Below are 144179 nucleotides of genomic sequence, written 5' to 3'. Positions count from 1 at the left end.
TTCAGTGTTAGATTTAGGGTAGTACAAGTCTACATGTTGTCAATTATATTAAACCCATAAGGTGCTCTCCATGCTAAAAAAAAAAAGAAATCCCTACATGTAGGGTGAGTACACCAATGTGGGACTAGGGTTCTCCAGGGCCCCTCATAATGATGTATTTGCTATTATCCCTGTTTCTGGCCCTGCAATAGTCATAAACATTATATGAAAAAGGCAAAAATGTAATAATCTTAGGTGTACCATAACTGAAAATCTATCTGAACCCGCGCAGTGTAAGTGAAAAAAGCTGTAAACTGAGTCAGTGTTATAACTTTTGAGATTTGAAAAAATCTTTCAAAGATAACCGGCGCATATGCATTAACAACGATACTTTGATCACCCAGATGCGTGCAGTATGGGTTCTAGGAAAGGTTACTAAAACTGCAATTCTGCCTTTTCTTGTTAGCCTGCTGTTTTTTTGTGATATGAAAATAATCTACATGAATCGGAAAGCAGGTTTGACAAGATACCTTTAAAGTTTAAATCAGGGGTTATAACTATTTAACACATCACATTTTCTATTTAAATAAAGGAGACCTGCATGAAGGTGGAGAGTTCTGGATTGCATTTTCAGAATCCCATTCTGTTCTTTGGCATACAAAATAATTCTCGTTTTTGGTGAAATGTCAATTAATGTGTTTGCTGCTGTCAGCCCTTCACTCCTCCATTTTTCATACTATTGCTGTTACTATTTTATATTATATTTTTTATTTTGTTCATATTTTTGGATTACATAAGGGAACATAAGGGGTTGAGGGGTGGTAGGGTGAGAGAACGGGTAAGGGGGGTGCCAAATATAGGATCCATTCCAGGTTAAAAATACCAAATATATTCAAGCATTCAGTTTCTGAACTAGTGGCTATGTTTTTAAAACTGTGGACACCATCAAAAATATTTTCAACTGTTTATGGTCTGAATTTTAGAAACTTCTTCTGAGCTGAGCAATTTCAGCATTTCTCTGTAGAGTTTTCCATAAATCAGTATCTGTGCAGAGGTGTAACGTAGGCTCTTGTTGTGCAAGGAGGACCCTTAGTCTTTTTGGTGCACAAGTGGAACCTACGAAGTTGTTACTAATGACATTGCCAACAATGGCTTTTTTAATTCATTTTTATTTTTTGACAGGCATGCACAAAGTGGCTTATATTTGTACAGAATATAATTATGCTCCATAATATAATTGTGTGTTATGACATTTGCATAAATGTGCAATGACATGTCCTCAAGCAACAATTTACTACAACAAATAGAATGTGGCTTTCAGGTTTTGAAATCAGGACACCAATGTTGGGGTGTGTTGCTAGAGGAGAGTGTAGGCAGGCCAGAGGGCCAGCTGCTTAACTTACATGACAAGGTAATTTGTGGAGGTCAGCTGCAGAGCACTGTAGGGTGGCCAAATGAAAGCTGCAATGGAGGTCTCTACTGCAACAACACATCTCCATTGATTTTACAGCTCCCTTGACTAGTGAAGGGAGATCTTCCCAACTTACCATTGATCCCTACTGTCTTCAAATGAGGGGCTTCTAGGCATTTCCTGAAAATCAGGACTGTCCCGTGAAAACCGTCGGGACTTTTGCCTTTTTGAGTTCTGCCACAGTAAGCATATCTTTTAATCAAGAATTAGTTTAGTAAATTTAACTTTACATGACAATGTTTGACTAATACAGCATTTTTAAAACATTATTTTATTCCACAAGATGCTTCATGTTAAAAAAGCCCATTGGACACCAATGTTAGAGTACAGCTACCCAATAAGGAGACCACATTTTTCTCTGACATTCAGGGAAACACGATGAAGCGCATGAGATTACACACACAGGTATATATATATATATATATATATATACATACACACACACGGATTCACATTTACACACCATGTTGAATATGACATCATATTCCGGCGCTCAGATATGAAATGCCGGCACCGCGACCGATCTAGAGGCCTCGTGGAGGAGAGTGAGGGGCGCTGAGCGAGCGCTTGGCGCCCCTTTCTCTCCTCCGCACCAATCACTGCTCCCTCGGCTCCACAAAAAAAAAAGTATGATGTTGTAAACCGCCCCCCCTTGCCGACGCCACTGATTGAGGCTTGCATGGGACTTAAAGTCCCATTGCAGGACTGCCCCGGGCAATCCGGGACATGTGGTCACCCTACTACCCAAGTTCCTAGCTTACACAAACAACTACCTGCAAAACACCACACCAATGCTAGCAAATGTTTTTCATACAAGAGGTTAACTTCTGAGTCAAAACATAAAGAATCTGAACATCTCAGCTAGGCCACTTTAATTCATTATAGCCATAAGATTGTACTGTCTAGGGAAGAATGGTCCATACATATGTATTGACACCGTTCCAAGTAAGGGATATATGAGATGAGCCAGTTATTATATGTTAAAGCTGAAATTTTTATGGGAAAGGGCCTATCATTACAAACAGAGCCTCAAATGGCAGTTCTGTACTGCAGTGCACCAACCAAAACTTCGGAGCAGGCCCATTTGTGTGTGAATGCATTCAGAGTAATAGAGAACAAGCTTGTAACTGCAGGTAGTATCAGCTCAAAACCAGAAAACCTAAGCTATCCAGCAGATGGAGCTGCAGAGCTACGCATGCATCTGTTAGAGGCACTTTGCGGTAGTTTGCCTTATTACAGTTCTAATGCAATCTATGTCACCTTAAGAACCTTCAGTAACTTACGCTTTTTTGTCTTCCTCCAAACCTTGTTCATGCCTTAACAAAATCCTTGTTTGTCCACAAATGGTAGTGAGGTGTTTTTTTAAGTAGGGTGACTAGATGGCCCCTGTTAAATGTGGAAGCGTATAAAAAAATTTATCTGGCAAGGTTATATTTGAATCCTTTTTGCATGGTCACCCTAAGTACTCTTGATCTGTTGATGACTAGTCAGACATAGAAGTTGAATGTTAGTACATACAAAAAAAAAAAATAGTATTTTAAGCATATAAACCTTATCTTTCATTTTACTTGCTCCTTTTGAAGGTTTAACTCATTTATGACCAATGGGCAGAGACAGGCTGTGCCAAATACAATTATAACATGCACAATTACACATATGGTGTCACAAGCCCATATCTTGGACCTAGACTGGGGGGGCTCGGCACAACCTTGGGGCTTCAAGCTTTCCTTCTCTCTCTGGTACTCAGTTGTTTTTTGTCTAAAGGCTGCAAAGTGATGAAACATGACCCTGCAGTAATAGATCAACCACTTACAAGATGTGCACAGCTACACCGATCATCCATACTATTATGATCACTGACAGGGTAAGTGAATAACACTGATAATCTTGTTAGTAGGTGAGATATATTAGGCAGCAAGTGAACATGTCCTCAAAGTTGATGTGAAGCAGGAACAATGGGCCCCGTGTGGCCCCTCCCCCAGACATCAAAGTCCACCATGTATTGCATGGCGGCGGACGCCTCTTTAAAGAGCTTAGGAGGTGCCACAGCGAGAGATTTTGCCTGTCGTTTGACAGTAAAGTAAAATGTGTGCGAAAAAAATGCAAAAAAATTACTGCCACAAGACTTTAGGTAGAATTTGGAAAGAGTTTAAATACTAGCATTTGAAATACCCTTGGGTGTCTAGTTTTCAAAATGATATATGTTGATGCAGAGCCGGCCTTAGGTGTTCTGGCGCCCTGTGCGGACTACTCCTCTGGCGCCCCCCCATCCCAAAAAAAGAAAGGAATAAAAACTTGTAACAAAACTTGTAACAAAACCCCAATCACTATATACTACGCCAAACATTGATGTGGTCTAGGCCTACCACTTCATTGTCTGGCTTAGTAGTAGGGATGTACCGAAACGAATTCTGGACTGAAACCGAAAGTGCAGCATTTACCTGGCCAAAACCGAATATGACCCCCCCCACACCATAAAAAAATCTAACACTTTTATTTAAAGTAAGTAACACACCAAAATAGGACAAAACAATTAAATAATATTATATATATATATATATATATATGATTAACAGCAATCACATTCCTATCATGCCCAGGCATACCCAGATTGGTAAATCCACACATATATACCAATCCACACACATACCAATCCACACACATACCAATCCACACATATATACCAATCCACACGTATACCAATCCACACGTATACCAATCCACACGTATACCAATCCACACATATATACCAATCCACACATATATACCAATCCACACTTACCAATCCACACATATACACTAATCCACATATATATACCAATCCACACATATATACTAATCCACACATATTTACCAATCCACACACATATATACCAATCCACACATATATACCAATCCACACATATACACTAATCCACACATATATACCAATCCACACACATATATACCAATCCACACATATATACCAATCCACATTTACCAATCCACACATATACACTAATCCACACATATATACCAATCCACACATATACACTAATCCACACATATATACCAATCCACACATATATACCAATCCACACATATATACCAATCCACATTTACCAATCCACACACATACCAATCCACACACATACCAATCCACACATACACTAATCCACACATACACTAATCCACACATATACCAATCCACTCTCACTCTCACTGAATGCTTTCCTACCTTTCCTCTTTTCTCCTTACAGCTCCTTTTCCTTCTCTTCGCTCCTCTTCTTCAGTTATTCTGTCTTCTTCCGGGTCAGAGGGCACGGACAGCGGTTCTCCCTTGAACCCGGCTTAAAATCACTCAAGGGAGCCGGAGGTCTGTTAAAGACCTCCGATACCGCTCCCTTGTGATCCGCGCGGCAACAGCTGCTGTGCGCCGGGGTTTGTTGTCAGATCCCAACGCACAGCAGCTGTTGCCGCGCGGATCACAAGGGAGCGGTATTGGAGGTCTTTAACAGACCTCCGGCTCCCTTGAGTGATTTTAAGCCGGGTTCAAGGGAGATCCTTGAACTGGATTAAAATCACTCAAGGGAGCCGGAGGTCTGTTAAAGACCTCCGATACCGCTCCCTTGCGAGCTGCTCCTCCAGCGGCGGACATTACTGTCCGTCTCTGGAGGGGTGCCGGGTGCCCCCCTGATGAGCGGCACCCGGTGCGGACCGCCCCCCCCCACTAGGTACGCTGCTGGACCCCGCGGCGGTGCCCCCTGGAGTGTGGCGCCCTGTGCGGTCGCACAGGTCGCACACCCCAAAGGCCGGCCCTGTGTTGATGGGGTAAATTGCATTGGACTGCTTTAAATACCGTATTTGCTTGATTATAAGACAAGGTTATAATCGGGGTCATCTTATAATCAGACCTCAAATAGAGGTCTGACTATGAGACTAAGATCCAGATCCCCCGCAGCGCTGCAGCGTAGATGTCTACAGAGAATTCTCTCTGACAGTCGGAGGGTGTATGCGCGATGGACGCAGACAATCCCCGCTGCTAACCGCACCTCCTTCCGGCTGCAGTGGAAGTTGCCTATGCGAATTACGTAGATGTCTACCCGCTGCCCGGACAAGACACTGGGGAGTCAGAAGCACCGGTAAATTTGGTGGGGGGGTGTTAAGTGGGGAGCATAAGGCATTTCTGTAGGCAGAATGCTCTATGATATGCCTTTTTACCCCCTTAATGCCACTCTGCCTCCAGATATGCGTTTTAACCACCTTAATGCCACTCTCCAGAAATGCCTTTTAACCCTCTATACGCCACTCTGCCTCCTGAAATCCTTTATACCTCCCTATATGCCACTCTGCCCCATAATATGCCTTTTTACCCCCTTAATGCCACTCTGCCTCCAGATATGTGTTTTAACCACCTTAATGCCACTCTCCAGAAATGCCTTTTAACCCTCTATACGCCACTCTGCCTCCTGAAATCCTTTATACCTCCCTATATGCCACTCTGCCCCATAATATGCCTTTTAACCCCCTAACTACCAGAGTGGCATATAGGGGTAAAAGGCATTTCTGGAGGCAGGGTGGCACATGGGGGGTCAAAAGGCATATCATGGGGTACAGTGCCATATAGGGGGTTAAAAGGCATATCATGGGGCACAGTGGCATAGGGGTATAAGGCAATTCTGGGGCAGATGTGCATAACTGGGGGGCAGGTTAGAAAATAAAAGGAAATAAAAACAAAAAAATTTTTTTTTCTCAATCATAGCTTTTACTTGAAAAAAATAGTTTACATGAATTAAGATTTACTAGTTAAACATTTTTCCTATAGGGTTGTCTTATATTCAGGCTTTTTCTTTTTTTCCTAAATTAATATTCAGATTTTGGGGGGTCGTCTTATAATCGAGCAAATACGGTATGTTCCAAAAAGCACATGGGGCAGAATTACCAGATTTAGAAAAATGGTTTTGAAATTAGCTTTTATAGATGACTAAAATTTTTTTCAAGTAAAAGTCCTTTTTTTCTTAATTTTCACCATATTTTAGAATTTTTTTAATAGTAACTTATATGACACAAACAAAATAATGACATCTTGTCCTGAAAAAACAATATATAACCTGTGTGGGTTCAGTATTATTATTATTATCTTTTATTTATATAGCGCCAACAATTTACGCAGCGCTTAATACAAAACATATATTCAAGGGGTGTGGCAAGACGAGAACTGACAGACTAAGGCAAACATTAGGTGGACTCCACATTAGATGGAGAGAGCCCTGCTCGCAAGCTTACAATTTTGAGGTAAACGGGAAAGAAGAAACAGCTGAACATGACTAAATTGTCAGGAAGGGTACAAAAAATAGTCAGCCATTGTCACAAAGAGGTTAAAGTGCTATGTGCTTCTTAAAGTGCTGGAGAGATCCCTGAGATAGTAACGTATATGCAGGGGCGTACCTAGAGTATTTGGCACCCGGGGCGGATCCTGTAAGTGGCACCCCCCCCACACCAAATGTAAAGACATCTACAAAATTATGTTAAGAATATTTATTGCACCAATTTGTAAACTGTATGTCAACTGTAAACAACAAGAAATCTGAAAAAATAAATTAAAAACTTATAAGTAAAATAAATACGTTTAAATAACATTTACTGAACATATAATAGTGCTTTCTTTAATAACCCTCCAAAAAAAAACAGCGTCCACATTGCCCACATAGAACCTGATCAGCACCCAAATTACACACACACATAGGACGTGCCATCTTTGCCCCCAAACAGCCCAGCATGAGTCAGCATTGTTCCCAAACAGCCGAGTGTACGTCATCTTTGTCCCATGAACACGCTACCTGTGCCATCTTTGTCCCATAAACACCCTGCCTGTGCCATTTTTGTCCCATAAACACCCTGCTTATACCATCTTTGCCTTTTTGACAAATCAACTATACACCTATGATTAACACAAACACTTTTACAGTTCATTCACACAATTCATTCACACAATCATTTATTCTTTCACACAAATTATTTACACATATTCATTGATGCATTCTCACAAATTCATTAATTCTCTCACTCATTCAAACAATTCATCCACACATTAATCCATTGATTTTCGCTCTCTCATTCTGACTCTTTATTTCAATATTCTTGCTACCCTCCTTTCTCCCTATCTACCCATTCTCACCCCCTTCTGCCCTATCTACCCCTTCTCACTCCCTTCTCCCTATCTACCCCCTATCCCCCCGTCTCACTCCCTTCTCCCTATCTACCCTCTCCCCCCTTTGAAGTTCACTTACCTTTCAGGAGTCCTGCGGTGGGGGTGCAAGGCCTCTGTCTCCCAGCTCTGCCACTGTATGGAACAGTATAGAGTGATGGGAGTTATGATACGGTGCCACATAAAAGGCTGGTACATAAAATGAGAATGCTTGGGCTGGGGGAGAATGAGTGTATGTGGGTAAGTAACTGGCTCAGTGATAGGAAACAGAGGGTGGTTATTAATGGTACATACTCTGAGTGGGTTACTGTTGCTAGTGGGGTACCACAGGGGTCAGTTTTGGGTCCTATTCTTTTTAATATATTTATTAATGACCTTGTAGAGGGATTGTATAGTAAAGTATCAATCTTTGCAGACGATACGTCTGTAACGTGGTTAACACAATAGAGGACAGTGCACGATTACAAATGGATCTGCATAGGTTGGAGGCTTGGGCTGGGATGTGGTAGATGAGGTTCAACACAGATAAATGTAAGGTTATGCACATGGGGAAGAAAAATCCAGGCTGGGAATATGTATTAAATGGGAAAACACTGGGGACGACTGACATGGAAAAGGACTTAGGAGTTTTAGTTAACAGTAAATTTACCTGTAGCGACCAGTGTCAGGCAGCTGCTGCTAAGGCAAATAAAATCATGGGGTGCATCAAAAGGGGCATAGATGCCCACGACAAGGAAATAATTCTACCACTGTACAAGTCACTAGTCAGACCACACATGGAATACTGTGTACAGTACTGGGCACCAGTGTACAAGAAAGATATAGTGGAGCTGGAGAGGGTTCAAAGACAGGCAACCAGAGTAATAAGGGGAATGGGAGGACTACAGTACCCAGAAAGATTATCAGAATTAGGGTTATTTAGTTTGGAAAAAAGACGGCTTAGGGGGGATTTAATAACTATGTATAAATATATAAGGGGACAGTACAGAGATCACTCCCAGGACCTATTTATACCCAGGACTGTATCTATAACAAGGGGACATCCTCTACGGTTGGAGGAAAGAAGGTTTCTACACCAGCACAGACGGGGGTTCTTTACAGTAAGAGCGGTGAGATTATGGAACTCTCTGCCAGAGGAAGTGGTTATGGTAAACTCAATAAAAGAGTTCAAAAGGAGCCTGGACGTGTTTCTTGAAAGCAATAATATTACAAGTTATGGATATTAGATTAATAGGGACAGAACGTTGATCCAGGGATTTATTCTGATTGTCATATTTGGAGTCGGGAAGGAATTTTCCCCCTGGTATGGGGCAATTGGCATCTGCTTCATAAGGGTTTTTTTGCCTTCCTCTGGATCAACACAGTAGGGACACAATATGTGTATAGGTTGAACTTGATGGACTTTGGTCTTTTTTCAACCTTATGAACTATGTTACTATGTTACTATGTACTTTAGAGCATAATTATATAATGAAAAAAGATTCCAGGATTTACTCGCAGACTTGGCATGATAGGAGTATGATTGCCCTATCTACCCCTTCTCACTCTCTTCTGCCCTATCTACCCCTTCTCACTCCCTTCTCCCTATCTACCCCCTTTCCCCTGTCTCACTCCCTTCTCCCTATCTACCCCCTCCTAACTATCTACCCTTTCCCTCTTTGAAGTTCACTTACCTTTCAGGAGTCCTGCGGTGGGGGTGCAAGGCCTCTGCCTCCCAGCTCTGTATGGAACAGTATAGAATGATGGGCGTTATGATGTACTTTTAGAGCATAATTAGATCATGAAAAAGACATTGGAAATGGTACAGCATAACACCCATCACTCTCACAGATTTACCAATCCACATTTACCAATCCACACTTACCAATCTACATTTACCAATCCACAGATTCCACACATACCAATCCACAGATTCCACACATACCAATCCACAGATTCCACATTTACCAATCCACACTTACAATCCACATTTACCAATCCACAGATTCCACGCATACCAATCCACACATACCAATCCACAGATTCCACACATACCAATCCACAGATTCCACACATACCAATCCACAGATTCCACACATACCAATCCACTCTCACTGTCACTCTCACTGAATGATTTCCTAACTTTCCTCTTTTCTTCTTACAGCAGTAAGCTCCTTTTCTTCCTCTTCGCTCCTCTTCTTCTGTCTTCTTCACTCCTCTTCTTCTGTCCTCTTCCGGTTCAGAGGGCACGGACGGCGGTGGGCACGGCTTCAGTGTTGTGCGCCGGGATCTGACAACAAACCCCGGCGCACAGCAGCAGTTGCCGCGTGGATCGCGAGAGAGAGCGGTATCGGAGGTCTTTAACAGACCTCCGGCTCCCTTGAGTGATTTTAAGCCGGTTCAAGGGAACTCACATAAAAACTCAAGATTAAAGGTATAGATAAAACCCACTAAATTACAGGCATAGATCACAGGTTGCACACCCCAAAGCCAGCCCTGGTGTCCACATTGCCCACATAGAACCTGACCAGCACCCCAATTACACGCATAGGACTTGCCATCTTTGTCCCCAAACAGCCCAGCATGAGTCAACGTTGTCTCCAAACAGCCCGGCCTGTGCCATCTTTGTCCCAAAAAAACACCTTGCCTGTGCCATCTTGGTCCCCAAGGCTCAAACAGTCTGCTTGTGCCATTTTTGCTTTTCCACAAATCAATTATACATCTATGATACATACAAACACTTATAAATTCAGACTTTTATTCACATAATTCATTCACACAATCATTTTTTCACTCACCCATTCACACAAATTATTTACACATATTCATTAATGCATTCTTACAAATTCATTAGTTCATACTTTCACTCAGACAATTCATCCACACAATATTTCATACTCTCACGCATTCAGACAATTCACCCACACATTAATTCATTCACTCATTCTCACTCTTTATTTCAATATTCTTACCACTCCCGGCAGCTGAATGTCCCGAGTGTGAAATATGCTTGAATCTCCAGAACGTTTGGCAAATGTGTGTACAGAATACCCATATTATTCATTTTACAGGCTCAGAAAGGAAGGAGATGGTGACATGTGTAAGAGTATCTTGTAGGTACTTTTAAAGCCACAACATTTCCATCATTGATAAACATAAAGGCTGCCAACCGGCTCAGAAACCAATATGTAGCACAACTACATTTCACAAGAAAGTATTTTATGATTGCTTTAAGCAATAACACATAAAGGCACTCAAAGTGTCATTATGTTGGGTCCACTTGGCCAACCACATGTTCCAAAAATGGTTGGCACTCAAAGAGTTAAGCATAGTGATAATCAACTGTCGTTTTATGATCCTGACAAAGTGCAGTTAAGCATGAAACTAGTTCAGTGCTTGTTGATTATCAAAGCTCTCTTCTTTTATGTGGAGGTTCCCTGTATGTCACCTTTAATATTGTGCTTGTCTGGATATTATCGGACTATAAAAAACTTCAGTCTCCAATTTTCCATATTGCTGAAGCTGAGTATAGCATTCGAAAACACCACTAAATATGTCCTTTTACTTGGATGTGAAAAATGACACAAAGGGAAGACATTTCTAGCACAATAAAATGATGCATATCTGTACACAAACTAAATATTAGCCATATTTTCTATTAGCATCTTTATTTCAGGCAGTAATAATTTTACACAGACACAACAATTGCAGCATAACTTTACACTTTTAGACATAACCTCCAATGTGGATATGTTGTTTGTAAGTGCATGTGTTTCTATGATATTTTCCCTTTGGAAACAAAAAAAATTAAGGCATTTTCTACTGTACAATGAGTGTTCACCTCTGCTTCTCACCTTCCATGGAAACAATGTGTCTATTTGGCCTTTGTAATATTTCCATTAACTGTTATGCACTGTATCTAAGTGTTAGTGTTAGGGGAGGGCTGGCACCTTCTGGTCCCCCTGCCCCCCCCATAATTAGCATATGCTCTGGCACACATATTTACACTCTCACACTTACACAAACTCATGCTTACACATACACAATCATATTAACATACACATTCTCACACTAACACACACTCTAACACACTTACATTGCGTTACCTAACCCTGCCACATTGCTGCATCTTGCCTTTTTTGAAGAATTTTGGACCGCCCCTGGTTAGTGTCCATAATGATATAATCATACATGGAAACTGTCTAAATGTACTTGTCACGGAGTTGGCTAGTCCGACCGACTACCTCCGCTGTCTTGTGCTCCCTTAGCCTGGGACAACACACAACTGAAAGAATGACAGTCACCCCCTGGTTGCAGATCCTGGCTGTCTGCTGGAGATAATCCCTCAACCAGTGATGGGATGATACTGCTGGGGGTAGCCACAGAAGCCTTTACAAACCCAGGGCCCATAGTCAATAGGGAGGAGGCTGGCAGTCAGGCTTCTCCAGTGGTCCCAGTGATGGAGGCTTCCGTCACAGTACTGATCATGCTCATGTTTATCTAGTAACTACTACACAGTACTTTACATATTTCTAATAAACATACGTATAAAAACCATTACTTGTCAAGAGTGAAGCAGAAAAATTCCTAACCTCTTTCTTTCTAACCTCTTTCTTCCAACTCACCTTACTAACTGTCTTTCCAAAGCTGCATCCTGGATTGCATTCCACTGTTTAAAGATCAATATACAAATGACTGAGCTACTGGCCCTCTGTCTTACCTATCCCCAGTTGCTGATATGTCACTTACAGTTGAAAATTCCACAATCTGAAGACCATTCTAAGTACCTCTACAAAACTTGTCTTCTTACCTTATCAATTTTCATCTGTTGTAACATAGTAACATAGTAACATAGTTCATAAGGTTGAAAAAAGACCAAAGTCCATCAAGTTCAACCTATATACATATTGTGTCCCTACTGAGTTGATCCAGAGGAAGGCAAAAAAACCCTTATGAAGCAGATGCCAATGTCCCCATACCAGGGGGAAAATTCCTTCCCGACTCCAAATATGGCAATCAGAATAAATCCCTGGATCAACGTTCTGTCCCTATTAATCTAATATCCATAACTTGTAATATTATTGCTTTCAAGAAACACGTCCAGGCTCCTTTTGAACTCTTTTATTGAGTTTACCATAACCACTTCCTCTGGCAGAGAGTTCCATAATCTCACCGCTCTTACTGTAAAGAACCCCCGTCTGTGCTGGTGTAGAAACCTTCTTTCCTCCAACCGTAGAGGATGTCCCCTTGTTATAGATACAGTCCTGGGTATAAATAGGTCCTGGGAGTGATCTCTGTACTGTCCCCTTATATATTTATACATAGTTATTAAATCCCCCCTAAACCGTCTTTTTTCCAAACTAAATAACCCTAATTCTGATAATCTTTCTGGGTACTGTAGTCCTCCCATTCCCCTTATTACTCTGGTTGCCCGTCTTTGAACCCTCTCCAGCTCCACTATATCTTTCTTGTACACTGGTGCCCAGTACTGTACACAGTATTCCATGTGTGGTCTGACTAGTGACTTGTACAGTGGTAGAATTATTTCCTTGTCGTGGGCATCTATGCCCCTTTTGATGCACCCCATGATTTTATTTGCCTTAGCAGCAGCTGCCTGACACTGGTCGCTACAGGTAAATTTACTGTTAACTAAAACTCCTAAGTCCTTTTCCATGTCAGTCATCCCCAGTGTTTTCCCATTTAATACATATTCCCAGCCTGGATTTTTCTTCCCCATGTGCATAACCTTACATTTATCTGTGTTGAACCTCATCTGCCACATCCCAGCCCAAGCCTCCAACCTATGCAGATCCATTTGTAATCGTGCACTGTCCTCTATTGTGTTAACCACGTTACAGAGCTTAGTATCGTCTGCAAAGATTGATACTTTACTATACAATCCCTCTACAAGGTCATTAATAAATATATTAAAAAGAATAGGACCCAAAACTGACCCCTGTGGTACCCAACTAGCAACAGTAACCCACTCAGAGTATGTACCATTAATAACCACCCTCTGTTTCCTATCACTGAGCCAGTTACTTACCCACATACACACATTCTCCCCCAGCCCAAGCATTCTCATTTTATGTACCAGCCTTTTATCAAATGCTTTGGAAAAATCAAGATATACGACATCCAGCGATTCACCCCGATCCAGTCTTGAGCTCACCTCCTCATAAAAGCTGATCAGGTTAGTTTGACAGGACCGATCCCTTGTAAACCCATGCTGATATGGAGTCATACACTTATTTTCATTGAGATACTCCAAAATAGCATCTCTTAGGAAACCCTCAAACAGTTTACACACAACAGAAGTTAAACTAACAGGCCTATAATTCCCCGGGTCACTTTTTGTCCCCTTTTTGAATATTGGCACAACATTTGCTATGCGCCAGTCCTGGGGAGCAGACCCTGTCACTATAGAGTCCTTGAATATTAGAAATAGGGGTCTGTCTATTACATTACTTAACTCCCTTAGAACGCGGGGGTGAATGCCATCTGGACCTGGTGATTTGTCTATTTTGATTTTTTTTAGGCGGCACTGCACTTCTTCCTGGGTTAGACAGGCGACATGTACTGGGGCAGTTATCTCATCCTGCTGTATATTACCTGGCATTTCATTTTCCTCTGTGAATACAGCAGAGAAGAATATATTTAATAGATTAGCTTTTTCCTGATCCCCGTCTATAACTTCTCCCTCATTACTTTTTAAGGGGCCAACGCTTTCATTTTTAACCTTTTTACTATTTATATAGTTAAAGAACATTTTGGGGTTTGTCTTACTCTCTTTGGCAATGAGTCTTTCTGTCTCCACTTTTGCTGCTTTTATCTGATTTTTACATATTTTATTTTTTCCCCGATAGCTTTTTAGTGCTTCCTCACTGCCTTCCTGTTTTAGTAGCTTAAATGCCTTTTTTTGCCATTTATTACCCCCTTAACATTTTTATTTATCCACATTGGTTTTCTCTTGTTCCTGACTCTTTTATTCCCATACGGTATGTACCTTTCACAGTGAGAATTTAAGATATCCTTAAAAATCTCCCATTGAGTGTCTGTACTCTTGTTTTTGAGGACATTTTCCCAATTTACAGTGTTAAGGGCTTCTCTTAGTTGATCAAACTTTGCCTTCCTAAAGTTCATGGTTCTTGTGGCTCCTCTAAGAGTTCCCTTATTGAAGGACAAGTTATAATGTATCATATTGTGATCACTATTTCCTAGATGCCCCCTGACCTGCACATTAGTTACTCTGTCAGGTCTGTTGGTTAATATTAAGTCCAGTAGGGCGCCCCCCTCTGGTCGGGTCCTGTACCTTACTTATAGTCAGAAACCGGTTTCCTTTATGAGATTCACAGGTCTCTGTTTCCCAGTTTATGTCGGGATAGTTAAAGTCCCCCATAATAACCACCTCATTGTGATTTGCTGCCTTGTTTATTTGCTTTAATAATTGTCTACTAAGCAATTCCTCCCACTTGGTCCCCATACCATCTGGAACAAAATGTTAACTCCTACCCCTCACTTACAGAGTCCTTATCAACTCCAATGCACTGGCCTATTTTTTTCTCAAAATAGAGCCCTAACCGCTCTGCCAAAAAGTTACAGCTCTCCTTAACCTTAATCATTTCTTCTCCAATGTGTCTCCAAGATTTGTTTCTATGATATGCCTGTTCTATGGAATACCTGGCATTGTTCTGTCAGACTCTTGCCTTGTTAATGTGCCCGAGACTGTCGCAGGCTGATCCTCAGTTTGCTAAGAGATTAATCGAGGAATATTAATCCTCATTCTTGACTCTTCTGATCCACCAGCCCTTGGACTTCAGTCATACCTGTAGGTGTTATTCCAGATGCAAGACCACTATAACTGTGTCCCTGGAACTGTTCAATGTTTGTATACAGTATGATGTGATATCTTCTTTGCACTTTGCGTAACTTTTTCAGGGTACTGTTTTTGTTCCAGAACACAAATGGCATAACTATATTTACTTGGTTAAGATGTTGATGTTTGTGTTCTGCACTGTATCGCAGTTTGCCTTGTATGTAATGTATAGTGCTTGAATAGTGCTTAATGTAACGTTAAGCACCCACCTATTCAGAGTAGCGCACAGTTTTGCTGCATAATACCTGCAGCTTATATGTTACCTGTGACTAATATTTTGGCTAGAAACTACCTGTTCTTCCAAGTCATGAGATGGAGGGATTAATAGATGTAACTACAATATTCTGGCATTGAACTTGTATACGTTTTGTATGCGCATAGTTAGATATTTCATAAAGGCATATGGAGAGCTGATATATTGATATCTATTCATCTATTGGTCAATCTATCCATCTATAAGTCAATCCCTCTTCGCCTAATATATCAGTTTGTCTTAGTCTGTCAATTATAGTCTTGTCATACACCTTGAATATATGTATTTTAAGAGGCACTGTGTAAATTATTGGCACTATATACATTAAAGATAATAATAATCTATATTTTGCAGCTCGCACATATACATTTGCATAATATCACCTCTCCATTTCTCATTCATAAATTTCACAATAATGGCTCTGTCATTTGCGTGACTTTCACAAATAAATGATTACATGCGGCTAATAACAGATCAAAGGGTGCTTTGTTTTGGAAGTACAATTAATTGCAGCCACCTGTCCTAGCTTGGGCTATAGAGCTAAAGGTGTAATTGGGAAAATTGCCCATGGCTTCTATATTAAACGGACGTGTCCCATTTCAGGCAGCTGCCTCTGATTAATTCTGCATCATGCTTTAATCTGCAGCTTGTGTGATACTTATATACGACAATCAACTGCAGTAGATGCTGGCCTGATATTTCACTGTTGAAGAAGGTTAGAAAGCCAGAGAGCTTGGGAATAAAAATGGAGAATTAACATGTATGTTTTAAGATGATCAGTGGTCCAAAATAAAAAAATAATAATAAAAAAAAAAACTTTACTCTTGTCAATACAGAACAAGAACTCTTGTCAATTAAATGCATAAATGGCTTATCATACTATAGTAGGGGCATTTATTTTAAAGGTCAAGAAAATCAGAGGTCATACTTTTCAACTAGAGAGTGATAGGCTTAGATGCAATGTAAGAAAGTTTTATTTCAGAAAACAGCCTAGGACTTCCGGGAGGCGGGCCCCTGAGATGGCCGCTTTTTAGATGAGCTCCATGAGGGCTAGCACAATCGAAATCCATCCATGCTTTAACCCCTTCGTGACAAAGGCTGATTTTACTTTTTGTACCCTTCGTGACAATGGCCGTTTTAAAATTTCTGCGCTGCTCGTGTTTAGCTGTAATTTTCTTCTTTCCCGTTTACTGAACCCACACACATTAGATATTGTTTTTTTCAGGACAAGAAGGGCTTTCTTTAGATGACATTGTTTTGATTGTATCATATTATTTATTATTAAAAAAAAAGTATAAAATATGGTGAAAAATTTAGAAAAAAATGACTGTTTCTAACTTTTAGTTGAAAAATGTTTTACTCATCTATAAAAGGTAATGAAAAAACCTGCTAAATAGATTCTACTATTTGTCCTGAGTTTAGAAATACCCAATGTTTTTATGTTTTTTTGCTTTTTTCTACACATTATGGGGCAAAAAGTACAGGTAGCGTTTTGCTATTTCAAAGCCATTTTTTCCAAATCTGGTAATTCTTCCCCCCATGTGCCATTCCGGGTATATTTGAAGCCGGCCAATGCAATTTACCCCATCAAGTCATATATTTTTGAAAACTAGACAGCCCAGGGTATTCCAAATGCTAGTATTTTAACCCTTTCCAAGCACTAATTCTACCATCAGCCTTTGTCAAACTTTATGGTAGTATTTTTTTTGCATTTGTTTTTTCACAACATTTTACTTCAGGTATGAATTAAAAGGTTCTGGTATATGTCACTGATTTTGCCTGGCTGTTTGGGGGCAAAACATTTTTCAATGTTGAACTTTGGGATTTGGGGATCCACTGCCCATGCCCTATTTCGTACATCTTTGAGCCGGGCTATTTCAGTGTGCCCAATAAAGCCATATATTTTTGAAAACTAGACACCCCAGGGTATTTTAAATGCTGGTATTTTAACTCTTTGCCAGCACACATTTTACCACCAGAATTTTTTCTAAGTTTGCAGTAGTATTCTTTTGTGTGTATTTTTCCCCCACACACCTATGTTATGTATGAATTTACAGCTCCTGGTATATGCCACTGTCACACGACACCCCAATATGTGTTCAGCAACATCTTCTGAGTACAGTGATACCCCATATGCATGGGTTTGTCATTTTTTGGGGGAACTAAAAGGCCACATTTGGTACGTGTGCATTTTTCGAATTGGAAATTAGATGTGTGGCCATCCTTCCCCCCGTGTTAATTGGGACATTGTCTAACCCGGCCAATTGAATTTACCCCATCAAATCATACATTTTTTAAAAGTAGACACCCCATGGGCATTTAATATGCCAGTATTTTAACTCTTTCCATGCGAGAATTGTTTTAAGCTAATATGCTAATTTTAGAACTTGCTCACAAAAATATATTTTTTATATATATATTTTATTTTTTAATTTATTTTTACTAATCACACTGTGATTAGAAAGCTGGGCTCCATTGACTTGCATGGTTGAATGCAGTACCTGTATACAACCTGCAAGTGGAGCCAGAGTTCTCTAGAGAGACCATCTAGTGAACTTTTTCATCTTTATTGTTTTTTTTCCCGGGCCGTCGCCACCATCTTGCTGATGGTGAAGATGGCTTACACTCCATCCTGGGGTAAGTGTTTGGTGTCGCTGGATGCCTCCTGATCGAGGCATTCCAGCGACACCATTTAAGTTTAGGAGGTGATCGTTGATCGCCTCCTAAACGCTTTTAAAACGGGCGTCCGCCGCCATACAATGTATCGCGGATGTTGACGCCCCGGGGAGGGGACAGAGATGGCCCCTAGTGCAGATCGTGGCGTTGCTGAATGCCTCGAGGTCGAGGCATTACAGCAACGCCGTTTGGGTGCAGAAAGCGAAAGTAGATCGCTTTCTGCACCCGTTTAAAGACGTGCCGGTCCTGGCACGTCAATTGTCGTAAAAGACATGTTTTTCCGTGACGTGCCCGGACCGGCAATTGTCATCAAGGGGTTAAACCCATAAATTTTGCACCAACCTACCATTGTTGCTGTGGTATTCCTACCCAGCATTGGATCGCGGGTTTATTGGATACGCTGCCCTCTTTTCTTTACTCCCCGGGAGCCGTGTGCGGACCGCACGTGTTAGGCCTGGAGTGGGGCGCTTCCTCTACTCTGCCTTTCCAGATCCAGCCGCTAACCTACGCCGACGACCAAGCTGTGCCTGCGGCTGTATTTCATCGCGACCGCAGTCCCCTCTGCTGCTGCTCGACGGCTCTACATTATATTGCACCTCATTACATCGCATCTTGCGTCTGACCTCGGTACCTGGTCAGGTAGGCCCCGGCAGTATAACTGCAGGGCTGATCTATTTTTATTTTTGTTATTTTACTTTCTTGTTTTTCTGTTTTTAGTTATTTTTACCTGCCATTAGTTAGCAAAGGGTACGGGAGGGTTGTAGTTAGGTTGGGAGGGTTGGGAAGGGGTATTGGGGACTTATTATTTTCAACTTCACTATTCCTCGGGTTGCTGGATGTTCGGCTGAACTATCTGACTAATCATCACGGGACACTGTTGACTATTTTTTTCATCATTAGCTAGGTAAGGGTCACGGGTGGGCTCTAGTTAGGTTGGGTGATTTGAGCCCGATTTGGAAGAGGTGCGCTTCATATCAAGCAGGACCACGCCCCGCTCTAACAGCACGGGGCCATACCTCAGAGTGACTACGCCTGACCCGCTTTTTTGATGTTTCTATCCTTGGGCCGTGGGATAGATTGAGCTCGGTTTATTTTTCTTACCCATTGTTGTAATACACTCACTGCTTCTGTACTATATCCATACATGTATGTATGCTTGAATGCTTAACCTTATCAACCTATTTGTGACCAGATTGTAGTTTTGTGTCATATCTCCTTGTGCTATCCCATTCTTTACTACTCTTGGGGGTGAGTTCCTCACGGCCTCTAGTCTACACATGGAAAAATATATGGATCTGCCACCTAAAACATCCACCCGACAAAGCAAGACAAGAGATAAATCCACAGCGTCCTTCAAACCTTCTCCACTTCCTGGGTCGGGCTCTATTGTAGCGGAGGGCCACTCCGTGTCCGACGCCTCCTCCAAAGATCCACTGACGGCTGAAGACCTTATTGGTGTCATATCTCCACTCTTGGATGTCAAGCTTGAAAAATTGTCTGATTCCATCAATGCCGTTCTCGCTGAGTTGGTCTCTCAAGGACAGAGAATCACTACTTTGGAATCCAGGGTCTCTAAAATAGAAGATGGGAACGTCTCCATGGCTGCATCCCTCCGCTCACAGGATCATTTAATCACATCATTACAGGAACATATAGATGACCTTGAAAATCGTAGTAGACGCAATAACTTGCGTCTGGTTGGACTGCCTGAGGAGGTTAAGGGCACAGCGCTGCATGGCCTTGTAATGACCTGGCTTCCCAAGTCCTTGGGCCTGGTGCTTCCTCAGGGTGAACTGATCATCGAAAGAGTGCATCGTATTGGTCAATTACCAGTTTCTACTACATCTCACCCTAGGGCAGGGATTTTTCGGGTCCTGAACTATACTGACAAGATCAAGATCCTGGACGCTTTAGAAAAGTTACATCACTCTATTATCACAAAAATAAACTGTTACTTTTTCAGGATTTTTCTGCGGTGGTAACAGTCAAGCGACGCCAGTTCTCAGTGTTCAGCAGTGCCTGAGGCCCCCCCCTCCTTCTTCTCGCTCTCGCCCTGCTTCTCTGCCTTGTTCTTCACCGCCTGTCTCCCCTAGGGCTCGAGATCTTTGAAAACCGTTGGTGTCTGGTTATGTATCTTCCGGATCACCTTTATTTGTCATTATACAATGTTTTGTTGGTTCTTAGTTATACTTATTTTTTTGGTTATCCTGTTGTCCAGGACACTTCCCAATCGGTTGTGACCGAACCTAGTGAAATTACGCAACTCTTTGCTAAATACTTTGACGATTTTTACTCCTCAGAATCCAATGACCCTGACATGATGCTTCAAATGTTTAGGCAGATGGCCTGGGGGGCTGAATAATATAAACTTCTTTCTACATACTTACCGACACATCTTACTGATGTTTATGACGGATTTCTGCAAGGAAGGATTCCCCCGAGGGAATTTACAGCCTCCCGCATCATAGTCCTTCCCAAACCTCACAGGGACCCTACCTTGCTCTCCTCCTATCACCCGATTTCCTTGTTGAACCAAGATCCAAAAATATATACCCAAATTATGGCCTCTCTACTGCAACCTATTCTAATGAAACTCACCTCCCCCTCTCAAACGGGTTTTGTTAAAGGGCGCCACTCCACTCAAAATATTAGAGGCCTTATCTCAGCTATCCTTACTGCTAAACTTACAAATAGTAAGGCCTCTATAGTAATTAGTTGTGATGCTGATAAGGCATTTGATAGAATTTCCTGGCCCTACCTTGTTAGTTTTTTTTAAATTCCATCATTTTGGTTTACCTTTCATTCAGATGTTTCAAGCATTGTACCATTCGCCGATGGTTACGGTGAATAATATGAATTCCCGTTGGTTCTCCCTAGGCAGAGGTACTTGTCAAGGATGTCCCCTGTCCCCTCTACTTTTTAATCTGGCAATTGAACCTTTAATACGTGTTGTTGAGCGTTCCGCCGAGCTTGAGGGAATCAGGGTAGGTGATCTTTTGTTATATCTTTCTAACCCCAAAGCAGCAATGCCTTACCTACTTAACTTATTTGATCAATTTCATAAGGCCCCGGGATTCTTAATAAATAAGCTTAAGACTGAGGCGCTTCCCATTTTCCCCCAGGCTAAGCGCGGATGGGGTGGGTCGTTCCCCTTCAATTGGACTCAACTTCCCTCTTTGAAATATCTGGGCCTTACTATTCCCACGAATTTGGCGCATCTTTACAAACTAAACTTTTCCCCATTGTTGCGTGAAATGGAGGACTCTTTTAAAACTTGGTCCAAATTGAAATTTGGATTTTTTCCCCAAACTATTATATCCGATCCAAATGCTGCCCATTACCTTGAAGAAGAAGGATATCCAATATCATAATGCGTTGCTGCGTAAGTTCCTGTGGTGCAACAAAAAAGCTAGAATTCCGTTGGTAAAACTCCAACAGCCTGCTCACAACGGTGGGGTGAATTTACCTAACCTATTGGACTATAATCTGGCATCTAACTACCGTTTTGTGGCGGATTGGCTGCGTGGCAGGTCTAGATTCACTAATGTGACTCTGGAGCAACAACTATCTCCAACCATTTCTTTGGCCTCTCTCCTGCATCTGTCTAAAGCTAACTTACCGTCGGACGTTGTCTCCAATCCATTGTTATATCATATGTTGAAGGCCTGGGAGCGTGTTAGATGTCGCCTGGGCTTGGAGGTTCATTATTCTCAGTTCTTGCCCCTGGTCTGTAACCCGCAGTTTCAGCATGGGAGGGAGGATGGTGTCTTTAGACAAATTGCCCGGGTGGGGGGTCGCGCCGTAGGTGACTTCCTTGACCGACGAACAGGTAAATTATTGTCCTACTTGGAGTTCCAATCTAAATACTCTACTACTTCCTTACCTTTCTGGGGCTAATTCCAACAACCCTTTGGACCAGATAACGATACTATCCCCCGCCACAATGCTCACAATGTCCACAATATGTAATCTGATCAGACCAGTCATCGATTGGGAGTCCCACAGAACAGGTATTACCTCAGGTAATTACAGGTTCTCCAGGCGTACACATGCAATTCTAAAGCCTTGGTGTCTAGGGACTATAGTGAGATGTTCCTTAAGATTTTGCATAAAGCATATGTCACCCCCAAGCTCCGGTTTTTAATGGGTTTATCAGACCATTACCGGTGTTTAAAGTGCCACTTACCTGAGGCCGATCTCCTTCATGGCCTATGGTCCTGTAGCTCTATTGGCCCATTTTGGGACGCACTGTAATTGTACATCACAGACACTCTGGGCATTCGTTTTGTAATTTCTGTAGAATGGGCGATTTTTGGTATACTTCCTGAACATGTTCCTCCCGCTGTAGCGAGAGCTAAATTTCTCTTGCTCATTCTCTCAGGAGTGGCAAAACGGGCTATATTGTCACAATGGATTGCTCCTCAGCCGCCGAGGCTACCTCTGGTCCTGTCATGGTTGCGCTTTTTGTTTCAAATGGATTGGCTTGAAGCCGTTCTTCATAAAGAGAGCAAAGTTAAATTTCTGTTTAATCGTTGGTCCCCGTATATCGCGACACTGGATAGCGATACCAGGCTGTTGTTATTTCAAACATTTAATACCACAGAGTGGTATTGCCTTCAGGTCTTGAAAGGTACTCGCCCCATACCAGGGTTTTGATCTCATTGACGGGCAGGGTGTGTACATGTTGTAACCCGAGGTTTTGCGGCTGTAAGAGGTAATAACATCTTTGGGAAATGGAGATTTTTTACGCCTTATGGTTGATTCCATGATTGTCATCCGCCTAACTTTATTTTCGGTCACCCAGATTATTGTTTGCACTGTATGTGATACTGGAATTGTGCATCACTTGTATCTGTATATGCCTATTTTGTCACCATGTCTGTATACGACTTTGTCCTTATGTTATATGCTTTGTCTTCTCCGTGTAATAAAGAAGTTAAAAAAAAAAAAAAAAAAAAAAGAAAACAGCCTAAGTCTTTACATCCCCAAAAAATTAGAAAACTAGATGGTTTTGGTTTTGGTACCTTAAATCCCGGAGCAATCTTGCCATTTTTGCGGGATTGCGATTATTCCCCTTTCCTGCGAATAGTATACCCATGTAAACTATATATTGTTTTTTCAAGCAGAGACAGAGCTTTCTTTTGATACCATAGTTGGATGATTAGCTGAAAATTTAGAATGAGAAATTTAGTAAAAACTAGCGAAAATTAGAAATAAAACGCCTATTTAAATTTTCCCTCTGAATCCTCACAAAATTAGGTAAAGTGATGGAAAATCCCCTCCAAGTTTATCAATATATATATATACACACACCAGCTTACAAACACACAAATACCTAAACTGCTCTTACACACACCTGACCATACACATACACTGACCATCTCACACCAACATACATACACTGCACTCACACCCCTTTCTCCCCATCTCTTACCTTTCTCATCTTCTATCTTCTTTCTTCCATCCAGTTGTGGGAGCAATCGATGCCGAGCGCCGGGACATGACATCATCCCCGTGCTCGGCATCAATAGCCGGCGCTACTGATTAGGGAGCAGGGAAGCCGAGGTCTGAAGTGCTGATCAGGGCTAGTTGGGTAGATCACGATCTTGCACCTACCTCGGTGTGGCCCTGAAGACCAGCCCAGGGGAGGCGGCTTCTCCACTCGCCCCTCCCCTAGAGATTTGTGGCTTCGTGGGAATCTCCGGCTCGGTAAGTACCTGGTACTCGGTTAGTACCCGGCGTATAAGAGGACCCCCGACTTTTGAGAAGATTTTCTGGGGTTAAAAAGTCGTCTTATAGGCCGGAATATACGGTATTTTAAATAAATGCAAATATAATTGCAGCGGCAGAAGTTTTAGGCAGGATTTTAGATCCTTTACGCAATTTCGACTACTAGGATTTGAGTGATTTATTTCCCACATTTTTAATTTTAATGTATGTAATTAAGGTTAAGCTTTAGATTTGTTTTTGTATATCTATCTATCTATCTATCTATCTATCTATCTATCTATCTTTATTGTAGTCTGTCTACTTATTTCAGTGAACTGTCCAACTATTGTATTAAAAGCCAAATGTAAATGTTAGATGCAGTATGTATGGAGTAAATAGTTTATTTATCAAAAAACATGACTGCACCTTTAAAACAACTGTCACTCAAAATTGTGTATATTTTAGCCATCATTAGCCAAGCTGCCAAAAGGGTAGAACAGGTTGACACTTATGCAAGCTCTGCATTCTAGCCTCGATTTTGACATTTCTATTATCGAGTATGTCATTACTCCCATCTATCGTTAATTTTCAACACCTCATTAAGTACATGTGTGGGATTTTTTTCTTTGAATAGAAATAAAATAATGTGCATTCTTTATTCTTCAAAAATTCTAAAAACCTCTAAACTAACTTCCTCAATTAGATATTGAGTATATAATAGAGAGGGATACTAACCATTTAAAAAATAATGGGAGGACCTTTAACTTTTCTTTTTAACTTTAAACAAGTAAAACCAACTGTATTCTTTCCTTTTACACCATAAAGAATTTCTAAGAAAAATAAAATGTATTTTCACCACGTTTGGGACTGTTGCAGAGGGAAAAAAATACACAAAGCTACTGGGGAGTATTTTGGCTGGGAAACTTGAAGCAATATGTGAACACACTTTTATAACATAAGCAAGCCAGGAGCTGATTTTCATCTCATTAACAGCATAATACAGATACTGGAAAGACCCAAACTCAAGTAAAACTCCAACAACAAAATACAAATGGGAATTTTTCAGTATCTCCTCTTTATGATTGAAACTTTACATTGAAACGTCCGTGCACATCTAGGAACTGACTAACACTAAACAGATTCTCAACAGGGATCCTAAGGCCCTTACTGCCTATAGCATATTTATGTATTTATTTATACATACTATAACTTGTATGTTTTGGTTTTCTTAAACTGTTTTAAAGGAAAAGAAAAATGGTGGAAAAACTATCATGTCTAGCAGGGGCGTAACTAGACGCCTCAGGGCCCGGGTGCGAGAATCTGTTAAGGGCCCCCCCACCCCCTCACCCCTCATGATTTTTACCCAACAATTTTTTTTCAACAAATTCAACAAATTCAATTTACATATTGAATCATATCTGTAAAAAAATCAAAGAAAAAGGGGCGCATGTACAAAGGGCATAATCCAGGGGTGTCCAAGTTTTTTCTGCAGTGGGCCACTTCATCAGAATTGTATACGTGCGCGGGCCGCACTCATTTTTCACTGTGACAAAAAATATGGCCTTTAATAAAATATGCAGATTAAAATAAAGTAAAATGACACAAAACCTTTACTCTTCCTCTCACTGATTTCTGGGCCTTGAAAGTTTTGCGACTACAAATTCAGGATTCCCTAGATTTATTCTAGGGATGAACTAAAATGAAAATTCTGGACCAAAACATTCAGGGTTCACTTAGCCAAAACCGAAAATGACCCCCACCTTTAAAAATAATAATAAAAACTCACATGTTTAATAAAAGTAGGTAACACACAATTGGACAAAATTAGCAATATGACTTGGCATGATAGGAGTGTGATTGCTAACAGCAATCACACTCCTATCATACCCAGGCAACCAGTAAATGCTGGTACCTAGGCATGATGGGACTGTGCTCGCTGTGATTGCTGTTAGCAATCACACTCCTATCATGCCAAGTCAGCCAATACACACTGGTACAGGGTGGCTGTAAGTGATGTGCAGACCCCATACTGCTGGCAGCATCAATACACAAGGGGGGCAGCTAGCCAGGTTTCAGCATGTACTGGCTGACTTGGCATGATAGGAGTGTGATTGCTAACAGCAATCACAGTCCCATCATGCCTAGGTTCCAGCACTTACACATCCATCCAGTAAATGCTGGAACCTAGGCATTATGGGACTGTGATTGCTGTTAGCAATCATGCCAAGTCAGCCAGTACATGCTGGTACAGGGTGGCTGTAAGTGCAGACCCCATACTGCTGGCAGCATCACTACACAAGGGGGGCAGCTGGCCAGGTTTCAGCATGTACTGGCTGACTTGGCATGATAGGAGTGTGATTGCTAACAGCAATCACAGTCCCATCATGCCTAGGTTCCAGCACTTACACCCTCATTCAAACACCCTCCCCACCCCCTTACCTGCACTGCAGCTCCTCGATGCCGCTCACTTCAGCAGGGGGCGCGGCCTCCCTCTGCTAAAGCACAGAGGAAGTAGGATGTCACGTGAACTCCGCTTCCTCTGTGCAGTCCAGAAGACCCTCCCACAAGTAAGTAGCAGGGCTTGAGGTGCGGCTCGCGGAAGATCGGTTGCCCTGGCTGCCGATCTTATGCGGGCCGCACCTCGAGGTCTCGCGGGCCGCATTTGGCCCGCGGGCCGCATGTTGGACGCCCCTGCCTTATTTAAAAAAAAAACAAAAAAAAATGGAAAAAAGATTTCGGGCGGCCCCCCCAGCCGCCGGGGCCCAGTCGCAGCCGCGACCCCTGTGACCCCGGTAGTTCCGCCACTGATGTCTAGTGTATTTTCCTTTCTCCTCAATCCACAAAAGGGGCCTAAACCAATATCAATAATTATTAACAGGAAGAATTATATTTTAACAGGAAGTTAAGAAGGTTTCTACCATGGTATACATATAATACCGTATTTGCTCGATTATAAGACAAGGTTTTTTCCAGAGCAAATGCTCTGAAAAATACCCCTCGTCTTATTATTGGGGTCGTCTTCTAATCAGACCTCAAATAGGTCTGACTATGAGACTAAGATCCAGATCCCCCGCAACGCTGCAGAGGACCTGGATCCTCCTGTCTTATGCCCCCCCCCAATCTACCGGCGCTTCTGTGTTGTCCGGGCAGCGGGTAGATGTCTACGCACCGGAGACTCAGAAGCTCCGGTAAGTTTGGAGGAGGAGGGAGGGTGTTTAAATGAGGGGAATAAGGCATTTCTGTAGGCAGAGTGCTCTCTAAAATGCCTTTTAACCCCCTTAATGCCACTCTGCCTCCAGAAATGCCTTTTAACCCTCTATACGCCACTCTGCCTCCTGAAATGCCTTATACCTCCCTATATACCACTCTGCACCATAATATGCCTTTTAACCCCCTAAATGCCAGAGTGGCAACAAAAGCAGTTTATACTGCTACCAAAACCTTATTTTTGTGTTGGGGGAGGTGCAATTAAACCTCCTCCCCATTACCCCCTGGACAGCAAGTTGCAACCAGACTGATGAGGAGCCATGCTTACACCTATTTGGTAGGCCGTGTATTATACATTTGTATTATTTGAGCCTGAGACTAGCTTAGCGCACCGACATTTTTTCTTTTCCCTGTTTGCACATATTTGAGGTTGTTGGCTCCTCATCAGTCTGGTTGCAGCTTGCTGTCCAGGGGTTAATGGGGAGGAGGTTTAATTGCACCTCCCCCAACACATTAATAAGGTTTTGGTAGCAGTATAAACTGCTTTGTGTGTCCACTATGTAGGAGGTGAGAGTAGGTTCTCACCCTATTGAGAGTGTGCCTTGACGTGGCGGCTGAGCTTAATTATGCTTTGGCCAATTCATATAACCAAAACCTCTCATTTATATTATGTTTATATATTTGTTGCCAACTTTATTAGAGTGAGAAGCGCAGACAGTTTTTGTTTTTTGTATACATATGAATGTTAGTAAGATTTGCTTGCTGCTGACCATGAACACTTCAATACAAGATACCCGACGCACGTTTCACCCACTCTTAAACGGCTTAGTCAGGGGCAAATAGTTACAACATGACTGAAGCGGGCTATGTATACCAGAAGCACCTCCTTCTCCTACAGACCAAGAGCATCCTAACATGTTAACATCTTAATGAAGGGTAAAGGGTGTAAACAGACCACATAGGTAAGAAATATTCATGGTCCTATATGGTGCTGATTACCATACTCCAGCAGTGAGCTCGTAAATCGTACTTATTCCCTGCAGGGACACCCATTGTTGGATAAATCTAGGAGGATTCTCATTGAAATAATTTTGATTTATTATGGCATTTCCTAGGACCCCCAAAAATATGTTCTGTACCACAGAATGGAAAAATCCAGTATTACTCTCATGATAGATCTTAACATGTCTCAAAATCAATGTTTCAATTGGGGTCCTGATGAAATGTATGTGTTCCAAAATCCTCCTTCTAAATTGATGAAAAGTTTTCCCTACATATTTTAAAACCTATAAACATGTTATCACATGGACCATACACATTATGGAACAATTAACTAATTCATGTATTCTAAAAGTTCAGCTCCACTTTTCCTGAGATTATCGGATGACCCAGAGGTTTTTTGTCATTTTTGTGGATTTTAGGTAATGTATAAAGCTTAACTACCATTGAATTAATGGCAAGTATAGATTTATACTGAGATATAACCTGACTCATGGCCTTTAATAAGTAATGACCGAAGTTCTGTTATTTATTTTGACGTTGGGTCGCCTAGAAGTATGCTTTAGCAGTCTTTATCCTTCAAGCATTTAAAAAACAGATTTGTAGTCCAGGGTACTCATTATAACAATATTACCCCCTTTATCAGACGGCTTAATTGCAATTGATTGTTCATCAGACAATTCCTTCAGGGCTAGTAGTTCCACCTGAGGGGATTCTGACCTGGGATGAGTTCTACATTTCAGTCCAGTGCTATATGTATTGGATTGTTCAGCTAGGCTAAATCCAGTAATACTTTATAATCATCATTAATGAGGCCCAAACGTTTAGCTTTTCTTTGTTCTCTGTATAAGGAGTTTCTGGACGAATACAATACATCACTCGGGAATTTTCTTTTGGACAGCGTAGAAATCCCAATCCTTTTGACTATTTAGTTAATTATCACTAGTTGCACTTTCCAGTGGAGATTTTTAGTGTCTAGTGCAGGGGCGTCCAACATGCGGCCCGCGTGAAATCGGCAGCCAGGATCACAAGAGCCCTGCTGCTTACTTGTGGGAGGGTCTATTCTTTGCTCCAGTCCTGCCTCCTCTGTGGGGAGAACAAGGGAGGCCTTGCCCCCTGCTGAAGTCTGTGATCGGCATTGAGAGAGCTGTAGTGCAGGTAAGGGGGTGGGGGAGTGTGTTTGAATGAGTATGCCTGATTGAGGGAATGAATCTGTGAATGAATGAATTTATGTGTGTGTGATAGCATGGATGTGTAAGTGCTGGAAGCTAGGCATGATGGGACTGTGATTGCTGTTAACAATCCCACTCCTATCATGCCAAGTCATCCAGTATATGCTGAAACCTGGCTAGCTGCCCCCTTGTGTATTGATGCTGCCAGCAGTATGGGGTCTGCACTTACAGACACCCTGTACCAGCATGTACTGGCTGACTTGGGATGACAGGAGTGTGATTGCTAACAGCTAACAGCAATCTGCTAACAGCAATCACAGTCCCATCATGCCTAGGTTCCAGCATTTACTGGTTGCCTGGGTATAAAAAGAGTGTGTTTGCTGTTAGCAATCAGACTCCTATCATGCCAAGTCATATTGTTGATTTTTTTTTGTCCAATTGTGGTGTGTTACTTTTAATAAAAGTGTGGTTACACACTAAAATTGGACAAAAAATACCGGTACAATGCCCAGCCAACCAGTACATGCTGGAATCTGGGTATGCCTGAGATTGCTGTTAACAATCATAATATATAATTTTTTGTACAATTTTGGTGTGTAACTTACTTTTATTAAAAGTGTGTGGGGGGTCATTTTCAGTTTCGGCTAAGTGAACCCTGAATTTTCGGTTTTGGTCCAAAATTTTCATTTTAGTGCATCGCTAAAATAAATAGAACTATTTTATTTTTACTTATACATAATCCTGCATTTGTAGTCACAAAACTTTTTAGGCCCAGAAATCAGTGAGAGGAAAAGTAAAGGTTTTGTGTCATTTAATTTATTTTAATCTGCATATCTTATTAAAGGCCATATTTTCTCACAGAGAAAAATGAGTGCAGCCCGCGCACGTATACAATTCTGATGAAGTGGCCCACTGCAGAAAAAACTTGGACGCCCCTGGTCTCGTGTTTAGTTACTGTGGCCAGCACTTTGATTTGTGACTATTTCATTTTACGGGAGACAATAAATAAAGGTTGTGTTTTACGTTATCTTTACAACGATTTACAGTTTGGATTCCAATTGGTCTTTTGTTTGGTTTGTTAGCATATAGTAACAGGATTCTGCCCAATTTACCTTAGATTAAGTTACATTACCTTAGATTGGATTTAGTCAATTGTAGAAGCTTCATATTGAACCTTTAATTATTTCTAAAATTCAGTACATATTTTAGGAGTGGGCATTTTCTTCCTATTTTCCTAATAGTTAATAGGTTACAAATTATGGTGCTGTGTACATCAATACTTCTCACTGGCAAAGGTTAAAAAGCCTGTGTTTTTTTCCTTCTAAGCAATGATGTAAACATTGTAGAATTCTAAAACAATCTTGCCGGAGGAATTTAACAATGAAAACAATACACTGTGTTAGGGAAATTTATGCCTGTGAAATGATGCTCCTAGGGACATGCTCAGAAAATTAACGCAGCAAAAGATACTTAGTATTTGTTTGTAAGTTATGATGTTAGTATGTGTAAGTATGTTACTGTATGTTTGTGTAAGTATGTTACTTTGGGTGTGTACATATGATATGTGGGTAAGTTACTGTATATGCATGTGTAAGAATGTTAGTGTGTGTAAGTATGTCAGTATGTTACTGTGTGTGTGAGTATGTTAGTTCATGTGCTTTAGTATGAGTAAATATGTCTGTATGTTACTGTGTGTGTATGAATGTAAGAATGTTACTTGTGTGTAAAAACCTTTGTGTTTGTAAGTATGTTAGTGTGTGTAATTATTTAAATCTGTGTGTGTAAGTATGCTTGTGTGTATAGGAGAAGCTTAGGGGCCCTAACTGCATGTCTCACAGGAGACCCAGGCATTTTGTGTAGGCAGCAGTCTGTGTATGTATGTGTACTGTATTGTTTTGTTAGAGTCCGATAGAATGCATATAAAGTGTTTTATATATTAATACATAATATATACACTGACTAACACTGTTCATACTGTACACACACACACATATATATATGTTCAGAGTCAGTAGGCGTGTGTATGTCATTGTATAGTGTTAGTGTGAAGCTGTTTGGGACAAATATAGCACAGAGAGGCCATTGGGGCAAAGATGACACAGGGAGGCTTTTGGGGCAAAGATGACATAGGGAGGCAAAGATGGCACAGACATGCTGTTTGGGGGCAAGATTTACCGTATTGGCTCGAATATAGGCCGCACTTTTTTCACCCACTTTAAGTCTTTAAAGTGGGGGTGCGGCCTATATTCGGGGTCTAGCGCCCGACGCCCGGGACATGCAGTCCCGGGCACCGGGCAGGCAGCGGGGTTAGGATACAGATCCCCCGCAGTGGTGCAGGGGACCTGCATCCTACTCCCCGATACGCTGAGACAGCCTCCCCTGCCAGCACTCCCCACGGGCACCGGCACCGGAAGTTGTATACGCGTATTGCGTAGATGTCCCCCGCCGGCCCCGCAAGACACCCGGGAGTCTGCTCCGGTAAGTCGGGGGGGGCAAAGGAGGACAGTGGCAGCATATCTCGGGGGGGGAGGAGGACAGTGGCAGCATATCTCGGGGAGGGAGGTCAGTGGCAGCATATCTCGGGGGGGGGAGGAGGACAGTGGCAGCATATCTCGGGGGGGAGGAGGACAGTGGCAGCATATCTCGGGGGCGGAGACAGAGTGGCAGCATGTTTTTTTGGTGCTTTTTTAAAGAAAAAAACTTTTTCTTTAAAAAAGCACCAAACTTTTAGGGTGCGGCCTATATACGTGGGCGGCCTATATCCGAGCCAATACGGTACGTTCAACGGCATCCTCTGAATAGAATAATACCCTGAAGTAGAGGTTATGATAAGCTAATTAATTCTATAAGGGAGGGAAAATGTTTTAGATTTTTCGCATTTTACTGGAGATTCCTTTGAGGTCTTTAAAGTCCTCTGAGATTTCTCTTGGAAGTGGATGGTACCCCTTATGATATCATAGTGACATCACTGGAGTCTGAGCATACAGTACATACAAGGTAAATCAAGGAACATGAAAAGAAGTAGGTGCTTTGCAGCAGGAATAACAGCTGAGTATGACAAAAGTCCAAGGACTGGGGGATCAAGAGCGTGAGTACCAGGGATTAATGCTTCTCCTTGAGGCTGTAAATGATAGAGTATCATACTCTGCAATAGTCTTGGAAAGTGATCTGTTTCCTACTCAGGATGAGGTGGTTCCTGGCAAACTACAAAGCGTCCTTATCATAACACATTAGGTGCCAAGGTTCTTCGGACACCTCTTTTTGAGTTTCTGGAAAGAGTCCATACACAACTGAAGAATAGGAAAGGAAATTAGTCTTTCAGCTCATTTTCCATGGTTCTCATCAAAGCCTGTGTGAAAGGACACCAGAACTTCTGCTCTTCTGCAAGCAGTGTCTGAAGCTGCACAGCCCCCTAGCATGCATAAATGTTCTTTAGGGTGAGGCCTCTCTTAATAGCCATCCATGCCATATCTGTGTGTCTATAGATTAGCCTGCTTGATGCCACATTAGTCTAGACTCTCTTGGGGAGTCTGGAATCTGTTCCATTTTGTCCTTGACTCTAAAGAGCTTGAGGATCACCCTAAGGGATCACAAATATGGTTTAAATCCCTCCAGCTGGCATTGCTTTACAAACTTGGAAACATCCTGGTAAAACCAGGGTGTGTGCCAGTTGTAAAGGATGGAGCTGTCCCACTTGTACCATTTCAGGCTCCTCGTATGGGTAATGTCAAGTTCCTGGCAAAGCCAATTGTAGTGTCTTTCAGGGTTCTACCCACACAGTTACACTTAGCAAGCATGCTCTTGGCAAGGTTAGTATATCAGGCACTCATTTGTCACCCTTGATCTCTTTGTTCAGTCTACCTTTTCAGCTTTCAGGATCTTAAAGATGTCTGTAACGATGGTGAAAGGCAGCGGACCAGAAGACAGGTCCCAATGTCTGAAGAGCATGGTCACTGACTTCCCACTGTTGACCTTTGGGCCTGAAGCTTTGCCAAAGTCCTCTCACGGCTATACAATTCTCTTATCGACAGGCAATCTGAACAGAAGATGGTGACATCATCCATGTAGACTGAGGTATTTTTCTTTCTCCTGGTGTGGTGATCCCTCTTATATCAGGGTTCCGATTGATGTAATCCACAAAGAACTCCATACAATAAACAAAAAGAAGAGGTGAGGGAGGGCAGTCTTGTCTGACCCCAGAACAAACGGCTTTTTAGCCGTTAACTAGCACCAGGCTGTATATATCTCGGTAGATTAGGTGAACATAAGGGCAGAACATCTCCCCTAAACCAAACCTACACAGGGCTCTACCCGTACACTTGTGGGACAATCAAAAGTGTTGTCTTGGTAAATGACACCTAAATCCCCCATGTAAAAACCATAGAACGTACTATAAAGTCATCTGGAGCATGTTTTAGAGGACGTAATACTATGTGCTTTGCCATGAAGAGGTTAAAAAGGGCCTGATGTGAGGGGATTTAGATACCCAAATGCGCTTTTGGAGTGGCTTTTCTGGGATGGAGGGAACTACGTAAAAAACAAACAACAATTTTAGAAAAATGCTACCTATTCCAACTGACATTTGCAACAGGTTACTGAATTCATATAAACTTTTATGCAGGGGCATACCTATGTGGTGTTTAAACCAAATATAAAAATATAACACAAAGGTTCGTCTACTTTAACAGATATTTAATAAGAGACAAAAACACAGTAACATACCGATTACCCCATCCATGCAGGATGGTAGGCAGAGAGAGACTGAACTAAGATTTTACATTCAACAGGCATATTGATTTACTGTAGGTGTGCCCTCGTTAACATATAAAGACATGTGATACAGGAAGAGTGTTCAACTGGCAAAAACATTGACAACAATACTTATGTCACCACAACCTAGACTATTTGGCACCTGTGGCACCTAGTATATAGGGTTGCACCCAAATGAAACCAAAAATTAAGCATTCAGTTAGCCGAAACCAAAAATGACCTTTTTTTAAAAAAAAAAATAACCACACTTTTATTAAAAGTAAGTAACACACCAAAATTGGACAAAAAGAAAATTCAATAAAAATATTAATTATATATATATATATATATATATAATTAACAGCAATCACAATCCTATTATGCCCAGGCATGCCCAGGTTCAAGCATGTACTGGTTTCCTGGGCATTTAATATTGTTATTGAATTTTCCTGTCCAATTTTGGTGTGTTGCTTACTTTTAATACAAGTGTGGTTAACATATGATGATTACAGCCTCCATATGCCATGCTATCACCCGACACACACCTACACATCCATGCTATTACACACACACTCATTCATTAACAAACATCCATTCACTCATTCTTATACTCATATTTATGTAATGTCTGGCATAGTATTATGATGGGAGTTATGATGTACTTTAGAGCATAATTATATAATGAACAAGACATTGGCAATGGTACAGGCTACAGCATAACATGCATCACTCTCATACATTTACTAATCCACGTTTACTAATCCACTCTCACTGAATATTTTCCTACCTTTTCGCTTTTCGCGCTACAGCTAATTTTCCTCCTCCTCTTCGTTCTTCCTCTTGGCTCTTGGCTTAAGTGTTGTGCGCCGAGATATGACAGCAAATTCCGACGCACAGTGTCAGTTGCTGCGCACATCGCAAGGGAGCATTATCGGAAGTCTGCATTAACAGACCTCCCGCTCCTTTGATTGATTTTAAGCCGGTTAAAGGGAGATCCTTGATCTCTGCAACCGAGTCTGCTCCCATAACTGTCCGTCTCTGGAGGGGTGCTGTCATGGTGACACCCCCTGATGAGCGGTACCCAGGGTGGACCCCCTCCATCCCCGCTAGGTATGCTAATGCTAATGAGTGAACTTGCAAATTTGACATTTTTACCAACTTATGCCAATATAGGTACCTCTAAGAAACAGACACAAAGGCACAAGGTATTTCACGTTTTGACTTTTTGCTTCTTATTTGCATATGCATGTTGTTTTAGACACGCTTTTCAGCATATGGCCTGAATGGAGTCTGAGAGAAAGCAAAAAAATTACATACCCTTTTGTCTTTATACGTGTAGACATGCCCATACTGCCCTCTTTGGCCAATTAAACTGTTGGGAGGTATGCAAGGAAGGAGAATTAAAAAAGTTTGGAGCAGTTCCTAAAGTTAATAAGAAAGTGTAGAAATAAGAACAAAGCTCAGCTGGCTTGACTTAGTCCTTTTTCAGTGTAGATGTGTGCCAGGGTTTATGTTATGGGAGCTTAGGCAGCAGCTTGAGGATAATTGGAATTATGTTCTGCTTTTAATTAGGCTTTGGCTTTTTTTTATAAGAACAAGGTTTTTAAAGAATACAACTGAAAACAAATTAATTGATTGATTGATTGATTAGTTGCCTTGCTGCATTGCAGCAGTTTTGCATTGTAAAACAGAAGATTGAAACTACTTCCAGCGTTGTAAGGAGTTATTTAACTCCTAACACCCAGGGATATCAGCGCATTTGTATTATGATCCTGCCATACTAACTCCCCTGACAAATCTCCCTTTAATTAGTGAATGAATCCCAAGGTGTGTGTTTCTGAAAGTGTTACAGTCATTACTGTCAACCAAGGCCTTTAACTCTCTGGGGTTGTCCTCGCATCAGAGTTCCCTGTTATACATTCCTCTGACATTTTAAGGCAGAGGAGAAGATATAGATAAGCCAATTTTTTATGTCTATTCAGTTGCCAAAACACACTTTTTGGGGGGGGGTGGGGGGTGGTTCATTTTTGTGCGTTTCAGATGAGGACATGGTTATTTTCATTGAACTTGCATGTCTTTGTCTGAAACTTGCAAAAAATAAAGTTTACATATTAGGTGAGTTGTTTTTGAGTGTTAGCATGCAAGGGTATACAACATCAGTCAAGTCTTGTGAGTCAGGTTAAATCTTAACTCCGCGAACTCCTCAATTTAAATATGTAAATAGACCTGTTATCTTCACTTAAATAGGTGACAAGAAAGTAGTTATGCAGAAAATGGTGACATTGTGGACACTAAGTTAAGTAGCACACTCAATTTAATGACACTATAGTCAACGTCCTCAAGTGCTTCTTGTGTTCAAACACATCAGCTGAGAAGCATGCTATCTGAATTTTTAATAATGGAATTAATGAAAATATAATCATATTTTTCTATTTTCCTAATTGTCCATCTGTTTCCCTCAAGGAAAGTAATTAATCTAGTTTCCCTTTATTCCTGGCCAGTTACGTTCAAATCATCCCTCTTCCGGGTAATAAGTTGACAAAAGAACAAACATAACACTGTAAGTAATGTCACCATTGGCAACCAACGTCAAATTCTCTTGTTAACTCCATTCAGCATGTAAAAACTGTTTAAGGCTATTGTAAACTTCTGTACGTTGTCTAATAGAGACTGAAAAATTAGTTGGCAAAAACACAAAATTTAACCAGCAGTTGTTTGATATCATACTATTACTGTTTATTTATGAAATATCAACATAAACCAAAGTATCAAAAGCACTCTTTAAAGACTTTGTACAGTCTTTGAATTCCACTTCCCCAACTCTATTTGATTTCCAAGTGTGTTGTTGCACTGTGGTTGTATGTTGTTATGTAGACGTTCAACGGCTGCCAGAGAGGAGGATCCCTCGCAGCGCTGCAGGGGACCTGGATCCTCCTCTCTGGCAGACAACCTCCGCTGCTGTCGCCACTTCCACCAGGGCTTCTATGACGGAGCACCTGCGCGGCATTACCTTCTGGTGTTCAGTCATAGAATCCCCGGTGGAAATTTTTCAGATCAGTGCCCGGTGGTTTCTAGGTATGCCCCTGGTATTAAGTATGAGGTTATGTGAGTCTCGTATTGCTTGACGAATGTTTGACTAAACCCACTGCCTTTTCTTTGTTGTTGCTGTTTGATGTGAAATGGTCAGAGCCTCACATTTAAGATGCTGAGCACCTGCTCATTAAGTCCATGGAATTTATTGAATATGTTGTGCCGTATCTGCCGTGCAAGTTATTGTCTGTATTTATTTTACAGTTTGTTTATAATACCAGTTATAGGTAAAGCATTGAAAATATATGGTAGGAATTAAACAAGTATATCAATAATTATAGACGTGTCATCAGAGGTATAGCCTAGAGGGTTTTAGGAGATAATTCTGGAAGTCTTTAGATGACTGTCCCTTAAAATTGGGGTATCTTATCACTGGACTGTGTAGGAAGAGATCATGGCTTCATAAAATACACCCTTAATCAGTTCTAACCTGAGTTACTGATTCACCTATGACTACTGATGCCAGGATAACTTACACTGAGGACAGCTGCTACATAAAATTTAATATCGATGCAAAGATAATAGAGAAAACTAAAGCCAATATCCCAAATTGATTAGCTCTTAATCATAAAGAGGCTGCTACATGCTGTGGGCATTCATTAGTTTACCATCTAACTAAAACAGTCTCTCCCCTACTAAGCTTTATAATGTGAATTCCACAATTTACATTCCCATTATCTGCTGGATCTATTACAACCTTGTCATACCCTTTAATCGAAGTAACCTCATGGATTTTCCATTTGTGTTTTCCAAGTGACAGAGATTAAAAGCTTCTTTGTCTAGCTCAGAATTAATATTTAATGGTAGCTTCACACCTGCCACGCTCACGTAGTTGGCAAGATTGTATTCAGCGACAGAAACGCTGCATTGATCTGATGTTAAAAATAGCTTAGCCACTGCAGAAAATACACCATTGGAATGAATCTGCAGATTCACAGAGCTTTTAAAGTTGGAGTTGTAATAAGCACATAAGCTACTATTATTGTACCTTGATCACTGCCAGCTCTGGGGAAGAGATATGAGGATTCTGATTGACAGGTTTGTGAATCAAATTGGATAAGCGTCATTAAAATATAAAATTATAGCAGCAAATGTTATGCATAACCACGTTAATGAAATAACAGGAGCGATCTGCCAACTTACAGAGCAGAGGTCAAGCCAAGTGCATCATGATTGAGAAACCAAAAAAGGAAAAAATATGCCATACAAAACTATTCTAACAAACTCAAGACTCAGCATATGGCAGCTTTCTGGGATTCTGATGACACATTCTCTTGGTGTTGGATATAGTATTTATATCTGCCCTGTGCCAATCTAATTCTGCCAGTGTTCTGCCCATTTTTACCCATCTACCTTCTGTAGCTCCTCCACTAGAAGGAGATTGCCATGTTTGCATTCTCAAGAAATTCCGGCAGCATACATAGACTGTCACACAGTATTACCGTATTTGCTCGATTATAAGACGACCCTGATTATAAGACGACCCCCCAAAATCTGAATATTAACTTAGGAAAAAAAGAAAAAGCCTGAATATAAGACGACCCTAAAGGAAAAAAGTTTTACCAGTAAATGTTAATTCATGTAAACTATTTTTTTTAATAAAAGCTATGATTGAGAAAAATATTTTTTTTGTTTTTATTTCTTGTATTTTCCAACCTGTCCCCCAGTTACGCACATCTGCCCCCAGGCTTGCCACTCCAATATGGCACTGTGGCCCATGATATGCCTTTTAACCCTCTATATGCCACTGTGCCCCATGGTATGCCTTTTGACCCCCTATGTGCCACTCTGCCTCCAGAAATGCCTTATACCCCTATATGCCACTCTGCCTCCAGAAATGCCTTATACCCCTATATCCCATTCTGGCATTTAGGGGGTTAAAATGCATATTATGGGGCAGAGTGGCATATAGGGAGGTATAAGGCATTTCAGGAGGCAGAGTGGCATTAAGGGAGTTAAAAGGCATTGTATAGAGCACTCTGCCTCCAGAAATGCCTTATACCCCTATATGCCACTCTGGCATTTAGGGGGTTAAAATGCATATTATGGGGCAGAGTGGCATATAGGTGTATAAGGCATTTCAGGAGGCAGAGTGCTCTATTAAATGCCCCCTTAACGCCACTCCAGAAATGCCCTATGCCCCCATTTAACACACACACACACACACACACACACACACACCCTATACCCCCATTTAACTAACACACACACACTCTCCCCTCCCCTCCCCTCTCAGCCCTCTCTTACCGGTGCTTCCAGCCGGGGCAGCGGGTTGACGTCGCCTTCTGCTGCAGCCGGAAGGAGGTGGAGTTGGCAGCGGGGGTTTGTATCCGTCCGTCGCGTATACTTTCCCCGGCTGTCAGAGATCAGAGTTCCCCGCACCGGTGCGGGGAACTCTGATCTCTGACAGTCGGGGAAGGTTTGCGCGACGGACGCAGACAACCCCCGCTGCTAGCCACACCTCCTTCCGGCTGCAGCGGACGTTGTCTACGCGGATCGCGTAGACGTCAACCCGCTGCCCCGGCAATACAGCAGGAAGCACCGGTAAGTGTGTGTATGATGGGGGGGGGGGTGAGACAGGAGGATCCAGGTCCCCTGCAGCGGTGCGGGGGATCTGGATCTTAGTCTCCTAATCAGACTCTGTTTGAGGTCTGATTAGAAGACGACCCCGATTAGAAGACGAGGGGTATTTTTCAGAGCATTTGCTCTGAAAAAAACCTCGTCTTATAATCGAGCAAATACGGTAATAGTCCAAACACCACTAAGTAAAAAGGGTGGTGGCTAAATGGTGGTAGAGAGGTGGTAGATAAATGGAGCAGCCTCCCAGAAGGAGTGGTAGAGGCTAATACAGTGAATACAGGGACTTTAAACTGGATAGTAAAATTCTATGTTTCAATGAAACTAGCCATGCATCTTACTCTTTTTATCTATATTTGAAGATACTGTTCCATATAGTTGCATTGCAATAAGCATTATGGTGCTTAGTTGTGTCTGAAACCATAGAGCCTCAAACTATTTACAGCTTCACATCTGGTGATCTGATGGAGGAAAGCAAAGAGCGAAAAGCACTTTTTCTGAACTGATCCTTCTGTGTTTTCTTCCTTTGCCAACCTACAGTAGCAATGATGACTCAGAAGCCTAGGCTCCTGGTTCTCCTGTGCGCTACAAGAGAAGTTGCTTGCACAGTGTGTGCGACCAACGCACAGGCAAGCAGTAGGGCCCCTGCAGAAGTGAATGTTTATCCGGCCTTGCATCCGGGGACATGTCTGGGGACATAATTTGCCCGGGGACAGTGTACTCAATCCGGGGACTGTCCCCCGGAACCAGGGACATCTGGTCACCCTAAATTAACAGCAACATTGGTTGTAGTATTATAACCGCAACAGAAGAATATACAGAGGGTGTAGTCTGTTTATACATACCATATCAGAGTTACAGCATCTGAAAAAAAACCCACGACCTCCTTTCAATCAGTAGCGTACCTAGCGGGGGGTGGCGGTACGGGTGCCGCTCATCAGGGGGTGCCACCACACCGGCACCCCTCCAGAGACGGACACTAATGTCCGCCGATAGAGGAGCAGGCTTGGTTGGGGAGATCAAGGTTCTCCCTCTAACCGGCTTAAAGTCAATCAAGAGACCGGGAGGTCTGTTAATGCAGATCCTGCTCCCTTGCGATGCGTGGGGCAACTGATGCTGTGCGTTAGGATTTGATGTCATATCCTGGCCACAACCCTGAAGTCGTGCCCACCATGACTTCAGGGTTGTGGCCAGGATATGACATCAAATCCTGACGCACAGCATGAAAGAATGAAGAGGAGGAGGAAAAGTGACAGAGAAAAGGTAGGAAAACATTCAGTGAGAGTGGATTAGTAAGTGTGTGAGAGTGATGGATGTTATGCTGTAGTTTATTCTGAATGTTTGTGAATGAGTGTGTGTGTAATAGCATGGATGTGTAAGTGTGTGTGGGAGGGTAGCATGGCATAGGGAGGCTGTAATCACATTCCTATCATGCCCAGGTTCCAGCATGTACTGGCTGCCTGGGAGTGTGATTGCTGTTAGCAATTATATATATATATATATATATATATATGCTAGAACCTGGGCATGATAGGAGTGTGATTGCTGTTAGCATGATAGGAGTGTGATTGCTAACAGCAATCACACTTCTATCATGCTCAGGTTCTAGCATGTACTGGCTGACTTAGCATGATAGGAGTGTGATTGCTAAGTCGGCCAGTACATGCTGGAATCTGGGTATAATATATATATATATTATTATTATTGATTTTATTCTCATTTTGGTGTGTTACTTACTTTTAATAAAAGTGTGTTTTTGTTTTGTTTTTTGGTGGGTTATTTTCGGTTTCGGCCAAGTCAATGCTGAATTTTCGGTTTTGGTCCAGAATTTTTATTTCGGTGCATCCCTACTATATACTAAGCCAGACACTGAAGTGGTAGGCCTACATCACATCAATGTTTGGCTTAGTACATAGTGATAGGGGTTATGCTGCATTATTGTCAATATCTGGCTCAATGTATAGTGATAGGGATTATGCTGTACCACCGTCAATGTGTGCCTCAGTATATAGTGATAGGTGTTATGCTGTACCCCCGTCAATGTTTGCCTCAGTATATAGTGATAGGTGTTATGCTGTACCACCGTCAGTGCGTGCCTCAGTATATAGCGATAGGTGTTATGCTGTATCACCGTCAATGTTTGCCTCAGTATATAGCGATAGGTGTTATGCTGTACCACCGTCAGTGCGTGCCTCAGTATATAGCGATAGGTGTTATGCTGTACCACCGTCAATGTTTGCCTCAGTATATAGTGATATGTATTATACTGTACCACTGTCAATGTTTGCCTCAGTATATAATGATAGCAGTTATGCTGTACCACCGTCAATGTCTGCCTCAGTATTTAGTGATAGGTGTTATGCTGTACCACCGTCAGTGTCTGCCTCAGTATATAAGGATAACAGTTATGCTGTACCACTGTCAATGTTTGCCTCAGTATATAATCATAACAGTTATGTTGTACCCCGTCAATGATTGCCTCAGTATATACCGTATTTGCTCGATTATAAGACGAGGTTTTTTCCAGAGCAAATGCTCTGAAAAATACCCCTCGTCTTATAATCAGGGTCGTCTTATAATCAGACCTCAAATAGGTCTGATTATGAGACTAAGATCCAGATCCCCCGCAGCGATGCAGAGGACCTGGATCCTCCTGTGTTAATCCCCCCCCCCCAACTTACCGGTGCTTCTGAGTCCCCGGTGCTTAGTCCGGGCTGCGTGTAGAGCTCTACGCGATACAATCGCGTAGAGCTCTACACGCTTCCCGGACTAAGCACTGGGGACCCAGATGCAGGGGACCTGGATCCTCCTGTGTTAACCCCCGACCCAACTTACCGGTGCATCTGAGTCCCCGGTGCTTAGTCCGGGCTGCGTGTAGAGCTCTACGCGATTGTATCGTGTAGAGCTCTACGCTCTACACGATACAATCGCGTAGAGCTCTAAACGCTGCCCGGACTAAGCACCGGGGACTCAGAAGCACCGGTAAGTTGGAGGGGGGGGGCATAACACAGGAGGATGCAGGGGACCTGCATCCTCCTGTGTTATGCCCCCTCCAACGTACCGGTGCTTCTGAGTCCCCGGTGCTTAGAGCTCTACGTGATTCGCGTGGAGCTCTACATGCTGCCCGGACTAAGCACCTGGGGCTCAGATGCAGGGGACCTGGACCCTCCTGTGTTATGCGCCCCCCCCAACTCAGAAGCACCGGTAAGTTTGGAGGAGGGAGGGGGAGTGTTAAATGTGGGTTTGAGGCATTTCTGGAGGCAGAGTGCTCTGTGAAATGCCTTTTAACCCCTTTAATGCCACTCTGCCTCCTGAAATGCCTTAAACCTCCCTATATGCCACTCTTCCCCATAATATGCCTTTTAACCCTCTAAGTGCCAGAGTGGCATATAGGGTTAAAAGGCATATCATGGGGCACAGTGGCATATAGGGTTAAAAGGCATATTATGGGGCACTGTGGCATTTAGAGGGTTAAAAGGCATATCATGGGGCACAGTGGCATATAGGGGGTATAAGGCACTTCTGGGGCAGATGTGCATAACTGGGGGACAGGTTGGAAAATAGAAGGAAATAAAACCAAAATATTTTTCTCAAGCATAGCTTTTATTAAAAAAAGTGTTTAAATGAATTAACATTTACTGGTAAAACTTTTTTCCTATAGGGTCGTCTTATATTCAGGCTTTTTCTTTTTTTCCTAAATTAATATTAAGATTTGGGGGGTCGTCTTATAATCAGGGTCGTCTTATAATCGAGCAAATACGGTATATTGATAACAGTTATGCTGTACCCCTGTCAATATTTCCCTAACAATAGAAGCTATGCAGTTTTAAAGTGTGTGTGTGGGGGGGGTGCCACATACAGGATCTGCCCCAGATGCCAAATACTCTAGGTATGCACCTGCTTTCAATACACTATGTGCATCTTATTCAAATAAAACAGACAAAAGCCAATCGTTTATTACTTATCACATTATTCTAGTAACCCTGAATCCCTTTGAGATGCTATTAATATTGTGATTTTATTTACACATACAGTACAAGTACCATCAGTTTCAACACAAGATAATGATATTGTACAATGATATTAATGGTTAGGTAGTTAATATATCAAAAATTAATAGTGGGGAAAGCAAGGAGAATTGCGTAGCATATACAATGACTTTCTATGGTCAATAACCTTGTGCTTTAAACTGTTCTTAATTTCCCTAGGTAGGTTTTGCCTTTCAGAATGGCATATCAGTTGTTCATTTCCAAGTATCATGTTTTAGCGTATGGTAATTTTTATTCTCTAAGGGAAGCAGGTCAAGTCTTAATTTACACATAGAACAAGAGTGGCTATGCCTTTTCACGAGGCCAAGAGACATGGTATTATATAACATTAAGATTTTGTTAAAGTAATCGTGCTATTATTTTTTAGAATGCAGGCCCCAAGACAAATGTGCTGATCTATGCAGCAGGATCTACAATGAAGGAAGTAACTAAAATTGGATTTAAAAAAATCCAAACCCCCCCCAAAACAGAAACAGGTGTTTTCAAAACCACACTTTATTATATAGTACATATCTTCAGGGCTTACTTGCATTAAAATTAACTCTGTGTTCTCCACTATGCCTTCCACTTTATAAAAACCAATTGTGTTTTCCAGATTTGCATTTTTATGTCCTATCGTTTAGTGTCTGAGTCCCAAGTAATGATTCCATTAGGACTTTATTGTGTACAGGTGGTGAAATTGGCTAGAGGCATGACGTAAGCCATGATGGGCTGATCCAGAGACCAGACCCAAGTTGTTGAATACATTGAGTGCAACCTGAGCTGGACATAAGGTGTATCATACAGGCAGGCACAGAAGAGTTACTATATACTGTATGTAAGTGCACTTCAACACCTCCAAACAGCTATTGATTAATATGATTCTCATATTTTAGAAGGATGTATATCTTTTCACTTTTCTTAAATTCCACATTTTACATTCATCTAATTAAATAAACCTATGTTACCCTGTTTACATCTTGAAGCATGCAACATGTATGGATTAAAACCCTGCTTGATGTGTATACCATCGAACTTTCTTTTCTCTTGTTTTGCATGATTACTCCACCCCATAAACTCTCACCTCAAGTTGCTTATTGGTTTAGGCAGCATTTAAAAATAATGCACCACGGTAAGACCAAGTAGCAATTTAGGGTGACTGCATGTCCCGGATTGCCCGGGACAGTCCCACAATGGGACTTTAAATCCCGGGTCCTGGGCAGCCTCAATCCGGGACAATGTCTTGTCCCGGAATGAGGAGTCTGAGTGAAGGAGGTCTCAGCCAATCAGGAGTGACTTCTCAACTCTCCTGATTGCCTGAGAGTTCAGAAGCCTCTCCTGATAGGCTGAGTCCCTCCTTCACACCAACTCAGTAAACTGCAGCCAGCACCAGGTATGTGTGTGTGACTGTGTTTGTCAGTTTGTCACAGTGTTTGCATTACTGTGCTTGTCTGTTTGTTTGACTGTGTTTGTCTGTTTGTGTGACTGTGTGTGTGTAATGTCTGGTAATAGAGGAGTTAATTCTCTGAAACTACTCATGCCTGGTATTAGAGGGGTTAACATTCTATATCTACTCATGTCTGTAATGAGTATGTATATTATTAAATCTGAAATCAACATGGTTTCCACGGCTTCTTAATAATTAATATATAATAGTATATGTGAATCAGGGTGTACGTGATATATATATATATATATATATAGTGTATGTATTTTATGTGTATGTAACAGTATGCATATGTGAATCAGTGTATAAATATATATACTTTTTTTTTTTTAACTGATTCACAGTGTATGTGACGGTATGCATATGTGAATATATATATATATATATATATATATATATATATATATATATATATATATATATATATATATATACACCTGTGTGTGTAATCTCATCTGCTTCATAGTGTGTCCCTGAATGGAAGAAAAAAAAATGTGGTCATCGGAACATGACTGCACGTTATGCTTTTACACTGATACAACCTGAGGCTACGTGTCTCCAGCTGGTGGCCTTACAATGCAGGAACCGATCTGCTACTGTAGTGGCAGTATAGTTAAGCATGTAGCCCTACCGGCCCACTGTTGTGCCAGATGGTCTGTCTGGGCCTGGACTGCACTGAATCCCCATAAAAGGAGCATAGAAAGGACTCGTGTTACAATGTAAACGCTGCCTGAACCAGAATTGGAAGTAAAACACGGACTGTTAAGAAAACAGCTTACCAGGACAACATCTGTGCACGGCCTGCAGGAGACTCAATGCAGGCTTGACACATGGACGAGTAGACAAGGCCATGAAAGGGTCTCCTTCATTTATCCGTTACCTTTAGAGGCTGTACTTGCTATTTAAGCAACTGGCGTTCTGTTGCTGTTTGGCTACTTCTGCTGCAACTTGGCCTTTCTCCTAACACACATATCCACCCACCCACAAATATTCCATAAAATGGTCCTCGCTCTTTAAATACCAAGCCTGAAACCCCTTGCAAAGTTTTTGCTGCCATAGACGGTATATACATGTAGAATCTAATGGAACTGTTGATTAATCTACATTCAGGCAGATATATTTATATGTTGATATATAGTTAAATAGATGGATAGATGACATTGCTAGTTGGGTTTTCGCTTGAGCTAAATGTGGACTTATTGTGTAAGATCTCTCATCAATGGCCGCTTCAATCAGGATCAAGTACAGAGGCATGGACAAATATAATCTGTGCTATCTGACAAAGCATCTCTTTCATTAGTCCTATTAAGTGTCATCTATTTTCAAAAGTGCTGCTATTAAAAATGTGTATCTTGTCTAACAAAGCTAGCAATGAGTTTGATCACTCATAGAATAATAGGTTTGATTCAAGGCTGCATGCTGTGAGGGGGCATGGGGGAGATTATGCCATGATGCACTGGGTGACGCAAATAGCAGACAGATTATATTTAGAGAATAAAGCATAGCTATGCTTTATATGTAATTAAACCCCTTTTAGGACAACAGCTGTTAATTTGCCAGAAAGATTAGCTCTGGTGCATTGCTAACAACTATTGTCATTGTATCTATGTGTTTAATGTTAACCCTTTCTTACATGTAGTTCACTTATATCCAGACACAATGAGTGTACAGGCTACAATAATTCTACATTCTCTAGCAATCTTGACCATGAGCCTATAAACAATATAAATATATATTTTTCAATCGGTCACATTGTTTTATTTTCTAGAATAAACTAGTGCTTTGTTTTTAAACTATGTTGAATTTTTTTTCAACTTTTGACTACAATTTAAAGATGAGTAAATATAGGCTGGCAGGTCCGGAGGGGCAGCACCACCCTCACATTAATACTACGTTGCAGATTGCCCTTTTGGGCCATCAGGCAACCTGGTGTTGCTGTTGAATTGGCCAGTTACCAACAAGACTTCTGTCTAGGGGCGCTTGTAACCATCAGTCTTAATGACTAGGAAAAACAAAAAATAACAAATACAAAATAATAGTGTAATATGGTAAGACACTTAGGCACTTCAGGATAAATGTCAGTTGTTGCACTCACAATGTATATGAGTCATTCAGGCTTCCAAATGCAAACTCTTTGGTGTGTGTGTCAGTTCATCAATCTCATGGACATAGAAGAAAATAAATATATCTACCATAGGATGATATCTTTCAAAACTAATACATGCGCAGTAATGGGTTGCACTCACATTTAGATGGATATATCAACCATCTCTGGTGTATTTCCTGGAGTTTCAGTGGTCTCTGGTGTTTTTCCTGATGTGAATCCAATAGAACCTGGATGCCTCTTTGTCTTGGAAAAATAATTCCTCTCTGCTCCAATATCCGTTTTTTTGAATAAAGTGCCAGTGCTTGTATGAATCAAGTGTCAATTGATTATAATGTGTGTGTTACTGTGTGCATAAAATAAATAGTGTGTGCAATAATTTATAAAGAGAAAACTATATTTTCCATGATCTGTAGAATTAAATAAATAAATATTTTATTCCGGGACTCAGCCCTCACAATAAATCGGAAAAAAACACTTTGCGATAATAGATATAAAAAAAAGGTTAAAAAATGTCCGTACTAAGGGATAAAAAACAAGTAAAATCGAAGTGTACTCCAAAAAGATAATCCTCGACGCGTTTCGCCACTGCTTGGCTTCCTCAGGAGGTTTGTCGGCCAGTTACAAAGGAGGTTGAGACAAAAGAGGCTGTCCCAAGTTAGGATAGCCAACACAGAGTGCTTTAAAAGGTATATGAAATCATATCCTCAATGAGAGGACAATTGCTGTGGTGGCTGGGAGCGCTGCCATGAGTCGGGTCTAAAGCAGCACCCAAGGTAAAGATGCCTCTGGTTGGAATTAAAGTGATGTAACATGGACAAAGTGTTATGTAGCAGCCCAACACCCTCCACACATGTGCCATGAAATGTTTGTAATCTTGTATGTCCCCTGGTGTCCCTTCATGGGGTATTAGATTATCAGTACCTTTGAACTTGTCTCATAAGACTGACACAAAGTACCGCCAGCATTTTGCAAGTGTGACTAATGAAGTACTAAAAATCTTAAGAAAACACCATTTCAAATGTATAAATCATTTAAAGGAATGAATCAGTACAGGCCTGCAACTGTGCGTTAAACTCTCATTAAATCACTGTTGTCAGTTACATATCATTAATCATATGTTTTTTATAACTTAAAAGCAATATTTTGCATTTGGTATTGAACTGCAATTTCTACAATGCTTGCCCTTTATTTTTTTTGCCACATTAATCATTTCCTTGTCCTTACTATTAAGTACTGTTTCTGTAGTTGTTACATAATATATGTCCACAGTGGTACAAGTCTTAAGTTATCTGCATAAGAGTACACATAAACCTATATAGGTTTTTTTGCAGTTTGAATTACCGTATCTGCTCGATTATAAGACGACCCTGATTATAAGACGACCCCCCCAAAATCTGAATATTAATTTAGGAAAAAAAAGAAAAAGCCTGAATATAAGACGACCCTATAGGAAAAAAGTTTTACCAGTAAATGTTAATTCATGTAAACTATTACATTTTTTAATAAGAGCTATGATTGAGAAAAATATTTTTTTGTTTTTATTTCCTTGTATTTTCCAACCTGCCCCCCAGTTACGCACATCTGCTGCCAGGCTTGCCACTCCAATATGGCACTGTGGCCCATGATATGCCTTTTAACCCTCTATATGCCACTGTGCCCCATGATATGCCTTTTAACCCCCTATGTGCCACTCTGCCTCCAGAAATGCCTTATACCCCTGTATGCCACTCTGGCATTTAGGGGGTAAAAAGGCATATTATGGGGCAGAGTGGCATATAGGGAGGTATAAGGCATTTCAGGAGACAGTGGCGTTAAGGGGGTTAAAAGGCATTTCATAGAGCACTCTGCCTCCAGAAATGCCCTATGCCCCAATTTAACACTCCCCCACACACACACACACGGTGCCGGGAACTCTGATCTCTGACAGCTGGGGAAGGTCTGCGCGATGGACGCAGACAACCACCGCTGCTAGCCACACCTCCTTCCGGCTGCAGCGTAAGTTGTCTACGCGGATCGCAAAACAATTACTACAGGGACCTGTGTGATCAAATGGCTGAGAGCTTGTGGACACACAAATAATTTGCCAAAACTAAACTTTTGTTTTTCATTCTTTTTACTTTTTGCAGGAATGGGGAACTTTAATTTCCCACCTGCATCTTGTCTCCCTATGTTCTTTTATTCTTTCTCTGTTATTTTCACGGCTCTGCGTCAGCACAGACTTCTATTGATTTTGCAGCTCTCTGGACTGGTAAGGGGAGATCAGAGGATCTTTCCACCTAAACTATGATCCCCACGACCCCCTAAAGGCCTATCTGTGATGGAGCTACCTGGGACTGTCCTGAGAAAACTATGACTTTTGAGAAGTATGTTAAGCAGTTGTGTCGGACACCACCTGACAGTGCTATCATCATGGACGCAGAGCAGCGTATAGCCCTAAAATTAAAAGCTGGGACCACATAAAATTACTAATTCTGTTAGCATGCAGGTAGCAAATAATTATACCCAACTTGAATTCTCTAAGGAAGCACAAGTTTGAGAACTTTTGTTACTGTGATTTATAATGAAAATATGATTTGTACAATGAAATGCACAATAATGCCACTATTTTGTTAATAAAATAAGGTTTATTGTTGAAACACTTATGGAAGTATTATTTCTCTGAATGACCTGTTGCCCAACTGGTAAAACTGCCTCGGTGATAATGTCCTTTCTTAACTGGGTTTGAAGGTTGAATTCTGGAAGACATCTCAACAATGTCTGTTGTTTATCAAGTTTTTTTTAAGTTTATAAATATTTGGTGGATGATAAATTAAATCAAAATGAAAAGGTCTAAAATGAAATAATGAAAAAAAAAATATTTGTATATAAAAGAAAAATGTAATATAATGCTAAATTGATTGTGTTTCACACATAAATTATGCCTGCTCTAAATCCCACTGGTAATTGTCACATCTGAGAAAACACCATAACTGAATTTAGCACTGGAAACCATCCACTACTTGAGTATTTATTAAGTGTAATATTCTATTTTTATGTTTTATGTTTTTCAGCTTTGATATCTACCAAATACATATTGAGGCATTTCATGCTGATTTCCTTCATTTCACTCAGTGAGGACTACTTGAAATCCTACTATAAACCTTTGTAGACTCTTTTTGGAACATTAAACCACATGAGCCTTTAGTTCTCTTTAAAAAAGCTAGCCCCAAGCTACTAGTTCCGAAATTTTACATGATTTTAGGGTAGCTGAGTGAGGCAACATTAATTTTCTATTCAAGCCACTGTTTGGTAATTTGTGGGAATCTTGCGCTGCCTTCACAGTAGAAGTGGAGACTAATATTATATATATTATACTAGTAGCTTGATGTCCACAGAACCCCTCAGATTTTTACTTTATGTAAGGAAGATTTACTTTACTAAGAGGGTGGTGGACATGTGGTGGTATCTAAACTAGTGGCACTCACCAATTCAGAGTCAAAAATGGCTCCTTATTATGTTATCACACTGTTTGGATCCAGATGGTTTCAAGTATATGATCAGCTTATTTCTCTCACAGTGCAGAAACTAAGCAAAAGAAATAATCATAGTGTACACTGTGTGTTAGACTATATCCATGGTATATTTGACATTGCATTCACAATAAAACAGGCAGAAATAAATTCATCTGAATCAAATCACGAGTGTTCGGTAGCATTTTTACCGTTGGCACAGTCCTCTCACAGGTAGTCAGTCTGTGTTTATCTGTTTTTTACCAAATGAGGTGTTTCGTTTTCATGACAGTACAGTACAGGTAAAGTAATAAGTAGATTTTTCAGTACACGCTTTTGTTAATTTGTGTATTGGGAGGGTAATTTTCCATGTTTCAAGTGAGGACATGCAAGTTCTCATTGAACATATATGTCCTTGTCTGAAACTCTCATACCCTCACAAACAAATTGCAATAAATTGCATGGCAATTTAAGTTAGGTTAGTTTGGTTACTTTATGTATTTTTATACAAGAAAGTTCTAAAATTCTAGAATTTCAGAAATGTTTCAACTTCTAACTGTCCTTTACCAAACAAGTAATTGAATATACGGTTCTGTGAGAAAACAATTACACGCTGGGAATGTTGCTGTCATTGAGTGGAAAATAGTACGATACCTTGTAATGTCTTCATTGCAAGTGTGTAATACAGTTTTAAAAGAAAAGACTAAAGGAAATGAAAGCCTTCCATTTTCTGTGAAAGCAATACATACTTGCATGAACTCTTTTTGTTAAGTACATTAAAATAAATATGGGTCACATTTCAAACACGGGTGCGGCATCCATATTAGGGATCCTGGACCTTATAAAAACTTTCAAATAAAACATTAATTTAGCTCACTGTTGTGCCTATACTAGACGTCTCCTCAAGAACTTATGCAATCCGTAATGCCATTCATGCCATGTAGCTGAGATAAAATACTGTATTTGCCTGAATATAGGCCGCACTTCCCCCCCACACTTTAAGTCTTTAAAGTGGGGGTGCGGCCTATATTCAGGGTTTAGCGCAGGAATGCGCAATTCGGATCGCCCGACGCCCGGGACATGCAGTTCCAGGCGCCGGGCAGTCAGCAGGGTTAGGATACAGATCCCCCGCAGCGGTGCAGGGGACCCGTATCCTACTCTCTGATACGCTCAGACAGCCTCCCCTGCCGGCACTTTCCACGGGGGGGAGTGCCAGCACGGGTGATTGTCTAAGCGCATCGCGCAGACGTTCACCGGCAGCGGCGATGCGCGTAAACAACCTCTGCTGCCGGCACGTCTGCTCGGTGTGCTTTAACAATCTCCCTTGCCGGGAATTCCCATCGTGCTGGTGAAAGTCTGCGCGGTAAGCTTTAACAATCTTCCTTACCAGTGCAGACTCCGGCACCGGAAGTTGTATACCGTTCTGCGTAAAATAGATGTCCCCCACCGGCCCCGCAAGACACCCAGGAGTCTGCACTGGTAAGTCTAGGGGAGGGGGGCACATCTCGGGGGGGACACAGAGTGGCAGCATATCTTGAGGGGGGGACATACAGAGTGGCAGCATGTCTCGTTGGGACACACAGAGTGGCTGTAACTGCGGGGTACTTACCTTCCGTCTGCCCGAACCGCCGTTCTTCTGAAACCTCTCGACGCCTGTAGCCGCTGGCAGGTTTCCTGAACACAGACTGCATGGACTCTGGCTCTGTGTACACGCGCGCCACCGTGTGGCCTCTTATAGGCACTACCCTTGTGCGTTCCAAGCTTCCTTTTCATGCGGGGCGGGAAATGCAATTAGTATGCCTATTTAAACCTGGCTGTTGCACTAGCTCATTGCCTGTGCCTTGTGCGTGTTGGCTGTGCTTATTAAATACCTTGTGATTTTGGCTTCTGACCTTGGCTTGATTTTGACGTCCCTGTCTATCTCCTGTGTTTGACCCGGCTTGTTTTGATTATCCTGTCCTTGCCTACTGCTGACTTCGGCTCTGTGTAACGACTACTCTTTTGCCTGCTGCAACCAGTATACTGCTCTGCTCCGGTACCGGTGGATGATACCAAGTTCCTGCACTGCTGGTCCTCTAGCCGTGACAGTGGCAGCATATCTATTACACTTTAAATTACATTTTTTCTTTAAAAAAGCACCTAACTTTTAGGGTGCGGCCTATTATCGAGCCAATACAGTATTTACATTATATTGTATATTGCAATACTGCACAAAAGCACAGCAAGTCAGCAGCATATGGACAATTGTTTGTAATCCATGCCAAAATCAAACCAAAATTACTACATGCAATTTACACTCATGGGGTATTGCAAATATGGATGAAGATTATATAGGTAGAAACTGAGTAAATTCATTTTATAATGAACATTATAACATTGCGGCATATCAGTATCACATTTTTCCACTATAGTCTTTATTGACTTTATTAAATTATAATAATTAAAGCATCACATTTTCAAATGCAACAGTATATAACTTTATAGTACATAAGTACTGATTATAAACTAAATTAATTTGTGTGATAATTTAGACACAGCTGCAATGGTCAGACTAAGCTCTTGGTTTAAAACATACTTTACTCTTGTAATAATGTTTATTTCAGTCTATTTTAGACACACTGTATTTTACTAAGCACTGTCATGAATCAATTTAGTAAACTAATGCAATCCCAACGATGATGTTTTATTTAACATCTACTGATGTTTTTAATCTGGTCTGGAATGTGTTTAATAAACAACTTGTTGCTTTTTGTCTTTCTTACTTTGATAACCCCCTTTTATTGAGAATTGCCTGTGCAATATCTACCCTGCAAACAGCCTACTTGTGCCATTTCTGCAACCAAACAGCCTGCATGTGCAATTTCTGCTCCCAAACAGCCTGTCCATGACAATTCTGCCCTGAAATGGCTTGTCAGTGCCATTTAGACCCCCAAACTGCCTGCCTGTGCAAATCTTTCCCCCAAACTGCCTGCTTGTGCCATTCTGCCCCAAACACTTATACATCCATGCTAACACACAAACACTTACACAACCACATTCACGCTAACAAACACACATTAACTCATCCAAACTGTGTAGAAATATATTTAACATAGGTTGCATCTATTGGATGACAGGAGGTTGTATAGTCCTCAGTAGTGTTAAGGGGCTGCCGCCCTCTTGGACCTACCGCCCTAGGCCTAATTGACCTACGGCAGAATATGCCACTGGCCTTCAGACCCCACAGGGCAGCCCCTTCACACTACTAAGGACTATGCCAAGTTTTCACAGCCTCAATATTTTACTGCTGCCTGGTGCTGTGTGTCCTCAAAAAGCATGGATATGACTTGAAATCCCAGTGCTCAGAAGAAAGATGGAGGCATAGAATGGGGACTGTTAGAATATTCTTTGTCTTGAATATCTAAGCTTCTCCAGTGATCAAACAGCAATCAAGACCACAGCTTCTATGTCTTATTAATAAGGTTTATTCGATAACAAATTATCAATTCATACAATACCAATGCTGGAACAAATGTTGATAAAAGGTACTGTAGGCTAAGTATCTTGGTGAGATGAAGATGAGAGCGTGGAAAGAGCGTGGAAAGAGCGTGGAAAGAGACCTTGTCCTTGTAGTCATGCCAATTTATACCCCTTTACATTTGGTTAGGGTATACGTAAAGGAATCCTATTGGAACAGTAATAGGATACACCGGCATTCCACAGAAGACCCTCTAAACTACGTCACTTAATTGATACCATATGTTCCTAGCACTCAAGTTGCATTCAGGCCTAAAATGTGCAGAACAAAATAAAAGTATAAAAATGATTTCTTACACTTCCCCCTGTTTATGGTTATGTACCATAAATAAATGTTTGCTGTCCATTCATACAACATTCGTATCACATTCATATCACATTCAGTGAGTGCAGGAAGATATGTAAACGATAATATTATAAAAAAGAATCTGTGGAAGACTGATGCATCCTACGTCTTAAAGTTTCCCTTAATATCATCTCTCCTTGCTTTATCTTTTCTCGAATAGTTAAATATGATTTTCTTATTCTACATAATAAACATATTTGAAAAATAATACAGATAAAAGACACAAATAAAACAATAATAAATGGATGTAACAAAACATTGGTGATAGCTGAGCCAACAGATGATTTTGCCATAATTTCTGTTGACTTAGCAAATTTTTTCCACCAAGATGTACCTGAGACTATTGACCATTCATGTTCTATGTTTTTGAGTTTACCTTGCTCATGTTGAAATACAATCTGTGCTTCTTTTAATTGTTTTTGCAAGACATTTAAAAATCCTACATCTTTCCTTATCTCATTTGCCCACTTTTGCCATGGAAATTCACTTACTTGTGATAAATTAAACTGTAGTGGCAAAACATTTAATTTTTGAGAATTAATTTGAGAAACATTAATCTGAGTTCCATATATATAGATTGCTATTGGATCGCCATCAATACAATACAGACCTTTCGATAATATTTCTGTATGCGTACATTTAGGAAACATTGCTTTAATCAATTCCCCATTAGACATTACCTGTACACATACTCTACCTTTCTCTATAGGCGTTACAAGATCGTTAGATGTTTTCACACTTTGAATTGTACCTGAACATGAGCTCTGGTTATGAAAACATGAATGATATATAGTCTCAGCTTGATGAGACAAACAAATAATTTTGGACACAAAATGTAAACATGCAGACAAGTCTAACTGTTCCGGTTCTGACATATCTGTGGAAAAAACAAAATCAGGATACTCTAATTTATAAAATAATAATTGTGTACTACTGACAGGTATTCCCAATACTCTCATCGGGAATAATGTTTCTTCTTTACCTGCCATTGGTATTAAAGATGTACCTTTACACACATCATTACTACATCCTAACCATTTATTTACCCATAAATCAGTATGATTTCGAGCAAATGTAAATTCTTCAGGTAAACTACGTAGAATTCCTAGAGGAGTAATACCACCTTGGAATGCTTGTGCCATTATTTTGAAGTCAGTAGAATATTCAATTTGGATTTCCAAGCAAGCTCTGGCTACTTCTGATAAATCAGCATTAGTCATTAAAGCCATGGTTGCTTCCTGGAGATGTTGCACTGCAGGTCCTATCACAGAAGCTGTTTTTATTATCATATTCTCCAAGATTTTGTTTAAACCTTGTTGAATATGTGTTTCTTTACTTCCTATTAACCCTGCAGTTTCCAAATCAGACTTTAGTGTCTTAATATCCATAGTATTAAGTATACTTTCTACTGTATTTACACCTGTTAAAATTCCTTGTATTACATTTCTCTTTTTCCTATTCAAATTTGTATTATTTCTACCAAACCAGTCATCAACACCTCTTTCCATATTTAATAAATATTTTTTGCATTGTGGAAATCTAGATGAAATTTTCCATTCTGATATATTAAAATTCCAAATTATTGTTATAAATTTACCATCTAAAAGGAGAGGTTTGCAATGGAGATAGTTTACCTGAAATGGACTTGATTCTTTAAAAATTTTGTTTTCACACACAGATATTGTTGGTGAGATGACAGTAACATTTACATCTACACATTTCCTTTCAAAATTTTTCAATCTTAAACAACACTGATAATTCCCCTTGTCATTGAGAGTAGGCTGGTCTTTATGATATGTAAATCTCTTCTCAGACCATTCTACTCTACCTACTAGACCTCTATGTATCATACTCGGATTTGCATTAGAAAAACTTCCCAGGAACTCATCACCCTTAATCCATGTCATTAAAGACTCAGGAGATAACACCGACTCAATACTACATGTCAACACTAATTGATCCCTTCCTTCTAGGATCTCTATAGAATTAGGAAATACTTCTATATTAGGAATAATCAAATCTGTTACAGTTATTGCCATTTCCACATTTACAAACTTTGAATCCCTAAATGCTTGTATTTTCCATACTATAGGTGTATTTGATATGTTATTTTGTAGTATTGTTCCTGGTTGCAGAAATTTATACCATACTTGTTCCGTGTATAATACCTTTGTTCTCGTTTCTCCATCTTTAGTTACTGCCAAACCTGGAGTATTTGGTGCTAGATCTCCAGACCAATTTACTATCACATCACCATGTATAACTACACTCAAGTACGCTACTTCATTTATAATATGATCCCAAGACCCAAATTTTTCATCATCTTGTGTGTAGGTCCCTTTAGTCCAACTAAATAAATGTTTAGGCCCTATCGTAACATTTAACCTTACATTACTTTGTCTAGTAAAGTTAATTCTAATGTTACATACTGATAAGTACCCTTTCATTACACCAAAACACACATGACCATTAAAATCATCAATTTCTCTCTTCTTTCTAATAATGTCTGGGAACACTCGAGTTTCGTTAATTTGGCTAGTTAGTTGTCGAATCTGCAGATCTTCAATTTGTGGATCCTCCTTAAAACAGTCAATCATCAGTATTGTCGTCATCAGAACTGCTATAAACAAAAAAGATTGTCTCTTCTTGAAAGTCAAATGTCTTTGCCATAAGGAACTTTTGTTGGAGTCTGCATCACCCATGGATCTGTTTTGTACACACTAGGGAAAACAAAATATACAATATCAATATTTAGTTATATACAATTTACATTGATCAGAATGAACCCAAAAACATTTTTGTCTGCGTTTGTTACTCGCATTATCCAATGGTCGTTGAACTTTTAACATTATCTTGCCCATTGTATCTATAATGTTATACGGGCCTTCCCAATTTGCCTCCCATGGACCAGTTTTCCTAAAAGTTTTTATCATGACCATACCCCCCTTTGAAAACTTTGAAAAATCTGGAGGTGCCATTTTCTGCATACGGGTTGCTGCAAATGGAAGGAGCTCTGCTAAGTTATCTTGCAACAATTGTAACCATTTTGTTTTAGTAATAGCATCTTTTTGTGGCGTGGACAAATATGGTTCATGAGGGAAAGCAAGTGGCATTTTTCTACCAGTCATAAGTTCAAATGGTGTATACTGTGTAGCTGATGATGTTGTACCTCTAATACCCATAAGAACAGCTGGGAGAGCTTCTACCCACGTATTACCTTTGTCAAGTAACATTTTTGCAAGTCTTGATTTCAATGTTCTGTTCATACGTTCCACAATGCCAGATGATTGTGGGTGATATGGAACATGAAATAGTTGGTCTATTCCCAAAATTGCGCATAAAGACTGCATAACCTTACCAGTGAAATGAGTACCTCTATCGGATTCAAGCATTCTAGGAAAACCCCATCTGCTGAAGATATGACACCACAAAGCTTGTGCTGTACAAAAAGAATCATCTTTCCTTAATGGTATACATTCTACCCATTTAGAAAATACATCTACTACCACTAAGGCATATTTCAACCCATTTTTTCCTGCTGGTAATGGACCTATGAAATCTATTTGCAATGTAGACCATGGACCATCTGCTGGTGCTATGCGTTGCATTGGTGGTTTTTGTCCTTTGGGCCTAGGATTTACCTGTGCACAGATGAGACATGATTGCACTACTTGCTGTACTGTTTCTTCCATTTTTTCCCAATAAAATTTCTCCTTTAGTACTTCTAACAACCTCTTTTGTCCTATATGACCTAGGCTTTCATGATTATACTGTGTAAAGAAAGTCTTCAAATGTTCAGGCATAACAGGACGTAATTCTCCATTTTGGTCATGACACAAAACCCCGTTCTCATGAACAAATGGAGGTTTCGGATCAACCCGAGAGGCAGCAAGGGATGGATCCTTTGCTTGTTCCTCTGCAAATGAGGGAGACTGCGTACTTGCCTTTTTTACCAATGCTATGACTATAGGTTCAGTTTGATATACGGGTTCACCTGTTAAAGCTGCCCGTTTGGCTAACATGTCAGCTGTTTCATTCCCTACACTGTGAAAATCTTTGTCCTTTCTATGTGCTGGTACTTTAACTATGGCATGAAATTCTGGAACTTGAAAAGCAAGTTCAAATATAGCTTCAAGTGAATCTTTGTGTGTTAACACTTTGTTTGAAGCATCTACAAAGCCTCTTCTTTTCCATATTGGTAAATGTTCTGTCAATGATCTTACTACATATGAACTATCACTATAGATCACTAGGGGGCCTTTACTTTCTTTCTCCTCAATCTCCAATGCAGTTTTTACAGCTTCCAATTCTGCTCTTTGTGCTGAGAAGTGTCCTGGCAATTTATGTTCAATTGAATACCCTCTTTCTGGATACCAAATGGAATATCCTGTGTAATACTTTCCATCTGAACAAAATCTGGACCCATCAACAAATACAGATTCATCAAATTTTCCTACCTCCTTTCTGAAAACCGAAGGAAGATCATCTTCTAAGTTTACAATACACTCATGTGGTTTACCTTCATATTGCATAAGTTGTGGAAGCACATACTTAGCCTTATGATCCACCGTGATTCTTTTAGAAGACAATGCCAACAACCACTGTGAAAATCTCTGATTTGAAACACCTGGTATACCCTTTTCAAGTAAAAGTTTCAAAGGTGTATGTGGTGTTTGGAGAATGATATCTTTAAACCCCACTATGTGCTCAGATGCCATTACAGCAAAATGCACTCCAACTAAATGCCTTGCACAAACATCCAATCCTCTTTCCACTGGGGAAAGAACCTTGGAAAAGTATCCTACAATTCTCCATGTTTCTTGTTGCAATTGTAAAAGTACTGCTGAGACAGCCGTCTCAGACGTATGTACTTGAATAGCAAACGGTGCAGTAGGATGTATGGTAGCTAAAGTAGGTGCCCTTTGCAGATCTTGTTTAAGAACTTCAAAAGAATTTTGATGCTCTTCCTGCCATGGACCAAAACAAGATTCATTATCTTTTAACAGGTCATATAAAGGTTTTGCTTTTTCAGCAAATCCTTCAATGAATTCCCTGGAAAAATTCATCAATCCCAAAAACTGTCTTAATGCCTTAAGTGATGTTGGTACTGGAAGTGAAGCAATTGTTTTAATTCTTTCCTGTACTGGCTTTCTATGTCCTGGACCAATATGAACCCCTAAGTATTGTACTTCTGGTTGCATCAGTTTCACCTTACGTGTGTTCAATTTTAACCCAGATTCCTGCAACAGAGAAAATAATTCAGTCAAAAGAATCAAATGTTCTTCTTCAGTTTCAGTTTGCAGAAGCATGTCATCAACATATTGTAGCAAGCATTCTGGTTTAGAAAATTTAGACAAAACATTTGCCAATGCCTGGTGAAAATAAGTTGGTGAACTGTGAAATCCTTGGGGTAAAACAGTAAACACATATTGCTGATTCTGAAAAGTAAAAGCAAATTTATACTGACAGCTCTGCGTGAGAGGTACTGAAAAGAAACCATTACTCACATCTAACACAGTAAAAACTTTAGCATTTGCCAGTAGTCGTGACATCATATCTGGAGTATCTGCTACCACATGTGCTGAAGCTGGTGTGTATTTGTTTAATACTCTTAAATCAATAGTTAATCTCCATGAATCATCAGTTTTTTTAACAGGCCATAGAGGGTTGTTGCATGGACTGTTTGATTTCCTTACCACCCCTCTTTGTTCCAGATCATTTACCACACTTGCAATTGAATTTATTGCTTCTGGTGGAAACCTGTATTGTCGCTGAGCTGGAGGATCAGGTCCCTGTATATCAATCATTACATCTTTGAATCTCCCACATTCATTTTTACTTTGTGCCCAAAGTAAAGGAAATTTTTGTACTATCTCTTTAAGACATTGGTTATTACCAGTATATGGCCATTGTATTTCTGTAGAAATTGCCTCTACTGGACATACAAATCCCAAATCACCGTATTCTGAGGGATCTACCAACACTGGTTTTCTACCCTTAGCATCTTTCCAAATAGCCTTATTTCCAAGATCAACAATCCAACCTCTTTTCTGCATTACATCAGTACCAATAATATTATCAACATCCTTGCAATACCAAATATCAATTTTCGTTTTTAAATATCCTGGTATTTCTAAAGGAATATCTGATATTAATGTTGCAGTAGCACCACCTGTTTTGTCAAATCCTATAACAGTACATTTAGGTGCCTCGTGTGACAACGGTAACTTCAAGCTGGTTACACTTAGCTGTGCTCCTGTGTCAATCAAGAATTCAGTATCATGACCCTTTAGAAAACCCCGTACATGAGGTCTGCCACAACCATCCAAATAAACCGGAGCCAAAAATTCAAGTGGACGCGGGGGCAGGGTCTCAGACCGTCATTGTGGAACAAGTAATTTATCCTTAGCACTGCATGTGTTATCAACATAACTATGTCTGTTTTCTAAAGCAACATTATTTGCAGTAGCTACAATTTCCCTGACTTCTCTAATGAGTGGTGCATATGGAGATTCTCTCTGTGATGTAGTGTGTACTGGATTCCTTCTATCTATTTGGTCAGACGTGTGAATAAATCCATTTGATTTCCCTTGTCCTTTACATTGCATATCATAAAAAAGTTTACGACATTGTTTTTTAATGTGACCTGGTTTGTTACAATAGAAACACTGTATAGGTTCTTTGTTCCAAATCCTTTGTCCCCTGGGAGCCAACATGTGGTTCCTTTTAAACTCCTGAGGAGGGGAAGGGGGATGAAAGGAATTAACCCTTTCCTTTCTGTGTGTGTAAAAACTTTTGTTAATAGCAGCCACATTCATTTTAACCTTTTCATTTTTGCGTTCCCTTCTGATTTTATCAATAAACGCAGCAGCAGCCTCAAGTGTTTGCATATCCGAAGCAATTGCAATACTAGTAGGATCCAAATATTTAAACTTTTTAACAAACACTTGTATCATAGAAGCAGGACATTCATCATCAGAAATTTTAAAAACTATTCTATATGCCTGCTCAAATCTTAACAAAAAAGAAAATGGATCCTCTGAAATTGTAGGTTTCAGGTTTTCTAGTATGTCAAGTGTTGGATTTTCATTTCCAGTTGTAAACTTAATCAACTGTTGGAGTCTATCCTTATCTGTTCCATGGATGATTTCATCATCCTCCACTATAGGAGTACTTATTGGAGCTACTAATCTTCTACTCATGTATGTAGGCAACCATATTTTAAATAATCTGTTTCGTTGTTCATTAGCCAAATTATGCTTCTCTGTATTCGATTCAAATACATCTGCATTACCAAATGCATCCAAATTAGAATTATACGGCGGTATTTCTTTAAGTAATTTCATTAATTCGCTTTGTATCTGTAATTTTAATTTTGCTGCTTTATTTCTAAGCTTCTTCCTTTGCAGTTCCTGTTCTGAACTGACCTCTGGTTCATCCTCTACATTTTCTGGAATTAAGCTGTGTCTTTGTCTATCTCCCCTTGTAATTACACAAACTTGTTTCAAATCTTTCTGCAATTTTGTAATTAACAAATTCTTAATTTCTAAGCAATCCGACAAATCAGAAATCTCTTCAGTTAATAAATCACATTTAGGACATTCCTTTTCTATTGCACACACATTGTGCATCTCATTTTTAACCATGTCACTACTCTGTGAATTACTTTGACTAACATCATTATTAGTCAGATTAACACCACCATCAAGTAATGTATTAAAAATCTTAATCATTTTCATTACGTTTCTCAACTTTTGTTTCTCCTTATTCACAGAAAATATCTTTTTGTCTATCTTCTTATTTGCATCTTCACATTGACGCCATAAATCATGCCACAAAGCTGAATCACTAGCCGTATAAGGAACAAACGTAAATTCAAGTTTACTTCCGGAAGACAAAGTATTAATAAAATCCATACTTACCGTAGATCAGTTGCTTGCTCAATCTGCTCTCACTACGATACACGGTTCTGGAATGCTCTTGCTTCTCACCACGTGGTCTGGTAATGGTCTGGTAGTGTCGAATTACACTTTCTTCTGATCACACTGCTAGGTTTTTTTTTTTTTAGTCAGAGGATCTCTTTGATCTCTTCAGACAACTGCACACTATCCCCCCTTTGTCGGAAGAGGAAAAGTAAAAAACAAACGTGCAGTAAAGGCTCGCCGTAGAAAACTGACTAAAGACTGGCTGGCTCGTCAATTTGTTAGAATATTCTTTGTCTTGAATATCTAAGCTTCTCCAGTGATCAAACAGCAATCAAGACCACAGCTTCTATGTCTTATTAATAAGGTTTATTCGATAACAAATTATCAATTCATACAATACCAATGCTGGAACAAATGTTGATAAAAGGTACTGTAGGCTAAGTATCTTGGTGAGATGAAGATGAGAGCGTGGAAAGAGCGTGGAAAGAGCGTGGAAAGAGACCTTGTCCTTGTAGTCATGCCAATTTATACCCCTTTACATTTGGTTAGGGTATACGTAAAGGAATCCTATTGGAACAGTAATAGGATACACCGGCATTCCACAGAAGACCCTCTAAACTACGTCACTTAATTGATACCATATGTTCCTAGCACTCAAGTTGCATTCAGGCCTAAAATGTGCAGAACAAAATAAAAGTATAAAAATGATTTCTTACAGGGACCTAGGACGGCACCAAAGATTAATGCAGCGCTGCTGGAACCAGGAAAACTGTTAAGCAACCACAGGAATCAGGACCACCAACAAAGTAGGGTATATTTTTCTTCACAGGGTAAAAATGAGATTAACCAAGTTAATCCTGTTGGCTGTTTGTAGGAAGTAAGGTAGGAAAGACATGTTCAATAAAGCATTATAATTTAACCAATCCAATAACATCCGAAAGTAATTGGTACTTTGTACTTTGGTTTACCACCAAATGTAAAAGCACGTTTGCTTACAGATTAAAAACAATATGCCGTGGTCGTTTCTATATTGTACTTTTACACTTTTATCATGATCATTAATGTTTAGGTCCTAGCAGGAGTAAAGAGTCCGAACATCCTCCAAGAACACTCTGACATAGCCTACTTTTGATGTCCTTTTCATTTAAGGAATTTACTTTTCTGTCTCTATTTTTGGTGGAACACTGTGTGTAGCTTTGTGTCTTTTTATGTTTTACTTCGGTAGGGGGAGCATGGTGAAGAATGAGAAATGTTATTAGACCCCTTGCATATACTATGTGTAGTTCTAATATTTAAATACGTCATATAATTCAGAAATGCTACAACATACACTTACATTGTAGGCCTTCAGTCCCCAAAAATAATTATAATAATAATAATAATAATAATAATAATAAGCACCAGTTATTTTATTTCAAGCATCAAATGTTTTATGATTATGCAAACCTAAAAATGCACTGCTTTTCTGTTACGGAAACCTCACTGCTCTTTCAAAACTCAATTAAGTTCTGATAAGAGGTTCCCTACCGGACCTGTATCTACATGTAACAGTCTATCACTGCCAAAGACAGTTTGCTTATGCTGATGCAAAATGACTGCCAATTTGCAGTCACCTCTTAGAGATATCTGTTTGGCATGTGGTTTGGCATTGATTCCCCTATCTCACCTAAACACCTGCATTGTGCTTTGCCACAAGACTTGTCAAAACTCCTGCCAATTCTGATAACTGCTTAACTACGGCGGAATAAAAAGATGCCACTGTTTATACGTTATATTTATTGGACGCGTAAGGCTTGTCAAGAGTGTTGTTACGTATTGTTCTATGAAATGTATTACTCAGTTAGGCGTAAACTAGAAGACATATAGAACCCGCAGATGGAGTTGTTCAGGTTGTGCCAACACATTCACTTAAACAAAAGCTTGTGTTTATTAATTAACCTCTGTATGCCTCTTGTTCTGCACAAATAGCGTGAGTCTGGATTTCATTTTCTAAGCTGCCAAAATGTTGTGCAAGATCTTTACTATGTGATACCCAATGCTTTATTTAGATAAAGTAACATAGAAACATAAAATGTGTCGGCAGAGACGACATCCATCCAGTCTGCCCAATTTCTGAATGCTTTCCTTGGTCCCTGGCTTTATCTTATATCTAGATAGGCCCTGTGCATATTCCATGCATGCTTAATCTCCTCCACTGTACTAACCTCTACCCCCCTTGCTGGAAGGCTATACCATACATCCACTACCCTCTTAGTAAAGTAATACATCCTGGTAAGTTTTATCCTAAAGTCCGTTAACCAGTTTAGTAGCCCTTCTCTGAACTCTCTTCAAGTATCTATTTCCTTCTGGAGATATGGTCTCCAGTACTGTACACAATACTCCAAGTGAGGTCTCACCAGTGATCTGTACAACGGCATGAGCACTTCCCTCTTTCTACTGCTAATACCTATCGCTATACAACCAAGCATTCTGCTAGCATTACCTGCTGCTCTACTGCATTGTCTGCCTACCTTTAAATCCTCAGAAATAATTACCCCTAAATCCCTTTCCTCACACGTTTAGGTTAGGACAGTACCAAATATTCTATACTCTGTCCTTGGGGTTTTATGCCCTAGGTGCATTATCTTGCACTTATTCACATTAAAAGTCAGTTGCCATCAAGACCTTCTGCAATATCACTAATAAAATATTAAAGAGAATGGGTACAGAGCACAGATCCCTGAAGACCTTGCTCCGAATATACGCCATTGACTACAACCCTCTGTTGTCTGTCACTTAGCCAGTGCTTAATCCATTCAACAATATTGGGATACAAACTCAGAGATTGCAGTTTACTGATAAGTCTTTTATGTGGGACAGTGTCAAAGCCCTAAAATCTAGATAAGCAATGTCTACTGCACCACTTTGATCAATTATTTTAGTCACCCAACCAAAAAATCAATAAGATTAGTTTGGCATGATCTTTGTGAATGGGCACAACATTGGCTAATTTCCAATCTTCTGGGACTTCTCCAGTTAACAATATTCTTTTAAATATACTCTCCTCCTTTGTTGTGTTGATTCCCTTTAAGTATTTAAATGTTTATATCATATCCCCCTTCGGGTGTTTCTTCCAAGCTATACATTTTAAGATCCTTTGACCTTTCCTCATAAGTTTTATCCTGCAGTCCATGAACCAGTTTAGTAGCCCTTTTGTTTGTCTTTACTTTAGACATCTGAAGTATTACCTCTTTCTCTATAAACTCACATATATTTAACAACTCATTTGTCTTTTTTTCTAACTGAGGGGCACTTTCTGCTCTGTTTTGCTTCTTTTCCAGTTATCTACATGACTGAGGAAGAATAGGAGATGCTGTGATGTGTATGTGTTTGGCATTTTTGTAATAAAATCACTGCTGCAACCCAGCACCGACAGAATATTGTCGACATTGTCTGCAGTTTCAGTGACTGCAAGGAAGTGACTCTAGTGGATTTGCTCAGCAGTTGTTAGAAAGGTTAACTCCTTCATTGCATGCGTAAGCATGCAAAGTCACAAGATATAGACATTAGCTCCAAAAAGAGCTGCTGCTATCACTTTTCTAGGAGCTCAGAATGTTTGGTGGGTATGTATCGCTGTATAACCACACACAATGTTTAGAGATTATACTGTGTAAATAGAATAAAGTATTCTTTTAAATGCCTTTTCTTGTATTGTATAATAAATACTTTACAAGGCATAAAGCCAAATAAGTATTGATAAAGCTCTGCTCCCACATGCATGCCTATAAACACATAATTGCCATTACGTATACGCATTCTTCTACCCTGATTCATGCGTGACTAGGAATTTTGTTTGTCACTCTCCTGTTTCTCCGAGACCAGGACAGCAACATTTAGCTGTGACCACTCCCTGCCCAATTCTCTACTCACCCCTAACCCAGTACCTGCTATCTAGGACTACCCCTGCTCTTGTCTATGGGCAGCCCCACCAATACCCCTGCTCTTGTCTATGGGCAGCCCCACCCTTCTCATGGCTAACCATGCCTCTTGTGCATAGTTAGTGCAGTCCGTTAAAAAGCCATTCCTTCAGAAGATGGGGTCTTCTGGGTAGAAATTTGTGGTGTGGGCCAATGGTATAAGTATTCAGTTCCCGGTATTTTCAAAACATAGTGACATTGTAATTTAGGTTGAAAACAAGACATCATCAATATCAAACCTGCCGTTCATCCAGAAGAAGGCAAATCCCCATGTGTCCTAAATGGCAATAGGATGTCTCATTGGATCAACAAGCTATAATCTTGCAAATTTGTTAAAAAAAAAGAAGTAGTTATTTATTAGGATGATGTTCCTTTTACATGGTAGTGGAAGCTTTTATCCAACATGGCTTTAACATTAATTATAGAATTATCATTTTTCTGTTGGCTTGCATTAGTAGGAGGGTGGGAGCACAGTTGACTGATCACCTTTTGCAGAAATACATAGAAATTGCAATTTAATCACATAATCACTTCACTTTGACACTCTCTTGCCAGATAATTTCTTCTCTTGCCTCATTTCACCAGGTCTGCAGTCTGAATCCTAATGAATTATATCCTATGAATATTAATCCATTTGATCAATCAGAATTTGCCTTCATGTGCATCCCTAGGGAACGTAGTGATTTTTGAGTAATGTTTGATTTTTATACCCTTTATTTTCATTTTTTATCGTGATTGTTTACCCTATAAGATTCTTGATTATCTACTATGCCGAATGACACCTAAAATCATGAAAGATAAACTATACTGTACTAAGGTATAAGGGGCTAATATGTGCTGATACATGTTAAAAACAGCTTATATTCAAAAAGTAGGGTTTTAAAATGTGTGTAGCCTCTTCTCTTCCCACAATTCTTAAAGGAACTTGAGCCATTTGGTTTTATTGGATTATGTTTTCAGCAGGCCCCTCGATCTTTTCGTCCCCACTCCTGCTTGACCTTGTTTTCTAGGCAAGTTCTTACAGAAGTTCAAATCCAACTTGATCAACTTACATTCATTCTGCTGGTTTTACCTAGCCTACAGCAGCCTATACACACTTACTATAACTACCCTTCACTGCTCAAGGAAACATTTTTCAAATCAATCACTACCCATGCTTATTGGTGGCACAAAACTTATCTGAAATAAAAAAAAATCTATACAAAATGTACAATTTACCCTTTTGGAAGAGTTTGGCTAGGATTGCAGCAGAAGCACATTATTCCTCCTTCAAACCTGCCATTGATTTACCTGTGCTCATCAGTACACATCATTACCATGCATCAATGAGCATGTGTAGAACCAATGTCCATGCAATCCTGATTGACCCACTTGGTGTGTTATTTTAGAAGATCACTGCAGGGATAGTTGACAAGAGGTCACCTTAGAGAGAAGGAACTGGACTATTGTTACAGGTCGCTCTTGTATCACCCACGTTATCAACCCATTAAGGCAATTATGTTACTGCCTGAAAATGGTTGTAGTAGTATAGCAAACCAATAATGTACCTGTTAAGTGCTGTAAATAACTAGACTGCTAGCAGAAGGTGAGGATATATGAGTTCTGATGTAAGCCCAGTTCTCTGCATTCACACACAGCTTGACACATAAGCCTCAGACTTTGGTTGTTTTATGTTTGTTTGCCTTAAGGGAGTTGAAAAAAATAATGTTTGGGTTTCTCATCTTTTTCAAAGATAGGAACTCTACAAAGATCAAATGGAATAGTATGGCTCTACCAAATTAAAATTGCAATGTTATGAAGGATATACTATATAGGAAAAATATAGGAAAAAATATAGGAAAAATAAGCCTTGTGAAGTACTGCCTCTTGTTATTAAGGTTATGTTTAGGTGATTCCAAAGGTGTTAGTTCTCGGTAATTTAAGAGGCACTGTCACATAAACAGCATTTAGTATCTTTATAACTAACTTGTTTTTCAAATAGTTTATTTCTTTTTCATTAATATGGCTTACAGTTTGTTGTCACCTTTTCCTTTCCACTGCCCCTATTTTTCCTGCCCTGTTTCCAGGAACAGACAACATCTGACATTTCAGAAATGTTAGCTTTACATATATACAAGCATGCTTGGCAGTCTCAAGCCATTATGGGAGCGCACGTGTTTTAGGTTTCCAGTTGTATTTGGCCAAACAATTCTCCTGCCATGGGATACACTTATAGCCAGTCAGCTTCTGCACTGGCTTGAGGAATGTTGTGCACATGGGTGTAATGAGACCAGTGGCGTCTCCAGCTTTCATATTTAGGGGGGGCACATGGGGGGCCAGGAACCAAAGTATGGGGGCCAATTATAAAACGGTACATATACACTATATATATATATATATATATATATATACACACATATATACACACACACGTTAGGCAGTTATTTCTCATTCTTTAATATTAGCCCCTGCTGATGACAATATATAGAAATATTACACCCTGCTTCTGATATATATTAATATTAACCCCTGCTGCGGATATATATTGATATTAGCCCCTGCTGCGGATATATACTTATATTATACCCTGCTGCCGATATACATAAAAATTATACCCTGCTGCCGATATATATTAATATTTGACCCTGCTACCAGTATATATTAATATTAGCCCCTACTGCCAATATATATTATTAGTCCCTGCAGCCAATATATATATAAACTTAGCCCCTGCAGCCAATATATATTAATATTAGCCCCTGCTGCCGATATATATATAAATACTAGACCCTGCTGCCAATATGAATATAAATACTAGACCCTGCTGCCAATTAATATTAATATTAGCCCCTGCTGCCAATATATGTTAATATCTCCCTCTCCCTCCCAAACTATCCTAACTACCCCCTCTCCCTCCCAATCTATCCTAACTACCCCCTCTCCCTCCCAATCTATCCTAACTACCCCCTCTCCCTCCCAATCTATCCTATCTACCCCCTCTCTCCCTCCCAATGTATCCCTATCTACCTCTTCTCACTTCCTATCTACCTCTTTTCACTCTCTAACCCCCTCCTAACTTTCTACCCTCCTCCCCCCCCTTTGAAGTTCACTTACCTTGGGCTTGTAGAAGTCCAGCGGCGGGATCGCGAGGTCTCTGTCTTCCTGGTTCTGCCGCAGTGTGCGCGGCTTCATTGCTGAGCGCCGGATATGACATCATATACCGGCGCTCGGCTTGAAATGCCGGCACTGCGACCAAGGCAGAGGCCTCGCGGTCGCGGAAAAGAGTGAGAGGCGCCGAACGGTCGCTGAGAACTTATTCCTCAGCGACCGCTCGGCGCCTCTCTCTCTCTCCTCCGGATCTATTAAAAAAAAAAAAGACGGCGTTTCAATTGGGGGGAAAGTGGAAAGGATTATCAGATCACAGACAAGGAAGCTTCTCTCAAGGAATTTTAATATGGATTATTTTTTGGTCATGCTCTTTGGCAAGAATTTAGTTTGCGTCATTAGAGAACATCATGATCATAATAAATGGTAGCGATATTTTTAATTGTTGATTTGTGTGACTCTCTATTTCGTCTCATCTTTGGATGACTCCACCCTGTCCATTTTGAATATATATATATATATATATATATATATATATATATATATATATATTCCACTTAGGTATAAGGCTTTCATGGCTTAGTTTAGGTTAAGTACCCCTGCTCTGGGGGAAATAAGAATCACTGATTAGTGGCAAACAGTGTGTTAAATTACAAACCCTGAAACAAAATCATACAAATAAATCCTAGTCGTTTTGGAGCCCTTCCTGACCCAAACAGTCTAACCTAAATTCCCACTAACTTTTACCCCTTTTCAGATTCAGCCAAGCCAGGCTCTGAAAAATCTTCTCCAAGACAACAATCTCTGTTCCAGGCAGGTAATGTCACAAGGATCCCGTTTCAGTGCTTCTCCTTGACAAAGGGAGGGTTGACATCTGGTGGCCCATTGGGTAGGTAAGGCTAAGTGGTCCTACACACTCATTTTACCACACATACACACTCATGCCAACACACACAGATACACTCATGCTAACACAGACTTACATATAGGCACTCAAGCTTATGTGAGATAGGTCTGGGATCGCCCCTCGCTGAGGTCAAGGGACAAGTGCCCGTCTTCATTCAAACCAGGCAAACAGCAGTAAGTTCGTGCAATCTGACACAGGGTCAGGTTTATTAGAAAGGTTGCAAAGACAAAATAAATATAACAACACAGCAACAAAAGAAATAACTTGCCTGTCCGGCACTTACTATACAAGGGATGTCCCTCACTACCAGCTGGAGAGCTTCTCTCTCTGCCAACTTAACATAATACGTCCAGCAACCTTTACTCACATGTCTCTCCCACAGGCAGGCTTTCTGTGTCCTCAGCCAGAGAGCTACCTGCCCTCCTGGCTTCCCTTTTATATCCGCCCTCTCATCACCTAGCAGGTGGAAGACTATGGTGTTACTTCACATAGGAAAGGAATCTAGGAGAAACATACCTCCCTTCCACCACCAATCCTACATGAATGTCACACTTAACAAACACACTTTCACACACACATGTATGCTAAAACATAGACACACTCCCTTACTCTTTCTCACTCCTTCCCTCACTCCCTTACTCTGGCTCCTTCCCCTACTCTCTTACCCACTTTCTCACTCCTTTATCCTCTCTCTCATTCATTGATTCCCACTACCCTCTCCTCACTCTTTTACCTTCCCAGATCTTTCCTTTTACTTACCCACTGTGCGAGCCTTTACCGGAGAGTCATCTCGTATTGTGTTATGTGACTCTGCCTCCGTGAATAGGCAGGTCCAATTCAGCCTGGCCCTTTTTTTAAATAGTTTTGGGGTGTCCCAGAATGCAATTTCCCTTTGCCCCCTGGACCAGCCCACCACTTTGCTTGCCCACAACGTAACTTCTTTCTTCAACAGTCTCCCTGATTCTGTGTGTGGTTCCAACAATTTAAAGTAGTAGTAGAGGTTATATTTATATTGTTTTTTTTGAGGTACACCAAAAAATGGCATTACATAGGAAATCAATGCATAGGCCATCCGTCTGGTCTATAATATGATTGATGCTTCCCTTAAAATGTGATGCTTACCCTAACTGCCATATAAAGGTTAAACAAAATATGGCCAGAACTTGTGTATTTTTTGTTACCACCTTGCCCACTAACTAACAAATAAAAAGCTCCTTCTCAGCTCCTGCTTCTAATACATTAAACATCTAAGTCATGTTCATTTATATCCACTTCTTTGATGAGTAAAGCCTTACCAAACTTTTTGAAATAAATATTTGATAGAGATGAACTTTATTTATATAAGCAACTTCCTTAGGTAAAATCCATGAGAATTTAATAATAGTATTTTTGAACAATCCTTTTATTCCATTTACCCAAGAAATTCCAGGTGGTTCAAAGAACAATATTTGTTCAATATTCTTATTTTTGTGCATGGATCTTAGGAGGGTATACAGAACAATTTTTTTGAATGTTTAAGAATACAGTAGCGAGATGAACTTTTGTTTTTGTCTAATTAAATATATGTTAATATATACACACCCATCAGCAATGCTATTATGACCACCTGCCTAATATTGTGTAGGTACCCCTTTTGCTGGCAAAACTAACTCGTTTAGACATGGACTCCACTAGACCTCGGAAGGTACCCTGTGGTATCTGGCACCAAGGTGTTAGCAGCAGATTCTTTAAGTCTTGTAAGTTGCGAGGTGGGGTCTCCATGGATGCATCCTGGCGCCATGTGTTCTTCAGGTAAGCAACACACACGCACTCATTCTGGTGGAAGTTGCCAGGTTATGTCCGCAGAGATTAAGGATTGAAGATTAAAGATAGAATGGAGAAGAGAGAAAAGAAGGGAGAAGAGAGAAGATGTCAGCAGACGTGGAAGTGGTCGGCAGAGAAAGTAGGGAAACATTCAGAGAGTGTGTGACTGTGAATGTGTACCTATGAATTTTCGTCCAATTCGTTGGCCTAGTTTTTGGGGCTTTGTACGAATTGCTAAATTTATCAAAATTCCGTAAATTTGCAATTCGTACAAATCCGAATGCACAAGTACAGTATACTTGTACAGTTGTATACTTGTCTTCCTTTCCGGGCAACAAATTTGTTTTCTGACCATTCTGTTTGTCTGAAATTTGGAGGCCTTTTTTGATTTGGAAATTACATGAAAACTGGCAATCCCAAAGTGGGAGGTCCCACCTTTTACTAAGAGCAGCACTGACACCTTCTGCGTGCACCTTTTACTGACAGCAGTACCATCTCAAGGTTTAGGAAGAGATTCAGACTGAACTTTGCTCTGTAGAACAACCATCAACAGCAGCACTGCACCAATGGGTACATACACACTTTTTGATTAATTGATCCCTCGGAGTAAAAAAAAAGGTGATACGACAGCAGCAGTGGTAGTAGGAAACTGGGTAGACACTGGCAGATTCACGCATCCAGCCCCATGATACAGGGAACTGAATTTTTCCAAAATTGGAAAAAATATTTTAAGAATTGATTGCTGAGAATAAGGAAAGAGATTGAGCCACTGCAGCAGAGACAGGACACAGGCCAGACACTTGCAGACCCTTGCTAGACATCAGGGAGTCTGGGGATGCTTTGGTATGTCTGGGGGGGGAGCAGAGTTGCATTTCTAGGGGGCATATAGGGGTAGTCACTGTTTAGGTTTTGTAGCAGTCACATTGTATAGTACAAATGTGTAAATATGTTTAGATAAACTGGTGATCCCAAAAAGTTTTTGTATAGTAAGGCACCTAGGATGTAAACCAAGCCATAACATCGCCTGTCCAGCCTTATGCACCACACATCTTTCTTATGGTAGTTTATTATTCAGATCATACTATTTTACTATTTTAATGATATACTGAACTCAATGTCGTTTGGTTTGTGGTAAAAGATCAGGTAGTAAGATAGATAGCCTAACCTACCTAACTTATAATAACAGAATTGGTGGTAAATTAGAACCACTTGGCCCATCCAATCTGCCAATCCTGCTTTAAAACTGCCAAACCTTTTTTCAGGGGCGTCCAAATGCGGCCCGCGGAACCTCGAGGTGCGGCCTGCGTGAGATCGGCAGCCAGGATCACAAGAGCCCTGCTGCTTACTTGTGGGAGGGTCTATTCTCTGCTTCAGTCCCGCTTCCTCTGTGGGGAGAACGAGGGAGGCCGCGCCCCCTGCTGAAGTCTGTGAGCGGCATCGAGAGCTGTAGAGCAGGTAAGGGGGTGGGGGAGGTTGTGTGAATGAGTATGTCTGATTGAGGGAATGATTCTGTGAATGAATGAATTTGTGTGTGTGTGATAGCATGGATGTGTAAGTGCTAGCCAGTACATGCTGAAACCTGGCTAGCTGCCCCCTTGTATTGATGCTGCCAGCAGTATGGGGTCTGCACTTACAGCCACCCTGTACCAGCATGTATTGGCTGACTTGGGATGATAGGAGTGTGATTGCTAACAGCTAGCAGCAATCACAGTCCCATCATGCCTAGGTTCCAGCATTCACTGGTTGCCTGGGTATAAAAAGAGTGTGTTTGCTGTTAGCAATCACACTCCTATCATGCCAAGTCATATTGTTGATTTTTTTTGTCCAATTGTGGTGTGTTACTTTTAATAAAAGCGTGGTTACACACTAAAATTAGACAAAAAATACAATGCCCAGCCAACCAGTACATGCTGGAATCTGGGTATGCCTGAGATTGCTGTTAACAATCATAATATATAATTTTTTTGTAAAATTTTGGTGTGTAACTTACTTTTATTAAAAGTGTGTGAGGGGGTCACTTTCAGTTTCGGCTAAGTGAACCCTGAATTTTCGGTTTTGGTCCAGAATTTTCATTTTAGTGCATCCCTAAAATAAATAGAACTATTTTATTTTTACTTATCCAGAATCCTGAATTTGTAGGCCCAGAAATCCCAGAAATCAGTGAGAGGAAAAGTAAAGGTTTTGTGTCATTTACTTTATTTTAATCTGCATATTTTATTAAAGGCCATATTTTCTCTCAGTGAAAAATGAGTGCGGCCCTCGCACATATACAATTCTGATGAAGTGGCCCACTGCAGAAAAAACTTGGACACCCCTGCCTTATTTGGTCCTTGGTCTCATCTTATACTATATTCAAAATAGCCTTATGCCTACCTATTGCTTCTGTAAGAACCATCTAATGCAAAGTAAAAACCCACAAATTTGGTTCTTCGTAAGAAACACCCTGCATACATTACCTTGTTTTGGCTGTGTATACTATCACAGTCTAACTTGTGGAATCCAGCTGGCAGGATAATTAAATGCACCCGCAATTAAAAAGTTAGCGTTCATGTCACGATGAAAGATGAAGATAAGGAGAATGATATTTATACGGCAATTATTTTGTAATAGCTGGCAGAGTGACTTTTTTTCCCTCTTTCTTTTCAATTGCTCATTTTAAAAGTAAAGGCATTCAAGAATTAAAACAAGATAATACAATTAAAGGAGTGGTTTGTATTTAATATCTTTTGACTGCCATGAAAAGATAGAATTTATATAATAAAATATATAAAAAAAATAGCTGTATTCTGAAGAGCACATTGTTTTTTGTATACATAGTAATACATACATAGTATACCAGTAAAAGATTATATATATATATATATATATATATATATATATATATATATTTAATAGTTAATGTCTGTACTCCAGTAGGGTTGTTCAGACAGTACAGGCAATTTACATTTTATATGTTTACAAAGTAAAATAGTAAAAGCACATACATGCCAAAGTGTGTTTATGAATGATCATAAATCATATTGATTTATATTTCTCTCTAAATTTAGGGTGACCATTTCCAAGACTGGATTTCCTGTACTATGCATACTATGGGGCACCACTAGTTTCACAGAGGAGAAATTTAATAGTAGTCCCTACTAATTCGCAATTGTCCATTTTTGATTAGAGGCTGCCAAATTTGAGCCTCTGCATCTACTCTGAATCTAATCAGTGGGCACACCTCTCTTATCACCATACCTGGAAACGTCTGGGCTCCGGCTACCCAGAGCCTACCCTTGCGGGACGCGGCCGCAGTGGGCTGTCCCGTGACATCGGTGGGAGGTCCCCCTGATGTCTGTGGGCAGATGTCAGGCGGAAAAACCCCCAACTAAATGGAAAAGACCCTGCTCCCGCGACCCGGAGGATTCGGGTCTTGACCTGGACAAGTGGTGCTTCACCTGGGAATCTCCGGGCAAACCCGGAGAGTTGCCAGGTATTGTTATCACCCTCTCTAGTCTCAGGAATACACAAAAAGTATTATTTTAAATATCAAACCAATCAATTATATGTGTGGTCATTCCCTGCCTGCAGACCTTTGTATAATGCTCCTTGTAACTGTTATCTTTCCTATTTAACCACTTATTTCTTGGAACCACCAGTTTAACATTTACTGAAGACACAGAAATATTGCTGTTGAGATGGAAATGAAAGATTAATTTAATATTCCAGTGTAGTTCTAAGCAGAAGGTAGAACAAGAGTGATGTATTGCCCTCCAGAAGTGATTGCATGAAATCAGTAATGCAATTCAAATCATGTAAAAGGCACCTTTGGCACCCTGTAAAACAAAAAAAGAAGGGCAAACAAACTTAACTATGGCTTAAGCTTTCTGTCCACAGGAATGAAATGAAAAAAAATGAAAGGTAGAAAGTTGTATTCCAGCAGCTTGAATTCCCAACAGAAACAAAATCCTTTCTGGTTTTTGTGGATATGTCTCAGTAATTCATTTAGTTTCTGCAGGTGTCAAGTTCTCCTGTGGTGGAAATGAGACAGATTCCCCAAGGAGAGAACACAAGGGGCAGGATCTCATTCCTGTTACGGGGGAAATGAAAATTAACTGGTTATAAATAAACTGCCATCTCCTTCAAGTGACACTTGCTTTGAGCCTACACAAGACAGCTACCTCCATAGCAGCTGGGTCTCACGATAATTGCAATAAACAGGGGGGGGGGGAGTATTTGAGATATGGACAGCACCTCTTTTTCTGCATAGTTAACTTTGTGATAGACATGGAGATCTTGTCTTTATACAATATATTGTAATAAGGCTAATACACAAACTATTGAATCATAACTCTGGTTCAAAGTTCTCATTTTTTCTGAATCATGTGCCTGACCAAACCAAAAATTGGCATTGGTGGTTTGAGTGGCCCAGGTTCGGTGCTATATATAATGTTTAGGACAAGTTAAGCTGTTCCATAGTTAGGACAAGTTAAGCTATTCCATAGTTAATGACTAAGTTAAGCTGTTCCTACATTCCATATTATGTATGAGTTAAAAATAAAAAAGCCTCACAATTAATAAAAAAGCCTCACAATTCGTCGCCATTACATCCATACAACTTTCAACCCAAATAGTAAAAGTAACTTAAACTGAATAGTTTTCTTAGCCACCCTCTTGGTATATAAATCTGGTTGATAGATATGGTTGTAGGTACACATAAATTGCACATGTATCCCACATTAACTATGCACCAAGAAGCATACTGGTGTTGGTCTTTTCTACTGTATAGGTGATCTAGTTAGATTAGATATTTTAATTTACTATATCTCTCTTTTTTATTATTGTCTAGTAATTATTTACCTCTATATTTCTGGTCTAAAGTATGAACAAGAAAGTCTAACATTAATTCACTTTAATAAAAATAAATTTATTTTGGGGTGTATGACTTTGTCTTTTACAAAGTTCTCTTTGTTTAAACATGTGTGGGGCATGTGAAATAAACTTTGAGAAAAGCTGTGTGATCACTCAGTGCCAGTAACATTGATCTCACAGTTTTACAGGTGCAGGGAGATAAGTAGTGCAGCGATTCATTGTGCTTCCTCGGCTAGGGCTCTCCTGCCAGCTCCCCCATCTGTGATGTCTGCATGTTCTATACAGCCCTCCAATACACATGTACAGCAGCCCAAAGCTCTGCAGCCATCCCTGCATGAGACCCTCTACAACTGGTTGCCATTGATGTGCTGTGAGACCCCCGAGACAAATATTTTATTGGACATTGATATGAAAGAGGGTGGGACTCCTACCATCACTTGAATGATGAGCACATTAGCTAGTATTATCATACTTAAATTTAAAAGTACAATCAGTCTGTCTTTTTTGAACAATGGTGACCTGATCAGTTTTGGGGTTGTAACAAGTAAGCTCTGGCTTACACTGGCCCTTTGTCTTCTGCAAAATGGTTTGAATATTCAAATATGATGTTAGTAATACCAGTTAACGTACATGTTAAAATACTGTTATGTGTATTGGATTCTTATGGAATTTGTATAACATTGACAATTTTTGGTGCTTCCTTTTCCCTTTATTTTTGTTTTTTTGTGGTCTTCTCTACCTCTCCATATCCTCTTCTTCTTTTTTTTACTTTGCTCTCTCTTTTTTATTATCTTTGACTAAACAGTATTCATATACCTTGATATTTTTCATGGATTTAATATTGTATTATACTTTTTCTTTCTGTACCTATGTAAAATTATTTTTTTTGGAAAATCTCAATAAAAACTTATTGCATTAACAAGTAAGCTTTCTATATTCTAATGTGTTGTTCTGTTGTTGTGATATTATTACTACCCTTTGAAGATTGATCTACTGAGGTGCAAATTCTTTTCATTTCTTCTGAAGGGTTAAGCAATATTTGTGCCTTCCATTGGTAAGATCAAATACATGGCGCCAAAATGCATAAAACCATTCATGATTGCAACTCATAGCTCAAGGCAGTTTAATGCTTTTTTTTTTTTTTTTTTTTTTTAATTTAATTTATTTCAAGAACAAGCCATTTTTTTCATGCACGTCAAAAGTAACAGGAGTAATGACTATTGTAGATATATTTTTTGATCACAGAAAAAAAAAATAGAAAAAAGATAGAAGTAGATATATGTCAAGTGCTATTTTATCGGCTTGAAAGATTATAAGTGATTCCTACTGGATTAAACATATAAAAAGACCAACATTACACTATCATTCTAACCCATTCATACATCAGACATCCTCATAGGGGGGGCCTAAGGCTTTTTATCGAGGCAGTTTGTCATTCTTCTATGAAATGAACTGAACCTCCCAGGGAAAAAGAAAACTAAAAAAAAGAGATTTAAAAGAACTAAAAAAAAAAAGGAAATTAACAATCTTTATATTATATGTTTTAAACCCCATTTAATTAACAGTTTCATCCAGACCACCTAAAAGGGCTGATTTCCAAGGTTCCCAAATTTTATCGAATTTACTGATATTATTGATCTTAAAAAAAATCCTTTTTCCATTGAGTATTGATATTGCATTTGGTTAAAAATTACAGTCCAACTAATTGTATCCTCTTTTTTTCCAGTGCCTAGCCAAACTAATCTTAGCCGCTAAGAAAACATGTACAATTAAAATCTTTTGATTTAGAGAGAATGAGTCTAAATCCAAATGAAACAGAAACATCTGAGGAGCCAGTTGAAACTGAAAATGGAAAAGGGTACTAATTACTTGTGAAATATTCTTCTTAAGATGAGAGAGCTGGGGACACTCCCACCATATATGGGAGAAAGATCCAATATGGGCCGAACACCGCCAGCACATATCTGAATTTCTGTTACTAATTTTCTTAAGTATACTTGGAACTAGGTACCAACGGTATAAAACCTTAATATAGAGCTCTATCAAGCTTATCGAATGGACATGTTTGTTAACTAGCAAAAAAGCATTTCGCCATTTCCCCAGCTCGAACTCGATATTAATATCTCTTTCCCACCTAAGGATTGGTAAATCTTTCTCATCAGTGGAGAGTCCTTGTATTAATTTAGTTGTTCTTGAAATTTGTTTTTGTTTTTTATGTGTGGCCAGCCAATGTTCGATATCAGGTTTTGATTCTAATTTTACCTGCTTCATATAACTCTTAATTCTCATATAAGAATAGAACTCAGATGCTGGTAAGGAGTAACAATCTCTGATCTGAGAAAAAGACATAAGTAACTCCTGACAATATATGTTTTCAAGACACCGAATACCACTATTGAGCCAGTTAGTTAAATCAATATCTTGGATATAGAAGTAACATAGTAACATAGTAACATAGTTCATAAGGTTGAAAAAAGACCAACGTCCATCAAGTTCAACCTATATACATATTGTGTCCCTACTGTGTTGATCCAGAGGAAGGCAAAAAACCCTTATGAAGCAGATGCCAATTGCCCCATACCAGGGGGAAAATTCCTTCCCGACTCCAAATATGGCAATCAGAATAAATCCCTGGATCAACGTTCTGTCCCTATTAATCTAATATCCATAACTTGTAATATTATTGCTTTCAAGAAACACGTCCAGGCTCCTTTTGAACTCTTTTATTGAGTTTACCATCACCACTTCCTCTGGCAGAGAGTTCCATAATCTCACCGCTCTTACTGTAAAGAACCCCCGTCTGTGCTGGTGTAGAAACCTTCTTTCCTCCAGCCGTAGAGGATGTCCCCTTGTTATAGATACAGTCCTGGGTATAAATAGGTCCTGGGAGTGATCTCTGTACTGTCCCCTTATATATTTATACATAGTTATTAAGTCCCCCCTAAGCCGTCTTTTTTCCAAACTAAATAACCCCAATTCTGATAATCTTTCTGGGTACTGTAGTCCTCCCATTCCCCTTATTACTCTGGTTGCCCGTCTTTGAACCCTCTCCAGCTCCACTATATCTTTCTTGTACACTGGTGCCCAGTACTGTACACAGTATTCCATGTGTGGTCTGACTAGTGACTTGTACAGGGGTAGAATTATTTCCTTGTCGTGGGCATCTATGCCCCTTTTGATGCACCCCATGATTTTATTTGCCTTAGCAGCAGCTGCCTGACACTGGTCGCTACAGGTAAATTTACTGTTAACTAAAACTCCTAAGTCCTTTTCCATGTCAGTCGTCCCCAGTGTTTTCCCATTTAATACATATTCCCAGCCTGGATTTTTCTTCCCCATGTGCATAACCTTACATTTATCTGTGTTGAACCTCATCTGCCACATCCCAGCCCAAGCCTCCAACCTATGCAGATCCATTTGTAATCGTGCGCTGTCCTCTATTGTGTTAACCACGTTACAGAGCTTAGTATCGTCTGCAAAGATTGATACTTTACTATGCAATCCCTCTACAAGGTCATTAATAAATATATTAAAAAGAATAGGACCCAAAACTGACCCCTGTGGTACCCCACTAGCAACAGTCACCCACTCAGAGTATGTACCATTAATAACCACCCTCTGTTTCCTATCACTGAGCCAGTTACTTACCCACATACACACATTCTCCCCCAGCCCAAGCATTCTCATTTTATGTACGAGCCTTTTATGTGGCACCGTATCAAATGCTTTGGAAAAATCAAGATATACGACATCCAGCGATTCACCCCGATCCAGTCTTGAGCTCACCTCCTCATAAAAGCTGATCAGGTTAGTTTGACAGGACCGATCCCTTGTAAACCCATGCTGATATGGAGTCATACACTTATTTTCATTGAGATACTCCAAAATAGCATCTCTTAGGAAACCCTCAAACAGTTTACACACAACAGAAGTTAAACTAACAGGCCTATAATTCCCCGGGTCACTTTTTGAATATTGGCACAACATTTGCTATGCGCCAGTCCTGGGGAACAGACCCTGTCACTATAGAGTCCTTGAATATTAGAAATAGGGGTCTGTCTATTACATTACTTAACTCCCTTAGAACGCGGGGGTGAATGCCATCTGGACCTGGTGATTTGTCTATTTTGATTTTTTTTAGGCGGCACTGCACTTCTTCCTGCGTTAGACAGGCGACATGTACTGGGGCATTTATCTCATCCTGCTGTATATTACCTGGCATTTCATTTTCCTCTGTGAATACAGCAGAGAAGAATATATTTAATAGATTAGCTTTTTCCTGATCCCCGTCTATAACTTCTCCCTCATTACTTTTTAAGGGGCCAACGCTTTCATTGTTAACCTTTTTACTATTTATATAGTTAAAGAACATTTTGGGGTTTGTTTTACTCTCTTTGGCAATGAGTCTTTCTGTCTCCAATTTTGCTGCTTTTATCTGATTTTTACATATTTTATTTTTTTCCCGATAGCTTTTTAGTGCTTCCTCACTGCCTTCCTGTTTTAGTAGCTTAAATGCCTTTTTTTTGCCATTTATTACCCCCTTTACATTTTTATTTATCCACATTGGTTTTCTCTTGTTCCTGACTCTTTTATTCCCATACGGTATGTACCTTTCACAGTGAGAATTTAAGATATTCTTAAAAATCTCCCATTGAGCGTCTGTACTCTTGTTTTTGAGGACATTTTCCCAATTTACAGTGTTAAGGGCTTCTCTTAGTTGATCAAACTTTGCCCTCCTAAAGTGCATAGTTCTTGTGGCTCCTCTAAGAGTTCCCTTATTGAAGGACAAGTTATAATGCATCATATTGTGATCACTATTTCCTAGATGTCCCCTGACCTGCACATTAGTTACTCTGTCAGGTCTGTTGGTTAATATTAAGTCCAGTAGGGCGCCCCCTCTGGTCGGGTCCTGTACCATTTGGGACAGATAATTATCCTTACTTATAGTCAGAAACCGGTTTCCTTTATGAGATTCACAGGTCTCGGTTTCCCAGTTTATGTCGGGATAGTTAAAGTCCCCCATAATAACCACCTCATCGTGATTAGCTGCCTTGTTTATTTGCTTTAATAATTGATCTTCTGCTGCTTCCATTATATTTGGTGGCTTATAGCAAACCCCGATCAGTATTTTATTATTTTTCTTTCCATATATTTCTACCCATAATGACTCCACATTATCATTTCCCTCACATATATTCTCCCGCAGTGTGGCCTTTAGGCTGGACTTTACATAAAGGCAAACTCCTCCCCCTTTTCGTTTTTTCCGATCCTTCCTGAATAGACTATACCCCTGTATGTTAACCGCCCAGTCATAGCTATCATCCAACCATGTCTCTGTTATACCCACTATGTCATAATTTTCTTCAGACATTATTAACTCCAGTTCGTCAGTTTTATTGGTCAGACTTCTGGCATTAGTAAGCATACAATTTAGAGGTGTATGGTTTTTTTCCCTATGAAGCCTATCCCTATTAACTATTCTAACCCCTCCCTCTGCTCCACCCCCAGGTACATTTATAAGCCCCAGCTCTCTATCTACACTATCTTCCCCTTCTATATTGTAGTTTCCCTCCCCCCCTTTCCCTAGTTTAAACACTCCTCCACCCTTCTGACCATCTTCTCCCCAAGCACAGCTGCACCCTCCCCATTGAGGTGCAGCCCGTCCCTACCGTAGAGCCTGTATCCGACAGAGAAGTCGGCCCAGTTCTCCATGAACCCAAACCCCTCCTTCCTACACCAGCTTCTGAGCCACTTGTTTAGCTCCCTAATCTCCCGCTGCCTCTCTGGTGTGGCACGTGGTACAGGTAATATTTCAGAAAATACTACCTTGGAGGTCCTTGCCTTAAGCTTGCTACCTAAGTCCCTGAAATCATTTTTAAGGACACTCCGCCTCCCTCTCACTTTGTCATTGGTGCCAATGTGCACCATGACTGCTGGGTCTTCTCCAGCCCCTCCCAGTAATCTGTCAACCCGATCCGCGATGTGCCGAACTCGAGCGCCAGGCAGACAACACACTGTTCGGCGATCCCGGTCTTTGTGACAGATCGCCCTGTCTGTCCCCCTAATAATTGAGTCCCCCACTACCAGCACCTGTCTGGCCTGCCCTGCGCTCCTCCTTCCCTCCTTACTGGAGCAGACACCCCTCTGGTGGTCAGAGGCAGTGACTTGCTGCAGTACTGCTAACTCTGAACTAACATCCCCCTCATCTGCCAACCGGGCAAACTTGTTGGGGTGTGCTAGATCAGGACTAGCCTCCCTGGCGCTTTTCCCCCTACCCCGCCTTCTAACTGTAACCCAGCTAGCTGCCTGACTGTCCTGTACCTCCATCCCACTATCCTCCACCACCTCTACCTGCGAGAGAGCTTGCTCAGTGAGCAGCAGACTCCTCTCCAAGTTGTCAATAGATCTCAGTGTTGCCAGTTGCTCCTCCAGACTCAGGATTTGTGCTTCCAAATGAGCAACCCGCACACATCTCGCACAGCAATATGCACCCTCGAAGCGCTGCTCAAGGATTGCATACATTGAGCAAGATGTACACCTGACCGCATTGTCAAACATGGAGGACATCTTGGCAATGGGGATAGCTCCAATAACTGGCAAAAACAGACAGTAAGGCGCAAAATATATATAAATATATTATATGCAATCACAAGGATTTATACTTTACCCTCCTTCTTGCTTTTTAACTCCTTTTTGCTTTTTAACTCCTTCTTTGCTTGTAACTCCTCACTTAGAGATGTCACTTAGGAGATTCGCCCCAGCTCAGGATTCGCTTGTGTGTCCAAGCTAAATGCAACTGCAAAAAGCCTTTGTGCTAAGATTTTGGAGTAAATTTTAATATCGAGGTTTATTAATGAAATAGGCCTATAGTTCAAAGTTGAGGTTGGGTCCTTACCCTCTTTCAAGATCGGTATAATCGCAGCTTGCAAAAGTTCTAAATGAGGCTGTGCTTTTAAGGATAATGACTTATAAAGTCTTAATAATAGTGGAGCTATAGTCTGGTGCAATAGAGCATAGAAAGGAGAAGAAAATCCGTCTGGGCCTGGTGCTTTACCTGGCTTTAATTCATTAATCGTTTTTGTTATTTCCGTTAGTGTAAAAGGTTGATTTAGGTATTCCCTTTGTAAACTTGTAATTTTAGGGAGATTTAACCCCTTAAGGACCGGGCTCATTTTTCGTTTTGTACCCTGTGGGACCGAGGCTGTTTTAATACTTTTGTGGTGCTTTTGTTCAGCTGTAATTTTCTCCTCACCCATTTAGTGTACCCACATAAGTTATATATTGTTTTTTTCAGGACAAGATGGGCTTTATTCAGATACCATTATTTTGATCATTTCATCTTATTTACTATAAAAAAAAAAAAAAAAAAAAGGTGAAAAATTGAAAAAAACACATTTTATGACTTTTATTTGAAAAATCTTTTACTCACCTAAAAAAGCAAGTAAAAAAACTAGCTAAATAGATTCTACTACTTGTCCTGAGTTTAGAAATACCCAATGTTTTTATGTTTTTTTGCTGTTTTTTGTAAGTTATAGGGCAATAAGTACAAGCAGCGTTTTATGATTTCCAAATCTTTTTTAACAAATCTGGTCATTCTGCCTCCATCTCCTCTTTGGAACATCTTTGAAGCCGGTTAACTCAATTTAACCCATTCAAACCATATATTTTTGAAAACTAGACACCCCAGGGTATTCCAAATGCTGTTATTTTAACCCTTTCCATGCACCAATTATACAACTACACTTTGTCAAACTTTGTAATAGTAATTTATTTTAATTTTTTTTCACACAAATTGTACTTTAGTTATATATATACAGGTCCTGGTATATGCCACTGTCAAACAACACCCCAATGTGTGTTCAGGAACATCTCCTGAGTGCAGTGATACCCGACATGCATGGATTTGTCGTGTTGTTTGAGATTTAAAATGCCACATTTGGGAAGTGCGCTTTTTTTGTCCATTTTGGAAAGTCTGTACCTATGCCCTATCTTTGAGCTCAGCCACTCCAATTTACCCCATCAGCCATTTTTTTTATATTAGACACCCCTTGGGTATTTGAAGTGCTTTTATTTTAACTCTTTGTTGAGATTTTTGAGAAATTTTAGCACTTGCTCAAAATAATAAACTTTATTTTTTTATTTTATTTTTTTAATACTTTTTTTTTTTTATATTTTTTTTACACATTTTGCTGGATGGTTCATCTAGTGACATCACTGCATAATTATTTTTAAATGTTAGCACTTTTAATTTTTTCCATATTTTTTTTTTCCATATTTTTTTTTTTTTTAATATTTTACTAATCACATTGTGATTAGAAAGCTGGGCTCCATTGACTTGCATGGTTGAATGCAGTACCTGTATTCAACCTGCAAGTGGAGCCAGAGTTCTCTAGACCATCTAGCGAACTTTAAAAACTTGTTTGTTTCTTTTACAGGGCGGCCGCCATCTTGTTGATGGCGAAGAACACCGGCAGCTGTTACCCAGAGGTAAGTGTTTGGTGTCGCTGGATGCCTCCTCATCGAGGCATTCCAGCGACACCATTTAAGTTTAGGAGGCGATCGTTGATCGCCTCCTAAACGCTTTTAAAACGGGCGTCCGCCGCCATACAATGTACAATACAATGTGCCATACAATTACAGTAACGCCGTTTAAGCGAAGAAAGTGATCGTTGATCACTTTCTAAGCTTATTTTACTTTTTGATGGTTCAGGACCGTCAAAGGTCATTTAGTGACCTTCATGTCATGACGGTCCTGAACCGGCAAAGGTCGCGAAGGGGTTAAATTTTGTAGACATGTATCTATTTCTTGCACAGAGTGGATCGTCTCGGGTAAATTATATAAAGATTCATAATATTTAGCAAAGGAATTGGAAATCGCTTTTGGAGTTAGATGTTGAGAATTATTCACTATAATTTTTTTGATAATTTCAGATTTGCGTTTAAATTTCAGCTTGTTCGAAAGAATTTTTCCAATTCTATTACTGGAATAGTACCATTTTTGTTTTAGCTGTAAAAGCATCCAGTTAATTTTTTCCAATTCCTTAATTTCTATTTCTTTCTAACGTTTTTTATCTCTAGAAGTGTAGAAAAAGCTATATTATTTTTGCTAGATCTTTCTAATTTAGCCAGTTTAACGTATAATTCCGTCAAAGGCAGACCACGACGTTTTTTCTCTCTGGAGCCCATCTTTATGAGTATTCCTCTGATATAAGCCTTAAATGTGCACCATAGAGTAATATCTGAAACTTCTCCGTTGTCATTTTGCTTTAAAAATTGTTGAGCCTCATTAATCAGTTCTTGTATATTTAATGGATTTTTTTAATAGAGATTCATTTAGTCTCCAATTACTTCTAATGTTATAGGCTGAATTATTATCTATTTCCAAAAATACCGGGGCATGGTCGGACCACGTAATGCTCCCTATCCTTGACTTTTTCACTGAATCCAGAAATCTAGAATTAATCAAAAAATAATCTATACGTGAGTATGAGTGATGCCTATTTGAGTAAAAAGTGTAATCTTTATCAGTCGGGTGATGGATTCTCCAGCAATCAAAAAGAAGGTTTTTTAATAATAACTCTTGAATTCTAGGATATTGTCTCGTTTGTACTTTAGAGTCTGATTTCAGATAGGTACGATCAATCTTAGGATCTTGAACATGATTGAAATCCCCGCCAATCAAGAGAATACGCTTCTGGACCTTTTCGATTTTATTAATTATTGTCTCCAAAAATCGAGATGATTTTCGATTAGGGGCATACACATTGACTAGGGTATAGAAAATGTCATTAATTTTAACTATACTTATCAGAAACCGTCCCTTAGTGTCGACTTCCTCAAAGATTGGTTCTACCTTCAATTTATATGAAAAAATAAGTGCCACCCCTCTTTTTTTCTTATTGCCAACTAAATTAGCTGAGTACACCAGTGGGTATTTGCTATATTTCCATAAATTTAGGTGTGATTTAATCCAGTGGGTTTCCTGGACAAAAGCTATATCTATGTTATTATTCTGTAACATATTGTACAGTTTAATGCTTTTGTCCAAGGTGTTATGGTTGATGCAAGATAAGTACTATGGTAATTGTTAAATATCCGGATGGGTCTTCAAACACCAAATAAGATTATAAATTAAACTCTGTGGAGAAGGCTAAATGGAAGGTAAACTAGTTCAGAAAGCTCAATTCAATTATACATGAAGAACTAAGCCTATCTGCCAATGCATACAGAATTATAATTGTTTGCAAGCTGCAGTGAGAAATAGCTACTTAATGTATGCAGTTGTTAAAAGTCTGTGGTTTCCCCTGCAAAAAAAATGTGTTGATTGATGTACTGGTTGCATTGTGGAATTATCTATTCCAGAGTACTTATCAATCAGACTTTTAACAGGTCAAGAATGGACTTTTGATTATGTAGCATAGGTTTCTGTAATGGCCTTTTAGTAAAATAAAGTGAGTCTTAAGACAGGAGATTTATTGAATCTGAATGATGTGTTTTGTGTCTCTGCACCATGATATGTCTTTTAACCCCCTATATGCCAGAGTGGCCCTGTCTGTCTTGCTGTTGCTAGTCTGCCTGGAGCTTTTGGCGATCACCATGACTTAAGTTCTTTTTGCACTGTCCTTATTTTATACTTGACATCCCTTCTTCCATATTAATCATTTTATTCTACTTTTTTCACAATGGAGTAAGTAGGCGAGTTTTCTAACAGTACATTAACTATGCACAATGTAGGCTCAACATTAGTCCTTCTTTAGCAGAAGAAGCATGCTGGAGTTGGTCCTTTTTACTGTATAGCGGATCCAGTTAAATGATATACCGTATTTTTCGCTCCATAAGACGCAGTTTTTTTCCTCCCAAAGTAGGATGAAAAATCAGCCGCGTCTTATGGAGCGAAGATGCAGGCAGGCAGGCAGGGAGGGGGGGGCAACGATATACCGTATTTATCGGCGTATAACACGCACTTTTTTAACTAAAATCCGGAGCTTAAACCCTACCTGCGTGTTATACGCCGATAAATCCGGGGTCGCAACTGAGGCAGGCGGCGGCGGCCGCCGCCAGCAGAGGAGTCCTGGATTTCTGCCAGTCAGGGGGGCCCAAGGGGTGCCGAGCGGTTGCTGAAGACAACCGCTCGGCAACTCTCGGGCCCCCCTGCCTGACAGATATACAGGAATCCTTTGCTGGCGGCGGCCGCCACCGCCGCCTGCCTCAGCGCTTCAACTCCTGTGTTGGAAGCGTTTGTCTCGGGTGCCGGCGCTTTACGCTGGGCGCCGGCATATGACGTCAGACGCCGGCGCTCAGCAGTGAAGCGCCGGCACCCGAGACAAACGCCTCACGCTTCCAACACAGGAGTTTAAGGTAAGTGACCGGGGCGGGGGGGGGGAGATCCTGAGAAGGGGGGGTTAGGGAGTTAGAGGGGAGATCCTGAGAAGGGGGGGTTAGGGAGTTAGAGGGGAGATACTGAGAAGGGGGGTTAGGGAGGGAGGTCTTACTGTGTGTGTGTGTCTCACTGTGTCTGTGTGTGTCTTACTGTGTCTGTGTGTGTCTTACTGTGTCTGTGTGTGTCTTACTGTGTCTGTGTGTGTCTTACTGCGTGTGTCTTACTGTGTTCATAGCTTATTCAGTTATTGTAATAAATATTTTAGCCCATTTTTTAGCTCAAAATATTTTTTCCTTTTTTTTCTCCTCTAAAATCTAGGTGCGTCTTATCAGCAGGTGCGTCTTATAGAGCGAAAAATACGGTATATGCATTTTCCACATCTCTCTAGTTCTAATTATTGTCTAGTAATTATTTACCTCTAGATTTTCTGGTCTAAGTTATGAACAAAAGATGGTCTAACATTAATTCACTTTCTTAAAAATAAATGTTATAGTCTGCCTATGTAGGACAACACTATAGATGAAGATTAAATTATCTCACATGGGCTTTGTGCAAGAGCCATCTTTGGGACATATGGAACATTTTGTTATGAGAAATGTTAATCTTTTACCATTTTCTCATATATGCATTTTACAGTAGCTGTTATCACTCTATTACTTTCAGTTCTTGTTTCGATTCTTTGGGTAAAGAGAAAACGTGTGTAATTAAATCGGAGATCATTAATAATTATGTGTAAATAAAACAGATAATAGATACGTTTGTTAAAGCTGGACGTGTCATCATTTGAAGTACTGCAGGCATTTTCACCACTATAGATAATTCCTGTATTAAAAGAAAAAAAAGGATCAAGTGTATTATAGTCCCAGCAGAAGAAACATATGAAGATATAAACATAGAAGAAATATGTAAATACATTTTCTTACAACTACCAAAGCAGCATTTATTTTGAACTTGCTTACTTAATAATGTGCATCTTGATGAAACTTTTTCCAAGATGAAGTGAGTTATGCTACACAGGCTTGACTAATATCTGAGCACATTTCTACATGGGAACACCTTGCTATGAATGCTGAACAAAACTAAAGCTTCTTATATACTTCTCACTGAAATACTAATATATGTGATCTAATCCCTCACACAACATACGTTTTTATTTGCAGGGGCTTGGTTTCAGAAGGTGGCTAGTACACAGTTTGTGATGTTACGGAAAGGTTACAAGAGAACACAGAGAGAGGTGAAATAAGATAAAGTTCTTTTAGGTAAAAAACGGCAGTTACAGTTCAGTGATTTGTACCTTTCTATTATGGATTATGTAACCAAAGTTCCCTCTAATTTTTCTTCGGTGATGTGCGCAGAAAATTTCTGTTGTGCAAAATTTTTCCCAGAGCCAAAATTTTGTGCGCACAATATGCTTCTACAGTCCATATAAAGTTGGCGGAGCTGAAAAAAAAATCACATTGCAAGGGGGTGGAGCTATATATTTCCAACCCTTTTGACTCCATGGTCTATTCTAAAGGTGAAATTCTCACCGCAAAAATTAATTATGAGCGAATCATGAGCGGGGGCTCTGGGCTGCATAAAGGATCAATATATATATATTATTTATTTTTTTTTATTGGGAAAAACTGCATACCACTGACAGGGGTACAGCATAACACCTATCACTATATACTGAGGCACACATTGACTGGGGTACAGCATATCACTATATACTGAGGCACACATTGACTGGGGTACAGCATAACACCTATCACTATATACTGAGGCAGACATTGACGGTGGTACAGCATAACACCTATCACTATATACTGAGGCACAGCACAGCACCTATCACTATACATTGAGCCAAACATTGATGTGGTGTAGGCCTACTGCTTCAGTGTCTGGCTTAGTATGTAGGGATGCACCGAAATGAAAATTCGGGACCGAAAATTCAGCAATCACTTGACCGAAACTGAAAATAACCCCCCCTTTAAAAAAAACCCCCACTTTATTAAAAATAACACACCAAAATTGGACAAAAACCCCCAACAACAATATAATCTATCTATCTATATATATATATATATATACACACATATATATATGTATATATATATACACATACATATCTATATACACACACATATATATATACACATATATACACCCATATATATACATATATATATATACACATATATATATACATATACATATACACATATATACATATATATACATATATATATATATACATATATATATATATACACATATATATATATATATACATATATATATATACACACATATATATATACACACACATATATATATATATATATACATATATATACACATATATATATGCATATATATATATACATATATATACACATATATATATATACACATATATATACATATATATATACTTGCTAACAGCAATCACACTCCTATCATGCCCAGACAGCCAGTACATGCTGGAACCTGGGCATCATATTAATGTGATTACAGCCTCCCTATGCCATGCTATCCCCCCCCCCTTACACATCCATGCTATCACACACACACTTATTCACAAACATTCAGCATAAACTACAGCATAACACCCATCACTCTCACACACTTACTAATCCACTCTAACTTAATGTTTTCCTACCTTTCCTCTGTTAGTTACTTTTCCTCCTCCTCTTCGTTCTTCCTCTTGACTCTTCTTCTGTGTTCTGTCCTTCCGGTGCAGTAAAGAAGGTGGGCGTGGCTTCAGTGCTGTGTGCCGGGATCTGACATCAAATCCCGACACAGCATCAGTTGCCATGCGCATAGCAAGGGAGCAGGATCGGAGGTCTGTATTAACAGACCTCCCGCTCCCTTGATTGATTTTAAGCCGGTTGGGGTGAGATTTTTGATCTCCCCAACCGAGCTTGCTCCTGCAGCGGCAGACATTAATGTCCGTCTCTGGAGGAGTGCCAGCGTCACCCTGGACGGACTGCCCGCCCCCCCAGCTCCCGTTAGGTACTGTGCGCACAATGTTAGAACGTGTGCGCTCCCTCGAAAAGTTATGCGCGCGCACAAGCGCACAGCTTAGAGGGAACACTGTGTGTAACATATTTTTTCATAATTTTAATTTTCAAATGTCTGCATTGTTCATTAGCTTGAATGTTCGCTACATGGTCAACACACTGTCAGCTATTCACGATACTGCACGTGTAAGTTTGTAAGTTTCCTGTGATTTCCAAATGTGTGCAGGAACTAAGCTCCAATTTCATAAATATCTGATTTTACATACATTTTAATGCTCGCTTCCCTGATGAGGTGATGATGGTGAGAGGGTACCATTTTTTTCATTTACTATTTAATGATAAATTACCGTATTTATTGTTAGTAATGCACTACTTTTCTTGAGCTCCAGACAAAAACTTGTGCGTTTTTATTTAATTTGCATAAGGAGCCAACTGTAAAACATTACATTGTAATGTAAAAATCAGATAAAAGCAGCAAAATTGGAGACAGAAAGACTCATTGCCAAAGAGAGTAAAACAAACCCCAAAATGTTCTTTAACTATATAAATAGTAAAAAGGTTAACAATGAAAGTGTTGGCCCCTTAAAAAGTAATGAGGGAGAAGTTATAGACGGGGATCAGGAAAAAGCTAATCTATTAAATATATTCTTCTCTGCTGTATTCACAGAGGAAAATGAAATGCCAGGTAATATACAGCAGGATGAGATAAATGCCCCAGTACATGTCGCCTGTCTAACGCAGGAAGAAGTGCAGTGCCGCCTAAAAAAAATCAAAATAGACAAATCACCAGGTCCAGATGGCATTCACCCCCGCGTTGTAAGGGAGTTAAGTAATGTAATAGACAGACCCCTATTTCTAATATTCAAGGACTCTATAGTGACAGGGTCTGTTCCCCAGGACTGGCGCATAGCAAATGTTGTGCCAATATTCAAAAAGGGGACAAAAAGTGACCCGGGGAATTATAGGCCTGTTAGTTTAACTTCTGTTGTGTGTAAACTGTTTGAGGGTTTCCTAAGAGATGCTATTTTGGAGTATCTCAATGAAAATAAGTGTATGACTCCATATCAGCATGGGTTTACAAGGGATCGGTCCTGTCAAACTAACCTGATCAGCTTTTATGAGGAGGTGAGCTCAAGACTGGATCGGGGTGAATCGCTGGATGTCGTATATCTTGATTTTTCCAAAGCATTTGATACGGTGCCACATAAAAGGCTCGTACATAAAATGAGAATGCTTGGGCTGGGGGAGAATGTGTGTATGTGGGTAAGTAACTGGCTCAGTGATAGGAAACAGAGGGTGGTTATTAATGGTACATACTCTGAGTGGGTGACTGTTGCTAGTGGGGTACCACAGGGGTCAGTTTTGGGTCCTATTCTTTTTAATATATTTATTAATGACCTTGTAGAGGGATTGTATAGTAAAGTATCAATCTTTGCAGACGATACTAAGCTCTGTAACGTGGTTAACACAATAGAGGACAGCGCACGATTACAAATGGATCTGCATAGGTTGGAGGCTTGGGCTGGGATGTGGCAGATGAGGTTCAACACAGATAAATGTAAGGTTATGCACATGGGGAAGAAAAATCCAGGCTGGGAATATGTATTAAATGGGAAAACACTGGGGACGACTGACATGGAAAAGGACTTAGGAGTTTTAGTTAACAGTAAATTTACCTGTAGCGACCAGTGTCAGGCAGCTGCTGCTAAGGCAAATAAAATCATGGGGTGCATCAAAAGGGGCATAGATGCCCACGACAAGGAAATAATTCTACCCCTGTACAAGTCACTAGTCAGACCACACATGGAATACTGTGTACAGTACTGGGCACCAGTGTACAAGAAAGATATAGTGGAGCTGGAGAGGGTTCAAAGACGGGCAACCAGAGTTATAAGGGGAATGGGAGGACTACAGTACCCAGAAAGATTATCAGAATTGGGGTTATTTAGTTTGGAAAAAAGACGGCTTAGGGGGGACTTAATAACTATGTATAAATATATAAGGGGACAGTACAGAGATCACTCCCAGGACCTATTTATACCCAGGACTGTATCTATAACAAGGGGACATCCTCTACGGCTGGAGGAAAGAAGGTTTCTACACCAGCACAGACGGGGGTTCTTTACAGTAAGAGCGGTGAGATTATGGAACTCTCTGCCAGAGGAAGTGGTGATGGTAAACTCAATAAAAGAGTTCAAAAGGCGCCTGGACGTGTTTCTTGAAAGCAATAATATTACAAGTTATCGATATTAGATTAATAGGGACAGAACGTTGATCCAGGGATTTATTCTGATTGCCATATTTGGAGTCGGGAAGGAATTTTCCCCCTGGTATGGGGCAATTGGCATCTGCTTCATAAGGGTTTTTTGCCTTCCTCTGGATCAACACAGTAGGGACACAATATGTATATAGGTTGAACTTGATGGACTTTGGTCTTTTTTCAACCTTATGAACTATGTTACTATGTTACTATGTTACATTTGCATAGAAGGCTGAACAGGCCTTAAATAAGGCTTAAAAATGTGCATTTCTCAATTGAACAAAAGTTAAAATTCGGAATAAAATCGAGAATCACCGCTACATGCCAAAAAGAGTCATAACACGGAGCCGGAGGTCTAAGGATTCCCTTTAGCAAACGGCAAACTAAAAGATCCTTGCTGATAGTACCATCCCTGGATCCAACATGACCGCTGGAAATAGCCAAGCGAAAAACATTAACTGAGCGGAAAAAAACGGCTCCACCAAAAAATTTAAGAGGAACGTTATAGGTGCTGAATGGGGATCCACCTGTTGTCCCAGACACCAAGCAGACCATGTTTTCCATGCTGCCTGATAAGATTTGTTGGGGCTTGGAGCTAATGAATCTCTGAGCAAATCTCTAGCGTCCTGCTATAGTCGAGGACAGAGCAAGATCCCCCGAAATCATCCAGGCAACTAAAGAGAGACAGCCGTCAAGTATAAGAGGTCTTCCGGGTCTAGAAGAGATGGGAACGTTTGTTAGTGCCAGTGGATCCTGAACGGAAAGTTCCAGAAGGGCTGGAAACCAAAGTTGAGAGGGCCAAAAGGGAGTGACCAGGAGCAAAATCACTTGAGCCTCGATAAGATGTTGAATGACCCTGGGAATAAGAGTGAAAGCCAGAAAGGCATAAGCTCCCGACTTTGGCCATGTTTGTAGAAAAGCATCTGTTCCAGAGCTTCTGGGTCTGGTAAACAACTCAAAAATTGTGGAATCTGATTGTTTGTAAAGAGGTCTAGAGTTAATGGGCCCCTGTGATGGTTGAGATCGTGGAAAACTCCCTAGTGTAACATCCAATCGCTGGCATCCCTCCAGTGTCTGGAGAATCAATCCACTCTCTGATTTTTTCCTTCGGGAACGTATTCCGCAAGAAGAGAAATGTTGCGTTTGAGGCAAAACTAGTAAATCTGTTTTGTCAGTTCCATCAAATGTTTGGACTTGTCCCACCTAGGCAGTTGGTGTAGCAAATTGCGGAAAAATTTCCATTCGTAAAAGGAGACAGCAGTCCGAACGATCTTTTGCAAGACTGCAAATTGCGAAAGAGCCTGCGATGAGTTCCAGACAATTGATAAGTAAATTGCATTCTTCTGGAGACCAACGACCTCCAGTGGATTCCAACAAGAAATCCGGGTGGGAACCGAAGATTGCTCGGCCGTTCCAAGCTTATGTGTGGAGGAGCCAGCATTGCAACTCTTGCCTCACCTCTTCTGTGAGTTGGACTGGCTGATCGTAAGAGGGACTTCATCTTAGATGGGTTGCCTTGAGACTTAGTATAGCACGATAATACAGGGGTCCTGGAAAGATCGCCTGTATGGAAGAAGAGAGAAGACCCACCATTTGAGAGAGTCATCTTAGAGGGCAAAATTTCATGCACAACAAAAATCAGATGTCTTTCTTGATGGCGGTAATCTTGGAAGTATCCCTGTCCTGCGAAAAAAGAAGGACATAGTCAAGATAAATGATTGATCTGACACCCCTGGATCTGAAGAAAGCCATCACTGGCTTGAGCGGCTTGGTAAAGCACCAAGAGGGGGAACTGAGACAGAAGGGGAGGTTGATGCATTGCAAACATGTTGAGAGCGCGAAGGTTGATAACTGGACGGAAATCTCCCGTTTTTTTCTTGACAAGAAAAATAGAGCTGACAAAAACTGGAGAACCTGGAAGTCTCTCTATTGCCCCTTTTTGCCATAAAGTCAACTCCTTGAGCCTTAGCTGTTCTGTAAACTTGATGAGGAAACCGAGATTGATGAGGGGGAGATATGAAGTCAATGAGATAAGCTTGGGCCGTTCAGAGGATCCAAGGATCGGACAATTTTTTCCCAAGCTTGGAAAAATGGGATATGCGGACCACCACAGGCGGAAGGGAAGAAGGGTAATAAACAACAGAACTTACGTTATTGGAATGTCCTCTGGAGAAAACTGCAGAACTCCTCTGAAGGTAGTAGATCGTGCCCGAAAAGACCCTCGGAAGGCATATGGAGTCTGGCTCTGGTATGGACGGGAACCTGGTTGGTAAAAATGGCTGGAGAACCGGCCCCTCGGTCATCCAGCCCTGGCGGAATAACAACTATATTGAGGAAACACCTTTCTCATCAAAGTTTTCGCCTTTGTCCAAGAAGTCATCACGGAAACATGGCGGTTTAGTTCCTTGACAAAGGAATCTCCGAAAAGAAGGCCATTAGCTGTCATGCCCAGCTCCTTAGAGCCCAATTCCACAAGCCCATTCTGAGCAGAGCCACTTTTCTGCGCTCAGTAGATATTGCATAGATATATTATAAATTATATTTTGTTAACTGCAAATCCAAGTCCTTATAGGTGGCTACCTATTTAAACTGTAATAACTCAGATTGACCCTCATTGGTATCCTGTTTCACCTTGGTTAAAAATTCTTCCTTATATTGTTTGATAATCTGCATTAAATTAAAAGAAAATATGTCCAGCTCAGATTTACACTTATCCATAAAACCTGGGTTATCCTTCATAAAGGTAGGTATTTTTTGAATGCAGAGTTTGAGTGGGATTCTCTTTACTTCCAAGAGTTTACATAGGCTCTGCATGTCCCATCTTAAACTAAATTCCTTTTATAGTAATTTCTACATGCAAAAGAAATGGTCCTCAAGTGAAAAATTAACCTTACCTTGATCATCATTGAAAACTTCTCTAATCTCTGTGCAGCGTGTATATCTGCCATACACATCAAGTGAACAGCTGAGGTTGCAGTTAGCAAATCTTTCCTTTATTTTGAAGAAAAAAAATCAGTATCTTGGACTTGAATAAATAATTGCAAATAAATGCTCCTAGCGATCTAAAGTATTAGACAGGGTTAGAGAATTTTCTTGAACTATATATACTATATACATGTATAAAAAAGGTATTGTGTTGTCTATGTCTTTGATAAAGGTAAGTATAATATTGGAGATGGAAAACATTACTGTTATAGAGAATTATTTTTTAGTACAATTATGTCAGAGATGGCTGGGGACACAATAACAATGAGTATCTTAAATGGTGACATTAGGGTGGTAAGCAATTGTTATATCAACACCAGACTTCTGTCAGTTAAATTAATGACTCATTTTTCTTTCATTGATCAGTCTTTTATAATACATGTGTCATTTGACCACCCGTCATAAGCTGTATGGTTAATGTACAATTGATTTAGTTGCCTTTAAGATGTCTATTAATGTTAGCTGTGAAATTTTGACAGGCTGAAAATCTAAAGGTTTATGTTGGTTTTCCCCTTTAGGAATACCCTGTTTAATCTCAACATCAGGTAAATATTTTGAAGACACCACAGGGAACCAGTTAGCAAAACTAGAAACTAGCAAAGCCATCTGTTCATTTCAGAAACTATCACAACACAACAGCATGCTACTCAACAGTATAACATTTCAGACAAAAGCATGGCTTTTGATGAACATGAATGTGCAAGTTTATAGGCATCCTAAAAGAAGTGGGTCTTGAGGGATTTTTTTGAAGGAGTGATGGCTGATAAGCTGGGGAAGAGCCGTCCAGAGAATAGAGGCAGCCCTTGAGAAGCAAGAGTGGATGAAAACTAGAAATCAGAGGAGAGAACAAATGGAGATCATTGGATAAGCAGATAGGAGTGTATTTAGAGATGAGTGGGGAGATGTAAGTAGGGGAAGCACTATGAAGATTGTAAAGGTAAAAGTCTGTAGTTTTAAATGAATCCTAAAGCGCACAGGCAGCCAGTTAAGAGACTGACAGAGGGCAAAGGTGTTAGTACAGCAATGGCTGAGGAAGATAAGACTCAGCAGCGTTCATGGTGGATTGTAGAGGGGCGAAACGGGTATGAGGGAGACAGCATTACAATAGTCATGGTTGGAGACAATAAGTGGCGTCTTGTGTTAGGAAGGGATGAATGCCGAGAATGTTTTTAAGATTTAGGTGACGTTTTTTGAGACAGACTGTAAATGGAGGTTGAATGAGATGTCTGAGTCAATGTTGACACCAAGGCACCGAGGATGAGATGACAGGGAGATGATTGCACCATTGACATTGAGGGAATTTCAGCACTGGAGGAACGGAAGATAGGAAGTTTGGTTATGGAGATATTGAGTTTAGGAAACAGCCAGACATCCAGTTAGAGATAGAGGTTAGTTAAACCATCTAATACAGAGGGAGGGAGATCAGTAGAGGATAGGTGGATCTGGATTTCATTGTTTTACAGGTAGTATTGAAAGCCAAATGTTAAGATTAGATTGCCAAGTGAGATTATGTAAAATGAGAACAGTGGGGATTCTAGAACTGAGCCTTGGGATTCCCATGGCTCAGAGGGGAAGGTATGGGAAAGTATTACTTGGGAGGGAGACATTAAAGGTAAGATCAGAAAGCATAGAGAATCATGTGAACCAGGATAGGGTAGTGTCACCTAGAACAAGATCATGAAAAGTTTTTAGGGCAAGATGGTGGTCCACAGTATTATAAGCAGCAGGAAGGTCCAGTGGGATTAGCATAGAGTAGTGGCCCTTGAATTTAGCAGTGATGATGTCATTAGTAACTTTAGGAAGGGTGTATTCAGTAGTGTGTCAAGAGCAAAATCCAGATTGAAGTCTGTCAAGTAAGGAGTTGGAGTCAAGAAGTTGGGTATAAACAAATATTACAAAAAAGCTTGGAGCTGAGAGAAAGTAAAGAGATGGGGCGGTAGTTGGACAGATCAATCGGGTACAGGGGTTGCTTTTTCCAGATTGGGGTTACGGTAACATGCTTAAAGGAGGATGGGACATAGAAGGAGAGTTTGAAAATATGAGCTAGTGTAGGGACAAGAGTATATGAGAGAGACTGGGTAAGATGAGAAGGGATTAGATCAAGGGGATATGTGGTTGGACAAGAGGAAAGAAGGAGAGCATGGGCCTCATCTTCAGTCACAAGAGAGACATGGTTTTAATGTAGAAGAGGAAGAAGAGTTCAGTGAATGAGAGGGTGCAGAATCAGAGGTTTGAAAGTGTTCAATCCGCAAATAAACACTTTTTTTTTCATACAGTATATAAAACTACAGTTTTCAAATATTTCTGATTTTTGCTTTAAACACACATTGTTCTGTGGTACACATGATTGTATTTTAATTGGGGAAATTCTAGAATCCTAATCATAATAAAATTATTACCGTAATTTCAGAGACTCGGCTTGTCACCCTGATCTACTAAGGAGCAGGTCTGATATGATCTACATATACAGTTATCTGGATTTGATGGAACATTTTCCTATATTTGGGGGAAGTTAATATCTAATTATTACTAAGCACAAACATGGATAGAATGCATGTTTGGATCCATGGGTGTTGCCCATTAGGACATTTTCCAGTAGACAAGAACATATAAGCTAATGGGCATCCTTATAACCATTCCCTGTTATATATATATATATATATATATATATATATATATATGCAACCTAATACAAGAACTTAAACAATAAATATTTGGTTATGGGTGTGAATGGAAAACCTACCCTGGAAAACAGCAGAACTTTACAAATAAAACAACTTTTCAGCACATGCTGGCCTGTGGACTGTGGTCAGTGAAACTGAGACTAGGTTTTGCTCCATAAGGAAAGGTACATAACAATCCACAGATATATGGCTGTGCTGGGTATTCCAAACACCAGTGACTCAAAATAGGCTCTTGGGCCAGGAACTGTGCTGGACTAAAACCCACAGAGATTGAGGCACTGCCCCAAACCCACGGTTTTGTCACGTTGCATGATCCCATAATTGTATGTGTACTACTGTGTACTACCACTGCCTTTAATGTGAGGTTTATTAATTTTGTGTATTTCACTGTCCTTTTAATACCATCAGTCTAGTTTACAAGGTTTTAGATATTATTGCTCATTGATTTTAGTATCATCATTGTAGTCCTTGTACCTTACTTGCAAACAGCTTTAGTCCACAGTGCTGAGATGTCATTGCTTTTAAACCACTAAGGTGAAAACCATATTTGCGGATCAGCTTTTGAAACATAGGCAAATATTTTGCACATCTATACATTAAATACAAAATACAAAATTAACAGGAGACATCAACACAAGACCAAAATTAAAATTGTACAATGAAGAAATGTTATCATGGTGAGGGGAGAATCTTGTAGAGCTCTCCTTGTTTTAATCAATGTTCTTATCCCTCTACCGTGACCTGGAAACTCAACGTTTCTATAATCCACAAGTGCCGTGAATGGGAAGTGATGATACAGGGATGGAGAAAATCAATTTGCACAGGAGGACTCTAAATTATAATGGAAAACATCCACTTAAGTTAGCAGAATTAGACATATTGCTTTTTGTGGTACATGTTAACACCTTTATTGCCAAGGACTGCTATCTTTGCTTCATAGTATACAGTATGGACTATTGACATTGTCGTTACTGGGTATCCTTTAAAAATGCCATGAGAACCTGAAATATAGCTTATATCCAGACTCCTAATTAATATATTAGGGACTCTCTGTCTCAAACATTCTGAGACCCCTGCCACTGATTTTCTTTCCTGTGTGCAAAGAAAAGACAAAAAGGTTGTCCTGAGATCAGTGGCGTCTCCAGCTTTCATATTTAGAGGGGGCACATGGGGGACCAGGGACCAAAGTAGGGGGGCCAATTATAAAACGGTACATATACACTATATATATATATATATATATATATATATATATATATATATATATATATATACACACACACGTTAGACGTGCATTTTTAACTACATAATATGCACTTATCTCTTTGAAGTTAGCCCCTGCTGCCGATATATAGAAATATTACACCCTGCTTCTGATATATATTAATATTAACCCCTGCTGGGGATATATGTTGATATTAGCCCCTGCTGGGGATATATGTTGATATTAGCCCCTGCTGCGGATATATACTTATATTATACCCTGCTGCTGATATACAAAAAAATTATACCCTGCTGCTGATATATATATAAATATTTGACCCTGCTACCAGTATATATTAATATTAGCCCCTACTGCCAATATATATTATTAGTCACTGCAGCCAATATATATAATTAGCCCCTGCAGCCAATATATATTAATATTAACCCCTGCTGCCGATATGAATATAAATACTAGACCCTGCTGCCAATATATGTTAATATTAGCTCCTGCTGCCAATATATGTTAATATTAGCTCCTGCTGCCAATATATATTAGCCCCTGCTGCCAATATATATATTAATATTAGCCCCTGCTGCTGGTATATATTAATATTGGACCCTGCTGGCGATATATATTAATATTAGACCCTGCTGCCGATATATATAGTATTGGTCCCTGCTTCCTATATATATTAATATTAGCCCCTGCAGCCAATATATATTAATATTAGACCCTGTTGCCAATATATAAATATTAGCCCCTGCTGCCAAAACATATATAAATATTTGCCCCTGCTGCCAATATATTTTATAGTGAAAAAATATCCAAGCATTTCCTTGGGCCCCGCTCAACGCTTCCTTGCATGCAATCACTCCCTCCGCTACCACAACAAAAAAAAGAAATATTTCCCACACTGACTGCAGATCAGGGAAAGACCGTGAGAGTCAGTCCTGCACCGTGACATTGAGAGGTCCTCTCCCCTGTAATCATCCCCAGAGTCCCTTTATCCCCTCATTCACTAAACCATACCGCTCTTTTACTTACACCCTGTAGTTCAGGTATAGATCAAATAAACAACACATGGAAACAGCACATGCAACTAAATGAGATATAAAAAAAACAACTTGTATTTGCAGGTATACATAAATAATGTATGGAAACATAGCATTGCAGTTATAAACCAACAGAACACACAAACCCAGCATTGCAGGTATAGATCAACTGGAAATCACATGTACACTCAGCACTGAAGGTATAGATCAAATAAACAACACATGGAAACAGCACTCCAGGTATTGATCAACTGAATAAGACATACAAATCCTATATTTGCAGGTAAACATAAATAATGTATGGAAATATAGCCGATACAGATGAACAGAATGACACAAAACCCAGCTTTGCAGGTATATATCAATTGGAAATTACATATAAACTCTGCATTAAAGGTATAGATAAAACACCCTAAATTACAGGCATAGATCACTGGTCACACACCCCAAAGCCAGCCCTGGTGTCCACACTGCCCACATAAAACCCGACCAGCACCCAAATTACATATTGTGTCAACTTTGTCCCCAAACAGCTGAACGTACGCCAAGTTTGTCCCATAAACACCTCTCCCTCCTAATCTATCCTATCTACCCCCTCTCCCTCCCAATCTATCCTATCTACCCCCTCTTCCTCCCTATCTACCACCTCTGCCTCCCTATATACCTACTCTCCCTCCCAATCTATCCTATGTACCCCCTCTCCCTCCCAATCTATCCCATCTACCCCCTCTCCCTCCCAATCTATCCCATCTACCCCCTCTCCCTCCCAATCTATCCCATCTACCCCCTCTCCCTCCCTATCTATCTCATCTACCCCATCTCCCTCCCAATCTATCCCATCTACCCCCATCTCCCTCCCTATCTATCATATCTATCCCATCTACCCCCTCTCCCTCCCAATCTATCCTATCTATCCCCTCTCCCTCCCAATCTATACCTATCTACCTCTTCTGACTCTCTAACCCCCTCCTAACTTTCTACCCCCCTTTGAAGTTCACTTACCTTGGGCTTGTCCAGCGGTGAGATCGCGAGGTCTCTGTATCCCTGGTTCTGCAGTGTGCGCGGCTTCACTGCCGGGCGCCGGATATGACGACATATACCGGCGCCCGGCTTGAAATGCCGGCACTGCGACCAAGGCAGAGGCCTCGCGGTCGCGGAGAAGAGTGAGAGGCGCCGAACGGTTGCTGAGAACTTAATCCTCAGCAACCGCTCGGCGCCTCTCTTTCTCTCCTCCGGGTCTATTAAAAAAAAAAGCCGGCGTTTCAATTGGGGGGGCACACCGGGGGGCACAGCATGATGTTGGGGGGGCCATGGCCCCCTCTGGCCCCCCCCCTGCCGACGCCACTGCCTGAGATAGGTATTCCTGGAGGTCTAGCAGGGAAGTAGAGAGATCTGTATATCTGTCATACTCAGTACCTTTTCATGATTTATCCCATCCCTCACTGCTCTGCATATATCATCAGGGCTCAGTGTATCATATTTTAATACTATAAGGAACATACAGGGGTTTCACATACAGCTCCATGGCAGGTAGGTTCCTTGAAGCCAAATGTATAAACTGGTTGCCATTATGAGCTGGTGCTTTTTAATGTAAGTGATAAAGTGTGGATTTTAGAGGCATATACAATGAGATAAATGGCATTATCTCCTTAAAACCAAAAGAATGTTCCCATTGATTAAACTGGTCAGAATGTATGTTTTGCATGTCTATCTCATCCCTATTATGTATAGGCCTTCAACAGGACTAAACGTTTTTCAAATTGATTTAACATACCCTCAGGAGAAGAGGTCATCCTCTACTATCTTTATATTATTAGGAATATGGCATGGTCTTGTAACACTTTTATCCAAGACAGCATTCAAGTCAGTTGATTTAGGGACTGTATCTACTTACATTAGTGAGCTTATTGTGGAATATGATATTGGCAACTAGAGCAACTATACACGTAGGTACAAGTAGGTTATTTTTCACTTTCTCCTTTAGAAAACCAGTCTAATCAAAATATCACAAAATGTAAATTTAAAATACCCAAACTCATATAATGCTGTTATGTATTGTGCTTAAAAATAATTTTGTAAGCAAAGTAATTATGCAATTAGTTGATGACACCCTTGACATTTCAGATCTGGACTCTTCATCAACAAAGGTTGTAACCCCTTTAAGTTTCATTAATGAACATTATGATTTGATTAATTACATGTGTTAAAAATAGAACTTTATTGTTTTAGCTGCCACGAGTTTTGGTGTGCTGAATATAGGGCCTAGTACTTTGAAGGGGAAAACCTGGAGCAATCATGTGCATGTGAACCAATGGAAAGGTTATTTGCAAATTTAGTACAAAATCCCTTTAGCCTTACTTTAAAATATGTGGCCCACGATGTGGTAGCATCACATGTAGCCACCATCATGTCCACTTATCAAATATTTACAAAGCTTTCAATGCTGCTTCTTGCTGTATCCTGCATGTATCCCAGATTAGGGGTAGTTCATCCTGCCAGGACAGTTAGGAATATTGGGATGTCTGGGTTCAATAAAGTTCTTTTAAACCCTTGTCTCTCTTCCTGTCTCTCCATGCCGGTTCAAAATAGTTTAGAAAGGGCCCTTCCGACCCGGATCGGTGCGGTCGGAAATATCTTGAACCGGCATGGGGAGACAGAAACATATCGTGGTCATGTGACGTCACATGACCACGCAATGAAAAAGTGTGTGAGCAGCCAGACAGGAAGCTGCAGGAGCAGTGAGAGGTAAGCGGCGGCGGGATATATAATATATATATATATGTATTGTCTATATATATATATATATATATATATATATATATATGCCTATGTGTGTAATCTCCCGTTTAACCACATCCCAAAGGTGCGCTATTGAATCGAGATCTGGTGACTGTGGAGGCTATTGGAGTACAGGGAACTCATTGTCATGTTCAAGAAACCACTTTGAGAGGATGTGAGCTTTGTGACATGGTGTATTACCTTGCTGGAAATAGACATCAGAAGATGGGTACACTGTGGTCATAAAGGGATGGACATGGTCAGCATTATTACTCAGGTAGGCTGTCGCTTTTAAACGATGCTCAATTGGTACTAAGGGGCCCAAAATATGTGCAGGACAATGTCCTCCACACCATTACATCACCACCACCAGCCTGAAAAGTTGACACAAGGCAGGATAGATCCATGCTTTCATGTTGTTTACGCCAAAGTATGACCCTGCCATCTGAATGTTGCAGCTGGAATCAAGACTCATAAGTTCTTCCAGTCTTTCATTGCCCAATTTTGGTGAGCCTGTGCGAATTGTAGCCTCAGTTTCCTGTTCTTACCTGACAGGAGTGGCACCCAATGTGGTCTTCTGCTGCTGTAGCCCATCTGCTTTAAGGTTCGACGTGTTGTGCGTGGTATTCTGACATACTTTGGTATGGTATTCTGCATACCTTGGTTGTAACGAGTGGTTATTTGAGTTACTGTTGCCTTTCTGCCATCTGATCCAGTCTACCCTTTCTCCTATGACCTCTGACATCAACAAGGCCTTTTTGTCCACACAACTGCCAATTAACAGGATATTTGCTCTTTTTCGGACCATTCTCTGTAAACCCTAGAGATGGCTGTGCGTGAAAATCCCAGTAGATCAGCAGTTTCTGAAATACTCAGACCAGCCCGTCTGGCACCAACAACCATGCCACCTACAAAGTCACTTAAATTGCCTTCATCATTCTGATGCTTGGTTTAAACTTCAGCAAGTTGTCTTGAAAACATCTACATGCCTAAATGCATTGAGTTGCTGCCATGTGATTGGCTGATTAGCTATTTGTGCTGAACAGGTATACCTAATAAAGTGGCCAGTGAGTGTATATCTCACATACACACCGATTCACATATACTATTATATATTAATTATTAGGAAGCCTTGGAAACCATGTTTATTTCAGGTTTAATAATATACATGAGTAGATTCAGAGTGTTAACCCCTCTATTACCAGGCATGAGCAGATTCAGGGAATTTAACTCCTCTATAACCAGATATTACAAACACACTCACACAAACAGATAAACACAGTGACAAACAGACAAACACAGTCACATACACAGAGTGAAACATATATACCTGGTGCTGGCTGCAGCTTTAACTGAGTTTGGTGTAGAGGGACTCCTGAACTCTCAAGCAATTAGGAGAGCTGAGAAGTCTCTCCTGATCGGCTGAGACCACCTTCACACATATTTATTTATGTGAAAAAGCCATATCAAATAAAAGCATACACATTTTCTCCATGGTTTCTGGCCTTTACTTAGGAAAAAGATCATGCAAGGAGGTGACGTTGTCACAATATATACACACTGATCAGCCATAACATTATTACCATCTGCCTAATATTGTGATGGTCCCCATTTTGCTGCCAAAACAGCCCTGGCCCATTGAGGCATTAGAACTCTGAGGGTTTTCTGTGGTATCTGGCACCAAGACGTTAGCACCAGATCCATAAATCCTGTAAACCGGGAGGTGGGGCCTCCATGAATGCATCCTGGTACCATGTGTTCTCCAGGTAAGCGACACCCACGCACCCCGCCATCCACATGATGTAAAAAAAAACGTGGTTCATCAGACCAGGCCATCTTTGTCAATTGCTTCATGGTCCACTTATTATGCTCATGTGCCCATTATAGGCACTTTCGGCAGTGGACAGGTGTCAGGATAGGAACCCTGTGGCCCCATAGGCTACACAGCCTCATATGCAACAAACTGCGATGGACTGTATGTTCTGACACCTTTCTATCAGAACCAGCCACTGTGACCCCTTCCTCCTGTCTCCTCATACCAGTTCAAAATAGTTTAGAAACCAATCCAGGTCGGAAGGGCCCTTTCTAAACTATTTTGAACCGGTACGGGGCGACAGGAACATATCAGAGTCACGTGACCCTGCGGTAAAACAGAGGCTGCTCGCACACTGTGCGTGAGCAGCCAGAGGAAAAGCTGCAGGAGCAGTTTTATATATATATATATATATAATCTAAAAATAGTGAAGCCAGCACTCCCGGTCTTCAATAATGCTTCATTTTTATTTGCAAGATGTCAACGCTTCAGTCCTCGTGGACTTTCCTGAGGAGCCCATGCCAGTTGTACCATGGTCCTCTAAATAGCCACTACAGTCATGGTGTGGCGATCTCTGCAACTGCTGACAAAGACCTCTTCTAGCACTTGAATACTGCATTTGCATAAAAAAAATGTTACCTCTTAGGTAACGCTCATGCATCATATGAAGACTGGAGTGTCCCAGAAAGCATTGACTAAAACAACAGCATTATGGCACAGTTAGTCTATATATGTATGATAAATGTTTACTTTTAGTACTTCCTTCATTGTATAAACCAGAATAGCACCTAGAACACAAATAACACACATAAATGTGAGTAATATAAGATTATTCTATATCTACTGAGGATTACAGTAAAAACTAATCAGTGATTCAAGCATTCCTTTCATTCCAGCAATTTTAATATGTATGCCTAATACACTGAAAGTAATTGTGCACAGTTTAATACAAATAAAGGATTAAGGCATGTGCAATATCAATTTTTGGTACTATGTTACGTAAGCAAGTGTTGAAGTAATAAGATGACTGTCTGGAAATATTTCTGGACCAATGAACAGGAGTAAGAATATTGTGTTGGTGCTTCAACATCTCTGGCTGCCTCTGTGATTAAAAGGGAATCAAGCTGTTTTTATTAGGTGGCAAATAATAGGAGAGTACAATACATAGGATAATGTTAAAATATATTACTTTTTGTAATATCAGGAAGTGCCTTGTCAAATGTTGATGAAGCTGACAGGGTGAAAAATGGAACCACTCTGGATTTGTTGAGCTGTGAGGAAGGTGGTCTACATTATATCTTCGGGCAAGCTGCAAGAGAAAATCCTGATTCATCTCCTGAGGAAGCCAGTTGTATAGTGAAATGCATTGAGAGAGAGGGATATATCGGGAAGCTCTTGCTGCTGGACGGTGGACTTCCCTGGTTTTATGTTGATTACTTTGTACACGCTTTTGTACATTTCATCTGTTGTAAGTGCAATACTTTACCTTTTCCACTTAACCGAGTGATACTGTACCGTTGCTGCTGTGTTTTTATATTTTCTAGCTATGAAGAATTGAAGAATATTTTATGATGAGCTCATTTATGTCCTTGGAAATGTGACTGCATTACTTACCTGCAATACTGTTAAGCCCCTAATTGCATACAGAGTTACACTATTTTTTGTCAAATACCTCTTTTTCCCTATATGGGTGTGCGCCCCATTTGGAAGAGTTGTAGGGTAAAAAAATGGCAATGGTTATAAGTTACACTCAATTTTAAAGTGGTTAAATATTTTTTAAGTTAAAATAGAACCTCACCGACCCAACTATTGGTTTCTGTATCTGAGATCAAATAAAGAGCTCCACCTAAAGGAACTCTGAATCTTCGATTATGTCGGCCTCCTAATGTGCACTGCCCACTGCATCATCAATGCCATAGAGGAGAAGGGAGAACCGAGGGAAGGGGACAACCAAGTCCGGAACAACTGTCTTCCAAGGTCGAACTATGCACAATAACATTGCCAAACAGACCTGTTGGATCTGGTTAGTCACCTGAAACACCTGTCTCCAAAGTCCCTTAATCAGTGGGCATTCCCTCCAAACATGAATGAAGGTGACAGGGGCTGAACAGCCATGAAAACAGAGATGCCAATGTAAAGATTTTAGCTAACTAGACCCTGGTGAGGTATCACCTCATCAACATCAGGAGTTGAGGAGTAAGATTTGTGATATGCAGATCTTCTAGGAGAGTGATGGCCCAGGTTAGATTTAGATCCTTGACCTTTGTGTACAGCTCATGGATTTGAAGGTATAAGAGCCATGTGAGTGCTATAACCCTCAAGATCAAGATAAAATTTATTGAGGTCCAACAACCCCCCTTCTTTAACATGTCTGCTAACCTATCATGGCCTTTGTTGTACATAGACTCTCTGAGGATAGCCAAAACTAAGCCCATGGAAATCAAGCCGTGGCTGTCCATTAATGCATCCCATAAAATAACAGTGTGATTATTCATGGGGTTTTGGAGGGCGTGGGTATCCACAGAGCCACCTGTCTGGATACTGGGCTTAAATAATATGCCTTGATCTGCGACCAGTGAAAAGCCTGTGTTCTGACAAAATGCAGTTTTTAAATGAGTTCATCTATAGAAGGGAAAAAAAGCTATCCAACACTACCTGGCCCTATGTGATGGAGTGATTGCCCCATTAGTTACTAAATTAACAGAAGGAAATGCCCAGAAGCACCATATATGCCGGGATTAGTGCATATACTTTAAAAGGAAATCTAAAACAAATTACGCACGGTCTACAAACTACACAGTCAACAATCAAGGCACTTTTCATAATCCTCAGTGCCTAGTGCTCTCATTTAACGTTGGCCGCTTTGAAAATCCAGTGAAGTGCCTTGGAAATGACACTGCCAAAGTTAGGAGGTGATACACCTCTGTCACTTGCACATCACACCTCTCATAAAGATAATATATTGCATCGAGTATAACAAGTAACACACGATATATATGGGGGATGTTAAATTAAAGATATGTACAATGAAAGTAGAAGAACAGAAATTTCTCAAATTAAGAAAGCAATAATATCAGATGGTCAGAGAAATAAAGAACTGAAGTGTGACTATAAGTCCACTAGATGGAGTCTTTTGAGCATTTTTTGCCCTCTTAGTCATGTGATTGTTCTCTTCATGTTTCTGTAATCACTTAAGGGACAGGAGCACTTTGCAAAGAAATGGGTGGTTATTACAGCCTGTTGTATCATATTCATCAATGTGATATTTAATCACTTAACCTCATTATACCTTTACCTGTTTAAGACAACTGAGAACATATTGCTGCCTCTTGTCATTTGATTTTCAATGACACTTTTACATAAGAAGAGTCTACATTTCTTTTTTCAAGCAGGCTGTGTTGAAGACAAAAATAATTTTGTGTTTTAATCGAATGCTAGGCACCAAGGCTGTTCCTGACAAGTTGGGTGACCTGCTAGACGGTAAGTCTTCCCCTTCAAGTAGTTCACCTCAGCCCCATTTATGTTCAGCAGAGTGTGGGTAACACAAGGATCTTTGTACTCCAAGTTAAGTCTCAAACTTACTCTCCCAAAGCAGCAAAAGGCCACGCAAATCACTAGTGTCAGGCCCCAGGTTGCAGCTGTGGATTCTAAGACTGGTAAGTCTAGTTATGGTTTTTGCACACAATGCATACTTGTATATATATATATATAGACAAGTTCCATTAAGTGGACTGAGGCTGCCACTGGGCCTAGGAGCAGCCATATACTTTGCACTGTTCCCAAGTAGCCTTAGCTATTTTATGGGATAACATGCCCCAAATAGATATGACAAAGGACGTCTGAAAAGCCCTGAGCATGATACATGGCTTACAGAAGGACTTGGCACAATTGGTATTCCTTAGTTGCCTATGTCTTACCAGGATTCTGTTAGTTTTCCTCTGATCTTGAGGGCAGCTTTTTGTTGAAGAGATAAGTAAAAGCGGTTAAAAGGGTGGCCAGTCTAGGTTCCTGTGAATCACATGATGTTTTAAAGTTTTGGGATATATATCACAATTCAGTGGGGTTTGATATGTTTAGAGACCAGTAACCAGTCAAACACAAAAATATACTGCAACACATCATTGAAAAAATAAAAATTGTAGTCTAAAAACGTAGTTCAAAAGACAAGCTGGGGTGAAAACCAAGAACGGTACTCAAATAAGTCGTTCCAACACAGAGAATAAAGAAGTCAGGAAGCAAGCCAATAAATGCATTAGCAGCCAAAACAACACAACAACCAGGAGGAAGTGAACCTTTGCACTTTAAATATCCTGTAGGGGCTGGCTATGGGCTGGTCCAAAGGAGAGTAGCTGATCGTAGGAGATCGTTACCAGACAGGTGAGTAACCCTGACAGGCTGTTTATTAGCCTTCAGCTGTGTACCTCTGGCAGTAAGCAGAAAAAGTAGCAGTAAAGTAGCCAGACCATAACAGAACCCCCTCCTCAACAACCCCCTCCCCGTGGGGCAGGGCCAGGTTTGAGGGGAAAACGTGTATAGAAAGCAACAAAGAAGGGGTGGGAGCATTGACATCTCTGGCTGGTCCCCAAGATCTCTCCTCTGCACTGTACCACCTCCAGTGGACCAAATACTGTAGCTGGCCATGGTTATTGATAGAGACAGGGGGAGGGGTGGTAAATCGGTGAAACACCAAGGGTTTCAGCAACGGTTTGGAGTGAGACGTCATCATATACGATAAGGTCCAAGGTTGGTCTACTTTTGTGTAGGGGCAGGTTGCCTTCTGGGCAGTGTGGGTGGCTCCCCTTGGTTTTGCCGCACGCCACTGCCAATATGTGATAAACAGTGAACCACGAAGACCTTCTCCTTTTTACATCATCTAAGCGTCTAGTCTAAGTTTTGTGTGTTTATATTGGAAGTAATGGCAATTTTTGTGTTTTCCTGTTAGATACCAAGGGCTGTATGACAAGGACCACAGGGCATTCCCTTTGGTAGCACTAGAACTGAGCCCATTCTAACCTTGGCTGGGATGGCCACTGGCAAGGCAAAGTTGGTCAAATGTGCCTAGCTTACTTCACAAGGGGTTCTTCAGTGCCAAGAAAGAGCCCACCCCTGCCCTTTGTGTCGGTTTTTTTCTATTGATGGATAGCCATCCTAAAGTGGTCTTTTGGGGGCTGCATTGTCTTCAGGCAGAACGCTCTGGAAGCTTGCTAATGAACTTGCCCTGTGTGGTGTCCCTCATCATATTATACTGTGCAAGGTGGAAGAGTAGTATGCCAAAAACAAAGACTAATGAAGACAAATACTCAATGTACAGACTTCTGCAACAGACCTGAAGGTATGTGGGAAAGATAATGGGACTGAACCCTACAATGAGAAATGTGTACAAAGGAACATCCTTCTACAGGAACACATCTTAACTGTTGATTGTTAAGAAGAAAATTGTATGCTGAATTATAAAAACTTGTATCTTACTTTAAATATGTTTTATTATTTTAGCAACAATAAATCTGAATTGTTAGCTACTGTGGGAAAAAGATAGTTCTTTGTATAGTTTCCACCATTTTTAGGAGGGTTATAAACATAAGGTAAACTGGTACCTTTTGATTTAGTAAATCTAGCTTGAAATCCTAAAGGCCAGACTACTATACATATTTTAATAAATCTGTTATGTGAGACTTATATTTCTAATGTTCTCTAGGCTGATATTTCATTAGTTTTGGCTATTAGATGATCCTCTGATGTACATTCGTAGCATTCTAGGTGACTATTTTTGTGATTTCTACTAAGCTTAGTCATTAAAATTAGTGTTTCTAGAAATGTTTAATAATGTTGACTGCATCTATACGTTTGGTTAGTTTGGGTCAAACTAGTTACCATCATTGACATCAACAGACTTTACTTCAACAACAGCTTGATTAATTTGATTTTTGATGATTTTTTATTTTTATCTATTAATTTTGCTTAACCCTCTCTGAGCTTTTGTTTATTCCTACATATCACTAAATCTTGTAACCATATTCAGGAGACTTAACAGAAAATAGATTTCTCATTGAGCCAGTGGATGCTTTTTGGGGTTTCAGTGCCATTTCAGCATGACCCTGAGCAGAGAATTCTGAAAATGTAAATAATGCATTTATCCACCAAAGAATATAGGTCTAAAAGCTACAAGTGAATCTATTTCGGTTATCATAACAGACCTTTTCCTGCTGTGAAAAACTACCACTGATGAACGTTATAAAATACGGTAATTGATATGCCTGATAAAATGACAAAATAAATAACAAAAATATTTGGCATTAGTAATTTTAACATTAAACTACCATGGTCCTATAAGGTGTATAATTTAAATAATAGAACATGTTGAATGCAATTAGATCTCATATTTCATATGGTTATAATATATATATATATATATATATATATATATATATATATGGTTATAATATATATATATTTCAAAAAGATACGTTGAACCTATAAAACATATAGTTCAATACCATATATACTTTATGCTGTCAGAACAATGGAGGAAAAATACATTTATAACATTGTAGACTGTTCCATACAAATCTCAGCACTTGTGGCATGTATAACAATGGCAAACCTCCTGCCTGGCTAAGTAAATTTGCTTTGAAATCTCTTCTCTCCAGCCAATTATACAACACCTTCAAGTGACATTAATGAGCTGCTAATGCTTTTTTGTTCCATGTGCTGAATTGCAGCTTAGCGCTCAGGGTTAAAAACCCCAGATAGGGCATAACTCTGAGATTCACGCACCACTTGCTCCATGGCAACCGTGCTGTTTAAATCTGGACTCATACAAGTCTTGTTAATAAAAGAGTTCAATGGAGAAGAAAAGAATGGAGAGAGCGGGATAGGCGGAACATCCTCTGGGAGACAGAAACCTATTCTTAGATGATAAATAACGTTTATCACCTCTAGACATAACTGTTCAGAAAATTCAAAACAACCCAACTATAAAGCCTGTTCTCTGCATTTGAAAACAGTAATGATTTCATCCAAGACTGTAAGCTCATTTGAACGGGGCCCCGTTTAGCTATTGTTTCTGTAAATCCAAACTGTTACATTTTACAGTAATGTTATGTCGCGTACAGTGCAGCAGGTTCTGATGATGCTATAAATCAATAAATACCGTATTTTCCGGCGTATAAGACGACTGGGCGTATAAGACGACCCCAACTTTTCCAGTTAAAATATAGAGTTTGGGCTATACTCTCCGTATAAGACTACCCCTCTACCCAGTATACAACAACCAGCCAATCACGGCAAGCCTTACCTTACTGGTGATTGGCTGGTTGTATACAAAGCCTGCTTGGATTGGGTGGGTCAGCTCTCCCTAACATATGCCTGTCCACACGCACATGTATAGACATACACTGCCCTCACACACCCCTTCCTTTACACACATATACACGTACACACCAGCTTACAAACACACTTATACACATACACTGCCCATACACAGACATATACATACATACACTACCCTTACACACACACATATGTATACACATACTAACATACGCCTGTCCATACATACACATTTATATACTGCCCTCACCACACACCCCTGCCTTTACACACACTGCCACTCTGTGTCCCCCCCCGAGATATGCTGCCACTCTGTCCCCCCGAGATATGCTGCCACTCTGTGTCCCCCCCAAGATATGCTGCCACTCTGTGTGTCCCCCGAGAAATGCTGCCACTCTGTGTGTCCCAACGAGACATGCTGCCACTCTGTGTGTCCCCCCCTGAGATATGCTGCCACTCTGTGTGTCCCCCAAGATATGCTGCCAGTCTGTCCCCCCCCGAGATATGCTGCCACTCTGTCCCCCCCCCCTGAGATATGCTGCCACTCTGTGCCCCCCCGATATGTGCCCCCCTCCCCTAGACATACCAGTGCAGACTCCCGGAGTCCCGAGTGTCTTGCGGGGCCGGCAGGGGACATCTATTCTACGCAGAACGGTATGCAACTTCCGGTGCCGGTCCCCTGCACGATCTTGCACCTACCTCGGCATGGCCCTGAAGACCAGCCCAGGGGAGGCGGCTTCTCTGCTCGCCCCACCCCTAGAGATTCTCTATTCTCCAGTACGGCTCGGTAAGTTTTAGTACCCGGCGTATAAGACGACCCCCGACTTTTGAGAAGATTTTCTCGGGTACATACAGTAAGTATATATATATATAGAGAGAGAGAGAGAATCTCCCAAAAATTCAGGCTGTACACTCACTACTGTACATTGTAACAGAGTGTCATTTCTTTAGTGTTGTCACATGAAAAAATATAATAAAGTATTTGCAAAAATGTGAGGGGTGTACTCCCTTTTGTGAGATACTGTATATATATATATATATATATATATATATATAAAATAATAAAAAGTAAAATAAAAAGTGATCTAGTATTACGAATTGCCCTTTATTCATTAAGTGACACTTCATTTTGCTTCTGTAGACAAAATCTTTAAAAAGATCAGTTTTTTCCTAACCCGCATTATCATCTCCTTATATTTGAGAAAATTGATGGAATGCAAATTCTTTTGTGGAGTAAAAAGAAGAAAATGACTGAATTTAGAATGAAAGATATAGTCTGCACTCTCAGAAAATGTTTGAATCTGCATTTTGCAACCACATGCTCTCATTCAAAATTGTGTAAAAGCATATATTAAGAATAAAAGTGGTTTTATGGGATTCAAATGAATTACATTTATCTTTGTTTTGAGAAAAAAGGTTAAATTGGTCTTTTTTCCACATTAACCTTTGTTTTCTTTCTTTATGGTGTGTGCTTATCCCTACTCTTTTTTCTGCCCAGTACCACACCATCCATCTTCTCTTAACAATTAACATTATGTTATTAAGTGTGTGTCCCCTCACACTTGTTCTTTCCTCAAGAAATTCTTGTTAGTCACTCTCATTCTTATACTGCAACCAACCTTCAAATGCGTTTTTTTATCTCCAAGAGACACATTTCCACCCTTATTACTAGACTTGTGCATGCGTATTCGGGCGAACATGAAAATGAACACGAAGGGTGCGTTTTCGTTGTTCAGCCCGAATACCGAACATATGAACATGGCGGCGGCAAAAAGTATACGAAGATGAAGACACACAACACAAGAATCTTCGTGTTCATCTTCGTTTACTTATCTCCCTGGTACCTTCCCCATCTAGCCTACCTTATCTACGCAGCATAGTTAACGGAAGCGGAAATCCGTAGGTTCGCCGTCAGGAGTTAAACTTGGAGCGGGGAGACAGGCCAAATTCCCCGTCAGGAGTTAAAAAGCCGTGCAAGCGACTATGCAGGTGACTAATTGGATCACTCGAACGGCCCTTTAACGCCTGACGGCGCAACTTGGCCTGTGTGTGTATGCAAGGGTATGGTGTTAGTGTGCGTTTGTATTGTGTATATGCGAGAGTGAGTGTATGGTGTTACCATGTGCAGTAGCGTACCTAGCGGGGGGCGGTCCGCACCGGGTGCCGCTCATCAGGGGCAACAGCTGCTGTGCGCCGGGGTTTGTTGTCAGATCCCGGCGCACAACACTGAATCCGCGCCCACCGCTGTCCGTGCCCTCTGAACCGGAAGAAGACAGAAGAACTGAAGAAGAGGAGCGAAGAGGAGGAAAAGGAGCTGTAAGGCGAAAAGAGGAAAGGTAGGAAAGCATTCAGTGACAGTGAGAGTGGATTAGTATGTGTGGATTGGTAAATGTGGATTGGTATATGTGGATTGGTAAGTGTGGATTGGTAAGTGTGGATTGGTATGTGTGGATTGGTAAGTGTGTGAGAGTGATGGGTGTTATGCTGTACCATTTCCAATGTATTTTTCATTATATAATTATGCTCTAAAGTACATCATAACTCCCATACCTCTATACTGTTCCATACAGTGGCAAAGCTGGGAGACAGAGGCCTTGCACCCCCACCGCAGGACTCCTGAAAGGTAAGTGAACTTCAAAGGGGGAGAGGGTAGATAGTTAGGAGGGGGTAGATAGGGAGAAGTGGGTGAGACGGGGGATAGGTGGTAGATAGGGAGAAGGGAGTGAGAAGGGGTAGATAGGGCAGAAGGGAGTGAGAAGGGGTAGATAGGGCAATCATACTCCTATCATGCCAAGTCTGCGAGTACATCCTGGAATCTGGGTATGCCTGGGCATGATAGGAATGTGATTGCTGTTAACAATCATATGAATGATGAAAGTCAGTAATGACTGAAACGTCGACTTGACTTTGAATAAAATGAAATTGTCTATTTAAAGACCTGGAGTGCTGACCATCTTTTTGAAAGTGTTTTACATGGAAACTGCTGGTTACTAGCACCGGGCTTGGAATATTTGGAATGGTGTGCAATGGACTCTGTGAGTAAATATATATATATATATATATATATTAATATTGTTATTTAATTGTTTTGTCCTATTTTGGTGTGTTACTTACTTTAAATAAAAGTGTCAGATTTTTTTTTATGGTGTGGGGCGGTCATGTTCGGTTTCGGCCAGGTAAATGCTGCATTTTCGGTTTCAGTCCAGAATTTGTTTCGGTGCATCCCTATTACTAATGAAGTGGTATGCCTACACCACATCAATGTTTGGCTTAGTATATAGTGATAGGAGTTATGCTGCACTATTGTCGATGTCTGGCTTAATGTATAGTTATAGGGATTACACTGTACCACCGTCAATGTTTGCCTCAGTATATAGTGATAGGTGTTATGTTGTACCACCGTCATTGTCTGCCTCAGTATATAGTGGTAGGTGTTATGCTGTACAACCGTCAATGTCTGCCTCAGTATATAGTGATAGGTGTTATGCTGTGCCACCGTCAATTTCTACCTCAGTATATAGTGATAAGTGTTATGCTGTACCACTGTCAATGTCTGCCTCAGTATATAATGAAAACAGTAATGCTGTACCACCATCAGTGTCTGCGCCGGTATATAACGGTAGAAGCTATGCAGTTTTAAAGTGTGTGTGTGTGTGGGGGGGAGGGGGTGCCACATACAGGATCCGCCCAGGTGCCAAATACTCTAGGTACGCCCCTGACCATGTGTGTGTTACTATATTGCTGTAGAATCTGCAAATGTTAGTGTATGGTGCACCTATCCCTCATCACAGCAGAGATAGCAGCACTGTGCCATTCTCCCCTGGAGCCACACAAATGTCCATTTGGGCTATAGTGTCACTCTTATGTAGATGGATGGAAGAGGGGGAAAGTGAACAAAGCCTAGTGCCTCCTTTATATGCTAGCAATCTTTGTTTTATTACTCAATTGACAATAGCTGTAAATACAATCATTCTCTGTTCCTGGCATATCTTCTATACCTCCCAGTTTCTTTCACAAACAAGACGTGAGGAAAAATGCGCATTTAGCAATTGAAATTTCATGTTCTAATTCTATACAATTAGAGAGAACTGGACACTAAAATAATTGAATGCAGCATTGGAAACCATTATCACCTTTATTATTATTTTTTTTCAATGTTCATGTTTTAAGTTATTTAGATTTATGCTCTCGGTTTCTGCAGCTACCAAATGCATAGCTTGGCCGCTTTATTCAAATTATCTTTCATTTCTCATGATCCCTCAGTAAAGATTCATTGGAATTCTCTTGTCCACCCAAGCAGGAAGCTGTGTCATGATTTTCCGGCTCTATCTGCATTGTTTAAGCAGACAGTGTGTGCAGTTTGTCTAGAAAGCTATGGTCACAAATATGTTAGGGATGAGACATCAATTTTAAGGTGCTGTTCCACTTAGACAAAACATTCATTAAGCTCCCAAGCATACTAAATAAATACTTTATTATTTTCTTTGAAGGACTCATCAGATAAAGAAACAAAACACGTTTTAGAAGTGGCAACTTGGCAACAACTTACTTGCACTGTAAGTTTGGAAACAATTGCCATTGTGCCACCACACTTTCACTAATTATACCCATGCACAGATTTCAACAAGGCACAACTAATGTGTGATATATTAAAATTTTGATGTTTCAAATGGCAAAATGTTTCTAATCTCCTTATAGTTTTGTTTTGTTTTTGCAAGAAACAGAACTTGATGGTAGATCCTTTGTAGTCAGCCAATTTTTTTCAGCTTTAAAGACTCAAACCTTATTCCGTCTTTGGTCTGGTATGGATAGTCATATGCCTGTTCCATGCATGTTTAAATTCCCTTACTGTATTAGCCTCTACTGCACTTTGGCTAGGAGACTGTTACATCTTATCTACCACTCTCTCAGTAAAGTAAAACTTCCTTATGTTGCATCTTAGCCTCTGACCCTATAGTTTTACATTATGGCATCTTGTGTTAAATGCTTTTAAGTATTCAAAAGAAAATCATATCTTCTCTCACCTCTACTCCAGGCATCTTGACACCTCTTAGTGTTTCTAGATGGTCTTTCCTTCCTCACCATTTTAGTAGCTTTCCATAATGTCAATAAACTTTAGGTGATGGTGTCATTGGAACGGTACACAATACTCTATGTGAGATCCAGCGTCTATCCGAGTATATGATTTTACATTTATCAAAATTAAACTATTATTATCCTTGATTTATTAAGCACTAATATATTATATGGCACTTTACAATATAAAGATGGGCTGGATAACAAATACATAACAAATATACATTTACACACACAGATACACACACACAGCTGATGACCCTGAGCTTGCCATCTAGACTTATGGGACTTTCACACAAATTTTGAGGGCCATGCTTGTGATCTTACAGTATAATCTACCTAGATAATAGCTCTAGACCTAGATAATAGATAGATGCATATACATATATACAGTATATATATATCAGGGGCGTCCAATGTGCGGCGCATCGGACTGTGAGGTGCGGCCCGTGTGAGATTTCCTGGGCAGTCCGTGGGCCGGCAGACCATCATTCAAAGCAGCTGCTCGGACGCGAAGTTCAAAGCAGCCGTCATGCGGCCGCGAAATTCAAAGCAGCTGTTGTGCGGCCGCCTAATGAAATTAATAAGGCCAGGCATGCGCACACCATGCGACCAAGTGGCAGCAGTGCCTCAGCTCTTCGTCCCGCCCCTTTTAAGACGTGACTTTCAAGGGGGTGGGCTCACAGAAGAGTTCATCCTGACAGGGAGAGGATCGTCATGCCGGAGGACAGCAGGGAAAAAAACACAAAAATGTAAGTATTACCAAAAAAATAGTTAGGGATTATAGGAAAGTGGATCCATATTCAAGGGGGGGGGGATTCCCTTGGGACAAAAATTTAATAATACAAAAGGGGGGTGGCTGGGTTGTGGCATTACAAAATCAATAGGGGGGTGGCTGTGGGTAATATACATGGCAGTCTGGGCATCAATAGACAAGAGGTTGGTTGGGCATTACATTAGCCAATACAAAAAGGGTGGGGGCATCAATACACAAGGGAGGGGATTGGCTAGGGCATCACATAAATTGATATACAAGGATGTGAAGGCATAAATTCACAATGGGGGGCAATAAACAAGTTTGTGGGGGTGACCCATTATTCGGTGTGGCAGAGCCTGTCCTGATGTGTATGTGTTTTTGGGTGTCGGTGTGGCAGAGCCTGTCCTGGTGTGTGTGTGTCTGGGTATCTGTGTGGCAGAGCCTGTCCTGGTGTGTGTGTTTGGGTGTCGGTGTGGCAGATCCTGTCCTGGTGTGTGTGTGTTTGGGTGTCGGTGTGACAGATCCTGTAGTGGTATGTATTTGGTTGTCTGTTTCCTGGCACTTTACTTACTGCAGGAATAAATAGAACTATTTAATTTTTACTTATCCATAGATAAAACGCCCTCCTGAATTTATAGTCACTTCAGAGGACAAAACTTTCTTGGCCCAGAATTCAGTGAGAGGAAAAGTAAAGGTTTTGTGTTATTTACTATTTTATAAAAAATTATTAGTGGCACTAAATTGTGGCTTCAGGCGTTCCGTATATGATGACTTTTTAGCCTACTGATTACTCCCAGTTCAATCACATAAGATTCTATCCTATATTATCTGCCGAGCACTGGTGTCACCTTTGTCGAGTATACATCGATGCCGAGGATTTAAGATTCTGTCTATTTTATTTATTTCCATAAAATGGCCACCAAAATCCTCAGCACCAGGCCCGTGTTGCTCTTAATCTGGCCCTCCCTCCAGTGTGCACAGTTTAAATCCAGCTTGTACCCACCGTGTGCTCCAACCTTGTGTAGTTTTATTTGGCTAAACTTGTTTCAAAATGGTTTGTGGACTGACTTTGTTTTACTGTTTAAGTAATTTAGTATTGATAGAATGACATTTAAAAGTTGACCAAAAAAACTTTTCCACTGCTTTTTTCATTATCACCAAATTAACCCTGTATTAATATGCATTATAAAGCTAAAAGGCAATATTTTCTCTCACACACACATTCATTTCTGATGAAGTGGCCCACTGATGAAGTCAAATAAAGACTGAAACGTTGACCTGCAAAAGAGGAATCTGTATTTATTGGAAAAAGACCTAGAGTGCTGGTAACTATCCATAGACTGTGTATATTACTTTGCCTTGTTACCTAGCACCAGGCTACAACAGAATTGGTTTAGAGTGCAATAGCATATTATTGGTTTTGTATATATATATATATATATATATATATATATATATATATATATACGATGTCAAAAAATAGAGTATTGCAGAGTATGCGGTGATACCTTTTTTATTGGACTAACATAATATTAAAAAGACAAGCTTTCGAGAGTTATCCTCCCTTCATCAGGTCTGAAGCAATACTAATCATCATGATAGAGGTTACAACTTAAAACAAGTGATGGTATAAGGGGGGGGGTTGAGTGGGGTGTCGTAAATAATAGGTCTGGAGGTGAGAAATGCAGAGAGGTAGAGAGATAACCCAGGGACAGAACAAATAAACTTAGGGAACCAATAACCACAGTAAAACATCAAAGATAACAGCAATTAGACATTGGATGACTAGATGAAGTTCATATGAAGTTCTGGTAGTGTGTAAGGAAACCAGAATCCACATTAAGTCCCTCTTTTATGGTGTTAAAATGTGTAATCATTTTCATCTCAAATGTTTTTCTTTCCTGAGAGTCTCTGAAATTTCCTTTGAGTACTTTAATTTTTAGGTTTTGGATGGAGTGATTGTTCTGTGTGAAATGATGTCCTACCGGGGTGCAATATTTTTCTTCCTCGTGGTTTTTGATGGAGCTTCGGTGCAGGTTCATTCTAAGGTGCAGCTTAAGCCCAGTTTCTCCAATGTAGCACCCTTTGTCACATGCAGAGCATTGTATCATGTACACCACGTTTGCCGATGTACATGAGTAAGAATCTTTGATGCTGTATGTTTTGTTGTTGTGACTGGCTGTGTTGCTGTCACATATATGTTGGCAAAGTTTGCAGCGGGATTTGTTGCATGGTACAGTGCCATTCTGTGTATGCTCCTGTTCTGGGGCCAGTTTGCTGCGCACTAATCTTTTCCTCAGGTTTGGTGGTTGTTTGAATGCCAGTATTGGGGGCTGAGGGAATATTTTTTTCAGTATGGGGTCTTCTGAGAATATTGGCTGTAGGTCTTTAATAATTTTGCGTATTTCCTCAAGAGTTGGGTTGTAGGTAACTACCAGAGGGATCCTGCTTGTGTTATCCTTTTTTTTGTATTCTAGAAGCCTTTCCCGTGGTGTCCTTACAGCAGATTTAATTTTTTTGGATATAGTTTTTTCCTTGTAGCCCTTCTTCTTAAATGACTCTGCCAGCGCGCCCAGGTGTTTGTCTCTGTCCTGAGTGTCAGAGCAGATACGGTGGTATCTTATGGCTTGGCTGTAAATGACACCTTGTTTAGTGTGTTTGGGATGAAAGCTTGAATTGTGAAGGTAGCTGTACCTGTCTGTGGGTTTTCTATACACGGAAGAGTGAAGAAAGCCAGAGGTGACAGTTATAGTGCAGTCCAGGAAGCTCACACTGTGTTTTGAGAAATTCATTTTGAGTTTTATAGATGGGTGGAATGAATTAAAAGATTCGTGGAATTTTAAAAGGTTTTCTTCTCCTTCTGTCCATATTATGAAGATGTCGTCGATGTAACGGTAATAATTATGCGGTTTGTGGGGGTGAGTGGCTAGGAATCTCTGTTCCAAGTCAGCCATGAAAAGGTTGGAATATTGCGGTGACATTTTGGTGCCCATGACTGTCCCGGTCATTTGTAGGTAGTTAGTGTCATAGAACTTGAAATAGTTGTGTGTCAGTATAAATTCTATGAGCTTGGCGATGGTTTCACTATGATATTTTTGTGTGGCATTGCTGGAGGAGAGGAATTTGATGCAGGCCTCAATACCATCTTTATGGGGGATGTTGCTATATAAAGACTCCACATCCATGGTTGCAAGTATTGTATTGGCAGGAAGGTTACTAACTTGGCTCAGTTTATTGAGAAAATCAGTGGTGTCCTGTATAAAGCTCTCAGTGCTGATAACTAGGGGCTTAAGAATGTTTTCTATAAGGCCAGATATAGATTCAGTAAGAGTTCCCATACCTGTAATAATGGGCCGTCCTGGGTTGCCTGGCTTGTGGATTTTGGGCAGCATGTAGAAAGTGCCTATTTGAGGATTTGAAGGCACAAGGTTTTCCAATTCTTGTTGCATGTGTTTTGAGAAGGATCTGATAAGTTTGATAAGATCTTCTGTATATTCCCTGGTGGGGTCCTGGTTAAATTTTTTGTAGTAGAATTCATCTGCCAATTGTCTATTTCCTTCTGCCATGTAGTCCTGGGTGTTCATGATGACTACTGATCCACCTTTGTCAGCTGGCTTGATGATTATGTTTTTATTATTCATTAAATTATTCAAGGCATTTCTTTCTGAAGGTAGGAGGTTGTGTAGCATTTTTTTCTGTTGTGTGGTAGCGAGGGATGCTGCTCTTGTGCGGAAGCTTTCAATGTATGTGGATTCTGGTTTCCTTACACACTACCAGAACTTCATATGAACTTCATCTAGTCATCCAATGTCTAATTGCTGTTATCTTTGATGTTTTACTGTGGTTATTGGTTCCCTAAGTTTATTTGTTCTGTCCCTGGGTTATCTCTCTACCTCTCTGCATTTCTCACCTCCAGACCTATTATTTACAACACCCCACTCAACCCCCCCCCTTATACCATCACTTGTTTTAAGTTGTAACCTCTATCATGATGATTAGTATTGCTTCAGACCTGATGAAGGGAGGATAACTCTCGAAAGCTTGTCTTTTTAATATTATGTTAGTCCAATAAAAAAGGTATCACCGCATACTCTGCAATACTCTATTTTTTGACATCGTGTCTACTGGACTAATACGGCTTCACCCTTTTACATTACTATGGAAGATACCGAATACAGCCTCTTAAAGGAGCAAATAATCAAACTGATTAGAAAAGAAACTCAGATCAACAGTGATATATTTTTTCTTACCCGGTGTAAGAAAATGAACCTCATCCCGAAGGGAATCGGCATTAAGAACCCACTTTCAACGACCTACAACTCACCAGCAGCTGAGAACATCTGCAGACGAAGCAGTGAAAAACTACGTAACATCCTAATTCATCAGCTATATGGAATTAAACAAAGAATATACGACCAGAGACAATCCTCACTCCAGAATCTTCTACAACTTGCACCTGAAGCTAAAAACTTGGAAACACAATTGGAATATTTCTACAGAAAAAATCAACAAGTTCTCATCAGGAAAAAAAAGAAGAAATTGGCAAACCTTGCTCAGAACAAAGACATTCCAAAAAAAAAGATCAACCTTATCCACTGAAAGTGTCAATGTCCCTATGCAAGCTAAGAAGGTTAACCACCATGAAAGCAACACAGACAATAATGAAATTGTCAACCTCTCCAATCATAATCTATCAATACCTGAGAAAATAGTGCTATCCAAGGGGCTTACATTTTGTCCAAGCACCAAACTGGACCACATTCAATTATACTCAGACTTGGAGGAATTTTTTAGAAGACTGAGGCTTAAGGAATTTTTCTTTGAGAAAGAAAACACCACATCCAGTCCTGTTAAAAATGAGAGAAAAAAGAACAAAGACTTTACACCTGCAACAGGACGTAATATGAAATTGGACAACTACATTGAAAGCTTCCGCACAAGAGCAGCATCCCTCGCTACCACACAACAGAAAAAAATGCTACACAACCTCCTACCTTCAGAAAGAAATGCCTTGAATAATTTAATGAATAATAAAAACATAATCATCAAGCCAGCTGACAAAGGTGGATCAGTAGTCATCATGAACACCCAGGACTACATGGCAGAAGGAAATAGACAATTGGCAGATGAATTCTACTACAAAAAATTTAACCAGGACCCCACCAGGGAATATACAGAAGATCTTATCAAACTTATCAGATCCTTCTCAAAACACATGCAACAAGAATTGGAAAACCTTGTGCCTTCAAATCCTCAAATAGGCACTTTCTACATGCTGCCCAAAATCCACAAGCCAGGCAACCCAGGACGGCCCATTATTACAGGTATGGGAACTCTTACCGAATCTATATCTGGCCTTATAGAAAACATTCTTAAGCCCCTAGTTATCAGCACTGAGAGCTTTATACAGGACACCACTGATTTTCTCAATAAACTGAGCCAAGTTAGTAACCTTCCTGCCAATACAATACTTGCAACCATGGATGTGGAGTCTTTATATAGCAACATCCCCCATAAAGATGGTATTGAGGCCTGCATCAAATTCCTCTCCTCCAGCAATGCCACACAAAAATATCATAGTGAAACCATCGCCAAGCTCATAGAATTTATACTGACACACAACTATTTCAAGTTCTATGACACTAACTACCTACAAATGACCGGGACAGTCATGGGCACCAAAATGTCACCGCAATATTCCAACCTTTTCATGGCTGACTTGGAACAGAGATTCCTAGCCACTCACCCCCACAAACCGCATAATTATTACCGTTACATCGACGACATCTTCATAATATGGACAGAAGGAGAAGAAAACCTTTTAAAATTCCACGAATCTTTTAATTCATTCCACCCATCTATAAAACTCAAAATGAATTTCTCAAAACACAGTGTGAGCTTCCTGGACTGCACTATAACTGTCACCTCTGGCTTTCTTTACTCTTCCGTGTATAGAAAACCCACAGACAGGTACAGCTACCTTCACAATTCAAGCTTTCATCCCAAACACACTAAACAAGGTGTCATTTACAGCCAAGCCATAAGATACCACCGTATCTGCTCTGACACTCAGGACAGAGACAAACACCTGGGCGCGCTGGCAGAGTCATTTAAGAAGAAGGGCTACAAGGAAAAAACTATATCCAAAAAAATTAAATCTGCTGTAAGGACACCACGGGAAAGGCTTCTAGAATACAAAAAAAAGGATAACACAAGCAGGATCCCTCTGGTAGTTACCTACAACCCAACTCTTGAGGAAATCCGCAAAATTATTAAAGACCTACAGCCGATATTCTCAGAAGACCCCATACTGAAAAAAATATTCCCTCAGCCCCCAATACTGGCATTCAAACAACCACCAAACCTGAGGAAAAGATTAGTGCGCAGCAAACTGGCCCCAGAACAGGAGCATACACAGAATGGCACTGTACCATGCAACAAACCCCGCTGCAAACTTTGCCAACATATATGTGACAGCAACACAGCCAGTCACAACAACAAAACATACAGCATCAAAGATTCTTACTCATGTACATCGGCAAACGTGGTGTACATGATACAATGCTCTGCATGTGACAAAGGGTGCTACATTGGAGAAACTGGGCTTAAGCTGCACCTTAGAATGAACCTGCACCGAAGCTCCATCAAAAACCACGAGGAAGAAAAATATTGCACCCCGGTAGGACATCATTTCACACAGAACAATCACTCCATCCAAAACCTAAAAATTAAAGTACTCAAAGGAAATTTCAGAGACTCTCAGGAAAGAAAAACATTTGAGATGAAAATGATTACACATTTTAACACCATAAAAGAGGGACTTAATGTGGATTCTGGTTTCCTTACACACTACCAGAACTTCATATGAACTTCATCTAGTCATCCAATGTCTAATTGCTGTTATCTTTGATGTTTTACTGTGGTTATTGGTTCCCTAAGTTTATTTGTTCTGTTCCTGGGTTATCTCTCTACCTCTCTGCATTTCTCACCTCCAGACCTATTATTTACGACACCCCACTCAACCCCCCCCCCTTATACCATCACTTGTTTTAAGTTGTAACCTCTATCATGATGATTAGTATTGCTTCAGACCTGATGAAGGGAGGATAACTCTCGAAAGCTTGTCTTTTTAATATTATGTTAGTCCAATAAAAAAGGTATCACCGCATACTCTGCAATACTCTATTTTTTGACATCGTGTCTACTGGACTAATATGGCTTCACCCTTTTACATTATATATATATATATATATATATATATATAAAAAATATTTTATGATATGTCAAAGTCTGATTATTTTATCAGCATCTGATACAGGGACATTCTGTGTGTATATATATATATATATATATATATATATATATAAAAAACTATTCTTAGCTGTACAAGAAAAAAGCAAAAACATCACCACTATCTGTGATTTCATACCCTTTGCATTAGTACGATTTCAAACACTCATTACATGTCTCCCTTTACACTTATCCCAGTACTTTGAGCAATGTTATAATTTTAGAGCTGTTGTTTGCCTAGGCTCCTGGTGTACATTAAGAAAAAGCTCTCTGCAGAAACTGCCACTTTTGAAAATACAGATAATCATTTAAAGAGGGTGCTTTTTACATCGGCCCAAATAGGATTAACTGCGTCTTCATGGTTGTGTAATAGAATGCGTTTTTAAAATGTTCAGCTATGTTGTATAAAAAATGGGCTGTGGTGCTTTGCTGAATTATATCTGTAAGCATAGCCATACCTGGCAACGCTGCTTCTTCGGTTCTCTGGGTTGACACCCAAATCCTCCGAGGGCCCATTGATGTTAGATTGACCGCCCACTGACATCAGCAGGACCGCCCACAGATCTCAGGTGGTAGTTCTGGCCGCGTTTCGCAAGGGTAGGCCTCCAAGTAGCCGGAGCCCATAATTTCCCATGTATGAACATAGCCCACTTATAGTGTGTAATCATTTCAAGAAACACTATTACTAGCTAACTTCTCATAATCCTCATGTTGCATGCAGTCAAAACAAAGCAAAAATAATGATTAGGGTTCTAAACATATGTTTGGCTGCAATCTAGAATTCATAATTCAAAACAAAAGTTAAAGAGGTCCACATAGAGCTAGTCCAGTCTATAATTCTAATGTTTTATAGATCTCAGTTCTATCTGCCACTTGTCAAGCCGGGCTGCTGACCCTTTTGATTGCAGCTCTGCATCTATCTTCTCTCTTGTTTTGTAGCCTGCAGCCACTGAGTACTGATGACTTTTACCTGTCTAGTAGGCTTTTTACACCTGCCTCTAGCTTCAAATCCTTGTTCTGTGATACTTGAGCTTGTGCTCTGGCAAGTTATATTGGATTTGACTTCTTGCCTGTTTAGCCGACTTGTGTGATTTGTGGCCTGCAAGATTGTTTTTTGCAAAAGCATATATTCCTTGAAATTGGACTCCACTATTAGACCATGTTCTTGCACTAATTATCTGGGGATTGGTAAAATAAGAAATATGTTATGTCTATTTTTTTTTTTAGGTAGGTAAAAAGTGGAAATGCAAGCTCCAATGAACTAAAGTGAATTCCAACTTATCACACAGAAATTAGTAATATCTATAACATGTGAAAAGATGTGAAAAACATCATGTATATAATGTGCACGATACACAATTACATCAATATATTTCTAAATTGCTTGATTTTCACATTCCTTCACTTGTACAATGTGTAGATTTTCAGCCACATAATAATTTGGCCATTGAATATAGAACAAATGTTTTTAAATCGCCAACCTAATTAGTCCACTAAAACAAGGAGAAGTAAACAAAATAAAATAAGAAGTAAATACCGATTACTCAGAGCTAAACTGAAAGTGTACGCTATCAATGTAACTATATTAAAATGTGCTCTAAATATGGGTGTTATTTGCAAACAGGAAAGTATTTACATTTGTGACAACATATTCCTTAACTTGACAGGCGCATAGGTGAATTGTGCCCCAGGATGACCGTACCCATACGCAATGAAGACGCACACACTTTATTAGGTGCAAATATAATTTCCACCTTTATTAACATTTACAATATTTAAAGGTCATTGTCAAAACAGTTAAAACATAGATAACACATTTCCCCTTTGTTAACAATGACAATGACCCCCATAATAAACACATTAACCGTATAACATTGGCACCAACACATATCAGGTGCCTCCACATTAACACATTGGCCACGGTAGGGGCATACCAAGACACCCCTACCAGACCGTTTAACCAAATAATAAACCATGTAGGGGCATACCGAGACACCCCTACACCACCAAATTAACCAAATAACCAATGCAGGGGCATACCGAGACACCCATACACCACCAAATTAACCAAATAACCAATGCAGGGGCATACCGAGACACCCCTACACCACCCCACCCTCGAAACCTACCAAACTAACTTGAACCAAGTCCAATTAGTAAAACCAAACCAAAACTCCACTGTACCAAACAATTAACCCAAACTATCCCCGCCGCTGTGAAAAAACGGGGTAGACCCCCAAAACCCACTAGTAAAGGGAGGGAGGGTGAGACAACCAGGATTTGGAAAAGCAGTTAAATGACCCTTCATATCAACCACACCCATAACAAAATTGAACCAACTACATTAAATCAATCCTTCATGCACACCACCTAGCTCTGTCAAGGCCCACTCCACCTAAGCTGCGCTGCTCTGTGGGCTTCATTAAATCTCAAATAGCCATATTTAGGTGGTTTCATTATTAATACAAATATTTTCTTTTATAGTCTACTCTAATAATTATATATTATCCAGTCACCTACTAGTGAGTCTCACCTCCTATACTCTACTGCACTAGTGAGGGGTTTCTTAGCCCTTTCTCCAGGGTTGGGACTTCATAAAGGTATTTTTATAATTTTCTTTTAAAGGAAGGTATTCACCAATCATGGCCCAGATGAAGCCTCACCAGGTGATGAAACTTTTGTTTGTCCATTTTGGGCATTACCGATACATTAAACTTATGTGTGTTTAATTCTGACTAATATCTAGGTACCATTTATATTTAATGGTTTATTGTACAAATATTTTGTTACATGTTGGAAATTGTGTACTATTTTTCTATGCAGTGTTCTCAATACCATTTTTCAGAATGTCTTGGTACAAACCCTGTTCAACTTACCAAGACATTTTGGACGATAGTATGTTTCCAACTTTGTGGGAACAGTTTGGAGAAGGCCATTTTCTATCCTAGCATGACTGTGCCCCAGTGCATTAAGCAAGGTCCATAAAGACATGGCTGCGTGAGTTTGGTGTGGAACAACTTTACTGGCCCACTTTACTAGCCCTCATCTCCACCCAATCAACCACCTTTGGGATGAACTGGTCCAACTACATATTAATGTCTCTCGATACAGAATGAGATGTCATAAAAGTCCCTGTTGGTGTAATGGTCATGTGTTCAATATTTTCTGAGAGAAAATATTGCCTTTTAGCTTTATAATGCATATTAATACAGGGTTAATTTGGCGATAATAAAAAAAGCAGTGGAAAAGTTTTTTTGATCAACTTTTTTATGTCATTCTATCAATACTAAATGACTTAAACAGTAAAACAAAGTCAGTCCGCAAACCACAATACGGGCCTGGTGCTGAGGATTTTGGTGGCCATTTTATGGAAATAAATAAAATAGACAGAATCTTAACTCCTCGGCATTGATGTATACTCAATAAAGGTGATATCAGTGCTCGGCAGATAATATAGGATAGAATCTTATGTGATGGAAGTAGTGGGAGTACACTAAAAAGTCATCATACACGGAACGCCTGAAGCCACAATTTAGTTTCACTAATCATTTTTAATAAAATATGCAGATTGAAACAGAGTAAATAACACCTTTACTTTTCCTCTCACTGATTTTTGGGCCAAGAAAGTTTTGTCCCCTGAAGTGACTACAAATTCAGGAGGGCGTTTTATCTCTGGATAAGTAAAAAAATAAATAGTTCCTGCAGTAAGTAAAGTGCCAGGAAACAGACCAGGACAGGCTCTGCCACACCGACACCCAAACACACACACTAGGACAGGCTCTGCCACGCCGACACCCAAACACACACACACCATGACAGGCTCTGCCACGCCGACACCCAAACACACACCAGGACAGGCTCTGCCACACCAACACCCAAACACACACACACCAGGACATGGTCTGCCACACTGACACCCAGACACACACACCAGGACAGGCTCTACCACACCGACAGCCAAACACACACACCAGGACAGGCTCTGCCACACCAACACCCAAACACACACACACAGGACAGGCTGGCCACCCCGATACCCAAACACACACACAGGACAGGCTCTGCCGCACTGAAGGATTAAAAATTTATTTTCACTGCTTTGTCATTAACTGCCCTTTTGCATGTTTGCCCCTTGTGTATTGATGCTACAGCCTGGCCCCCTTTAGTATGGATTAATGTGTTTCCCCCACAATCTTGTGTATTGTCCCCCTTTGTGCATTTATGCCCCCACACCCTTGTATATTGATTTATGTGATGCCCCAGCCAATCCCCTCCCTTGTGTGATGCCCCCACTGCCATGTATATTACCCCCAGCCACCCCCCCTATTGATTTTGTAATGCCACAACCCAGCCACCCCCCTTTTGTATTATTTAATTTTTGTCCCAAGGGAATCCCCCCCCCCCTTGAATATGGGTCCACTTTCCTATAACCCCTAACTATTGGTAATATTTAAATTTTTGTGTTTTTTTTCCCCTGCTGTCCTCTGACATAGTGATCCTCTCCATGTCAGGATGAACTCTTCTGTGAAAGTCACGTCTTAAAAGGGGCGGGACAAAGAGCTGAGGCACTGCTGCCACTTGGTGGCATGGTGTGTGCATGCCTGGCCTTTTTAACCTCATTAGGCGGCTGTTAGTTAAACAACATAAAAGTTGACATCATGGGGCGTGGCTTGCCTTGCTTGGTGATGGCTGCTTGGGCTCTTAGCTCCTCAGCGTGCCCGAAGAAATCCGCATCCATCCTCACTCAAAATTCGCCATGGGCCGCCTGAAGCGCCCCTCTCAACAACATGAAGCTCCTGACTCACAACCCAGGTCATCTGGGCATTCTCTGCGGCAATATTTTCAGACCCCCGCGGCCTTGGACACGCAGCCCCCATCTCCTGCAATGGCGCCTTCACCTGCCAGTACATCATCCTCGGAGGAGAATCCGCGCATCGTACCCAAGGAGGATGATGCGCTGTCGGCTGCAACACTGCAGGACATGTTCCGATCTCTTCCCACAAAAACAGATTTTAGCAATCTCATCTCCGAAATGAAACTCGTGTTACACGAGGAAGTGGCGGCACTGCGAGCAGATATCGCTGGTATCGACAGACGCACTACTCACCTTGAATCATCGCTGGACACTAACGCGCACCAACTGACAGAGCTGCGGCAGACCACAGCACAGCTGCGCACCGTGACAGCAGACCTGCTCCGCACGGTTGAGGACCTGGAGAATCGAGGTAGGCGCCACAACATACGGGTCAGGGGCATACCGGAACCAGAAGGCCCTGAAGACCTACGGGCCTCACTGACCCGACTATTTAACTCCATCCTGGGCCGTGCACTGGACTCCCCCATTAGGATGGACAGAGCCCATCGGGCCTTGCGGCCGCGAGGTAGGCCCTCAGACCCACCCAGGGATGTGATTTGTTGCCTGCCAGACTTTCTCCTTAAAGAAGAAATCATGGCACAAGCCCGTAATTCCCGCACCTTCGAATTTGAGGGTCGTACGGTATTGCTCTTCCAGGACCTCTCCTCAATAACCCTGCGTAATAGACGCGCGCTGCGGCCTTTGACGACCCTCCTGAGTGATAGGGGCATTCGCTACCGCTGGGGATTCCCCTTTCAGCTGATAATTCCGCATGATGGCACGACACATTTTGTGAAACAGCCTGGCGATGTCGAGTCGGTGGCTAGATTGTTGGGGATCCCCACGCCTCGAGTGGAAAACTGGCTCCTTGCCCCCGGTTCGGCCCCTCGGGAAACGCAAGCTCCTCGACACCCACGGGCTCGACGCATGGGAGAAGTAGCTGATGGAAGATATTCTGCCTTCACACACGAAGAATGAAGGGCTGACCGGCCCAGAGCTACCTCCCACGGATATCTCCGCTTACACACTACACATCTGAGTGCATTATTGCATATTAATAGTTTTTTTTTTATTTTTTTCTCTCCACTCTGTCACCTGTTGGGCTATACTCTGTTTCGGTGATACTGTGGCCCTACGAGAGTCGACTACCGCACCCGCTGGACACTCCTTCTCCACTGCAACATACATCCATACACACAGACGGGGACCGTCCTCTATTCAAGATAGCGGTTGACACAAACCTCCGCTTGTGGACGCTCATTTGCAGCCGCTCGCACACCCCGGTTCCCATAAGATGACTGCTCGCACTGCTCCTCAAGGACGGTATTCTGGGTCTCGCCCTCCGCATGTTCCTGATGTCCCGGGTCATCACGCTCTTCTACTGACTGCCTCGGCTACCCTCGGACCGCACTCAACCGTACGTTTGTGGGCCTCGGCGCGTAGGATGCAAGGGACCCTCAATTTGACTTACCTACTGCTGCCATACCCATGTGGTCTTTTCTGCGGCCACTGATTCAGATGCGGTGTCGTCAGCTGCGGTATTCTTTGCATAACATTGTCATGTATTAACTAGATTCTATGGGGCCAGGGAGTGGTGGTAGTATCGTGGGACTAGTTGGTTACCGCTTTATATTCCCCCCCCCTTTTTAATTTAGTTATTTTTTATATATTTTTTTATTTATTTATTTATTTTTCTCTTTTTTCTCCCCCCCATTTCATACACGTACCCTATTGCATACACTTCTTTACATTTAGCTTCGGTTCTCAGCTTGTGAAGGTAGGACCCCTGCTCCCTATAACTAGTTTGCGGTTTACAGCGCATATCGCGTACAACCCTTCTTTTGTGTATGTGTATGTATATATACATATATATGTGTGTATATGTATGTGTATATGTGTCTATACTTAATTTATTTTATTTATTTATTTTTAGTAATTTTTTTTTTATTTTTTTTTTCTCCCCCCCCCGCTCCATACATATTCCCCGTTACATCCACTCCACTACATTTAGCTTTGGTACTCGGCTTGTGGGGGTGGCACCCCTGATTCATCTAATTAGTTTCCAGTTTACAGCGCATAGCGCATACCGCATACAAACCTCCTTTTATAACTATATATATGTGTGGGTTGGGTTTTTTTTTTTTTTTTTTTTTTTTTTTTTCTGGAAGCACTCCGTTGGTAGAGATACTCGCTCCATAGTGGATGGTTCCGCGGGTCACTAACACTGTTATTATTTTTCTTAAACTCCCTACGGCATTTTGACCTATTTAGGTTACTCGGTTACTTCTGCGATCTTCCTGTTACTTGTTGCAGGAGTCGTTAATTCGCCTGTTTACTGGGATATGTTTGCTGGCTTCATTAACTCTGAGTTTTCTGTACTATGTAATTGCTGTGTTATGGGTTTGTATGCTATTACTGATCTACAATGTGGGGCCCACTGCTACTGCCGACAACGCCACTGATTGGGCCCCCCCATTAAATAACCAGATATACTCGATTAGACCTCTGGGGCATCACTCATTGACTGGGAGCTTCTCGTTTGGAGCTTTTCTGTTTGTTTACTCCTCACTGATAGTCCCAGTAGCTTAATCCTGCACCCAGGTCGGTTTCCAGTCCTTCTGGCGTCCCTAGACGCTCTCCACTGGCACCGGGCAGTGGAGACTGACCACACACTCCCCGCCCATGGCTGGGCGGGTGTCTGCTGTCACTCAGGTTGGTTGCCACGCTGCTCTTGAGTCGGGACATGAGCTTCTATTTCACTGTTGGGGGGGTTCTGGCGACCCCTTTTTCCGCTAACATCGGATGATCACATGCATTGTTCATATGTAGCTGGGCGTACGCTGTGGAGCACTGTGATTCTCCCCTTCTTGGTTTTTCTCCGGGAGACTGGGTTCCCGGGGACTCTGACGGAGGTCACTCCGGGCACGGCTTCCATTAAACCCCTGGCAGTTCGGGACTCTACCGGAGCGGTTGGTCTCGGCTAAACTCCGTAGACCTTGCCTCCGCTCTTCCCGACACCTGCTGCTGACTGCTCGTTTTGAGCTTCCCGACCTTATTCGGTCGGGACACTTTCTTCCCTACCCTTCTCACAACCCCCCCCTTCCTCTCTCCTCCTACCTCCCCTGCCTATCCTTTTGTTGCCCCTCTTCTGTTGTCTACTTTGTGTTTCAACACTCCTTCACCATGCCCACTCTGGGTACACCCTTTCGCCCTTCCCCTTTGGTGGTAACGAGCCTCAATGTGCGCGGACTTAACACCCCAGAGAAGCGTTCCCGGTTGTTCAGGGAGCTCCGTCGGACTTCCCCCTCAGTTGTGTTATTGCAAGAGACCCACTTCAGAGGATCCCATGCCCCGACACTTCGCGATTCGTTGTATTCCCATGTGTACACAAGTAATTACACGTCCTCTAAATCTCGAGGCACTGCCATTCTGATCTCCCGCCGGGTTCCCTTTCAAATGCTTGACATCCGGCAGGACCCTGATGGTCGATACACGTTCCTCAAGGGTACAATAAATGATCAGATGTTCACTTTCGCCTCCGTATACTTACCCAACCGCAGACAATGCTCTGCGCTTTCACGTATTCTTCGGGTCCTGATGGAGTTCAGGCAGGGTGCGCTGATCCTGGGTGGCGATTTTAACATCCCTCCCGATCCCCGGGTAGATACCACTTCAGGTGCCCCCGGCTTGTCGCAGTCCCATCTCAAACACTTCAACTCTATTCTCCGACAGCATAACTTGGTCGACTGTTGGAGGGCCTTCCATCCGGAGGGCAGAGACTATACCTGTTTCTCTGCTCCCCACCGAACATACTCCAGGATAGACCTGTTCCTAATGGAGCATTACCAAATGGGGTCAACGCTGAGCTGCACAATCGGGGCGGCGGGGCTCTCGGACCATTCGCCTGTCACCCTGTGTATTCGGGCACGACTGTTCCATCCCACCTCTACCTCCTGGCGCTTTAATGAATCCTTACTTGCAGACGATGAAGTGAAGCGTGAGATTTCCGAACGCTTACAACTATATTTTTCGGAAAACACGGGTGTTGGAGTGGGCCATTCCTCGGTTTGGGAGGCCCATAAATGCACTATCCGAGGGTTTCTCATCAGCAAAACCACCCAGATTAAGCGAATGAGAACCCAAGAGATCACAGATCTCTCGAATCGCATAGCTGCCTTGGAATCGTTTCATAAACAATCAGGTGATGAGGATGACTATCAGGAACTTTTACTCTTGCGAAAGCGTCTCGGCACGTTGCTTAACTATAAAATTCAGAAATCTCTTTTGTACTCTAAGGCTCACTATTATGAGTTTGGCAATAAGAGCGGGCGAATGCTTGCGAGGGCTCTAAAAGCTAGACAGCAATCACTTTATATTAGCAAAATTCGGACGCCCCGGGGACTGACCTCCTGCTCTCCCGCCGACATTGCTGACTCCTTTTGTCAGTATTACCAAACGCTCTATCATCTCCCTGGAGCTAACACAGATGCCCAGAGGGGGTCTCTCATTAGGGATTACCTGGCGACACGTGTTCGCCGCAAACTCACGGCGGAGCAAATGGGGAACCTTGACCGCGAAATCTCAGGTGATGAAGTTGGGGCTGCTGTGAAGACTATGCATTCTGGGAAGGCTCCCGGCCCGGATGGGCTGACTCTCAGGTACTACAAGGCGTTCTGGGAGCACTTGCAGGGACCCTTCACGTCCATGCTTAATGGAGTCCGAAGTGGGAGCCCCTTACATCCCCACTCCCTCATGGCAACGATCTCTGTTCTGCCTAAGGAGGGAAGAGACCCGGCACTCTGTCAAAGCTATAGGCCCATTTCCCTCTTAAATACGGATGTGAAGCTCTTCGCGAAAGTCCTCGCCACTAGACTTCAAGTTGTCTTAGGCTCCTTAATTCACCCGGACCAGACTGGCTTCATCTTGGGTAGGGAGGGTCGTGATAGTACCTATAGAGTTCTGAATTCGGTTCATTTGGCCCGGGTGACTGGTCAGAGGCTCCTCCTCCTGTCAACTGATGCGGAGAAGGCCTTTGACAGGGTCGCATGGGACTTCATGTTGCAGACCCTGCGGGTCTTCGGCTTTGGCCAATCATGGCTTCTTTGGATTGAGGCCTTGTACTCTGCCCCTTCTGCGCGTATCCGCATAAATGGCGCTCTCACTAAGCCCTTCACCATTCACAATGGCACCCGACAGGGTTGCCCCTTATCCCCGCTTTTATTCGCTGTGACCTTGGAGCCCCTTTTGCAGTCGATCCGCAACAATCGAGATATCCACGGTTTGCTTTGCTCAGGACACACATACAAGGTGTCAGCCTACGCTGACGACCTGTTATTCACGGTGACCCAACCCAGGATTTCCCTACCGGTCCTACAGGAGGAGCTGCGGCTTTACGGGTCGCTCTCTAATTTTAAAATCAATACGGATAAGTCCGAGCTTCTAGACGTCTCGTTATCCCCTGCTGAGGCGCGGGCGGTTAGGGGGTCATTCGGTTATAAGTGGTGTCAGGGTAGCTTGCGATACTTGGGGACCTGGATTCCCAGTGACTTGAGACTGGTTTATCGGGAGAATTTTCCTAGGATCCTGGCGCAGATACGGCTTGACCTGCGACGTTGGTCCTTCCCCCATATCTCTTGGCACGGTAGAGTTAACGTGCTCAAAATGAACGTTCTCCCACGAGTCCTCTACCTTTTTCAGTCACTCCCTGTCTCCATCCCGAGGGAGTTCTTCTCAGAACTTCGTTCCCTAGTCATCAGGTATGTTTGGCAGGGCAAGAGCCCTAGAATAAGGCACTCTACGCTTATTCGGCCAAAAGAGAAGGGGGGCCTTGCGCTCCCGGACTTTCGGGGGTATTATCGCGCTACTCACCTTCTGCGCATGCTCGAATGGCGCTTCGCTCCACCCGCTAAGCTCTGGATCTCACTGGAACAGGCCACTACGCAGGTCCCTCTGTCATCTTGTTTGGGGATCCGCCCGGGGGCTCTCCATTCGTCCGAGACAGAGAATCCTTTTGTCCGCGCCACGTTGATGGTGTGGCGCTTGCGGCATGTGGGTGGGACTCTCACCTCCTTCCCCTCTCCTCTGACCCCCGTTGAGGGTAACCCTGACTTCCCACCTGGCATGGAGCGGGGTTACCTAGACTCATTGGGGTTGCCCCCGCGCACTCTCCTCTCCGCGGTGTGGGGTCAGAGTGCCATCCTCCCTATTGACCGCGCAATTCCTGGCACGGAGCTCACTCTGCTAAAACGCTTCCGATATGCCCAACTTACCCGATATGCGTCATCTATCCCGGGCAGACACCACATCTCTAGAGCGTTGACACCCTTTGAAACGCTTGCTGGCCGCGACTCGTTGCTTAGGGGTGGGGTCTCTTCGCTCTACCGTCTGTTGATGGCGGCTGACCTCTCCTCACCGCCGAGGTTTGCTGGCTCCGTGGGTGAGACTCTGACTGAACCACAGTGGGATGGGGTTTGCGCATTGGCACATAAATGCTCAATGGCAACCAGCATGCAGGAGACAGCCTACAAACTGTTGGCGATGTGGTATAGGACCCCTGTGACTCTTGCTAGGTTCTTTCCCGGCAGCGATCCCTCCTGCTGGAGATGCGGCGCGGAACCCGGTACATACCTACATCTTTGGTGGGGCTGCAGCAGTCTCCAACCATTCTGGCAAGGCGTATTTCGAGGCTCGGGGGAAGTGGTGGGTCAGTTGATTCCGCTCTCCCCGTGCCTTGCTCTTCTTCTGCACGGTGGGCCCTCACGGACCCTGGTTAAAACTACAGTGCTGCGTCATCTTCTCAATGCGGCCCGTAGCTTAATTCCATTATTCTGGAAACGCACAGAGGCCCCTTCCCTGCGCCTTTGGGTATCCCGCGTAGAGGAGATACGAGTCATGGAGGAGCTCATTCATATGTCTAACGATAAAATGGACAAGTACACGGGTGTATGGGCGAGCTGGCTGTCTTATCTGTCGTCCGCCTCGCTGCGGGCTCTTCTCACACAACCCTGAATGCATCCGATTGCGCTTGGATCGTTCCCGCCTACCTTCTTGACTTCATTGTCTATCCCCCATAACCTCACCTGATGTGTTTACCCTTGCTCTCCCCTCCCTCCCCCCTCTTCCTTTTTTCTTTTTTTTTTTTTTTTTCTCCTCGTGATCCGCTGGATCTAGTCCTTTCACCTCATGAATCGCAGTGCTCCACGGCATGTTATACCCTCACTTTATCATTGCGCCTGTGACTGATGGTTGGGCTCGTTTTGTATCACATTGTACCTGTATGTACTGCACCACCCTGAATTCACTTGGACGCTGGCGCTCCATGCAGATTCGCGGTCCGCGACATTTTCATGTTACGACACTACCTGTTCCTATTGGTTATGTAACCTTGTGGTTGACTGTAGTGTATCGAATTGTAATGTTGTAACGCCAGGCAGACCATGGTGCACTGCAGAACGTTATATCCTCCTGTAATGATCACAACAATGACCTATGTTCGTGTCCACCATCGGTCACACAATGGCTGTATGTATCATGCCGTACTGTATCATGCTGGATCATCAACTCTGATGTTGTTCTCCCTCTTAACCCTTTACTTCCTGTACCCTTCTTCGTTTGACTTGTTAAAACAATAAAAATTGATTTACTCAAAAGTTTACATCATAGAAGAACCATTCAGACCATCTAGCCCATTTTTATCTTTTTTTTAAAGACTCTAACCTTAATCAATCCTTAGTCTTGTCTTAGATTCAGGATAGCCATATGCCTATCTCATGCATGCTTAAATTCCCTTACTGAGTTAAAGTCTGCACTTAATTTTGTATTGACATACTAAGCCAGGAGTAAAAGATTATAGGCACAGCTGCTGCTGCAAGCAGTTGCTGCAAATTTGTTGGCTGCACATCAATGATGTGAATCTCCTGTTGCACCACATCCCAAAGGTGCTCTATTGGATTGAGATCTGTTTACTGTGGAGGCCATTGGAGTACAGTGAACTCATTGTCATGTTCAAGAAACCAGTTTCAGATGATGTGAGCTTTGTGACATGGTGCAACTAGGTAGGCTACTCAGGTACGATGTTCAATTTGTACTAAGGGGCCCAAAGTGCACCAAGAAAATGTCCCCTACACCATTACCAAGACAGGATGGATCCATGCTTTCATGTTGTTTACGTCAAATTCTGACTCTGCCATCTGAATGTTACAGCTGGAAACTAAACTTATCAGACCAGGCAACATTCTTCTAGTCTTCCATTGTCCAATTTTGGTGAGCCTGTGTGAATTGTAGCCTCAGTTTCCTGTTCTTAGCTGACAGGAGTGGCACCTGGTGTGGTCTTCTACTGCTGTAGCCCATCTGCTTCAAGGTTTGACGTGTTGTGCGTTCAGAGATGTAATTCTGCATACCTTGGCATTTTCGTCAACACAGCTGCCGCTCACTGGATATTTTCTCTTTTTCTGACCATTCTATGTAAACCCTAAAGATGGTTGTCCATGAAAAATCTCAGTCCCTGGGAGATGTGTAGGTGCCCACATCTTCCAGTCTGTTGGAATACTGGGGTTGGAGCACTGGATTTTGAAAGTCCAGTCCAAGACTTTGATGAAGCCTAAAACAGCTGCAGGTGATGGACATTTAAACTCCCTAAAGCAACACATTCAGGGAGACTATTGAGAGGAAAGAAGCTCCCCTGTGCTCCAGGGGCAAGGAGAGGCCCTGAAAAAAATCCCTGACCCAAGTGTGGCATTACCTGCCTGGGCACATATAAGCTGTCTGGGTGAGGTTTTTCAGAGCCTGACTTAGCTAGGTCTGACATGTAGGCTAAAATTAGTGGATGTTTAGGCTGGTCAGTCTATTTCAGAGAGGATTTTTATGATTTTGTTTAGGGGTTTTTCATACTTAAATAAAGTCCACTGTTTGCCAGAAAATCAGTGTACTTGAGCCTTATTGCCATAGACAATTGTGAAAGATCCTGAATAGTAACAGGATTAAGTGATCAAAATGTATTATACTCCCCTCATTTTGAGCTTGAGATAGACAAGATAATCATTGCTAGAACTTCATGCTTGGTGAACCTATATGCATAGAAAACACACATTTTAAGATTTCCTTTTGGTCATCTACTGATGATTTGCTTTTTTAAACCCCACATATTTTAATCATACAAGTAGAATTGAAATCCTGCTGCACAGTTCAACCATTAGATCAGACACTGTACATTGGTTAATAAGGTCCCTAACTCATTAGAAGAGTACACTATTGCACCCCAAAAAATAAACCTTAATTATAGTGTCTCTGGGCCAACCGGGTAAATCACAAGTGTATATTCTTATGCTTCAAGGTGGATAATGAATAGTCCAAAATAAGTAAATTAGTACTGTGATAAGGTGCAGGGTGTGGTCGGTGATGGCGTATACATCCCTCCTAGGTTTTGGAGGGTTTGGTATGATATGCAGGCCCAGTATGTGTTGTGCCACGTAACATTAAGAGTATATATGGGCCCCTGGGGTAAAGCATACGGAGAGTAGGGCTGGCCGGTGCTCCACCCCGCAGTCTATATACACATGAAGAGGGGCGTTTTGTTTGAGGACCGGAAGCAGCAAGGCTGGCTATGCACTAAAGAGGCAATCTAAAAGGCTTGTGAGCCTACATTTTGTTTAGTTTAGACCCTGTTTAGTAATGGACATATATGTTAGTAATAGCCCAGATGAGCTAGGCCTTTGTTTGTAGGGTTTTTTGTTTGGGATGAATGATTCTGTTAATAACTGTGGATTAATAATAAACTGTGGCTGATTAATTCTCCAAGACTGTGACTTTAATACCCTAGAGGGCCATGGTACAAGGACTTGGTACTAGAGCACTGCATTGGGAGGCCAAAAAACTTGCGGGCGGTCTTGCTGGTGTTGCGGGCGGGTCAGACACTGTACCTGCGGGTCCCGGTAATCCCACGCAGTCCCGCAAGGCTGCCTTCGCGCTGCTCCCTTACAGCGTCTCTTCTCTTGCTCCGCCCAGAAACAAAAAGGAGTCACGTGATGTGACGTCATTTCCCTTGACTCCGCTGTGTTCCTGGACGGAGCAAGAGAAGAGACACTGTGAAGGAGCAACTCGAAGGCAGCCTTGCGGGACTGCGCGGGAAATCTGCAGTTCAGGTAAGGAGGTGGGCGTGATTGGCCACATTTGTGGTGGGAGCGGGCGGGACTGACCACAAATGTGGCGGGAGCAGGCGGGATTGGACACACATGTTGCGGAAGCGGGCGGGATTGGTCAAAAAATCATTGCGAGTGGGCGCAGGATTAAAAACGCAGTCCCGCGCAGGGCTCTACTTGGTACCCTGAGTGGGTGCAGGATTACAGTACTGAGAAGCAAAGTTAAACAGTCCCAGCTAGGTGCAGAACAGAAGGTGCTGTTGATCTACCAAACATATCAAAATATATAAAAAAAGATAAAATTTGTGTACACACATCACATTGTATCTGATGAAAGGTAAACCTGCTTCATCACATATCCTACCCATGATTAGTATTTGATTAACACATTCTGACAGATATTAGAAATGTTAGGCCCCTAATGCAGACCTCTTACATTATTTGTGGGGTTGCTCCTTTGTAAGGATTTCTGGAAAATAACGTGCTATGTTACACACATTAAAGCTAAAATTCCAACTTGGGAATCCAATTTACTAAACTGTTTGTGGAAGACAGTTTATAAAAATAGAATGGTTTTAATGGTTTTTGTTATATACTATTGTATTGGTGTCATACTTCTTTGCCCTTCTTGGACAGATGAGAACATTTTAATTAATAAAATTAGCTTACAGTTCTAAGGTAGAGATAATTGTAGCAATTTAGCAACTAATATAAGTTTATGCGTTTTTCCGTTTAGTGATCTAGCTGTCAGCTTACACTTTAAAGTTGAGATAATGGGGCATTATTTTGGTTTAATTAAAACGTCAAAATATATATTAAACATTTTTTCTGCAGACTTCAACATGAAGCGAATTAGGGAAAAAGGCCAATTGCTGAATTATACACATTTGCACAAACTGAATGTACATTATGTGACAAGGAAAACACAAATTAAACACAAACAAAAATATACTATTTTATAAATGCATACATTTAATTTAAGTTGTTTAGTGTAATTTCTTGGTGACAATATCCCTACTATTATAATACTATATTGTATTACCACACCAGAACCAAAAAATTCTAAGACTGAACGTATTTTCTAATTTGTCAAAATATTAATTGCACTCTATAGGGTGTATTCAATAAAGGGAGAGTTATCGGAAGAGTTTGATGGGTAGTTTTATTTTAGCTCCTTGACGTCAATATACATTAAGAAGGTTCACCCAACCCCAGAGAGCTTCTGCTACAAGAAGAGCTTGTGTAATGTATAGTTAATCAGATAGGTTTCTTCAAAGTCTGCTTGCACGTTGAATTATACATTATACAAGGTCAGATCAGTATCTCTTGTTGGAAACCCTGCCAGTGTTTGTCCTTCATAATGAATAGTAAAATGAGAGAGTGAAAACAATATCTATTCTGTAACCTCTCCTTATGGTGAACAAACATCTCTAGTATGTTAATCTGTCATTTTTATTCTTTCCTCTGAAACGTTGCCTGTCACGTGACAATTAGCGGCTCCCAGCGAAAATGTGAATGATGGAAATTCTACACGATTAAGGAATTATTTCTGGAAAAAGGTTTGATCGTTCAAAAATACTAGACATGATAATCCTGATGCTGTGAAGTGAACAGTACCTTTTAACTCATTGTCATGTAGAATGGCCCCATGCCATCACTTGCTTAGGTTTATGGATTTGCCTTCAGATAAATATAGTTTAGAGTATCATATTCCTTCTATTCATTTTGGATTATCCAGTTGTACAAGCATTAGTACAACTATCACAAAGAGCACAGTGTGTATCGTGTTATTATAGCTGACATCCTGGGAAGGTTTATTTGTGATAACATTTCCCATAGCACAAATTACATAGAATTGTAATATCATAAATAAGTCACGTTATCCCATAAACAAATTCCTAGGTGGCATCAGTATTGTTCTCTGGAAACAAGACTGCATTTCCCAGAAGTGACATTGAACAAATGGAACTAAATAAGAAGGGTTGAAAACCATAGACATATTTTATTAAGATATAAATATGTCATTTAACATCTCTGCACACTGCAAAAATACCAGTTTGAGCAAGAATATTTATCTTATTTTAGGGCTAAAAGTCTAGCACTGCTTAAAAAAAGGCACATGACCTTAAAATAGCCAAATTTGGACTATACAAAGTATTGTTTGTAGAAAATATACCTTGACTATAAGTG

Source organism: Sceloporus occidentalis, unplaced genomic scaffold (assembly GCF_023333645.1).
Source record: "Sceloporus occidentalis isolate IW3139 unplaced genomic scaffold, rSceOcc1.0.p SCAF_33, whole genome shotgun sequence".
NCBI lineage: Eukaryota > Metazoa > Chordata > Lepidosauria > Squamata > Phrynosomatidae > Sceloporus > Sceloporus occidentalis.
This window is presented reverse-complemented; position numbering follows the sequence as displayed.